At 47.1% G+C, this 114548-nt stretch overlaps 7 protein-coding genes and 1 long non-coding RNA gene across 10 annotated transcripts in view; 4 read left to right on the top strand and 4 right to left on the bottom strand.

Moving 5' to 3' along the window:
• Positions 1 to 15252: 15252 nt before the first annotated feature.
• Positions 15253 to 24654, bottom strand: mrpl28 (mitochondrial ribosomal protein L28). Of its 2 annotated transcripts, none has more exons than XM_033014320.1 (6): positions 24593 to 24654; positions 22414 to 22713; positions 20470 to 20622; positions 18945 to 19079; positions 17415 to 17501; positions 15253 to 15573 (listed from the first exon to the last, which is right to left on the bottom strand). In XM_033014320.1, exons 2-6 carry the CDS (start codon positions 22699 to 22701, stop codon positions 15475 to 15477), a joined length of 762 nt encoding a protein of 253 aa, XP_032870211.1. In that variant the 5' UTR covers positions 22702 to 22713; positions 24593 to 24654; the 3' UTR covers positions 15253 to 15474. The 2 variants fall into 2 exon arrangements, with proteins under 2 accessions (XP_032870211.1, XP_032870212.1); XM_033014321.1 differs by lacking the exon at positions 24593 to 24654 and adding an exon at positions 23498 to 23595.
• A 3163-nt stretch (positions 24655 to 27817) lies between these two features.
• On the top strand, positions 27818 to 31573 carry opa3 (outer mitochondrial membrane lipid metabolism regulator OPA3). The gene is made up of 2 exons (XM_033014305.1): positions 27818 to 28031; positions 30582 to 31573. Exons 1-2 carry the CDS (start codon positions 27890 to 27892, stop codon positions 30929 to 30931), a joined length of 492 nt encoding a protein of 163 aa, XP_032870196.1. The 5' UTR covers positions 27818 to 27889; the 3' UTR covers positions 30932 to 31573.
• A 3556-nt stretch (positions 31574 to 35129) lies between these two features.
• On the bottom strand, positions 35130 to 50737 carry ccdc61 (coiled-coil domain containing 61). Of its 2 annotated transcripts, none has more exons than XM_033014552.1 (14): positions 50453 to 50737; positions 48605 to 48838; positions 47749 to 47831; positions 45452 to 45612; positions 44077 to 44229; positions 42537 to 42753; positions 41087 to 41169; positions 39985 to 40274; positions 39325 to 39403; positions 38839 to 38975; positions 38324 to 38402; positions 37820 to 37883; positions 36585 to 36657; positions 35130 to 35434 (listed from the first exon to the last, which is right to left on the bottom strand). In XM_033014552.1, exons 2-14 carry the CDS (start codon positions 48747 to 48749, stop codon positions 35340 to 35342), a joined length of 1659 nt encoding a protein of 552 aa, XP_032870443.1. In that variant the 5' UTR covers positions 48750 to 48838; positions 50453 to 50737; the 3' UTR covers positions 35130 to 35339. The 2 variants fall into 2 exon arrangements, with proteins under 2 accessions (XP_032870443.1, XP_032870444.1); XM_033014553.1 differs by having other exon boundaries at positions 38324 to 38399.
• A 5892-nt stretch (positions 50738 to 56629) lies between these two features.
• Positions 56630 to 60729, bottom strand: LOC116967752 (gap junction delta-2 protein-like). Its single transcript, XM_033014360.1, has 2 exons — positions 60659 to 60729; positions 56630 to 57692 (listed from the first exon to the last, which is right to left on the bottom strand). Exons 1-2 carry the CDS (start codon positions 60727 to 60729, stop codon positions 56840 to 56842), a joined length of 924 nt encoding a protein of 307 aa, XP_032870251.1. The 3' UTR covers positions 56630 to 56839.
• An 8228-nt stretch (positions 60730 to 68957) lies between these two features.
• Positions 68958 to 82365, top strand: LOC116967901 (NF-kappa-B inhibitor alpha-like). Its single transcript, XM_033014554.1, has 6 exons — positions 68958 to 69267; positions 76232 to 76331; positions 77228 to 77444; positions 78316 to 78404; positions 79793 to 80053; positions 81480 to 82365. Exons 1-6 carry the CDS (start codon positions 69041 to 69043, stop codon positions 81528 to 81530), a joined length of 945 nt encoding a protein of 314 aa, XP_032870445.1. The 5' UTR covers positions 68958 to 69040; the 3' UTR covers positions 81531 to 82365.
• Positions 82366 to 88628: 6263 nt separating this feature from the next.
• nfkbib (NFKB inhibitor beta) lies at positions 88629 to 102001 on the top strand. Its single transcript, XM_033014290.1, has 6 exons — positions 88629 to 89180; positions 95597 to 95702; positions 95871 to 96111; positions 97397 to 97485; positions 98442 to 98687; positions 101866 to 102001. Exons 1-6 carry the CDS (start codon positions 88834 to 88836, stop codon positions 101899 to 101901), a joined length of 1065 nt encoding a protein of 354 aa, XP_032870181.1. The 5' UTR covers positions 88629 to 88833; the 3' UTR covers positions 101902 to 102001.
• Positions 91120 to 92381, top strand: LOC116967697. The gene is made up of 2 exons (XR_004410308.1): positions 91120 to 91666; positions 91780 to 92381. It is a non-coding gene; the product is annotated as an uncharacterized LOC116967697 (long non-coding RNA).
• Positions 102002 to 110333: 8332 nt separating the features above from the next.
• Positions 110334 to 114548, bottom strand: part of LOC116967696 (proteasome subunit alpha type-6-like) — a 12537-nt gene continuing 8322 nt past the window's right edge. The window contains exons 5-7 of the mRNA XM_033014292.1: positions 113386 to 113564; positions 111911 to 112005; positions 110334 to 110621 (exon numbers count right to left, since the gene is read on the bottom strand). Of these exons, the coding sequence (XP_032870183.1) occupies positions 110564 to 110621; positions 111911 to 112005; positions 113386 to 113564 (332 nt within the window). The 3' untranslated portion in view covers positions 110334 to 110563. The remainder of the gene's footprint in view (positions 110622 to 111910; positions 112006 to 113385; positions 113565 to 114548) is intronic.

Raw genomic sequence — 114548 nt, 5'->3', positions numbered from 1 at the left:
TGTCCATTGTGGATCTACCTCCATGGAAACTGCATTGTGCCTCAAGTCAGCGAGTCTGTGCAGTCTTTGCAGGATCACTCTGGCAAAGGCCTTTCCTGTAACACTCAGAAGTGAGATGTCCCTGTAGTTGGTGCACTCCCTTGTTCTTGTACAGTGTGACGATGTTGGTGTTACGTGTGTGTTACGCAGAAACTGCTCAGTCCATCACAGGTGATGATCTCTTCACCATCAAAGGGATCTACAGGAGATGCTACCTGCAGAAGGCAGCTAATATCAAAGACCCACAACGCCCTACCAGTGTGAAAAGCCAACAGAAGCAGGGAAACTGACCTCCATGTTCAAGAGCAACTTCTTCCCAGCAATTACAAGCCTCTCGAACACTGCACAACATGAACCACAACGATGAGATATTATGGACTGCGTCTTTTGCTGCCCGACAGATGTCCTTTACACTAGCATTCAATTATTAAATTCCTGTATTTCTATTTTATTAGTTATCTGTGTGTCGTTGCACTACGATTCCATTATTTTGTTCAGAAGCCCAAAAAACCTGACCTCCAGGTTCAGGGACAGCTTCTTCCCAGCAACCATCAACTCTTGACCACTGCCCGACACAAACCACATCTATGAACTGTGAAGAACTATGGACTGAGTCTTTGGTTGCATTACAGACATGTTTACAGTAGTATCGTGAGTATACATTTACTGAAATGTAAATTAATGCATTTTTGTGTTGTTGCAATTACAGGCTTGTTAATCTACAGCAAGAAATACATCCCCTCCCCACACACCCCCCGCTCCTTCCCCACACTGCTCCCCGCACACACCACCCTCCCCCACACCCCCCTCTCCCGCCCCGCACCACCCTCCCCCGCACCCCCTTTCCCTTTCCCCCCCCCACACCCCTTACCCCCCACCACCCCTCCCCCTCCCCGCACCACCTCCCCCACACACACCCCTCCCCACACCCACACCCACACCCCCCCTTGGGCTCCACAAGGCTCGCTGCCCCCTCCCACACACCCCTCCCCTACACACACTCTCCACGCCCACACATCACCCTCCCAGACACCCCTCCCCATGCCCACAACCCCCTCCCCATGCCCACAACCCCCCCCCCCACATGCCCATCCCCACACCACCCACCAACACACCCATCCCACACCCCCCACACACACCCCCCTCCCCACACACACACCCCCCACCCCCACCACATGCCCACACTCCCCCGCCCACACACCCCTCCCCATGCCCACACCCCCTTCTCCCCCTCCCACATCCACCCTCACCCCGCACCCCCCCCCCCCCGACTCAACAATGCTCGCTGCACTCCCTCCACTCCCCTCCCCCCCCACACACACCCCGCCATCATAACACAAGAACCCTGCACTTACAAACTGAGACTTGAGAAATGGCACCAAACCTGGCCTCTCTGTCTACTATCTCAATCTACTACTGTTATACACTTGTACTGTATCCGAGATGCTTATTTAAGATGTGTCACCGTGATTATGTATGGTGATACATGTATTAAACTGTATACAGAAATGAATTTCACTTTAGCTCGGTAAGTATGACTAATACAGAAACATTGGACATTTATAAACACAGTTCTCACCTTGGTCTTGGCTTTCAGCGTTGCTGGAATGAAGAGGTTCCTGTCGCTACTAGTGTGAAGATTCGCTCCTTCTGTGTCAGTCGTGAAGACAAAGGACAGAGGACAGATAGGAAGATGCAGCATGGGAGCTGGGACACAACCTTGCTTCAATAGGCAACAGGTGCAGGAGTAGGCCATTCGGCCCTTCGAGCCAGCACCACCATTCAATGTGATCATGGCTGATCATCCCAAATCAGTGCCCCGTTCCTGCCTTCGCCCCATATCCCCTTGACTCCACTATCTTTAAGAGCCCTATCTAGCTCTCTCTTGAAAGTATCTAGAGAACCGGCCTCCTCTGAGGCAGAGAATTCCACAGACTCACCACTCTCTGTGTGAAAAAGTGTTTCCTCGTCTCTGTTCTAAATGGCTTACCCCTTATTCTTTAACTGTGTGGCCCCTAGTTCTGGACTTCCCCAACATCGAGAAAATTTTTCCTGTCTCGAGTGTCCAAACCCTTAATAAGCTTATATGTTTTAATAAGATCCCCTTTCATCTTTCTAAATTCTAGAGTGTACGAGCCCAGCAGCTCCATTCTCCTGCCGTCTCGGGAATTAACCTTTTAAACTTACGTTGAACTCCCTCAATAGCAAGAATGTCCGTCCTCAAATTTGGAGACCAAAACTGCACACAATACTCCAGGTGTGGTCTCATGAGGGCCCTGTACAACTGCAGAAGGGCCTCTTTGCTCCGATACACAACTCCTCTTGTTACGAAGGCCAACATGCCATTGGCTTTCTTCACTGCCTGCTGTACCTGCATGCTTACTTTCATTGACTGATGTACAAGGACCCCCAGATCCCATTGTACTTCCCCCTTTCCCAACTTGACACCATTTAGATAATAATCTGCCTTCCTGTTTTTGCTGCCAAAGTGGACAACCTCACATTTATCCACATTAAACTGCATCAGCCATGCATCTGCCCACTCACCCAACCTGTCCAAGCAACCCTGCATCCCCAAAGCATCCCCCTCACAGTTCTCACTGCCACCCAGCTTTGGTCATCTGCAAATTTGCTGATGTTACTTGTAATCCCTTCACCTAGATCATTAATATATATTGTAAATAGCTGCGGTCCCAGCACCGAGCCTTGCGGTACCCCACTCATCACTGCCTGCCATTCTGAAAGGGACCCATTAATCCCTACTCTTTGTTTCCTGTCTGCCAACCACTTCTCTATCCATGTCAGCACACTATCCCCAATATCATGTGTCCTCATTTTGCCCACTAATCTCCTATGTGGGACCTTATCGAATACTTTCTGAAAGTCCAGGTACATTACATCCACTGGCTCTCCCTTGTCCATTTTCCTAATTACATCCTCAAAAATTTTCAGAAGATTAGTTAAGCATGATTTTCCCTTCGTGAATCCATGCTGACTCGGACCGATCTTGTTAAGGGTCAGTCCCACTTGGCAAACATTTTTGTCGACAGCCTGAAGAGGTTGTCGCGTCGTGACACGTGTAGTGACGCGTGGTGTCTCCCTCTCCCCCCTGGATTTTGGAATGTTCAAAATCCAGGGGCAACATCTGGGTGTCTCATCATGTCGTGTGCCCTGTCACACGCTGACCTATGCTGTCCTGCGGGTGATGCCCAGTTAGGGTTAATGACCACAGATGGACTGTAAAATATTCTTCCTTCAATGCATGGATATTAAACATTAGTATATTAAACTTAATACAATAAAATCAATTGTGCAAATGAAAAGATGTCTGATCATTCAGTTTTATTTACAGATGTATTGGTCCGTTTCCAGATCCAATCACCATCTTTAACTTTTCACAGGGATGGATTCAGTGAGTGTAGACAGAACTCCCCTCTCTCCTCCACCCCCCTCCCTCTCCACAACCCACCCTACCCTTCTCCCCTCCCCTCCCCCCCCCCATTTTCTTCCCTTCCCCCGCTTCATCCCTTCTCCCCGCTCCACTCTTCTCCCCCTTCTCCACTACCCCCCTCCCCTCACATCACCTTCTCCCTCCCTTCTCCCATTCTCCCACCACCCCCACCCCCACCCCACTTTCCCTGACGGCCCCCATTTGTGGGCCCAGCCTGTGACCAGTGAATACCCGAACACTATCCCACACACGCTAAGGACAATTTATACTTATAACAAGCCTATTAACCTGGAGTTAGTGTTAGGGTTAGAGTTAGGGTTAGAGTTAGGGTTAGAGTTAGAGCTAGAGTTATTGCTAGGGTTAGGGTTAGGTTCATGGTCAGGGTTAGTGCTAGAGTTAGGGTTAGCGTTAGGGTTATGTTTATGGCCAGTGTTAGTGCTAGAGTTATTGCTAGTGTTAGGGTTATGACTAGGTTTATGGCCAGTGTTAGTGTTAGGGTTAGCGTTACAGTTATGGCCAGCGTTAGGGCTAGGGTTTGTATAAATTGTCCCTAGCGTGTGTGGGACAATTTCTCCTAAAGCCATGTTTTCCCCAGAGAGGCTAGAGAGATAACAGAATGATCTCTTGAACGATATAATAATCGGCCATTACTATCTGGAAACGGACCAATACATCTGTAAATAAAACTGAATGATCAGACATCTTTTCATTTGCACAATTGATTTTATTGTATTAATTTTAATATATTAATGTTTAAAATCCATGTATTGAAGGAAGAATATTTTACAGCCCATCTGTGGTCCCTAACCCTAACCGGGCATCACCCGCAGAACAGCATACATAGAAATTAGGTGCAGGAGTAGAGGCCATTCGGCCCTGCACCGCCATTCAATATGATCATGGCTGATCATCCAACTCAGTATCCTGTACCTGCCTTCTCTCCATACCCCGATCCCTTTAGCCACATCTAACTCCCTCTTCAATATAGCCAATGAACTGGCCTCAACTACGTTCTGTGGCAGAGAGTTCCACAGATTCCCCACTCTCTGTGTGAAAATACGTCAGCGTGTATGTCGTACACCTTGACGGTTATACGGGCATCAGTCACTGACGCTCGCAGTCGCCAAAAAAATTGCAAAGTGGGACAGGCCCTGTACTGCTATCCAAATGTGCCGCTGTTTCATCTTTTATAATTGACTCCAGCATTTTCCCCACCACCGATGTCAGGCTAACTGGTCTATAATTCCGTTTTCTCTCTCCCGTCTTTCTTAAAAAGCGGGATAACATTAGCTACCCTCCAATCCACAGGAACTGATCCTGAATCTATACAACATTGGAAAATTATCACCAATGCATCCACAATTTCTAGAGCCACTCCCTTAAGTACCCAGGGATGCAGACCATCAGGCCCTGGGGATTTATCAACCTTCAGTCCCATCAGTCTACCCAACACCATTTCCTGCCTAATGTGGATTTCCTTCAGTTCCTCAGCCAGCCCAGATCCTCTGGCCACTAGTTCATCAGGAAGATTGTTTGTGTCTTCCTTAGTGAAGACGGATCCAAAGTACATGTTCAACTCATCTGCCATTTCCTTGTTCCCCATAATAAATTCACCCTTTAGCCTTCAAGGGTCCAACTTTGGTCTTTACTATTTTTTTTCCTCTTCACTTCACTTCAAGAAGCTTTTACTATCTTCCTTTATATTAATGGCTATCTTATCTTCAAACCTCATCTTTTCTCCCCGCATTGCCTTTTTAGTTATCTTCTGTTGCTCTTTAAATGTTACCCAATCCTCTGGCTTCCCACTCATCTTTGCTATGTTATACTTATCTTTTATTTTTATACTGGCCCTGACTTCCCTTGTCAGCCACGGTTGCCCCTTACTCCCTTTGGAATCTTTCTTCCTATTTGGAATGAACTGCTCCTGCACCTTCTGTATTATTCCCAGAAATACCTGCCAATGTTGTTCCACTGTCGTCCCTGCTGGGGTATCTTTCCAGTCATCTTTGGCCAGCTCCTCCCTCATGGCTCCATAGTCTCCTTTATTCAACTGTAACACTGACACCTCCGATTTACCCTTCTCCCTCTCAAATTGTAGATTAAAACTTATCATATTATGGTCACTACCTCCTAATGGCTCCTTTACCCTGAGTTCCCTTATCAAATCCGGTTCATTACACAACACTAAATCCAGAATTGCCTTCTCCCTGGTAGGCTCCAGTACAAGCTGCTCTAAGAATCCATCACAGAGGAACTCCACAAACTCCCTTTCTTGGGGTCCTGTACCAACCTGATTTTCCCAGTCTACCTGCATGTTGAAATCTCCCATAACAACCGTAGTATTACCTTTACGACATGCCAATTTTAACTCTTGATTCAATTTGCACCCTATATCCAGGCTACTATTTGGGGGCCTGAAGATGTCCTATTAGGGATTTTTACCCTTACAATTCCTCAGTTCTATCCATACTGACTCTACATCTCCTGAATCTATCTCACCACTCGCAAGGGACTGAATTTCATTCCTCACCAACAGAGCTACCCCATCCCCTCTGCCCACCTGCCTGACTTTTTGATCGGACGTATACCCTTGAATATTCCGTTCCCAGCCCTGGCCCTCTTGCAGCCATGTCTCTGTAATTCCCACAACATCATACTTGCCAATTTCTAACTGAGCCTCAAGCTCGTCCACTTTATATATTATATTTCGCGCATTAATATAGAACACTTTAACTGCGATATTCACCTCCTCTCTCCTGACCTTACCCTCTTATCCCTTCTCGAACTTTCCTTCCCATTAATTCGGGAGTCTTTTGTAACTTTTCCTGTACTTGCTTTCCCTTTAACTCTATCTTTATTATCCCAATTCACTCCACTACTCACGGGGAAACTGCCCGAAGTAGCACCATCACATTGCACTGTAGGTGCATGTTCTTGTGGAAGGACTGAGTGAGGTTTAGAAGATGTGGTGGACATCCAATCATCTCCAATACCTGGTAGAGCCACGTCTGTGGACAGAATCGAAGGACAGAACACAGCACTTACAAACTGAGACTTGAGAAATGGCACCAAACCTGGCCTCTCTGTCTACTATCTCAATCTACTACTGTTATACACTTGTGCCGTATCCGAGATGCTTATTTAAGATGTGTCATCGTGATTATGTATGGTGATACATGTATTAAACTGTATACAGAAATGAATTTCACTTTAGCTCGGTAAGTATGACTAATACAGAAACATTGGACATTTATAAACACAGTTCTTATCTTGGTCTTGGCTTTCAGCGTTGCTAGAATGAAGAGGTTCCTGTCGCTACTAGTGTGAAGATTCGCACCTTCTGTGTCAGTCGTGAAGACAAAGGACAGAGAGCAGATAAGAAGATGCCGAACAGCATGGGAGCTGGGACACAACCTTGCTTCAATAGACAATAGGTGCCGGAGTAGGCCATTCGGCCCTTCGAGCCAGCACCGCCATTCAATGTGATATTGGCTGATCATCCCCAATCAGTACCCCGTTCCTGCCTTCTCCCCATATCCCCTGACTCCACTATCTTTAAGAACCCTATCTAGATCTCTCTTGAAAGTATCCAGAGAACCGGCCTCCACCGCCCTCTGAGGCAGAGGATTCCACAGACTCACAACTCTTTGTGTGAAAAAGTGTTTCCCCATCTCTGTTCTAAATGGCTTACCCCTTATTCTTCAACTGTGTGGCCCCTGGTTCTGGGCTCCCCCAACATCGGGAACATGTTTCCCGTCTCGAGAGTGTCGAAACCCTTAATAATCTTATATGTTTCAATAAGATCCCCTCATCTTTCTAAATTCTAAAGTATACAAGCCCAGCTGTTTCATTCTCTCAGCATATGACAGTCCCGCCATCCCGGGAATTAACCTTGTGAACCTACGCTGCACTCCCTCAATAGCAAGAATGTCCTTCCTCAAATTTGGAGATCAAAACTGCACACAATACTCCAGTGTGGTCTCACTAGGGCCCTGTACAACTGCAGAAGGACCTCTTTGCTCCTATACACAACTCCTCTTGTTATAAAGGCCAACATGCCATTCGCTTTCTTCACTGCCTGCTGTACCTGCACGCTTACTTTCATTGACTGATGAACAAGGACCCCCAGATCCCGTTGTACTTCCCCTTTTCCCAACTTGACACCATTGAGATAATAATCTGCCTTCCTGTTTTTGCTACCAAAATGGATAACCTCACATTTATCCACATTAAACAGCATCTGCCATGCATCTGCCTACTCACCCAACCTGTCCAAGTCACCCTGCAATCTCATAGAATCCTCCTCACAGTTCACACTGCCACCAAGCTTTGTGTCATCTGCAAATTTTCTGTTACTTGTAATCCCTTCACCTAAATGATTAATATATATTGTAAATAGCTGCAGTCTCAGCACCGAGCCTTGCGGTACCCCACTCGTCACTGCCTGCCATTCTGAAAGGGACCCGATAATTCCTACTCTTTGTTTCCTATCTGATGCCCAGTTAGGGTTAGAGTCCACAGATGGGCTGTAAAATATTCTTCCTTCAATGCATGAATTTTAAACATTAATTTATTAAAATTAATGCAATAAAATCAATTGTGCAAATGAAAAGATGTCTAACCACCGTCTCTAACCTTTCGCAGGGATGGATTCAGTGTAGATGGTTTCATTCAGGGATCTTACAGCTGGATCCCATTAATAATACTGCACAAAGGCCACATCATCTGTTTTAGTAACATTGACTATGGGATAAATGCAGACTTTGGGAACAACAACCCCCACCTCCCCACCTTGCTACAAAATGGGTGGTGGGTATTTAGACCCAGTGGCCGGAGCAGGTGGGTGACACTGGTATATAGATAACACTGCCTGTGCCCAGTTGAAAAGCCCGCTGCCTCTGGGGGTTTGGAGAGACCATTGGAAGAGGGATCTGCCCTCTGGGACAACTCGTGTCCAACAGCTTAGTTCCCATGAGGAGCAGGCAGAAAATTGGGGGTTCGAGTCCAACCCCTGGATCACATTTAGCTCAGAGATACAGTGCCCTTCAGCCCACACCGACCAGCGATCCCTCGCATACTATCCCACACACGCTAGGCACAATTTATACTTATACCAAGCCTATTAACCTAGAGTTAGGGTTATTGTTAGTGTTATGGCTGGTGTTAAGAGTTAGGGTTAGGGCTTGTATAAACTGTCCCTTGCGTGTGCGGGATAGTGTGCGGGTATTCGCTGGTCGCAGGCTGGGTCCACAAAGGGGGGGCTTCGGGGAAAGTTGGGGGGGGGGAGGGTTGGAGAATGGGAGAAGGGAGGGAGAGGGGGAGAAGGGGATGTGAGGGGAGGGGGGCAGTGGAGAAGGGGGAGAAGAGTGGAGCGGGGGAAGGGAAGAAGGGGAGGAGAGGGGAGAAGGATAAGGGAGGTAGTGGGAAAGGAGGGATGAGGCGGGAGGGAGGGGGGGGAAGTTCAGTCTACACTCACTGAATCCACCCGTGAAATTTAGAGATGATGATTGGATCTGGAAACGGACCAATACTGAACGACTCCGACATCTTTTCATTTGCACAATTGAATTTATTGTATTAATTTTAATATATTAATGTTTAAAATCTATGCATTGAAGGAAGAATATTTTACAGCCCATCTGTGGTCCCTAACCCTAACCAGGCATCACCCCCAGGACAGCATACGTCAGCGTGTACGTCGTACAACTTAACGGTTATACGGGCATCAGTCACTGACGCTCGCAGTCGCCAAATAAATCGCAAAGTGGGACAGGCCCTGTACTGCTATCCAAATGTGCCGCTGTTTCATCTTTTATTATTGACTCCAGCAACTTCCCCACCACCGATGTCAGGCTAACTGGTCTATAATTCCGTTTTCTCTCTCCCGTCTTTCTTAAAAAGTGGGATAACATTAGCTACCCTCCAATCCACAGGAACTGATCCCGAATCTATACAACATTGGAAAATTATCACCAATGCGTCCACGATTTCTAGAGCCACCCCCTTAAGTACCCAGGGATGCAGACCATCAGGCCCTGAGGATTTATCAGCCTTCAGTCCCATCAGTTTACCCAACACCATTTCCTGCCTAATGTGAATTTCCTTCAATTCCTCAGTCACCCCAGATCCTCTGGCCACTAGTTCATCAGGAAGATTGTTTGTGTCTTCCTTAGTGAAGACGGATCCAAAGTACCTGTTCAACTCATCTGCCATTTCCTTGTTCCCCATAATAAATTCACCCTTTTCGGTCTTCAAAGGTCCAACTTTGGTCTTAACTACTTTTTTCCTCTTCACATACCTAAAGAAGCTTTTACTATCCTCCATTATATTCTTGGCTATCTTACCTCATCTTTTCTCCCTGTAATAACTTTTTAATTATCTTCTGTTGCTCTTTAAACGTTACCCAATCCTCTGGCTTCCCGCTCATCTTTGCTACGTTGTATTTCTTCTCTTTTATTTTTATACTGTCACCAACCTGGCCTCTCTGTCTACTATCTACTACTGTTATACACGTGTACCGTATCCAAGATGCTTATTTAAGATACGTCTTAGCGATTATGGAAACATAGAAAATAGGTGCAGGAGTAGGCCATTCAAGCCTGCACCGCCAATCAATATGATCATCCAACTCAGTATATCATCCCTGCCTTCTCTCCATACCCCCTCATCCCTTTAGCCACAAGGGCCACATCTAACTCCCTCTTAAATATAGCCAATGAACTGTGGCCTCAACTACCTTCTGTGGCAGAGAATTCCACAGATTCACCACTCTCTGTGTGAAAAATGATTTTCGCATCTCGGTCCTAAAAGACTTCCCTCTTATCCTTAAACTGTGACCCCTAGTTCTGGACTTCGGGGATTATCTTCCTGCATCTAACCTGTGCAACCCCTTAAGAATTTTGTACGTTTCTATAAGATTCCCCCTCAATCTTCTAAATTCTAGCGTGTACAAGCCGAGTCTATCCAGTCTTTCTTGATATGAAAGTCCTGCCATCCCAGGTATATGACTAATAAAGAACCATTGAACATTATGTATGGTGATACATGTATTAAACTGTATACAGAAATGGATTTCACTTTAGCTCGGTAAGTATGACTAATACAGAACCATTGGACATTTATAAACACAGTTCTTACCTTGGTCTTGGCTTTCACCGTTGCTAGAATGAAGAGGTTCCTGTCGGTTCTAGTGTGAGTATCGCACCTTCTGTGTCAGTCGTGAAGGCAAATGACAGAGGGCAGATAGGAAGATGCCGAACTGAATGGGAGCTGGGACACAACCTTGCTTCAGTAGACAGTGGGTGTAGGAGAAGGAGGAGATTGAACCTCACCCATCTCCGACAAGATCTCGGTGTGGTCTCCCACGCCATGGTCTTCAAGGCGGGTCGTAGAGCGGTCCAGAGGCGCTGGATCTACTCGGGACCAACCTGACCTGCAGATGTATGCGTGTAGCTGGACTTGCCGGGACTTTAGCACCGGTGAGTTTTGTGTAACCGCGAAAAACCATAAATGGAGCAGAATGACACAAGAAAGAGACTCCCCGCCCTCACCCCCCTTCATACTCACCCCTCGCTCCTCTGGACAGGGCGGGTGGGTGGGAAGGAAGGAGTGACCCCTGAGAGGATATTTTTATTAAATTGGGGGAGAGGGGGCGATGTCTTTGGCCTTGACCCTTGGTCGTGTCCGGAACGCAGAACCCGGTCCGGCCGGTCAAGCCTCGTTGACCAGTGGGATGACCAGAGCGATGGGTTGTGTCTTGAAGGATCCCTGGCGCCGCTGTCCACTCACGGTGGGGGCGTGCGTCGAGGTTGTTCTCCGGCCACTGGTGGACACTAAAGATACTGGAGCTGACCGACCGCTCTCTGGTGGACACTGCGGACACTGCCTGGTTAGCGCCGCCTTTTATACACACCGCCATGTCCCGCCCCCCCTCGCTGACCATTGGTCCGCGCTCCGGCCATGGTATTGACCCGTGGGGTGGACAGTCCATCCGATTGGCGGAAACCGCTGTCCGTCTGAGCGAAAACTTCAGCACCAAAATTCAGCGCGTGATGGACAGCTCGTGCGAGGCGATTGTCCGTTAGCTCCGGCCACGAGCCCCGCGTGACCCCCCCCACTGGCGCCAAACCCGACAGGACACTGAGGGAAATGAGGGACATTGAGGGAGATTTTGAGGGACCATTGGTCACTGAGGGAGTGAAGGACATTGAGGGTCAGTTGGTCTCTGAGGGACTGCCAGACTGAGGGTCATTGAGGAAGCACCGGACACTGACTGATGTTGAGGAACTGAGGGACATTGAGGGGATGAGGGACATTGAAGGCATGAGTCCTGGAGGAACTCAGCGGGTCAGGCATCAATTATAACTTGTCCCGAGTGTGTGCAGGATAGTGTTAGTGTGCGGGGATCGCTGGTCGGCATGGACTCAATGGGCTGAAGAGCCTGTTTCCACACTGTGTTTTTGAAACTAAAACAAAACCAGAACCAGGGGCTACAGTTTAAGAATAAGGAGTAAGCCATTTAGCATGGAGATGAGGAAACACTTTTTCACACAGAGTTGTGAGTCTGTGGAATTCTCTGCCTCAGGGGGCGGTGGAGGCCGGTTCTCTGGATGCTTTAAAGAGAGAGCTAGATAGGGCTCTTAAAGATAGCGGAGTCAGGGGATATGGGGAGAAGGCAGGAACGGGGTACTGATTGGGGATGATCACATTGAATGGTGGTGCTGGCTCAAAGGATCGAATGGCCTACTCCTGCACCTATTGTCCATTGAAAACTAAATTAATCTCTCCCAAACATCTGCAAAACCGTCAAACCTCAAGTTTTAAGTTTGTTGGTAAAGTTCAGGCCGGTTTTACCTGGAACTTGTCAAGTTGTGGTCGGCCTGGATCCTTCCTGTCCACACCTTATCAACGGCACACACATGGTGTAGCGCGAGAGTGAGTGATGGGGAAACTACACACAGTGGCCAAACGGGTAGAGACTCTGTCTCACAGCAACAAGGACCCGGCTTTGATCCCGACCTCGGGTGCTGAATGTGTTTGTGTGTGTGTGTGTGTGTAGTTTGCACGCTCTCCCAATGACCGCATGGGTTTTCTCCGGGTGCTCCGATCCCTCCCACTCTCCAAAGACGTACAGGTTTGTAGGTTAATTGGCTTGATAAAATGTTAAATTGTCCAAGTTAGCAATATGCAGATTGCTGCCCCTGCCGACTACAAACTGTTTACAGAGAGAGTACAGAGGAGATTTACTAGAATGTTGCCTGGGTTTCAACAACTAAGTTACAGAGATAGGTTGAATAAGTTAGGTCTTTATTCTCTGGAGCGCAGAAGGTTAAGGGGGGACTTGATAGAGGTCTTTAAAATGATGAGAGGGATAGACAGAGTTGATGTGATCAAGCTTTTCCCTTTGAGAATAGGGAAGATTCAAACAAGAGGACATGACTTCAGAATTAAGGGACAGAAGTTTAGGGGTAACATAAGGGGGAACTTCTTTACTCAGAGAGTGGTAGCGGTGTGGAATGAGCTTCCAGTGGAAGTGGTGGCGGCAGGTTCGTTGGTATCATTTAAGAATAAATTGGATAGGCATATGGATGAGAAGGGAATGGAGGGTTATGGTATGAGTGCAGGCAGGTGGGACTAAGGGAAAAAAATTGTTCGGCGCGGACTTGTAGGGCCGAGATGGCCTGTTTCCGTGCTGTAATTGTTATATGGTTATATGGTTAAAATTCAGAAGGTTCAGAAGGAGTCTGACCCTGGACCCTACCACATCTGAAGAAGACAGCCCATCTACACCAGCCTGCGTTTGGTCCATATCTTTCTATACCGTTCCAAATTTTAGTTCTAATTTCTAGTTCTTGTTCACCTTTTCAGCTTGTAGTTGTTTAACCAGCATTGAAATCTGCATCCGAAACTGAGCACAGATTGAAGTGCTGGGTGACTCTTTACTTCCCCCCCAGAAACCGAGCTACTGAAGTTACTTGGCCTGTGGTCTTCCTCCCCGCTCACAGCCCGAGAGTTCCTCTTTCAATGTTAGAAGCTGCGTCAGTGTGGGAGAGCTGACGGATTCAACTTGCCTCCGCTACAAATTCACAAAGGGCAGTTCCACCCGTGAATCACCATCATCCTTCACCCTTAACCGCACGACCCTGACATTAAGAGAAAGATCTTTTAACGAAACGATCGCGATAACAGAAACCGAAAATGAGGGAATCACTCGAAAGGTCAGGCAGCAAATGTGGAATTTTAATGTTTCAGGTTTAGTTTCATTTAGTTTAGAGATACAGCGTGGAAACAGGCCCTTCGGCCCACCGAGTCCGTGCCGACCAGCAATCACCTCGCACACTAACACTATCTGGGACGACAGATGGCACAATGGGCTAAGTGTTCGGATGGCGACCGGAAGGTGGCCGGTTCGAATCCCGCTTGGAGTGCGTACTGTCGTTGTGTCCTTGGGCAAGACACTTCACCCACCTTTGCCTGTGTGTGAATGTGTGTGAGTGATTGGTGGTGGTCGGAGGGGCCGTAGGCGCAGATTGGCAGCCACGCTTCCGTCAGTCTGCCCCAGGGCAGCTGTGGCTACAGAAGTAGCTTACCACCACCGAGTGTGACTGAGGAGTGAATGAATAATGTGATGTAAAGCGCCTTGAGTATTAGAAAGGCGCTATATAAATCCCATCCATTATTATTATTATCCTGCACACACTAGGGACAATTTACAATTTTACCGTAGCCAATTAACCTACTAACCCGCACGTCTTTGGAATATGGGAGGAAACCGGAGCACCCGAAGAAAACCCATGCAGGTCACGGGGAGAACGTACAAACTCCGTACCGACAGCACCCGTAGTCAGGATCGAACCCGGGTCTCTGGCGCTGTGAGGCAGCAACTCTACCGCTGCGCCACCTGATGCAGTCCTGTATTGGGACATTCCCACAAGTCTGCTGCTCAGGCTCTTTATTTTAGTTTAGTTTACTTTTGATTAGTTTAATTTATAAAGTTTAAATGTACAGCGTGGAAACAGGCCCACTGAGTCTACTGAACGGTCTCGACCCTAAACATCGCCTATTCCTTCGCTCCATAGAATTAAGTCATTTATATGGAATATAAATTGTCATTTATATGGAATAGAATTCGCTCCATAGAATTAAGTCATTTATTGCGGCAGGATTTTTAGAAAGTGACCCGATCAATCCATTAGGTTATTCAATGGAATAGCAACATATTCACACATTGTGGACACACAAGAGACTATATACGCTGGAACCTCGAACAAAAACAAAGTGCTGGCGGATCTCAGCAGGTCAGGCAGCATCTTGTGGAGGGGATGAGATATACAGCACGGGAACAGGACCTTCGGCCCACCGTATCCATGCTGACCATCCATCACCAGTTCACACTGGTTCTATGTTATCCCACTATCTCATCAAATTCACTACACTCGGGGGGCAATTTACAGAGGGGGGGCAATTAATCTACAAACCCGCACGTCTTTGGGACGTGGGAGGAAAACCAGAGAACCCACGCGGTCAAGGGGAGAACGTGCAAACTCCATACGGACAGCACTTGAGGTCAGGATCAAACCCAGGTCTCAGGTGACTATACCACCCAGAGAACAGGTGACATTTCTGGCCGGTACTCTTCCATAGACTAGGGAGACCTCAATCTGAAGAAGGGTCCAGACCTGAAACGTCATCTGTCCAATCCCTCCACAGATGCAGCCTGGCTCGCTGAGTTCCTCCAGCACTGTGTGCTTTGATTAAGCATCTTGTCTTGGTAATTAATTTATTTTTCAATCGCACCACACAATGTTGCAACAATGCAGGCCCAGCTACAGTGATTAGCTCTGACGAGGATCTTATAATGTTATTTTAACCCCAGTTTCATCTTGTTTTCCACGCCTCAGTCAGTCAGTAAGTTTTTGTCAAGAAGAGATGTTTCAGAGGCCAAGGAACCTACTGCTCTGAAGCTCGCAAGAGCCCCATCTTGGCTACGACACCTTTTCCACGACTGCTGGTTCTGACAGATGTTGTGCGTGAAGCTGCTGCACAAGTTCCTCAGCGTAAACTTTGAACAGCGGCACCGGGTCCTGAAAGAAAGTTATTTAAAAATACTTTAGAGATAGAGAGTGGAAACAGGCCCATCGGCCCACCGAGTCCCCACCGACCAGCGATCACTAGCACAACCCTACAAGTTAGGGACAATTTACAGAAGCCAATTACAATACTATTAACTTGTACGTCTTTGGAATGTGGGAGGAAACAGGAGCACCCGGAGAAAACCCATGTGGTCACAGGGAGAACATACAAACTCCGAAGTCAAAGTCAATTTTATTTGTCGCATGCACCCAAAGGTGCAGTGAAATGAATTTGCCAGCAGCGATACTTAAGAGCAGCACCCGTAGTCCAGATCTAACCCGGTTTGTAGACTAATTGGCTTGTACGGGTGGGGAACAGATTTGTGAAATCTGAGAAGCACTCTATTGAACAATTTGTATAGCCTCCGAAAATGTCGGATGAATTTTTCGCACGGTTCACGTATTGTATATATTTATTACCTGAATAAAGTCTATTTTGAAATTAAAAAAAAAAAAAATTTGTCAAGTGTCCTTGGTGTGTGTGGGATAGTTTTAGTGTGCGGGGATCGCTGGTTGGTGCGGACTTGTTGGACTGAAGGGCCTATTTTCGCACTGTATCGCTAAATTAACTAAAAAAACTAACCAATGCTAATGCCGCCACTGGATGGTGTACTGGCAAGGCAGACGTGGAAATAGTTCTCCGAAATGGTGTCTGTGAGAGTCGGCGTAAACATCTGACTTAACCCATGATCAAAACCGCTAATGTCAGCGAAACGAACGGTTGAAGTCACCTTACGCCCGGGGGAACTGATCCGCGAGTCTCTAGTTGTGAAGCTCTGCTCGTGACGTCCCCCGGGAGATGAAAGGAAGCGACCCTGGGTCACGGGGAGCCCAAACAGCGGCCGGTGCACGATGTGTAGGAAGGAACTGCAGATGCTCAGCGGGTGCAGCAGCATCTATGGAGCTAAGGAAATAGGCAACGTTTCGGGCCGAAACCCTTCCGGGTTTCAGCCCGAAACGTTGCCTATTTCCAGAAGATAGACACAATATGCTGGAGTAACTCAGCGGGACAAGCAGCATCTGCTGGAGAGAAGGAATGGGTGTCCGAAGGGTCTTGACATTGAAACGTCGCCCATTCCTTCTCTCCAGAGATGCTGCCTGTCCTGCTCAGTTACTCCAGCATTTTGTGTCTCTTTTCAGGTTGTCATGTGTCCCTGATAGGACAATGAAATTCTTGCTTTGCTTCAGCACAACAGAACAGACGGCATGACTGCAGAACAGATCAGTGTGTCCATATACCATTATATAAATATATACACACATGAATAAATAAAAAGAGTTTTGTCCGAGCCAAGTTTAATAGCCTGATGGCTGTGGGGAAGTAGCTATTCCTGAACCTGGTTGTTGCAGTCTTCAGGCTCCTGTACCTTCTACCTGAAGGTAGCAGAGAGATGAGTGTGTGGCCAGGATGGTGTGGGTCCTTGATGATGCTGCCAGCCTTTTTGAGGCAGCGACTGCGGGGCAGGCAGCATCTCTGGAGAGAAGGAATGGGTGACGTTTCGGGTCGAGACCCTTCTTTCAGGCCAATTGGTGTGGTATCATTGTAACCTGTCTCTAGTGTGTGTAGGATAGTGTTAATGTGCGGGGATCGCTGGTCGGTGCGGACTCAGTGGGCCAAAAGGCCTGTTTCCGCGCTGGATCTCCAGGTGATGTTTCGGGTCAAGATCCGCTGAGTTACTCCAGCATTTTGTGTCTATCTTCTGTAAACCGGCATCTGCAGTTCCTTCCTCCACATCCCATCCATCCCATCACCCTGCTGTCCAGCTCTGCGACTTTGAGAGAACCCTGGTTACCTTTTTCTCCACCAACCTCTGCTTCTCCACGGCTTCCTCAAGGCTCAGTCCGACCCAGTCTGCCTCCTCTTCAGGAATCGCAAACTCCTGGAGTAAAATGGAGGCTCGCATCAGTTTTAACAGCACAACACTGGGAGTGGAGGGGGGGGGGGAAGGAAAGAGGAGGGGGAGGTAATTGAATCCAAAGTGCTTGTGCAGCCATTACAACTCTTGAAGCAATTGCTGTATTTCTGTACTCAGTAAACTATAACACAGAAACATGCTCTTCGGCCCACGGAGTCTGCTCCAAACATTAAACACTCATCGGCACTAATCCATTATAATTCTCCCCACATTCCCATCAACTCACTTCAGACTGTCACTCTCACTGGAGTTTAGAAGGATGAGGGGATATCTTATAGAAACATATAAAATTATAAAAGGACTGGACAAGCTAGATGCAGGAAAAATGTTCCCAATGTTGGGCGAGTCCAGAACCAGGGGCCACACAGTCTTAGAATAAAGGGGAGGTCATCTAAGACTGAGGTGAGAAAAAAACTTTTTCATCCAGAGAGTGGTGAATTTGTTGAATTCCCTGCCACAGAGGGCAGTGGAGGCCAAATCACTGGATGGATTTAAGAGAGAGATAGAGCTCTAGGGGCTAGTGGAGTCAAGGGATATGGGGAGAAGGCAGGCACGGGTTATTGATAGGGGAGGATCAGCCATGATCACAATGAATGGCGGTGCTGGCTCGAAGGGCCGAATGGCCTCCTCCTGCACCTATTTTCTATGTTTCTATGACTCTAGCACTTACATCCTGACAACGTTAAGGAGAACAACGCAATAGACAATAGGTGCAGGAGTAGGCCATTCGGCCCAGCTATTCAATGTGATCATGGCTGATAATCCACAATCAGTACCCAGTTCCTGCCTTCTCCCCATATCCCCTGAATCCGCTATCTTTAAGAGCCCTATCAAGCTCTCTCTTGAAAGTATCCAGAGAACCTCCCTCCACCGCCCTCTGAGGCAGAGAATTCCACAGACTCACCACTCTCTGTGTGAAAAAGTGTTTCCTCGTCTCCGTTCTATATGGTTACCCCTTATTCGTAAACTGTGTGGCCCCTGGTTCTGGACTCCCCCAACATCGGGAACATTTCCTACCTCTAGCGTGTCCAAACCCTTAATAATCTAAGATGTTTCAATAAGATTCCCTCTCATCCTTCTAAACTCCAGAGTGTACAAGCCCAGCCGCTCCATTCTCTCAGCATATGACAGTTCCGCCACCCCGGGAATTAACCTTGTGAACCTACGCTGCACTCCCTCAATAGCAAGAATGTCCTTCCTCAAATTAGGGGACCAAAACTGCACACAATACTCCAGGTGTGGTCTCACTAGGGCCCTGTGCACCTGCAGAAGGACCTCGTTGCTCCTATACTCAATTCCTCTTGTCATGAAGGCAATTATACACCAGCCGCAGCTGCCGAGAAGAAATCTAACAATCTCACTTTCAGGCAGAGATTTTTTAAGAAAGTTTCAGGTTTCAGGCTGCACCTTGTACTTGTCGTAGATGCGTTCTCGTTTGTCTGGGTCGTCGGGGTAGAGATCGGTGTCCTTGCGCGCCAGTCTCAGCAGCATCGCTCGCTTCAGGTCCATTCCCAGCTTTGAATTCAAGTCCACTTTCGGTGTCTGAGGAACAATTTGCAAGAAGTTAAATGCTGGTTCGGCTGAAAAGTAACATTCCCCAAAATGTCCCCAAAGCGTATAATTGCAGAATAACTCACTCAGCCGTCACTGGGTGGGACTATACATTATATTGGATGTGGAGAGGATGTTTCCACTAGTGGGAGAGTCTAGGACTAGAGGTCACAGCTTCAGAATTAAAGGGCGTTCTTTTAGGAAGGGGATGAGGAGGAATTTCTTTAGTCAGAGGGTGATGAATCTGTGGAATTCTTTGCCACAGAAGGCTGTGGAGGCCAAGTCAATGGATATTTTTAAGGCAGAGATAGATTCTTGATTAGTACGGGTGTCAGAGGTTATGGGGAGAAGGCAGGAGAATGGGGTTAGTAGGGAGAGATAGATCAGCCATGATTGAATGGCGGAGTAGACTTGATGGGCCGAATGGCCTAATCTACTACTATTCCTTATGACATTATATATATTAGTGTCGAATGTACATCTGTGTCAGGCAGAAGTACATAATCTCGAGGCACTATTGTGAAAATGAGCAGAAATGTCAAGAGTATCATATGTCATAGTCATAGAGTGATACAGGCTGGAAACAGGCCCTTCGGCCCAACTTGCCCACACTGGTCAACATGTCCCAGCTACACTAGTCCCATCTACCTGCGTTTGCCCCATATCCCTCAAAACCTTTCCTATCCATGTACCTGTCTAACTGTTTCTTAAACGTTGGGATAGTCCCAGCCTCAACTACCTCCTCTGGCAGCTCGTTCCATACACCCCTCAATCCTTTCTGTGAAAAATTGTTCCAGGTGGAACTATGAAATCCTTATTTAATCCAGGATTAGGATTTTCCAAACGGCTCACATTTATGAACAATGAGGACAGAAAATGTTGGAAACGCTCAGATCGGGCAGGATTTGTGGACCAAAAGGGCGGCACAGTGTCGCAGCGGTAGAGTTGCTGCCTTACATTGCTTGCGGCACTGGAGACCCGGGTTCAATCAAACTACGGAGGGAGTTTGTACGTTCTCCCTGAGACCGCGTGGGTTTTTTTCCCGGAGATATTTTCAGTTTCCTCCCACACTCCAAAGACCAGCAGTTATGTGGGTAAATTGGCTTGGTAAAACTAAAAATTGTCCCTAATGTGTGTAGGATCGCGTTGATGTGCAGGGTTCACGGGTCAGCGTGGACCCGGTGGGCCGAATGGCCTGTTTCCGCGCTGTTTCTCTAAACTAGACACAAAATCTGGAGTAACTCAGCGGGACAGACAGCCTCTCTGGATAGAAGGAATGGGTGATGGGCCGAAGGGACTGTTTCCTTCCTGAATCTCTTTAAAAAATAGAAAAAGAGAATTAACACTTTTAACAGCTCAAAGGACTGTGAAGAAGCCCGACCTTGAGGATGTAAAAGTCGAAGCCAAAGCAAGTGTCCACCAGGTCCAGGGTCCGCATGGTGACTGGGATGGTGAAGGTGGTGTCCAGGATCTCACTGCAGAGTTGCCGCACAAAGATCTGTGGCTTCCACGTTTTCCTTATCCGGCTGGAGAGCTGCAGAGGGGACGAGCAGGCAGTGAGTGAGCAAAACCGCACGGCAAGGGCTTCACCCGGGAGACCGACCCGGCTTGTGCGCACATTTTCCGCTGACTGGAAGGATGAGGGGGGGGATCTTATAGAAACATATAAAATTATAAAAGGACTGGCCAAGCTAGATGCAGGAAAAATGTTCCCAATGTTGGGCGAGTCCAGAACTTAGAATTTGGGGAAGGTACACAAAATGTTCCCAATGTTGGGCCACAGACTTAGAATAAAGGGGAAGGTACACAAAAATGCTGGAGAAACTCAGCGGGTGCAGCAGCATCTATGGAGCGAAGGAAATAGGCGACGTTTCGGGCCGAAACCCTTCTTCAGACTGAGGGGAGGTCATTTAAGACTGAGGTGAGAAAAAACCTTTTCACCCAGAGAGTTGTGAATTTGTGGAATTCCCTGCCACAGAGGGCAGTGGAGGCCAAGTCACTGGATGGATTTAAGAGAAAGTTAGGTAGAGCTCTAGGGGCTAGTGGGAGTCCAGGGATATGGGGAGAAGGCAGGCACGGGTTATTGATAGGGGACGATCAGCCATGATCACAATGAATGGCGGTGCTGGCTCGAAGGGCCGAATGGCCTCCTCCTGCACCTATTTTCTATGTTTCTGTTTCTATGACTGGTTAGCACGCAGCAAATGCTTTTACACTGTACCCCAGTACACGTGGCAATAATAAACTGAGGTTTTTACCTCCCTAACTACCCACCGACCGGGTGTTTGTAGACACAAAAGGCTGGAGTAACTCAGCGTGTCGGGCAGCATCACTGGAAAATACGTTGGGTGACCTTTCAGGTCGGAAACACTCACTGGACCAGCCTTTCACTCTTTAACCAGAGGGTGGAGAATCTGTGTCAATGGATATTTTTAAGGTAGATATTAATAGATTCTTGATTCGTACGGGTGTCTGGGGAGAAGGCTGGAGAACGGGTTAGGAGGGAGAGATGGATCAGCCATGATTGAATGGCGGAGTAGACTTGACGGGCCAAATGGCCCAATTCTGCACCTTTCACTTATGACCATATGACCCAAAACATCACCTAATCTTTTTCTCCACAGATGCTTCCTGTCCCGCTGAGTTATTCCAGCATTTTGCGTCCATCTTCAAGAACCAGTCTCACCATGGTCGCTCCCTCTTCCCTCCTCTCCCATCAGGCAAGAGGTTAGAAAACACACACCTCCAAATTCAAGGGCAGTTTCTTCCCAGCTGTTACCAGGCAGCTGAACCATCCTCTCACCAACTAGAGAGTGGTCCTGACCTCCCATCTACCTCATGGAGGCCATCAAATTATCTTTAATCGGACTTTATCTTGCACTAAACGTTACTCCCTTTATCCTGTATCTGTGCACTGTGGACGGTGTGAGTCTAAACATATAGAGTATTTTTGCCGGCTGGATAGCATTCAATAAAAAAAGTTTTTCACTGTACCTCGGTACACGTGACAGTAATGAACCATGCAAAAAAATATTAGAATTCTTAAGGTAGAGAAAAATGCTGGAGAAACTCAGCGGGTGAGGCAGCATCTATGGAGAGAAGGAATTGGCGACGTTTCGGGTCGAGACCCGGAAGGGTCTCGACCCAAAACGTCCCATTTCGCATCTCGACCAGAAACGTCACCTATTCATTCGCTCCATAGATGCTACCTCACCCGCTGAGTTTCTCCAGCATTTTTGTCTGCCTTCGATTTTTCCAGCATCTGCAGTTCCTTCTTAAACACTTAGAATCTCTTAAAGCTTTTTGGTATAAATTGAATCCATACCTTGTCATTGTTGGCGTATCTGTACCCACTGACATAGCCCTCTCCACCCCACAACCCACGCTGCGATTCAGGGGGGAAGTAGAGGGGGATTGGGATGTCTTCGACACGCTCCGGCTGTCCCGTATGTGGGTTCCGCTTGTATTTAACCCCGTGTGGTTTAAAGTGAACTGGCGTGGCCTCCTGACTCTCGTTGAGGGAGCGGAGATAATGAGCCGGCAGCCGTGACTGGATGCCCTGCTTGAGCCGCAGAGCTGCCCAGATCTTGGGCGGATACTTGTGAAGAGGCATCTCTCAGCCGACCTGGAGCAGAAACAGAAAGGAGTCACTGTAGGGTACAGCAGGAACACAGTGCCAATTACCTGGTAGCAATCCTGTCTTGTGTCAAAACGCAGTGAGCACGAAGGCCCATGGGCACTTCATAACTATGTGTGAGAAGGAACTGCAGATGCTGGTTTACACCGTAGATAAAATCAAAATGCTGGAATAACTCAGCAGTTCCGGCAGCATCTCGGCAGAAAAGGAATAGGTGACGTTTCGAGTCCACTTCAGACTGAAGAAGGGTTTGACCCGAAACATCAGCTATTCCTTCTCTCCAGAGATGCTGCCCGACCATTGAGTTACTCCAGCATTTTGTGTCTGCCTTCGGCTCTTTATAACTAGTTACATTTACAACCATGCTTAATAAGACATTCCAAGTCAAAAAAAATGATTCCAAACAGCTTGTGCCAATCAGTAGCTGCATTGAACAAGTGCTGGAGTAACTAGGCAGGTCATGGCGTTTCGGGTCGAGTCCATCTTCTCCAGAGATGCTGCCTGACCTGCTGAGTTACTCCAGCACTTGGTGTCCTTCTGGGTATTAACCAGCATCTGCAGTTACCACAATCAAAGATTAAATAGATCAGCAATACTCTAAGGTACACAAAAGTGCTGGAGAAACTCAGCGGGTGCGGCAGCATCTATGGAGGGAAGGAAATAGGCAACGTTTCGGGCCGAAACCCAAGGGTTTCGGCCCGAAACGTTGCCTATTTCCTTCGCTCCATAGATGCTGCCGCACCCGCTGAGTTTCTCCAGCACTTTTGTCTACCTTCGATTTTCCAGCATCTGCAGTTCCTTCTTCAGCAATACTCTATTTGATCCCCACAAACTCATGGGTCCTCCTGTTCTTCCCTCGTTCCCTCCCTCTCCCCCTTCCTATCTATCCCTTCTTCTCTCTCTCCCTCCTTCCCTTTCTCCCCCTCCCCTTCCTCACTCTACTTATCCCTCTCCATAAATATTGCTCCCCTATATATCCACCCCTCCCTCTATTCCCCTCTCTCCCTCCCTCCAGCCTCCCCCCTCACTTTCTCTCCATCCCTCTGCCCTCCCTCCCCTATTCCTGTCTATCTATCCCTCCCCCTATCCCCCTCTCCCTCCCTCTCCATCTCCCCCTCCCTCCAGTCCCCTCACTTTCTCTCCATCCCTCTGCCCTCCCCTATTCCTTTCTCTATCTATCTCTCCTTCACCCCCTGTCTATCTATCCCTCCCCCTATCCCCCTCTCCCTCCAGTCCCCTCACTTTCTCTCCATCCCTCTGCCCTCCCCTATTCCTGTCTCTATCTATCTCTCCTTCACCCCCTGTCTATATATCCCTCCCCTATCCCCCTCTCTCCTTCCTTCCCTCTCTCCAGCTCTCCCCCCCCCCCATTCCTTTCTCTCTCCCTCCCTCTCTCCTTCCTTCCCTTCCCTCTCTCCAGCTATCTCTCTTTCTCTCCATCCCCCCCATTCCTTTCTCTCTCTCCCTCCCTCCCTCCTTCCTTCCTTGCCTCTCTCCAGCTCTTTCTCTCCATCCCTCCCCCCCATTCCTTTTTTTCTCTCCTTCCCTCTCTCCAGCTATCTCTCTCTTTATCTCCCCCACTATTCCTTTCTCTCCCTCCCTCTCTCCCTCCCTCCTTCCCTCCCTCTCTCCCTCCCCCCTCCTCCCTCTCAATGAAATCCCTCCAGTTCTCTACCTTTCTCACTTTTTCTTTCTCCTTCCCTCTCTCTATATCCAACCCTCCCTCTCTGTCTATCCCTTTCCCCCTCAATATCCCTCCTTTCCCCTCCATCTCTTCTCCCTCTCCAGCCCCAGGCCGCTCCCTCTCCTCCCCGGGCCGCACCTTACGCGAGCCCCAGGCCGCTCCCTCCCTCTCCCCGGGCCGCACCTTACGCCAGCCCCAGGCTTCTCCCCGCCCGCTAGGCCGCGCCTGTGGTCCCGCCTCTTTACCGTGGCCGAGGGAGCGTCTCACAATCACCCCCCTGCCCGGCATCAACTCAAGGGAACGTCGCCAAACCATCGGCTGCGCAAAACGCAGAAAAAAACCCCAAACCTATATCAACAATCAAGAGAGTCCAGAATCGTTTATTGTCAAGTGTCCCAGGGGGGTGGAAGATTGCAACCTTCACGTCCTCTGAGTGAGGGCTACATGTATATATGTATGTAGTCTGTTTTGTTGTGCTATTCTTATAACAAATGTAAAGCACTTTGGCCGAGTTTTTTAAGTCAAGTCAAGTCAAGTTTATTTGTCACAAACACATACGAGATGTGCAGTGAAAATGTGACTTGATTTGACTTCACGTGGTTCGCCCTGTTTCGACGAATGCAATCAATCTGGCGTGCACAATTAAATAAGATCAAATAGAACACGTTGACCTACAACTTTAGGCTGTGCACGCCATACGTAAAAAGAAGGGTTTCAGCCTGAAACGTTGCCTATTTCCTTCGCTCCATAGATGCTGCCTCACCCGCTGAGTTTCTCCAGCATTTTTGTCTACCTTCGATATTCCAGCGTCTGCAGTTCCTTCTTAAACATACGTAAGAAGATGTGTCCCAGATAGAACAATGAAATTCTTATTTGCTGCAGCAGCACAGAACATGTAAACATAGTACACGGTGAACACTAAACAATATGATAAGCGAGAGGAAAAAAAAGTTCAGTGTGTGTGTATATAGAAACAGAAATTAGGTGCAGGAGTAGGCCATTCGGCCGTTCGAGCCTGCACCAGCATTCAATATGATCATGGCTGATCATCCAACTCAGTATCCCGTACCTGCCTTCTCTCCATACCCTCTGATCCCCTTAGCCACAAGGGCCACATCTAACTCCCTCTTAAATATAGCCAATTAACTGGCCTCGACTACCCTCTGTGGCAGAGAGTTCCAGAGATTCACCACTCTCTGTGTGAAAAAAGTTCTTCTCATCTCGGTTTTAAAGGATTTCCCCCTTAGCCTTAAGCTGTGACCCCTTGTCCTGGACTTCCCCAACATCGGGAACAACCTTCCTGCATCTAGCCTGTCCAACCCCTTAAGAATTTTGTAAGTTCTTAAGAATTTTGTAAGTTTTGTAATATATACACATACTCACAAATACACACATATAAATATATATAGACACAAAATGCTGGACAGGCTGCATCTCTGGGGAGAAGGAATGGGTGATGGTTCGGGTCGAGTCCCTCAAGAAGGGTCTCGAGTCAAAACGTCACCCATTCCTTCTCTCCAGGGATGCTGCCTGTCCCGCTGAGTTGCTCCAGCATCTTGTGTCTAGCTTCGGTTTAAACCAGCATCTGTAGTTCTTCCCTAGACAATCACATGCATAAAAGTGCAATGTCGGCAATGTGGTAGGTTGGAAGATTGGAACTACACTCCCCAAGTTTATGGGAGATGATACAGTGAAGAAAAAGCTGTACTTAGGAACTGCAGATGCTGGCTTACACTGAACATAGACACAAAATGCTGGAGTAACTCAGCCCTTTGGCCCACCGAATCCACGCCGACCATTGATCACCTGAGCACAATTGTTCTACGCTATCCCACTTTCTCATACACACGAGGAACAATTGACCTACAAACCCACACGTCTTTGGAATGTGGGAGGAAACCGGAGTACCCGGAGAAAACCCACTCGATCACAGGGAGAGAGTACAAACTCTGTGTAGACAGTACCCATAGTCAGGATCAAATCCGTGTCTCTGACGCTGTGAGGCAGCTACTCTATCGCTGCACCACTGTGGTAAATACTTATTTCTCTTTTCGTATTCAAAAACATGAATTAGTTTGTGTCCCCTCGTTTTACTATCTCTGTAATAAGTTCACTAACTCCACTTTTGCCAATCCACTCCCATACACAAAACTCCTCAGCCAGGCTACCTCTGGTGAAATTCAGCCTCACTGCTGAGAATTGGTTGAAGGATGCAGTTCAAGTGGACTTAGTGAGCCATCTAGTGTCAGTACGTAATAATGCTAGTTAATGTCAAAAGCATAGGTAGACAAAAGTGCTGGAGAAACTCAGCGGGTGAGGCAGCATCTGTGGAGCGAAGGAAATAGGCAACGTTTCGGGCCGAGACCCTTCTTCAGACTGTGCATTCCTGGGTTGGCAGTAGTTGATTTTAGAAAATGTCACATTTTGTTAGAACATAAAATGCTGCAGCACAGGAACAGGCCATTCGGCCCATCACACCTGTGCCAGCCATGATGCCAATCCAACCCACATGTTTCCTTTCTTCCCTACCTGTACATGTGTCTCTCTAAATACCTTGGTATAGGTTAATGTGGCTATCAAACTGTACATCTCCTCCCTACTGTCGTGGGGTAGACTGACTCCCCTCCCTCCACTCCCTCCCCCTCCTCTTCCCAATCTTTGCACATCTCAATTTGACTTTCCACTCGTCACTTTAATTTCATGTGTCTTGTGTTTTTACGACTGTTGGCAGAACTATTCTCCTCCTGGGATAAATGAAGTTCTTTCGCATCGTTACTCTGTCGCTTTAAATGGCACGCTGATGTCATCGCGTAAGGCGGAGGCGGCGCCGGGCAGTCAGGGTGACGCCATCACGCCGGGCGGAGAGGGCGCCGAGCAGTTAGGGTGACGCCATCACGCCGGGCGGAGAGGGCGCCGGGCGGACAGGGTGACGCCATTACGCCGGGCGCAGAGGGCGCCGAGCAGTTAGGGTGACGCCATCACGCCGGGCGGAGACACCGTCACGCCAGGCGGAGAGGGCGCCGGGCGGACAAGGTAACGCCATCACGCCGGGCGGAGAGGGCGCCGGGCGGACAGGGTGACGCCATCACGCCGGGCGGACAGGGTGACGCCATCACGCCGGGCGGAGAGGGTGCCAGACAGTCAGGGTGACACCGTCACGCCGGGCGGAGAGGGCGCCGGGCAGACAGGGTGACGCCATCACGCCGGGCGGAGAGGGCGCCGGGCGGACAGGGTGACGCCATCACGCCGGGCGGACAGGGTGACGCCATCACGCCGGGCGGAGAGGGTGCCAGACAGTCAGGGTGACACCGTCACGCCGGGCGGAGAGGGCGCCGGGCAGACAGGGTGACGCCATCACGCCGGGCGGAGAGGGCGCCGGGCGGACAGGGTGACGCCATCACGCCGGGCGGAGAGGGCGCCGGGCAGACAGGGTGACGCCATCACGCCGGGCGGAGGCCGAAGCGGCGCCGGGCCGTCAACATGGTGGTCGGCGCTTTCCCCATCGCCAAGCTGCTGATGCTGGGAGTGAGGCAGGTCAGCCGCCCGCTCGCCAACACCCTCAAGGCCAACGCCAGGAGGAGCCCCTTCTTCAGGGCCTACATCTGCCAGCCGCCGGCGCAGAGTGAGTGAGTTCCCGCGGCCCCGGCCCCGGCCGGCAGGTGCAACCTAACCTGCTGCGCCGCCTGACCGACGGCCGCCGCGGCCAATGGCATCGGAGGGGCGGGAGCCTGGCGCCCAATGAGGAGCCGGCTGGGGGAGGGGGCGGGATCTTGAGGCGAAGTTTGGTTGAGGGGAAGAAAGTCACATTGAGGATGGAGAGGGGGGGAGGGGGAGGGGAGTGGGAGGGGGAGGGAGGGGGAGGGAGAGGATTGGTTGGGAGGAGAGGGATGGGGGGGGGATTGGTGGAGTGAGGAGGGGGAATGAGAGTGATTGGGAGGGGTGGGTGAGAGTAAGGGAGGGGGGAGAATGAGTGGGAAGATTCGGTGGGATAATGGGAGGGTGGAGAGACGTGAATGTGGGGTGGGGGAATGATAGTGGGGAGAAGTGAGAGAAATGGGGTGAGGAGAGGGGAATGGCAGGGAGGGGGGAATGGCAGGGAGATGGGGAAGCGAATGGTATGTTAGCTTTCATAGCAAAAGGATTTGAGTATAGGAGCAGGGAGGTTCTACTGCAGTTGTACAGGGTCTTGGTGAGACCACACCTGGAGTATTGCGTACAGTTTTGGTCTCCAAATCTGAGGAAGGATATTATTGCCATAGAGGGAGTGCAGAGAAGGTTCACCAGACTGATTCCTGGGATGTCAGGACTGTCTTATGAAGAAAGACTGGATAGACTTGGTTTATACTCTCTGGAATTTAGGAGATTGAGAGGGGATCTTATAGAAACTTACAAAATTCTTAAGGGGTTGGACAGGCTAGATGCAGGAAGATTGCTCCCGATGTTGGGGAAGTCCAGGACAAGGGGTCATAGCTTAAGGATAAGGGGGAAATCCTTTAAAACCGAGATGAGAAGAACTTTTTTCACACAGAGAGTGGTGAATCTCTGGAACTCCCTGCCACAGAGGGTAGTCGAGGCCAGTTCATTGGCTATATTTAAGAGGGAGTTAGATGTGGCCCTTGTGGCTAAGGGGATCAGAGGGTATGGAGAGAAGGCAGGTACGGGATACTGAGTTGGATGATCAGCCATGATCATATTGAATGGCGGTGCAGGCTCGAAGGGCCGAATGGCCTACTCCTGCACCTAATTTCTATGTTTCTATGTTTCTATAAGGGCATGGTGTGGGGGGTTTACCTAGCGTGGATATGAACAGCAGTTTGTTCTCCACTGAGGACCTCAGTAAACCAGACAGGTTTTAACCACCGCCCCAGCGATTGGTACTTGCTGCCACCGTGACTTCTGCAATTGCAGATTTATTTATACGAAGGAATTTTAATTACTCAGCTACCATAACAGGATTCAAACTGTGTCTCTGAAACATTGTTCCAGAATTCTCGCTGCTACTCCCACAATTTAACCTATTCCTAGCCTTTCATAATTCCAGGAACATTGATTAATTCTCCCCTCAGCCTTGTGTGTTGAAAGAAAATAAACTCAGTCTGTTCAAACATCCATCACACTAAACCAGCATCTGCAGTTCATTGTGTTCTTCCTCTTGTTCCATATACCCACCCACCCACCATTCTAAGTGGGAAAAGTTGCCCCTCAGGTTTTTATTACATTTTGCCCCTCTCACCTTAAATCTATGCCCTCTGGTTTTAGTTTTAGAGGTATAGCATGGAGACAGGCCCTTCGGCCCATGCGACTGGCGACCCCGCACAACTGACCCTTTCCTTCACACACTAGGGACAAAGTAGAATAATACCAAGCCAATTATCCTGCAAATCTGTATGTCTTTGAAATGTGGGAGGAAACTGGAGCACCCAGAGAAAACCCACACAGGTCACAGGGAGAGCGTACAAACTGTACAGACAAGCACCCAGTCAGGATTGAACCTGGGTCTCTGGCGTTGTAAGGCAGCAACTCTGCTGCTGCATCACCAGTTCTTGATTCCCATAGCCTGGGTAAAAAACTGTATTTACCCTATGTTTTTCCCTCATGATCTCTATAAGATCATCCCTCAGCTTCCTGCGCTCCAAGGAATAAAGTCCTAACCTGCTCCAACCTCTCCCTATACTCAGCCCCTGGCAACATCCTCGTAAATCTTCTCTGCGCTATTTTCAGCTGAATAAATATGACACATGTCACATGTGACAAGTCACAGTGTGTTTTGCATAGGAAGGAACTGCAGATGCTGGTTTACACCGAAGATGGACACAAAATGCTGGAATAACTCAGCGGGGCAGGCAGCATCTCTGGATGGAAGGAATGAAGGTGGGTCTCGACCCGGGACATCTTCCATTCCTTCTCTCCAGGGATCCTGCCTGTCCCGCTGAGTTACTCCAGCATTTTGTGTTTATCTTCTACGTTTTGCTTACCTAAGATCTGCACTCTGTCATCGAGGGACCGAAGGTATGTGAAGAGACGCCACATAAAGGGTGCCGAGCTACAAGTATCCTATTTTAATATAAAATCATTTTTAACACGTTCCATTTGTGGTCCCTCTTCATTGTCGTCGGTTCCCCGATGACAGAGTGCAGATCCCATGCCTCACGCTGTGGTTCTTCTGTTGTAGTCTACCACTGGTTCGAGATGAAGATGAAGATGAGGATGATGGGGTTCAAAGGTGCTGAGGTGCAGCCCTTGAACGAGGACGTGGCAGCAGACCTGGGCTCCGAACTGCTGGGGGAGGCCATCGTCTTTCTGGTGGGAGGCGCTTGCATCCTGGCCGAATACCTACGGCAGTCATCGAACACGGCCAAGAAGGAGGAGGAACTTCGCAGCACACTGGACAGCCTGCAGGAGCAGGTGGCTCACCTCTCATTGACTGTGGAGGAACTGGACGCGCGCCTTCGAGAAAACAACCGGCTCGTTCTGTCGCTGCCTGCTCAGGCCACAAAAGAAACTCAGGAGCCATCGAAGTGAATGGAAGTTGATGTGTTCAGACTGCTGCTTTGGGTTAAGAAGCCACAGATACAGATGGGTGTAACGTTAGGTGAGGAAGAGCTGCACAGAAGGTGTGATTCACCACGTTTAAATGGCCGCACACATTGACGGGGTAAATGTGTGCTCGCAGTGAGATATATCTTCCCTCTGTGGCAACAAGCAAGAGCCTCCCGCAGGCAGGAAGAGCAGCATGGTTGGTTGACCTTCGCCCCGTAAAGATTTGCTGATCATGTCCAGTCTAACTGTTACCATGTTTGTTTTAAGACCTTCCCCGCTCGGAGACTGAAACTGTGATCCAGCAGCCAGTGACGCACAGAATCCGTATTAAACCTGCAGCATTATCACCACCAAACCCAGGCGAACAGAACTCGCGGCTACCAGGAAATCCACGCGCCTTTTGGGGAATCTTTGTCCAGCACCACTTTCCATTGAAGGATGTTTCCACAGAACTTGTCTTTCCTCCAGCACTCGCTGATACACCGACACAAATGGACTAACAAAGTAATGTCGTAACAAGGAACTCCAGATGCTGGTTTATACCAAAGAAAGACATAAAATGGTGTAGTAACTCAGCAGGTCAGGCAGCATCTCTGGGGAACATGGATACATGACGTTTCAGGTCGGGACCTTTCTTCAGTTTTCTGACCCGAAATGCCACTATCCATGTTCTCCAGAGATGCTGCCTGATCCGCTGAGTTACTCCTCCATTTTATGTATATTTTTGTATAAACCAGCATCTGGAGTTCCTTGTTACTACTTTACTGTTTATCTGTGATGTTTACCCCAGTAAATGCACTTTGAGGTGTAATCCTGGAGTCTGGCAGAAGCTATTTTGGTGATGATGATGTAAGAGTATTATTTTATTGAACATCTAAATAAAATGGTGAGGGAATTATTTTCAGGTCATTGAATTTAGGTTGCCTTTCCAGTGTAACTACACAGATGGGGATCTGTAATTGCTGGTTTACACCAAATCACGCAAAGTGCTGGAGTAACTTAGCAAGCCAGGCAGCGTCGATGGAAAGTAGACAAAATTACTGGAGAAACTCAGCGGGTGCGGCAGCATCTATGGAGCGAAGGAAATAGGCAACGTTTCGGGCCAAAACCCTTCTTCAGACTTTGATTCTCCAGCATCTGCAGTTCCTTCTTGAACAGCGTTAATGGAAAACAATGAGAGGTGACGTTTCGGGGCCCCTATCCATGTTCTCCAGAGATGCAGCCTGACTCACTGAGTTATTCCAGCACTTTGTATCCTTCAGTGTAACTAGTTTCAGCTCAATAACGCAGCCTGGACTGTAAATGCTTTGAGTTTGTACATTAAGTTGTTTCTGTCCTGAAAGATTAATTTTATAAGAGTGTATTTCTCAGAGAGCCTAGCTCTCTACCTGTATTGTTGCCACACTCACACTTTATGGTACAACTTTAATATTGCAGAGCCCGAAAGTGGGATTCATCATGTGATAGAACAGAGAAACATGCATCTCACAAACTTCATGGGGTAAAGGGCTTGTCACTAACCTATTTGTAAAATCAAATGTAACAATAAGTGTGTTGTCTCTTAGCTGCGTGCTAAGTTGATTTTAAGCCAAATCATTTGCAACTGTACAGAATGTGGCACTGTCAGTATTTAACACAGCGTGTAATACAGCACTTTCAATGTAGAAAATCTCAGTTGCTGATAATTCCCCCACCACCTCTTCTGTGGATAACTGCTCGTTGTGGACAGGCATGTGGGGAAAGGAATGTGACTCGATTTTCAGGTGTGGGTCTGTACCAAGTGATATTAGATGTAGTTAAAGGTAACATAACTCTCACTCGGAACAGCCCTTAACGGGAATGGTTGACCAGGGAAGATGGCCATAAATTAAACACGTTAAAAGGAGGAATGACAAAAAATGCTGGAGAAACATCACCTATTCCTTCGCTCCATAGATATTGCCCCCCCCTGCTGAGTTTCTCCAGCATTTTTGTCTACCTTCAATTTTTCCAGCATCTGCAGTTCCTTCTTAAACAAAAGGAGGAATGACATCTATGCTGGTGTACAGAGTTCCAGGCGAACATCTTTCTTTCCCTCCCCTCTTATCCTTCCTTGTCTGTCCTGCTGATCCCTTTATCAGTGGTGCAATGCTAGTCTCTGCTATATTAAGTGTAATTAACACTTGCCTCGAGTAAAAAATGTCTAATTCCTTATTCAGTGTCTGTTGTCTTATCACCAGATACGATGCCAGTGAATTAACATTCTAGCTGCTGTCCTTGAAGGTCACAGGCTATATATAGGACAAGCAATGCTGCAGATGCTGGATTTCTGAAACAATTCCAAAACAATTCTGCAAACTATCCCCACAGCTGCTGCCCGACGCGAGTTTTCCTGGCACTTTGTTATTAGCAGAACAAATAAAAATTGTAAGACAAAATGCTGGAGTAACTCAGCGGGACAGGTAGAAAAGGAATGGGTGACGTTTCTGGTCGAGACTTCTTCTTCAGGAGATGGTAGTCTGACGAAGGGTCTCGATCCGAAACGTCACCCATTCCTTCTCTCCAGAGATGCTGCCTGTCCCGCTGAGTTACTCCAGCATTTTGTGTATATCTTGGGTTTAATCCAGCATCTACAGTTCCTTCTTACAAAATAAATATTGTTATTTGTGTATTGGTTGGCGGAATTGCATTGGTTTTAATAATAAATGTGCAGCTAAGTCGCGAGGCTCAGGAGCTTCTTGGCCCATGTAGCCTGCATTCACACCTCTGTGGAGTGTCGCTGTTATACAAGTACGAGAGTGAGTATGGAACCTGCATCTATTGTAGGTGCAATGTGTTGGGGTTCTTTTTGATTAAAATTATCAACACTGATTTTGTTGGAATTAAAAGATTTATTTACAAAAAGATTGTAGAAAAATCAGTACAAATAAAGTCTATTGAATATATTTGAGTACTTTCCTGGGACACAACGCAGCTCTGACATATTAACAATCGCAACAGTCCTGAAGGTGGGATCAGCTTAGGTGTAAGAACATAGCCTGGAAAATGGTGCAGAGTCGAATAGCAGGCCATCAAACAGCCCAAGGAGCCAGGACTGTAACCTCTCCCTGTAGATCAAGGGTTCCCAACCTGGGGTGAATTTACCCCCAGGGGATACATTTCGCTGACCCAGGGGGTAAATTTGTTGATTGTGGATTTGTACATATTTTTTCTCATTGACTGACTGTGTTTGGTTCTGGTATACCGGTATCTGTTCATCATTAGTTGTTCATAAATACGTGAAATGACATTGTTATGTGCTATTAAAGTTGCCAGGGGTAAACGGGACAATCAAGGTTGGGAACCCCTGCTGTAGATACTTAAATATCTTTGTATTAAACTCATAGAAACAAGGAACTGCAGATGCTGGTTAATACACAAAAGGACATAAAGTGCTGTAGCTGCTGGGTCCACAAGTCCAGGTCACTTTCCAACCTGAGGTATTTGTGTGCAACAGCACACCAAACATGCAACACTATAGGCGAGATTCCACAGAAGATAGACACAAAATGCTTGAGTAACTCAGCGGGACAGGCAGCATCTCTGGAAAGAAGGAACGGGCAACGTTTCAGGTCGTGACCCTTCTTCAGATCGACCCGAAACGTCACCTATCGTTTTCTGCAGAGATGCTGCCTGACCCGCTGAGCTACTCCAGCACTTTATTCCTTTTTCTTTTGTTAACCAGTATCTGCAGTTCCTTGTTTTGACACATTAGGACTGATCAGGACTTCATCCATTTCCAGAGATCACGGAGTCTAGCATCATTCTACTATCCTGCCGACCATGTTCCATGGTACAGTATTTCAGCAAAGCCAGAGTGCTCACCTCCTCCCCATTGAATGCTTATCTCAGAGGGTCTGGACGTCAATAAATCCCATCAGAATATCACGTGGGACACAGCAGGCAGGAGAGGGAGTGGTCACTCCTGCGGAAACACTACATTAGCATCTGTCAGATCATTTATGCCTGGCAGGTGTAACTCTGGCCAATAATAGCACATAACAGATTGTAGGACCAGTGAAAATGCAAACTTTCAATGTCCGAACCATGAGAAATGTCCTAACTATAGTTATAAAATAAATTAGTCTCATTCCTGTGTTACTCTTGCCTGTTCAAGTTGACAGTAGTCAAACATTCACCGTTGCACAGAACCAGTTTTTTTTCTTCCTATTTACAATAAGCTAACAGATACACAGTTCTGGAGAGTGAAGGCTTTGTTAAGTAGTGTTGGCTTTGTTGGTTCAGGCAGGTGGTGTGTGTGTGGGGGGGGGGGAGAGGCTGTGCCCACACTCAGACACAGTCTGACCCACCAGCCTTGCCCTCCCTGGCACATTCCTTGTCGACGGTCTAACGGAAGTGGTCAGCGCTCCACTCACTCCGTCCGTGCTCCCAGTTTCCTCATGTATTCTTGCAAAGCGTTTAACCGCGCATCGATTTCAGAAAGGTCGCAGGAATCCAGGTAGTTTTCTAGTGGAAAAAAAGTGCACAAGAGCAGAGCTTTAAAAAAATAAATAAATAATAAAAAAAGAATTTACATAGAAAATAGGTGCAGGAGTAGGCCATTCGGCCCTTCGAGCCTGCACCGCCATTCAATATGATCATGGCTGATCATCCAACTCAGTATCCTGTACCTGGCTTCTCTCCATACCCCCTGATCCCTTTAGCCACAAGGGCCACATCTAACTCCCTCTTAAATATAGCCAATGAGCTGTGGCCTCAACTACCTTCTGTGACAGAGAATTCCACAGATTCACCACTCTCTGTGTGAAAAATGTTTTTATCATCTCGGTCCTAAAGGATTTCCCCTTTATCCTTAAACTGTGATCCCTTGTCCTGGACTTCCCCAACATCGGGAACAATCTTCCTGCATCTAGCCTGTCAACCCCCTAAGAATTTTGTAAGTTTCTATAAGATCTCCCCTCAATCTTCTAAATTTAGATAATTAAACCTAAATATTTCAATGTCCGAACCATGAGAAATGTCCTAACTATAGTTATAAAATAAATTAGTCTCAGTCCTCTGTTACTCTTGCCTGTTCAAGTATTTACCCAGTTCCCTCTTCATAGTTCCTACTTAATCGGCCTCCACTGCAACCTATGTACCAGCACTTAAACCCAGCAGCTCAATACCCTAAGGGGTAAAAGCAAATGTTGCTCCTTTTGCATTTAGTCTGTACATTATCCCAACGTTTTAATAAACAGACAGGTACATGGATAGTGTTCAAAAAGTAACTGCAGATGCTGGAATATCGAAGGTACACAAAATTGCTGGGGAAACTCAGGGGGTGCAGCAGCATCTACGGAGCGAAGGAGATAGGCGACGTTTAGGGCCGAAACCCTTCTTCGGACTTGGATAGGACAGGTTTGGAGTTCAGTTTAGTTTATTGTCACGTGCACCTAGGTATGGTGAAAAGCTTTTCGTTGCATTCTAACCAGTCAGCAGAAACTATACGATACGATGACACTTTAAAGACAATACACGAGGGATATGGACCAAACGCAGGCAGGTGGGACTAGTGTAGGTGGAGCATGTTGGGCGAATTGGGCCTGTTTCCACGTTGCATCCCTCTATCACTTTGCGTTGGATGTGAGCAGATTCCAATTATACCACCTCTTACCTTTGTTAGACTTTAACTTGTTTAACATTGTTGGGGTGCTGGCCAGACGCTTCGGTTTTGGCTTCCTCGGAGGCTGAAGAAACAGAAGATAAAATGCTGTCATTTCTTGGGATTTTGCTGCAAAGGATTCCATTCAGGCCACCGTGCCAATGTCAGCTCTGTGAACAAGCCTTACACTTCATACAATACAATTTTATTGTCATTTGAGCCTCAGTGAGGCTCAAACGAAATTCCGTTTCCACAGCCATACAAAGACAATTCCCTACAGACATACACACAATTTAATTCACACAAACATCCATCACAGTGAACCCACTGTGATGGAAGGCAAAGTCTTTTCTCTCCCCTGTTCTCCATGTCTCTCCCGATGTCGAAGCCCCAGGCGGGCGATGATAAGTCCCACGGCCATTTTAGGCCGTGCCGGGCGATTTACGGCCCCGCTCCCGGTCTAAAAGTCACAATGTTGGAGCCCCCGGCGGGCGCTGTAATGTCCCACGGCCATGAAACCGCGCCGGGCGATGTACGTCCCCGCTCCGGGTCGTTCCAACCCCGCGACACGGGCTGGAGAAGTCGCGTTGCGGGAGCTCCGGGATGCGGTCTCCTCAACCGGACCCGCGAGCTCCTGATGTCCCAGTCCACCGGACCTGCGGCTGCGTTGCTGGAGCCTCCGAGCCCCAGGAGTCGAGTCGCAGCAGCGAGTCACCACCGCTCCCCACGCTCCGAGGCCGGCCAGCCCCACGATGGTGAGTAGTCCGCAGCTCCGCAGTCTCCCGAGCCCCCGGGTCGTTCAGGTTGGAGGCCGCTCCACGGTGCTAGGCCCCAACGACAACGGAGACCCGACAGGGAAAAGGTCGGGTCTCCACATTCCACACTCTGTTCGTTCACTAGATCCCTGCTGCTATTTCCCTCTTTCAGATAACTAACAATCGATTTCAAAAAGCTACAATTCAATCTGCTTCCACCACCCACAAAGAAGGCAATACCAAACGTTTTGTTTAAGATGTTGAAGGAAGGAGATGGAAATTAAAATTATGTTCTCCACAAGATTACACCAGGACTAAGCCTCAATCAATATCCCTAAAGCCGACCTTCGTGTTGCTGCTGTTGGGAGCTTGCCATTCATAAAGTCGCAGTGAAGCAAATGCAGCAACCAAAGTGAGTACAAAACTATTTTATTGGCTGCAAGTAACTTGGAAGAATGAGAGTGGCAGGGATTCCATAACGCAGGGACTCACCAAGTTGGGGCTGGTCCAGGAAGCTGAACCCAACGGTCGTCTTGGTTTTCTGACTCTTTGCAATCTGTTGGAGGGGAGAGAGAGAGGAATCAGCTGTTTAGTTTTAGTTTAGAGATACAGCGCAGAAACAGGCCCTTCGGCCCATTGAGTTTGCGCCGACCAGCGTATCCGGCAGATTAACACACCAGGGACAAATTTACATTTATACCCAGCCAATTAACCTACAAACCTGTAAGTCTTTGGAGTGTGGGAGGAGACCAAAGATATCAGAGAAAACCCACGCGGTTACGGGGAAAACGTACAAACTCCGTACGCACAGCACCCGTAGTTGGGATTGAACCCGGGTCTTTGGCACTGTGAGGCAGCAACTCTACCGCTGCGACACTGTGTTCTTTTAACACACAATGAATCTGACACTCACTATTGATACTTCCTACACTACACTGGCTCCAATTCACCACACACACCCAGTGGCAACTCTGTCCACTTCAATCACTTCATTACCTGGATTTGGCTGGTGCCCCGTTGTCCTCACAGTCGCTGGCCGAGCTCGCCGACGAGAATCTGATTCGGAGATTTTCTGCTGCAGAAGAGTTGCAAAGTTGTGAGCACGATTCCCATCCCAGAAGGGCAGGTCCCTGTTCAGTACTGACCATGGAGGCTGCAGGCCCCCAGACCCCAACATGACCATAGAGGCTGCATGGCCTCCAGACCCCAACAGGACCATAGAGTCTGCATGACCTCTAGACTACAACATGACCATGGAGGCTGCAGGACCCCAGACCCCAAAGATCCCAACATGACCATGGAGGCTGCATGGCCTCCAGACCCCATAGACCCCAACATGACAAGAATAGGTGACATTAAATGTCACCTGCAAAGTTACCAAAGTACCCCCGCGCCAGGTCCCCCTTTGTTCCCCCCCCCCTCCTCACGGCAATCCCCCCACGCCCGGTCCTCCTTTGCTCCTTCCCCCAAAACACCCATCCCTCCACACCGCGTCCCCCACAGGCCCCTACCCGACGAGCTCCGAGCGCGAGTCCGACCGGCCTCCTGCATCCTGCAGCTGCTGCCTTCCCGAGAGCAAGTCCGGGACTTGGGGCGCCCTCTCTCATCGCTGGTCAGGCCGTTCAGGTCCCTGTGGACCTTCCTCAAGCTGCACAAGAGATTTGGGGGGGGGGGGGGGGGTAAAAGTCAACATGAAGGTAAATCGCCGGGCCTGAGCGGCAGCGATGGAGAGGACAGTGCGGCGGTCAATGATGACACCGACCGACGGATGAGGACGGAACACGTGGGAGTGAGGCCGCCGCAGCCTGGGAGACAATGGAGGACTGGGCGTGGGGGGATCGTCGTGAAGGGGTGGGGGAGGAGAATAAACGGGGATACTTTAACTGTGTACGCGCCCTTTATGTGGCGACTATTCGCATACCTTGGGCCTGCAATCAAAGAATTTTACTGTGACTTGTCACGTGGCAATAACGTATTAATTAATTCAATCAACTTACTTCCGCTGGTCGGCCTCCTTCTGTTTGCTTTTCTTGTCGTGAACATACGCAGTGGGATTGAAGCGGTGCTGTGGAATGCCTGAGGGAAAGAAAACCCACGCGGGTAAGAGCGTTGACCACAAACCCGTCTGACGCCCTGTTCCGCACCAACATCGAACACCCAACACACATCGCAACCCAAGTGCGGAGCCTTTTACCGGACTCCGGATTTAGAGATGCCGTGTATAGACCAACCAGGGAACTGTAGTCTGCATCCAGTACTGAGGATTCTTTCATGCCCGCTGATGCCTCAAGCTGCTGGAAACGCAATAAGTGATTTAAATAGATTTATTTATTTATTCATATTCTATGTCGCTCTTCCAGGGAGATGCTAACTGCATTTCGTTGTCTCTGTATTATACACTGACGTTGAATCTGAATCTGAAGTCACAAAAATCAAGGGTTTAGACCCGAGGATACAGGTTTAAGGCAAGGGGGGGGAAGATTCAATTGGAACGTGAAGGGTAACTATTTTTTACACGACATCCGATAGGTGGGTGTGTGGTATGGGCTGCTGGAGGAGGTAGTTGAGGCAGGTACTATCGCAACGTTTAAGACACAGTTAGACAGGTACATGGATAGGACAGGTTTAGAGGGATGACGTTTTGGGGTGCTGTGTACCTGTTGGAGAGGGGGTCAGCTTGGGCACGAGGCATCGATCTCCTTGCTGGCTCTCCCGGGAGGATGATCGGTCACTCCGACGGAAAGATGTCTGGCGGCCACTTCTCTCTCTGGACGTGGACCTCCCCCGGTCTCGGGAATCTGCCCACTGCTGGCTCCGGACCCGCGTGGCCGACCGGCTGTCTTCGCCAAGCCTGGCGGCAGAGTCGCCCCTGCTCTGGGTGCGCCGGCCAGAACTGAGGCTGTAATTCGAGCGGCTTTGTGGGGAGGGACCGGCTGGAGTGATTCGACTGGAATGAAGGAAGAGAGGGGGCAGGGGAAGGTGGGGAAAAGAGAATGATTTAAAATCTGCAGATAATAGTAGAACTGTGAGTAGGATAGGCATGTCCTTGGCCTCATACACTGGCAGAGTGAGGCCCAGTGCACACTGGAGGAACAGCACCTCATATTTCGCTTGGGCAGCTTACACCCCAGCAGTATGAATTAGATGATTTCCCACTTCTATACCCTTGTAGTAGAGTGAAGAGGGTAACTAAAGTCTGAAGAAGGGTTTCGGCCCGAAACGTCGCCTATTTCCTTCGCTCCATAGATGCTGCTGCACCCGCTGAGTTTCCCCAGCAATTTTGTGTACCCAGGGTAACTGTACTGACAGGTTCAAGTTCAAGTGAGTTTATTGTCATGTGTCCCTGTATAGGACAATGAAATTCTTGCTTTGCACAGAACATAGTAGGCATTTACTACAAAACAGATAAGTGTGTCCATATACCATAATATAAATATATACACACATGAATAAATAAACTGATAAAGTGCAAATAACAGAAAATGGGTTCATAATAATCAGAGTTTTGTCCGAGCCAAGTTTAATAGCCTGATGGCTGTGGGGAAGTAGCTATTCCTGAACCTGGTCGTTGCAGTCTTCAGGCTCCTGTACCTTCTACCTGAAGGTAGCAGGGAGATGAGTGTGTGGCCAGGATGGTGTGGGTCTTTGATGATACTGCCAGCCTTTTTGATGCAGCGAGGTTTAATTAACTCAACACAGAATTGACAGCCAGAGTGAAGCAGGTTTTGGTGCACATGGAGTTCCAAGTCACAAACTCACCCCCTCTTGTACAGACCCAGCTCGATCGACAGGTTCTTCACCCGTAGCTTCAGTTTCCGCTCTGAAGCCTTCACCTCTTCAAGCTGTGGGAAGAATCCGAAAGACAAACAAACAATAATTTTGTGCTGAAACTGGAGAACTTAAGGGCCTGTCGCACTGTACGAGAGTTCTCCCGATTCGAACTCGGAGAATGTCGTAGCGGGTCCGTAGGAGTTCGTGAATGTCTCGTAGCGGCTCGTACGAGTAAAAAGTAACAATTTTTTTCCATCACGAGTATTTATTTACTCGTGGACATTTTTCACAGTGTTGAAAAAACGTCACGAGTTTACCGGATTTCCCGAGTACCTACCGTTACTCGTACGAGCCGCTACGAGCCATCCACGAACTCCTACGGACCCGCTACGGACATTCTCTGAGTTTGAATCAGGGGAAAACACGGGAGAACTCTTGAATTGCCTCGTACAGTGGGACAGGCCCTTTAGGCTTCAGGTTGAGAAGATAAAAGTAGATCTTAAAATCATGAATGATCAAAAATCACGAACCAGAGGACATAAGTTTAAGGTGAGAGGGGAAAGATTGTCGGGTACCATTTCCACACAGAGGGGGGTGGGTGTGTGGAACAAGCTGCCAGAGGAGGTAGTTGAGGCTGGGACTATCGCAACGTTTAAGAAACATTTAGACAGGTACGTAGATGGGACAGGTTTAGAGGAATATAGGCCAAATGTACGCAGGTGGGACAAGTGTAGATGGTACATGTTAGCTGGTGTGGGCTGAAGGGCCTGTTTCCACACTGGATGAGTCCATGACTATCAGTTTTGAATTGCGCCAATAAGATATCTGTTTCCAGTGGCAGAAATAAGATTTAAGATGGATAAAAGATTGCAACCTTCACGTGGTCCGCCATGTTTCGACGAATGCAATCAACCCGGCGTGCACCATCAAATAAGATCAAATAGAACAAGTTGTCCTACAACTTTAGGCTGTGCACGCCATACGCAAGAAAAAGAAGACTGCTCTCATTATTTCCCAATATAAGTTCATGGACACAAAATTCAATATCACAGTACACAAACACTATTCATTTTTCACTGAAGACAGACACAAAATGCTGGAGTAACTCAGCGGGACAGGAAGCATCTCTGGATGGAAGGAATGGGTGATCCTTCGGGTCGAGACCCTTCTTCAGACCGATCTATTCTGCATTTTCCTTGATCTGCACCCCTTTGATGTTTCGTTTTCACACCTTACCCTTCCTTATATCTGTGTCTCCCTCTCCCCTGACTCTCAGTCTGAAGAAGGGTCTCGACCCGAAACGTCACCCTTTCCTTCTATCTAGAGATGCTGCCTGTCCCGCTGAGTACCGAGAGCATTTTGTGTCTATCTTCGGTTTAAACCAGCATCTGCAGTTTCTTCTGACACATTGATCTTTCACTGCTCTCCCAAGCCTCACCTCATCCAGGACCTGGTGGTATTCCTGGTTCCGCTTGCTTGCCGCTCTCTGGCTTTTCGTTTTCTCCTTCATCAGCTCCTGCTCCAAGCCTTGGATGACCTTCTTCAGGATTTTGATGTCTTTGGCAACATTGGCTGTGTTGGAAAGCTTCACCTGCTCCTGGAGCTGCAGAATCATTACCTCCAGCTCCTGTTTCTCCTGCAGTAGCTTGTCAAACCTGAGGAGCAGAGAGAGTAATAATAATAATAATGGATGGGATTTATATAGCGCCTTTCTAATACTCAAGGCGCATTACATCGCATTATTCATTCACTCCTCAGTCACACTCGGTGGTGGTAAGCTACTTCTGTAGCCACAGCTGCTCTGGGGCAGACTGACGGAAGCGTGGCTGCCAATCTGCGCCTACGGCCCCTCCGACCACCACCAATCACTCACACACATTCACACACAGGCAAAGGTGGGTGAAGTGTCTTGCCCAAGGACACAACGACAGTATGCACTCCAGAGTAGGCACTGCAATCAACTCCACCCTCATTAGATCTTCAATATTGCCACCATCAAAGGCAGTGTGAGGGTGAAATACAATGATCCTTAGAAGTGCTGCTGGAAAGCCCCAGAGAGTGCAAAATAGTTAACTCCCCCATAAAAATATTAATAGAGGAGCATTAATTATCAGAGATAATTGAGGAGCAACACCTCATATTTCGCTTGGGTAGTTTACACCCCAGCAGTATGAACATTGACTTCTCCAATTTCAGGTAGTCCCTGCTTTCTCCCTCATTCCCAGATCTCCCTCAGCCGCTTCTTCCCTTCTTCTTCCCGCCCCCCCACCCTCACATCTGTCTGAAGGGTTCCGACCCGAAACGTCGCCTATTTCCTTCGCTCCATAGATGCTGCCTCACCCGCTGAGTTTCTCCAGCATTTTTGTCTACCCATAAAAATATTGTTTGGTACAGGTGTCGGGGGTTATGGGGAGAAGGCAGGATGAGATAGATCAGCCATGATTGAATGACAGAGTGGACTTGATGGGCCGAATGGCCTCATTCTGCTCCTATCACTTCTGACCTTATTCGGCCCTGCATCATCTGTGCTTGTACACGAGTAAACATGATTGACTTGTGAGTGAAAATGCTAACCAAGACTAGGATGAGGAAACAAATCTGACTGTAGCAACTACCTATGGCCAGGGTCATCCTCAAAGTCATTCGAGTTTGAGTTGAGTTTAGTGTCATGTTTACCGAGGTATCTCCTGCCTTCTCCCCATTAACCCCTTCCCCCGACACCCTCGCATATCAAGAATCTGTCAATCTCTGCCTTGAACACATCTATTGACCTGGCCTCCACAGCTGTCTGTGGCAAGGAATTACAGATTCATTACCCTCCGAATAAAGAAATTCCTTCTCATCTCCTTTCCCGAAAGGTGTCACATACACATTTACACTTGTTGTCAAAAATAATCTTCTCGGGAAGGCAGCGTAAAGAGAACACATCTGAAACAAAAAGGGTCAGAGGGGTTGGAGTAAAGGTGGTCAAGACTTACTCTGCCCTCAGCCTGCGGAGCTCTGTGTCGCGATAATCCATGCCCTGCTTCGACCTCATCGCCGCCAGCTCCTCTTTCAGCCCACGGACTACTTTCTGGAGAGCCACTGGATCAGGCTTCCCAGCGTAGGGGAGTGGCAGAGGGTAATGAATCCTGCAGACGTCACAGACAGACAATCAACTGCCATTTCAACGTTTTTCTCACCTTGTACCTTGTGGTCTTCACTTCCAAGAGTCCACCAGAGTCCATACTGGAAGTTGGACAATTTTATACTGGATAATTTTTACATTTTATCAAGCCAATTAACCTACAAACCTGTACGTCTTTGGAGTGTGGGAGGAAACCGAAGATCTAAGCGGAAACCGAGGTCTAAGCGGAAGCTCAGAGGGGATAGAGCCTTCTCTGTTGCTGCTCCGGCGTTATGGAACACTCTGCCATTGCACATCAGACAGGCCCCCTCACTGTCCATCTTCAAAACCAGTATTAAAACACATTTATATTCCTTGGCTTTTGACCCTGCTCGAGACTTTGCTCCTGTTTTAGTGCTTTTAATTTTATTGTTTTTACTCTCTCTTTTAATGTTTTTATTGTCGTGTAATAATTTTTTGTCCATGATTAGTCATGTACAGCACTTTGTTGCTACAGTGGTTGTTTTTAAAGTGCTCTATAAATAAAGTTATTATTATTATTATCTCGGAGAAAATCAAAGCAGGTCACGAGAAGAACGTACAAACTCCGTACAGACAGCACCAGTGGTCGGGATCGAACCTGGGTCTCCGGCGCTGCATTTTGCTGTAAGGCAGCAACTCTACCGCTGCGCCACGGTGACCGCTCCTCCTCCCCCCTCACCCCGACCTAGATACAGCAGGGAAACAGGCCCTTCATCACAGACCAGTTCAGCTCAGTTTATTGTCACGTGTACCGAGGTACAGTGAAAACTTTACAAATCACCCATTCACACCAGCTCTATGTCATCGAGCCGAATTGGACGGGCCACGTCGACCGATCTACCTTTTAATTTATAAATAACTATAAAGTACAAAAGTGTAAAATCAAATTAAAAGTTAAGGATGAAGCTATTCTATATTATTCCCTTAATTATTTACCAATAAGATCGTATTCATCTCAACATAAGCACCAACAGCATCTGCAGTTCCTTCCTACCCATAATAAACGGCAGGGCAAGAAGGGTCTTGGCCCAAAACGTCACCCAGAGACGCTGCCTGTCCCACTGAGTTACTCCATATTTCTGTGTCTATCTTCGGTTTGAACCAGCATCTGCAGTTCATTCCAACACAATTTATTGTAACTGATAGGTTTAAGTTGACTGAAGGTGTTAAATTGACTAAATGCCTCGGAGGGTCTTGCAACGTACCTGTCAAACTCCACCGAGTAGATGAGGATGAGGTAGCGTTTAGCGTTGAGAGCCCCAGACTTCGGTGGCGGCACTTGTCTCATTCCAACACCAGTTTTACGGTTTCTCAGCAGCTCCAGGTCAGAATAGGTCAGCAAGTCAAGGGTCACCGATTCACTGTTCTGTAAAAAATAAAAAATAAAGGACATAGTCAAAAAAATGATGCAGTCCGAATACTAATGCTGACCCACACTGGTAATGAGAGTTCAAGTTCCACCAGTTTCTTTAAGGGCAGCACAATGGCGTCACGAGTAGAGGCATTGCCGCAGAGTATCAGAGACTAGGGTTCAATCCTGACCTCTGCTGCCGTCTATGTGGAGTTTGCACGTTCTTCCGGTGACTGTGTGGGTTTTCCCCAGATTAAGTTTAGAGATACAGCACGGAAACAGGCCCTTCAGCCCACCGTGTCCGCGCCGGCCAGCGATCCCCGCACGCCAACACTATCTCCTACACATACGAGGGACAATTTTACATTTATACCAAGCCAATTAACCTACAAACATGTACGTCTTCGGAGTTTGGGAGGAATGCGGGAGTGTATGTGTTGATTTATTTTTAAACTTAATTAACTATCTTGGGTTTGTTTTTATGTTGCCTAACGAGTACCCATTATGCTGCTGCAATTAAGAATGTCATTGTTCATTCCGATATATGCGACAATTAAACATTTTAAATCTTACAATCATAATCCGATCAAGCAAATTCAGTACGGTTTCGTGGAGGGTAAATCACGCCTGACTGATTTATACAAGATATTTTTGTAGACATCCTGACCAAAGAGGAAAGAGGGGAATCAGCAATTAGGGATGTATGGTGTTTGATCTTCCAGAATGCTTTCAACATATTATTTCTCACAAGTTTAAGTCACAAGATAACACCCCAGGGTGTTAGAGGTAAAATTCTGGCTAACAACCAGGAATCAGCAATTAGGGATAAGGGTGTCATTTCCAGATTGGCAATCTGTGACCCAAGCGGCCTGGCAATAATCACTGCTGAAACCAAAGCTCTGCTCTAAGATCTTTGGCTGAAACCATAGCTGTTACAATATAAACCAATGACTTGGAGGAAGGAAGTGAAAGCATAGTAGCCAAATTTGCAAATGACACAAAAACAAATGGGAAGTAAAGTTGCGAGTAGAATATAGTTTACAGATTGTATAGTTAAGTTAGGCAAGTGGGCAAAAGGTTAGCACATGGAGTTTATTGTGGAAACGGGCAAAGTTCATTTCGGGAGGAAGGAACAAAGGAACAGAATAAAATTACAGAGGCTAGCAAATATGTTGTGATAAAAACTGATGTGATTAGTGAAGCAAACGCAATCATTCCACAGGCCGACTAGTCAGCTGTTCAAAGCTCTTCCATTCAAATTCTGTGTGTTTGGTATGTGGACAAATACTCTCTTGAACTTCTATAAGTTTAATTTAGTTTATAGATACAGTGCGAACACAGGCCCTTTGGCCAATCGAGTCCATACCGACCAGCAATCTCTGCACAAAAGCACTATCCTACACATTCTAGAGACATTTTTTTGCATTTATATCAAGCTAATTAACCTACAATCCTGTATGTATTTGGAGCGCAAGAGGAAACCGAATATCTCGGTGAAAACCCATGCGGTCAGGGGAAGAATGTACAAACTCCGTACAGACAGTGCCCGTAGTCGGGATCGAACCCGGGTTTTTGGAACCCGGTGTATTAAAGGAAGCATATCGACTGGTTGTATCGCAGCCTGGTATGGCAACTCGAACACCCAGGAACACAGAAGAGAGTCATAGAGTGATAGTGATACAGCGTGGAAACGGGCCTTTCGGCCCAACTTGCCCACTCCGGCCAATATGTCCCAAACAACATACATGGGACAAGCTGGTAATGGAAGTGATGAAGGAAGATACTATTATTTGAATGGACAGGTACATGGATAGGAATGGTTTAGAGGATTATGAGTCAGATGCAGGTTAAGTGTGGGACCAGCATATTTGGTAGGCATGGAGATGTTGGGCCAACAGGCCTGTTTCTGTGCCTTTGCCTTAATGACTCGCTTAATCAATGGATATTTTTAAGGCAGAGATAGACAGATTCTTGATTAGTAAGGGGTTATGGGGAGAAGGCAGGAGAATGGAGTTTGGAGGGAGAGATAGATCAGCTGTGATTGAATGGCGGAGTAGACATTATGGGCCGAATGGACTAATTCTGCTCCTATCACTTATGACTCACACTTCCTTCAGTGCTACTATCAGATGAAACTAATATTTAATGTACCTTTGTGATGGCTGATTCCAACATGTTGCAGAAAATGGAGAACTGTTTGAAGTTTCCAGTTTTGTGAGTGACATCCTCAATATCTGCAGCATAAAAATAAAATCCGTCAGGTAGCTGTAAACATCTCACACAAAAGGTTTAGCCTCCTACCTTTTTCCAAATAATAATTATTAATTATTACTGTTAAATGCTTCAGATTTGGAATGGGAAACAGATTTAATAGTTCCCCAAGATATTATAAGAGACAGAGTGCTGGAATAACTCAGCGGGTCAGGCAGCATCGCTGGAGAAAATGGATAGGTGATGTTTTGGATCAGAGTCCGAATCCGGAGTTGCTGCCTGATCCGCTGAGTTACTCTGGTACTTTGTGTCCTTTTGTGTAAACCAACATCTGCAGTTCCTTGTTTCCATACAGGCACCTTGCTTTTAAAGGGTGTTTGATTTTCTCATTTTCAGAATAACGTGCTTGTCTAATTAGACCCAAAGTTTAACTTACACACTATATTCAGAATAAGCTGCACAGATTTATGACTGGCAAACTTACACATTGGCATTCAAAGTCACCTTGTAAGGTCAGTTTTGGTTAACAGAAAGATAACTCAAATGAGTGCCTGCAGCAATTAGGTTACATGTTTAAATGTATCTACCTTTGATATATATTTTGGCAATTAGTTTAATTTAGTGTAGAGATACAGCGGGGAATCAGGTCCTGCGGCCCACCGGGTCCACGCCGACTAGCGATCCCCAGACACTAGCTCTATCCTACACGTTAAGAACAATTTACAATTTTTACCAAAGCCGGAGAAAGGAATGGACACATTCTAATTGCATGGGGAAAGTGTAGCATTGTACTCACAAGCAGCTTCAAATTCTCCTCTCCACTGCTCAGAAGTCAGTCGGTCCTCGACTTGCACTTCCAACACATTCCCAGTTACCATCATGGTGATAATATAGTCAATCCCTCGGAACACATAGTTAGCTTGTATTGGACCTCCTTCCATGGTGCAGGATATTAATGTGCAGGACTGTATTGCAGGACAAGTTGGCAAGACTCAGCGCGTCTTGAAGGTGGCAACATGCAATTATAATTCTAAGGAAAAGAAAAACAGTAAAAATGATTAGAAACAGCATTAAAATGTTCAATTTCACTAATATTCTGGAAAGGATTTCAAATTGAACAAGGATTTCGACTCGAAACGTGGGATGGGAGATTGCAACCTTCACGTGGTCCGCCCTGTTTCGGCGAATGCAATCAACCCGGTGTGCACAATCAAATAGAACAAGTTGTCCTACAACTTTAGGCTGTGCACACCATACGCAAGAAGAAGAAGACCCGAAACATTACCTATTCATTTTCCCCAGAGATGCTGTCTGGCCCACTGAATTACTCTAGCATTTTGTGTCTATCTTCAGTGTAAACCAGCATATGCAGTTCATTCCTACCCAACTAAATTAATTATGCCCTAACTCTTCCACAGTTGATATTGATTTACATAGACTAGAATGAAAAGCTTGTTTCAGGTCAGCACAGTGGTGCAGCGGGTAGAGCTGCTGCTTCATAGCACCAGAGACCCAGTTTTGATCCTGACCTCGGATGCTGTCTGTGGAGTTTGAACGTTCTTCCTGTGACCACACGTTGCATTTAGCTGCCCTGATTTCCTCCCTCATCCCAAAGACGTGCGGGTTTGTAGGTTAATTAGCCTCTGTAAATTGCTCCCTGGTGTGTAAGTAGTGGATTGGCCAAATGGCCTAATTCTACTCTCTACGTTAGACTTGAGATGTGCAGCGTGGAAACAGGCCCTTCGACCCAACAGGTCCGCATCTACCAGCGATCACCCATTCATTCGTTTATTCTACACGCCAGGGACAAGTTACAGAAACCAATTAACCTACAAACCAGCACATCTTTGGAATGTGGGAGGAAACCGGAGCAAACCTAAGTGGCCACAGGGAGAACGTACAAACTCCGTACAGACAACACCCGTAGTCAGGATTGAACCCGTGTCTCTGGCGCTGTAAAGCAGCAACTCTACGGCTGCACCACTGGTCTGCATGGTTGGACTTGATTGGACAGCATGCAAAACAAAGCTTTTTACTGTACCTCAGTAGAGGTGACAATAAGAAACTAAACGTAAACTAGAAGGATCCCGACCCCAAATGTCACCTATTACTTTTTCTCCAGAGATGCTGCCTGACACACTCACTTACTCCAGCATTTTGGTACAAACCAGCAAAGCAGTTCCTTCCCACACATCTCCAAAGGCAACTTAGGCTAAAGATAGACACAAAAGGCTGGAGTAACTCAGGGGGTCAGACAATATCTCTAGAGAAAAGGAATGATAACATAATAGAAACATAGAAAATAGGTGCAGGAGTAGGCCATTCGGCCCTACGAGCCTGCACCGCCATTCAATATGATCATGGCTGATCATCCAACTCAGTATCCTGTACCTGCCTTCTCTCCATACCCCCTGATACCTTTAACCACAAGGGCCACATCTAACTCCCTCTTAAATATAGCCAATGAACTGTGGCCTCAACTACCTTTTGTGGCAGAGAATTCCACAGATTCACCACTCTCTGTGTGAAAAATGTTATAAGAATAATAACAATAATAATAACGTAATAATAATAACAATAAAAATAAAATTATAATGGGACTTCTTATAATGCGCCCCCTTTAACTTGAACCTTAACCACTCACACTTCTTCATCTCCCTCTTCTTTCTCCTCCTGTTTCCTCTTCTGCCTTCACTTGTTCCTCTATTTTTCCTCCTTCTGCTTCTCCTCTGCTTCTTCCACCTCTTGTTCTCCTCCTTCTTCTTCTCCTCCTGTTTCCTCTTCTTCTGCCTTCTCCTCTCTCCTCCTTTTGCTTCTTATCCTTTGCTTCTGCTTGTCCTCCTCCTCCTTCTTCTCTGCCTTCCCCCTCTTGTTGTTCTTCTTCTATACCTCTGCTTCTTCCACTTCTTCTCCTCCCCCTCCTCTAGTTTTCCTTCTTCTTCTTCTCCTTCCTCCTCTTTCTTCTTCCACCTCTCCTCCTTCCTCTTCTCCTTCTCCTCTTGTTCTCCTTCTTCTATACTTCTGCTTCTTCCACTTCTTCTCCTCCTCCTCCTCTATTTTCCTTCTTCTTCTCGTCCTCCCCCTTCTTCTTTCTTCTTCTTCCTCTCCTCCTTTTCTTCTTTCTCCTCCTCTCTCTCTCTCTTTCTTTCTTTCCTTCTCTCCTTCTCCTTCTCTTGCTTCTTCTCCTCCACTTCTCCTTCTTCTTCTCCTCCTCCCTCTTCTTCCTCCTCCTTTTTTTCTTTCTCCTCCTCTCTTTCTTCTCTTTCTTTCTTCTCTCCTCCTTCTCTCCTTCTCTCCTTCTTCTCGCCTTCTCTCCTTCTTCTCTTCTTCTCTCCTTCTCTCCTTCTTCTCTCCTTCTCTTCTCTTCTCTCCTTCTCCCCCACAACTAGTGGCCGCCCAGCACCAGCTCTGCCGCCTCCGAGCCCGCGCTCGGTCTCTGGGCTCCCCGCGCTCGGTCTCTAGACTCCCCCCACACCGTCTCCAGGCGCCCCTCCCCCTCCCCCTCCCCCTCCCAGCCACGCGCACCCCAACTTAGCAACACCCTCGTCCCGCCCACCTCCTATCGCTATTGGTCCATATCCGCCGTGCCTCGCTATTATAGGCTAACCGCCACGCTAATCAAGCAGGGCGCCGCGTCAAGTTTGGTTGACGCGCAGCCAGCAGCGGAACATACCATTGCTGCACAAATAATAGGGAGGACAGATGTCATTAAAACAGAATATAATTCAAATCTTCCTATAGCTAAATTAATAATCAAATATACGATTGAGGTTCATAATAGAGGTTGATTGTGTATTAATTAAGCTAACGTTGCCCTGTTAGTTTTATTCATAACTAGTAAATATAAAATATTTCTCCCCCACTTCTGGATGCAGGTGTTGTGGAGGGAAGGTGGCCGTTGCGATGTCGTCATATTTCCGCGTCATCGGGCCTGGGCGTCGAGGCGCTTGGTTGCCCTTGGCAACGGGGAGATGCCCGCCAGGTGAAGGTGAGCAGTTCGACTGAAGACATGTTGGACTTGTACCCCCTCTGCTCAACAATGCTCCTCAATGAAATACCATTCAGCAGGGTGGAGCCCACAATGGTCCATTGTTTATTGTTTTAGGTTCAGAACAATTGAATGAAACATATGCAAAAAACTAACCATGATCAAAGAAAGGTGGAGCCCACAATGGTCCATTGTTGGCTATGTGGTAGGTGATAACAAGTAGAAGCTGAATGGTATTTCCTTGGGAAGCATTGTTGAGCAGAGGGAATCTAGGAGAACAAGTACATTGTTCCCTGAAAGTGGTTTTACATGCAGATCGAGTGGTGAGAATGGTTCTTGGTTCTTGGTTTCTTGGTCCTCCAAAATATTCCAAATGGAATTTAAACTGGAGAATGGGTTTTAAGAACATACAAACTCCAACACTTACCACAGTGAGAGCTAAAAACAATAATCTCATGAGAGGGATTATGGAATTTCCTCAAATTTGAATCTCCTCCAAAATTTATCATCATCACCTGAATGCCTCTCTGCCTAAAAACGTTCTAGTCTTACTTGGACTTTGTTCTTTTCCTGGCTAACTCAAATGGAAACAAAGGTAGACACAAAATGCTAGAGTAACTCAGTGGGACAGGCAGCATCTCTGGAGAGAATGAATACACGATGTTTCGGGTCGAGACCCTTCTTCAGACTGATGTCAGGGGAGTGGGCGGGACAAGGATGGAATGTAGTCGGAGACAGTAAGACTGGTGGGAGAACTGGGAAGGGGGAGGGGATGGAGAGAGAGGGAAAGCAAGGGCTCTTTGAAGTTAACAAAGTCAATGTTCACGCCGCTGGGGGTGTAAGCTGCCCAAGCAAAATATAAGCTGCTGTTCCTCCAATTTGCACTGGGCCTCACTCTGACCATGGAGGAAGCTCAGGACGGAAAGGTCAGATTGGGAATGGGAGAGGGAGTTAAAATGCAGAGCAACTGGGAGATCAGCGGTTAAGGCGGACTGAGCGGAGGTGTTCAGCGAAACGACCAAGTCTGTGCTTGGTCGAGTCAAATGGAAACAAGGTCCATATTCAGTTTTTAACTCTTGGGAAATTCTTTCTATAGAATCTTTGGAATTCTCTACCCAGTAGATTGCTGAGGCTTGGCCATCAACTACATCCAATACTGGGATTGATACGTTTGTAGATATTGAAGAAGTCAAGGGCTATGGGGATAGAGCAGGAAGATGGCTTCATGCTAGATTAGCCATGATCTTATTGAATATTGCCGGAGTCTAAAGGGTCTGAATGGCTGGCTCAAGGTGCTGAAGGGCCTGCTGCTGGTTCTATTATGTTATTGTCTAACAACTCTGATTGGCAGGTAGAAATTTAAAAAAATCCGAAACAAAACCAGAAAATCTCAGCATTTCGGTAGCATCAGGTCTGTCTAATGTTTTCTGTTTGTGACATAGAAATATAGAACATAGGTGCAGGAGTAGGCCATTCTGCTCTTCGAGCCAGCTCCGCCATTCAATACGGCTGACCATCCTAAATCAGTACCCCATTCCCACATTCTCCCCACATCCCTTCATTCCGTTAGCCCTAAGAGCTATATCTAACTCTCTTTAGAATACATCCAGTGAATTGGCCTCCACTGCCTTCTGTGGCAGAGAAATCCACAGATTCATAACTCTCTGGGTGAAAAGGATTTTCCTCATCTCAGTCCTAAATGACCTACCCCTTATTCTTAAACTGTGACCCCTAGTTCTGGACTCCCCTAACATCGGCAACATTTTTCCTGTATCTAGCCTGTCCAATCCCAAAAGAATTTTAGAATTGTATAAGAATTTTATATGTTTCTATATGATATAGACATATTCTATAGGATATAGTATATAGGACAAATGATCGCAGGCCCAAAAGACAGGCTGTTGTCTAACACACGCTGAGTTTTCCCAGTATTTTTTCTTCGCACTATTGCCCCCCCCCCCCCATAACATTTATATCGGAAGGTTTCATAAATATAGAGATTTCACATTAAGCCAATTCAAAGTGTTGCAGCCAGATGGCAGTTTCTAAAAGCTCCAAGTGCTTAACGATATTAAAGATGAGATTAAAGAGGAACACATAGCCATCATCAATCAGGGACAATGTGTGATGGGAGTGGTGGTTGTCTCAATCTCACTGCTTTGGAGAAATCCTTCCCCTGGGCACTAATACAAAGACTCTGCCTAAAGCTTCTCAACCTTAGTGTAAAGAAAAAAACAGCGCTCTTCACATCTCCAATGACCCAGGTTCAATCTGTGTGGAGTTTGCACGTTCTCTCCGTGACTGTCTGTGTACTAAAGATAGACACAAACTGCTGGGGTAACTCAGCGGGTCAGACAGCATCTCTGGAGAAAAAGGATGGGTGACATTTCGAGTTGAAATAAAGAAGGGTCTTGACCCGAAACGTCACCCATTTCTTCTCTCCAGAGATGCTACCTGACCCGCTGAGGTTTTTAATGTTCATACATTGTTATAATACAAAATAAATACCTTCTGGCATCTTATCCACTTTACACAGAACATACAGAGTGGATGGTAAAACTGTGGCTTCATTGACTTTCCATAAAACTCAACGCTTAAAAATATTAAAATGGGTATTAAGATAGAGCACACTGTTAGCAGCAATAAATCAAGGAGATTGAAGTGGAAGCTGGCATCAGACAGGCTCCAACTACAATCCTTTTCTCCAGGCACCAATCCAAACACTCAGCTTAAAGCTTGTTAATCTCCAAAACACTCAAGGGATCACTGGATCAGAAATCCTTTACATTTGCAGAGAAAAGTACTTTACACCAATACCTCTCTCCCTCTCTCCCTCTTTCTCTCTCTCTCACCCCCTCTCTCTCTCTCTCTTTTTCCTTTTGGATCAGTTTAGAGATACAGCGTGGAAACAGGCCCCTACAGCTCACCGAGTCCACACCGACCAGCAATCACCCCGTACACTAGTTCTATCCTGCACACCAGGGACAATTTACAGAGGCCAATTAACCTGAAGATCTGCACGTTTTTGAATGTGGGAAGAAGCCGGAGGACCTGGAGAAAACCCACGTGGTCACAGGGAAAACGTGCATATAGACTGTACCCATAGTCAGGATCGAACCCGGGACTCTCGCACTGGAAGGCAGCAACTCTACCGATGCGCCACTGTGCCAGCTCCGACCTCTCTACCTCTCTCTCTCTCTCTCTCTCTCTCGAGCGTTCTCTCTCTCCTTCCCTCAATTCCTCTATCTGTTCCTCCATCTCTACCTCTTGAAACAAGGAACTGCAGATGCTGGTTTACAAAAGAAAGACACAAAATGCTGGAGTAACTCGGCAAGTCCGGCAGCATCTCCGGAGAGCATGGATAGGTGACGTTACATAGAAACATAGAAACATAGAAAATAGGTGCAGGAGTAGGCCATTCGGCCCTTCGAGCCTGCACCGCCATTCAATATGATCATGGCTGATCATCCAACTCAGTATCCCGTACCTGCCTTCTCTCCATACCCTCTGATCCCCTTAGCCACAAGGGCCACATCTAACTCCCTCTTAAATATAGCCAATGAACTGGCCTCGACTACCCTCTGTGGCAGAGAGTTCCAGAGATTCACCACTCTCTGTGTGAAAAAAGTTCTTCTCATCTCGGTTTTAAAGGATTTCCCCCTTATCCTTAAGCTGTGACCCCTTGTCCTGGACTTCCCCAACATCGGGAACAATCTTCCTGCATCTAGCCTGTCCAACCCCTTAAGAATTTTATAAGTTTCTATAAGATCCCCTCTCAATCTCCTAAATTCTAGAGTATAAACCAAGTCTATCCAGTCTTTCTTCATAAGACAGTCCTGACATCCCAGGAATCAGTCTGGTGAACCTTCTCTGCACTCCCTCTATGGCAATAATGTCCTTCCTCAGATTTGGAGACCAAAACTGTACGCAATACTCCAGGTGTGGTCTCACCAAGACCCTGTACAACTGCAGTAGAACCTCCCTGCTCCTATACTTAAATCCTTTTGCTATGAAAGCTAACATACCATTCGCTTTCTTCACTGCCTGCTGCACCTGCATGCCTACTTTCAATGACTGGTGTACCATGACACCCAGGTCTCGCTGCATCTCCCCTTTTCCTAGTCGGCCACCATTTAGATAATAGTCTGCTTTCCTGTTTTTGCCACCAAAATGGATAACCTCACATTTATACAGGTCAGGACCCTTCTTCAGACAGAGCAAATGTGGATGTTGAGTTGAACGAGCTGTTCAAATCTCATCAGTTCAGATTCTAAATGTGGCCAAATAAGCGAGATTGAAAATCTAGTTAAATGCATGGGATGATTAAACCAACATTAGGTACAGTTTGATCCTTGCAAATCTATTACCTTACCAGCAAGACAATCTTTGCTAAGATATATGGAATTCAAGCATGCTGGAACTGAAACAAAAACAGAAAATGCTGGAGAAACACCGCAAGTCAGACAGACAAACAGATAACACTTTGTCCAAACTATCAAAGAAGGAGATGCAAGTTAGTCTATATTGAGAGAAGGTGGGTTAGAGATGTGTAGAGCAAAGGGAATGTCTATGATAAGTCTATGGGCGGTCACAGTGGTGCAGTGGTAGAGTTACTGCCTTACAGCAAAATGCAGCAGCAGAGACCCGGGTTCCATCCCGACTATGGGTGCTGTCTGTATGGAGTTTGTACGTTCTCCCCATGATCTGTGTGGGTTTTCTCCGAGATCTTCGGATTCCTCCCACACTCCAAAGACGTACAGGTTTGTAGGTTGATTGCTTGATTAATTGGCTTGATAAATGTAAAAATTGTCCAGTACAAAATTGGTCAACAGTGCTGAGTGATGCTCTACCTAGAGATTTTCAGCGTACTACATCCAGATCCAGATCCAGGTAAGGTCCGAATGACTTAATCGAGACAGTTACCAGCACATTAATAAGATACTTCCACTTTGCAAAACTGAGTGCACCAGTTACAGACTGAACATAGCACAGAGTATTTATTGTGTTTGGAGCTGAGAGCAAGATCAGTTGAGGACATATTACTCAGACGTATGCCGACTCATTGGATGGGGCCCTCCCGTGGACATTGAACAAAGGGGAGTCCTTCTTCCCGATCTCCACGGTTGATTTTCTCTTGGCTTGCACACCTTTGATGGCGGCCTTGATCTTCCTCCAGCCCAGATGGTTGAGCTCGGCCAGGTTCAGAACCACGCAAATGCCACTGACGGCAAACATGAAGACCAGGAACACCGTCTTCTCCGTTGGCCTTGACACGTAACACTCCACCTCCTTGACGCAAGGATACCTTTCACATTCAAAGATTGCAGGAACATTAAACCCGTAGAGAAAATATTGTCCCACCAAGAAGCCGATCTCCAACGCGTTCCGAAAAACCACTTGGATGATGTAGAATCTTGATATTCCTTCTTGCCTCCGAACTTTCATGCTTTTCCTACTGATATATCCCGATGCGTTAGACATCTTCTTGTTCTCCAGATGTTCCAATTCCATCGCCTTCCTCGCACCCTCCGTGTTGCGCCCTAGAATCCCATTGATGAAGCTGCTTTTTGACTTGTTCTCCCCTTTATGGTCTGCGGGGGCTTTGGTGAAATCCCAGTCCAGGAGAGGGCAGAATTTGGAGAACTGTTTGTCCTTTTGCTTGGATGACTGGTGGACCGAATATGTGATGAAGCAGAGGCTTGGCGTGCAGACCAGAATGATCTGAAAGACCCAGTAGCGAATGTGGGAGATGGGGAAGGCTTTATCGTAACAAGCCTGGTTGCAGCCTGGCTGAAGAGTGTTGCACATGAACATGGCCTGCTCATCCTCGTATACTGTTTCCCCGACTATCGCCACTATTAGAATTCGGAAAATCACCACCACTGTCAGCAGAATCCTGGAGGGAAAAGGGAAAAAAAATTCCGTGGATCAGTCTCACAAAAGAAGATTTTCAAGTTTCTCCAGCATTTTTGTCTACTAGTTTCTCCAGCATTTTTGTCTACTCCATAGATGCTGCTGCACCTGCTGAGTTTCTCCAGAAATTTTGTCTACCTCAGAAGATTTTTTTAGTTTAGTTTAAGAAAGAACTGCAGATGCTGAAAAAAATCGAAGGTAGACAAAAATGTAGACAACTCCCGCTGAGTACCTCCAGCATTTTTGTATACCTTTAGTCTAGTTTAGTTTAGAGATACAACACTGACACAGGCCCTACTCAAAGCTGCACATTCCCAGTATTCTGCTTGGTCTGCCAAGGTCTGCTAGATAATTTATTGGGCGGTGGTGGGGGGGGGGAGGTGGAGGGGCCAAACATGGATGGAGATAAATTATTTCCCACTGGTTAGGGACTCTGGAACTTAGGGGACAACTAAAAATTGGAAACAATAAACTGCAAGGGTCTGAAGAAGGGTCCCGACCCGAACGTCACCCAAATATGTTTTCCACACATGCTGCCTGGCCCAATGAGTGACTCCAGCACTTTGTGTCCTTTTATGTAAACTAAAAATTAGAAACAGGATTAAATGAATGAAGTTCGGAAAGTTCAATATGAATGAATGAATGAATGAATGAATGAATGAATGAATGAATGAATGAATGAATAAGTTTATTGGCCAAGTATTCACATACAAGGAATTTGCCTTGGTGCTCTGCCCACAAGTGACAACATTCAAGTTGTCACCCGCTGAGTTTCTCCAGCACTTTTGTCTACCTTTTGTCCTCCCCCCACCACCTCCAGTTTAAATTCCATTTGGAATATTTTGGAGGACCAAGAAACCAAGAACCAAGAACCAAGAACCTTCAGCCAAAATCTTAACGGGCGTTGAAGGCGGTCTTTCATGTCTTTGGATTCTACAAGTAGAGAAATCCCATCAGATTCTTTCCCTCATTCTTCCCCATAATCCAGAAAAATATTTTCCAAGTGTCCATCTGACTCCCATTTGAAAGCCCACAGGGCAAAAGAACTCACAAGTTTAATTTGTGGTTGCAACCTATGAGGCTGTCTCAGGAATAACAGTATTAAGATAGTACTACTGGGGCACTATAGGAAACCAGTGGCGGAACTAATAGAGGTTCAGCATTAAAAGGGTGCTAGTCGCTGGGTGATGTTCCATGCTGACTCCTCACTGGAATCTTTCTGCCAAGGGCTAAAAGAGTTAGGGCCGCACAGTGGCACAGTGGTAGAGTTGCTGCCGCACAGCGCCAGAGACCTGCGTTCGATCCTGACCTCGGGTGCTGTCTTTGTGGAGTTTGCACGTTCTCCCCGTGATCTGCGTGGGTTCCCACTGGACGCTCCGGTTTCCTCCCACATTCCAAAGACGTGCGGGTTTGTAAGTCAATCGGCCTCGATAAAATTGCCAGTTATGTGTAGGAAGCGGATGAGAACGTGGGATAACTAGCGTGAGGGGGCGATGGCTGCTCGGCGTGGACTCGCTGGGCCAAAGAGCCTGTTTCCTTGCCGTGTCTCTGAACTAAACAGGTCTCTGGAGTCAGAGAAATATGGGTCAAACTCCACTCCAGATACCTCGCGCCACAGGCCATGACTGGAGGAGCTCTGCATTGTTGGAAACGTTGTCTTGTCAATGAGTATTGAACATTGACCTCCATCTGTTCTGTTCAGACCTCACTGCACTATTTAACTTTAAGGAGCAAAATTCCTGGGCTGATATTAATCCTTCAACCAACAGCACCCTGAATAATAGATATTGTGGTCAGGATCGTCCTGCTGCTTGTGGGGGAGCTTGCTGCAGGTAAATTGGCCACCCAGTTTCCTACATTATAGCAGCAGCTACATACAGTAAGTAGTTCATCAGCTGTTATACACCATGCGACGTTCTGGAAGGGATGCAAAAGGCACTAGAGAAATGCACATCTTTATTTGGACAGAGGTATCCATCATGAATATTGATAATAAGTCATATATTGTCACTCACACACACACTGGCAATCACAGAGGCAAATACATAGACATGTACACACATACACACACACATACACACATGCACATGTACACACTCTCCAATCTCCCTACTTATCCATCTCATGAATATTGACAATAATTCCTATATTGTCACTCACACACACACTGGCAATCACAGAGGCAAATATATACACATGTACACACACACAAACACATGTACACACACATACACATGTACACACAACTCCAATCTCCTTACTTTTTCCCCCACCTCCCAAATTGGAAATCACACACACGCACGCACGCACGCACACACGCACGCACACACACACACCCACTGAGCATTACTTGTGCCCACACACACACACACACACACAGAAACAGAGGTAAACACACACACACACACACACACACACCCACTGAACATTACTTGTGCCCACACACACACACACACACACACAGAAACAGAGGTAAACACACACACACAATCTCAGAAGTCCATACACACACACAAAAACAGAGATACCTATCCCTAACATACTGTAGGTAAGCGGACACAGACACACAGACACACAGACACACGCACACACGCACACACGCACACACACACACACACGCACACACACACACGCACACACGCACACACGCACACACACGCACACACACACACACACACACACACACACACACACAGAGGGAAGCACAGAAACACATTCTACCTAACATAGATACACACACAGTATATATAATATATATGCATCAAATGCACATAATCTAACAAAAAAAAAGAAATTCAGTGTTAGATATGGATGCAAACTATGTGAGCATGCCCGTGTTTGAACTGGCATGGATGTTGTCGGTAGGCATTGCAAACACAGAAGGGGTCAAGCACTTTGTTTGCAGCAGGCTCTACAAAAGCGGCTGACCGCTTGTCGTCCCTCTCTTACCTGCCGATCATGGTAGAGTGTTGCTGCACAGCTGCCTCAAGCATCCTCTCCAGTATGGTCCACTCGCCCATGGTGAAAGCGGTCAAGAAACAACCCTGTCCGCCTTTCCTCTAGTCCCTTCTCCAGAGGGGGTGGCAGACCTCTCCGTGGTACTGAAGGAACTACTGTCGTCAGTTCACATTCTCGCACCCAGCCTGCGCTGTCTGTGGCGATGCACACATTGGAGAGATTACCATCAAAGTTCCCTTCATTTAATCAGGTTCAGAGACCAATGTGAGAGGGCATTGCCTTTTTAATCTTCCTTTAACTGGATTTCAATTCATCCAACGCCAGTCGAGGTTCGACAGCTAGCGGCTCAGATCTGCTTCTTAAACGAATCTCTCACCAGCTAGCTCAATGAATAAAACTGCACTGTGCCAAAGGTTGGGCTTCCATCCATTAGTAATTGTTCTGAAAAAAGCCCAAAGGCTTGACTTCCTAATCTAAATTAACATTGATGGCTCCTCTCCCCTGGTTTGTGAAATCACATGGCTCTCTCCAGTAAGTAGCTGACTATTCTAATAACTAGAAATAGAAGTGTCGATGGGAGGTGTAGAGAGTCAGAACCCCTTCAAATGTCAAAGACTTCAGGGCTCAGCCTTAAGATAAGAGGGGCAACGTTGAAAGAAGATAGCAGAGTCAGGGGATATGGGGAGAAGGCAGAGGGGATGATCAGCCATGAACACATTGAATGGTAGTTCTGGCTCGAAGGGCCGAATGACCCATTCCTGCATCTATTGTCTATTGTCTAAAGCCCCTGTCCCACTTAAGAAACCTGAACGGAAACCTCTGTTGACCTTGCGCCCCACCCAAGGTTTCCGTGAGGTTCCCGGAGGTTTTGGTCACTCTCCCTAATGGTCGAAAGTGGTTTCCGCGTAGTCGAGGCTTCTTCTATGCTCCTGCGATTATTTCAACAAATTCAAAACCGGCCTCAACTAAAAATAGGTTGCCGTTTGGTCGAAGCCAGTGGAGTGGGGTTGCTATTTACTGACAGGCAGTCCAAGGCAAACTCCTTCGCTGACCGCCCATTTTAACCTGCATGTCTTTGGAGTGTGGGGGGAATCCTGGAGAAAACCCACACAGTCACAGGGCGAACGTGCCAACTCAGTACAGGGAACACCCGTAGTCAGGATCGAACTCGGGTCACTGCCTCTGTAAGCGCTGTAAGGCAGCAGCTCTACCCGCTGCGCCACCGTGCTGCCCTAGTTACTCCAGCTTTTTGTGTCTATCTTTTGAATGCAACAGCAAAGCTGATCCACCATGCAAACCAAGGCTGGCAGTGCCCCCTAGGGAAGCTAGTGGACTCTGAGATTATTCCGAGCCACTTTACGGTGAGATGCCGCGTGAGACTGAATGAGCATTACACTCAGAGACATTTACCGGTCGTGAATTGCAATCCCGAGAGCATTGAGTGTGCCTGATAAAATAACAAAGGATAGCTCGGCAGAGTGGAACCAGCTGATCTCACCTGTGGGAAGGAAATGCAGATGCTGGTTTAGACCGAAGATAGACACAAAATGTTGGAGTAACTCAGTGGGACAAGCAGCATCGCTGGAGAGAAGGAACGGGTGATGCTTCGGGTCGTGCCAATGAAGCATCTCGACCCGAAACATCACCCATTCCTTTTCTCCAGAGATGCTGCCTGTCCCGCTGAATTACTCCAGTTAATCTCATTCTGTTAAAGTGCTGCCTTTCTCTTCAGCACAGACACCAGGTGTCAGTGATTCAGCCTGATGGCCTGGGGTAAACTCAGTCTCTGTAAGAGCAGGTCGGCCACTCCAATTAACCCATTGACAGCTGGAGAGCTGGAGAGCAGATAAGGGTTGTTTTTCCGACTGGTGTGAGCACTCCTCCCCCATAGGCATGAAGACGGGAGTCGTCGGGAGTAACCTTCTCACCAGATCTTATCTGTTCGAAAAGGCTGCTTTGATTAAGGACCCCTCTGTACGTGTTACCGTGAATGGGTCGACATTTACTGCCAAGGTCGACACGGGAGCTTTCACAAATGTTATGTCAAGAAGCCTTTTCGAACAGATAAGATCTGGTGAGAAGGTTACTCCCGACGACTCCCGTCTTCATGCCTATGGGGGAGGAGTGCTCACACCAGTCGGAAAAACAACCCTTATCTGCACAGTCCTGGAGACCTCTCGGCCCCTCACTTTCCTCCTGCTAGACTCTGAGAATGTTACTCTGTTGGGCGCTCGAGCGTGCCAGGACCTCAGTTTGGTTTCCTTCCACCGCGGTATCCACCCGGTGCAGGACCCCATGATCGAGTACCCCGATCGTTTTGATGATGTATTGGGGAAGTTACCCTGCAACTACAAGATCGCTGTGGACCCGGAGGTCGATCCGGTGGTCCGCCCGGCTCACCGCGTATCCTTTGCCATGAAGGACAGGGTGGAGTCGACTCTGCGCCACATGGTGGCCACGGGCATACTCAAGGAAGTGAGTGACCCCACTTCTGACACCATGTAATGATTCCCAAACACGCGTGGTCTTCACTACATGTTTTATTATAGACACTGGTATAAAACACACACCGTGCCCTAGCTGTCCGTGGTCTGTCACTGGAGCTAGAGAGCGAGAGGGACGTGGGGAGGCTACAGTTATACTGAAGATAATAGGGAGTGGTTAGTAGTGGTGAGGTCACTATGTTAAAGGAGCATGCACTGATCTACCCAAACCAAGACCTACCCTTATACTGAAGATAGATACAAAAAACTGGAGTAACTCAGCGGGACAGGCAGCATCTCTGGTGAGAAGGAATGGGTGATGTTTCGGGTCGAGACCCTTCTTCAGACTGGTTAAGGATAAAGGAAATGAGAGATGTAGAGAGATAAAGATCAATGAATGAAAGATATGCAAAAAGTAACTATGATAAAGGAATCAGGCCTTTGTTAGCTGTGAGTTACTCCAGCCTTTTGCGTCTATCTTCGGTTTGAACCAGCATCTGCAGTTCTGCAGACCTGTTCTGACCGTCTGAAGAAGGGTCTTGACCCGAAACGTCACTCATTCCTTCTCTCCAGAGATGCTGCCTTACTCTGAGTAACTCACAGACCTTATGCTAGTGTAGCAGATTGTAAAACAAGAGGGCAGAGGCTTCAGGTGAGGGGGATCACATGAATAATGTTGTCACTCAGAGGGCAGTCCGTATCAGAAAAGAGCAGACAGGGGAAGCTATAAAAGTGGATACAATTATGATTTTTAAAAGACATTTGGACAGAAATATCAATAGATAGGATATACAAGAACTGCAGATGCTAGAATCTTGCATAGAACCAAAAGTGCTGGAGTAACTCAGCGGGTCAGGCAATATCTCTGATGGACGTGGATATGTTTCGGGTAGGGAGTGTTTAAGAAGGAACTGTAGATGCTTGAAAATCGAAGGTACACAAAAATGCTGGAGAAACTCAGCGGGTGCAGCAGCATCTATGGAGCGAAGGAAATAGGCAATATTACAAGAACTGCAGATGCTAGAATCTTGCGTAGAACCAAAAGTGCTGGAGTAACTCAGCGGGTCAGGCAATATCTCTGATGGACGTGGATATGTTTCGGGTAGGGAGTGTTTAAGAAGGAACTGTAGATGCTTAAAAATCGAAGGTACACAAAAATGCTGGAGAAACTCAGCGGGTGCAGCAGCATCTATGGAGCGAAGGAAATAGGCAACATTTCGGCCCGAAACCCTTCAGGAAGGAAATAGGTAACGTTTCGGGTCGAAACCCGGAAGGGTTTCGGCCCGAAACGTTGCCTATTTCCTTCGCTCCATAGATGCTGCTGCACCCGCTGAGTTTCTCCAGCATTTTTGTATACTTTCGGGTAGGGACCCTTCTTCAGACTGGAGAGAGAAGTTATTTAAAGTAGGCATAGCTGGAGAGATTTTACAGCGGACATGTGAGATGGAGAAACAAGGAACTGCAGATGCTGGAATCTTGGGTGGAAGACAAAGTGGTGGAGTGGCTCAGCGGGCTAGGAAAGGTTTAGAGGGATATGCGCCAGCTACAGGCAAATGGGACTAGCCCACATTGCCAACTCGGTTGATATGGACAAGTTGGGGCAAAGTTCCTATCTACATGCTGTTTGTCCCTATAACTCCATTCAAAATATGCAAGCCTTAAACGCCACTATAGTATCTGCCTTCACCACCTCCCCTGGCAAAGCGTTTCATGCCCCCACCAACCTCTGTGTAAAAAAACCTGGCACGCACGTCCCCTTTAAACTTTGCCCCATCATCTTAAAGCTATGTCCTCGAGACCTTGACATTTTCACCCTAGAAGGTTTTGACTGTCCATTCATATGTACCACCATGTGGTGGTGCTGCTGCCTAGGGAATGTGACACATATTTTCTCTCATACACCACACAGAGATTGGAAGAAAGGTCTCGACCCGAAACGTCACCTATTCCTTCGCTCCATAGATGCTGCCTGTCCCGCTGAGTTCTCCAGAATTTTTGTCTACATTCGATTTTTCCAGCATCTGCAGTTCTTTCTTAAACACAAGATTCTGTAAATATCTCTGTCTCTCTCTCTCTCTCTCTCTCCCTCTCTCCCTCTCCCTCTCCCTCTCCCTCTCCCTCTCCCTCTCCCTCTCCCTCTCCCTCTCCCTCTCCCTATCTCAATGTCAAATAGCTTTAAGGTGAGATGGGCAATGTTTAAGGGAGACATGTGGGGCACATCTTTTACAGGGAAAGTGGGATAACAGAACTAGTGTAAACGGGTGATCAATGGTTGGCATGGACTCGATGGGCCGAAGAGCCTGTTTCAGTGCTGTATCTCTAAACTAAACGGGTGGTGGGTGCCTGGAATGTGCTGCCAAGGGTGGTGATAGAGACCTATAATGTCTGCCCCAGGTTAAACTAATATCCTCAGCCTGTGTGTGATCCATATCCCTCCATTCCCTGCATATCCATGTGGCTATCCAGAAGCCCCTCTGATATCTCCATGGTATCTGCCTCCACCACCACCCGTGGCAGCAACGTTTCGGATATCCACCACCTACTATGTAAAAAACTTGCCCACACATTTCCTTTAAACTTTGCCTCTGTCACCTTAAACCTACTGTATGCCCTCCAGTCTTTGACACTTCCGTTTATGTCTGCCATAAACACAGAAAATAAGTGCAGGAGTAGGCCATTCGGCCCTTCGAGCCTGCACCGCCATTCAATATGATCATGGCTGATCATCCACAATCAGTACCTCGTTCCTGCCTTCTCCCCATATCCCTTGATTCCGTTAGACCTAAGAGCTATATTTAACTTTCTCTTGAAAACATCCAGTGAATTTGCCTCCACTGCCTTCTGTGGCAGAGAATGGTCTCGACCCGAAACGTCACCTACACGTATTAACTGTTTATCTCTCCACATATGCAAGGTAACCTGCTGAGTGTTTCCAGCAGTTTTTGATTTTGCTTCAGCTTTGCAGCATCTGCAGTTTTTTGATTTTTTAGACTTTCTCTTTTATTTATGTAGGAAGGAACTGCAGATGCTGGTTTAATCGGTGGTTGGCATGTACTCGGTGGGCTGAAAGGCCTGTTTCCATGTTCCTTAAGGGATCCAACCTGAATAGTCGACTGTCAAGTTTCTCCACAGATGCTGCCTGACCCACTGAGTTTGTCGTGCTGTTAACCACTTAAACTGAAGATCGACACAAAATGCTGGAGTAACTCAACAGGACAGGCAGCATCTCTGGATAGAAGGAATGAGTTATGTTTCGGGTTGGGAGGTCTGAACATGGGTCTTGGCCCGAAACGTCACCCATTCTTACTCTCCAGAGATGCTGCCTGTCCCGCTGAGTTGCTCCAGCATTTTGTGTCTATTTTTGGTGTAAACCATCATCTGCAGTTCCTTTCTAACCACTTAAACCAGTTGTGCAGCTTACAGCTGCTTATCGAGGAATATAATTACACCCGCATGTAAATAAAGGCATGGAAACACTTTGAATGCATTCCAGACCTCAATACCATCTGATCCGGGACGTCCCAAGTGACTCAGAGCTGGAGGTGAGCAGAAAGTTAAACAAAACCTTTTGTGGGAATGCCCTGGGTGTGATTCCAATGGCATTCCAATGGCACTCATGGCTTGTAAAGAGCCTTGTGAAACCACTCTTGCTTTGCATTTATTACACACTTTGTGGGCATACGCAGGCATGAGCCAGAGCACCGGGCATGAGTAGGCATGAAAGTAGACAAAAGTGCTGGAGAAACTCAGCGGGTGCAGCAGCATCTATGGAGCGAAGGAAATAGGCAACGTTTCGGGCCGAAACCCTTCTTCAGAATAACCCGCTGAGTTTCTCCAGCACTTTAGTCTACCTTCGATTTTCCAGCATCTGCAGTTCCTTCTTAAACAGTAGACATGAAAGGGCGGATGAGCTCTTAGTGAGCCAACGGCCATCCACACATCAGTAGAGGTTGCGATCACTGTCACAATAGCATTGTAAGGCACCATGCCCGTTGATGTTTTCAATGATGATGATGAAGATGATGATGAAGAAGGGTCTCGACCCGAAACGTCACTTATTCCTTCGCTCCATAGATGCTGCTGCACCCGCTGAGTTTCTCCAGCATTTTTGTCTACCTTCGATTTTTCAAGCATCTGCAGTTCCTTCTTAAACATGATGATGATGGTGATGATGATGATGACGACTAGGAAAGCTTGGAGATCAGCAAGCTGTCTCTGCTCCATGCTGAGAGATCCAGAGGTCCTCCTCATCCATCTAAACTCCAGCGAGTACAGTCCCAGTGCCGTCAAATGCTCATCATAGGTTAACACACTCATTCCTGAGATCATTATCGTAAACCTCTTGACCCTCTCCAGAGACAGCACATCCTTCCTCAGGTATGGGGTCCAAAACTGCTCACAATATTCCAAATGCGGCCTGACCAATGCCTTACAGAGCCACAGCATTACAACCCTGTTTTTATATTCTAGTCCACTCGAAATAAATGCTAGCATTGCGTTTACGTTCTTTACTACTGACTCGAATTGCAAATGAACATTTTGGGAATCCTGCACCAGCACTCCCAAATCCTTTTGCTCCTCCGAATTCTGAATTCTCTCCCCATTTAGAAAATAGTCCATGACTTTATTCCTACTACCAAAAAGCATGACTCCACACTTTGCTATGCTGAATTCCATCTGCCACTTCTCTGTCCACTCTCCCAACCTGTCCAAGTCTTTCTGCAGAGTCCCCACTTTCTCTACACTATCTACCCCTCCACCTATCTCCATATATCATCTGCAAAATTGGCCACAAAGCCTTCGATCCCATCGTCCAAAGCATTGATATACAACGTGAAGAGTAGCGGCCCCAGCACCGACCCCTGCGGAACTCTGCTAGTTACTGGCAGCCAACCAGAAAATGCCCCCTTTATTGCCACTCTTTGTCTCCTACCATCCAGCCAACCTGCTATCCATGCTAGTATATGCCCTCTAATACCATGGGCTCTCATCTTCCTTAGCAGCCTCGCATGTGGAACCTTATCAAAGTCTTTCTGAAAAACAACATCCACTGACTCTCTCTCCTCTGTCTGTCCTGCAATTTACTTCCTCCTGCACTTTGTATTTTAATTAAGATTCCAGAGTCTGCATTGTTTTGTATCTCCCTTGGGAAGATCCCATCTCGACCTGAAACATCACCCATTCCTTCCGCCCAGAGATGCTGCCTGCCCCCGCTGAGTTACTCCAGCATTTTTTGTGTCTATCTTCGGTTTAAACCAGCATCTGCATTTCCTTCCTACCCATTGAAATACAATTTTTTTTAAACTGCAGCAAAATATAAACTTGTGGTGAGGAGACTTTTATAGTGAATTTATTTAATATTTTGGAGAAAATGTCAATGGGATTGCAGGGTGTTCCCTTCACTAGCTCTGCCAACGAAGTTGTGAATTAAAGGCTGGATTTTTTTTTTAAATAGGGGAAATTGGAAAGAAGGAAAGAAGGTTTTTTAGGTTACAAAGTACAGTAATATAATTAGTCAGTCGCATTAAAAAAAGCACCCGGTCACATGCTGGGTTTTCCCCGAGTTAAATTCGGCTGGAGGCGGAGTTTGTGGAGATAAAGTCCCTGGGTGTGGGTTGGGCTTTTAATAATTATCCCCGCCTCGGCGAAGCCTCAAACCTTCTCTGTTGCATCGATTGAGCAGGAGTGAGATTTGTCTCTCTGTCTGCTTGCTTGCTAGGGGAGCGACGCCTCAAACCTTCTCTGTTGCATCGATTGAGTAGGAGTGAGATTTGTCTCTCTGTCTGCTTGCTTGCTAGGGGAGCGACGCCTCAAACCTTCTCTGTTGCATCGATTGAGCAGGAGTGAGATTTGTCTGTCTGTCTGCTTGCTTGCTTGCTAGCTAGCTACCATGGCCGACCTCTCGCACACTTTCAGGAGGCCCCACGAACTGGACAGAAGCAGGTTGAACAAGGCCGGGCTAGAGGCCGAGAGGCTGGACAGTGGCATCGACTCCATGCCGGAGGGTAGCGTCAACAGCGTGACCGAGCAAATGGATCATCTCAAAGTCAGATCTGACAACGTGGAAGATAATACGGCCCAGAACTGGGCTCAGTTCAGGAGTGAAGACGGTGACACGTAAGTGTTTCACTTTTATTAGACAATAAGCGCAGGAGCAGAAGATTGAGAGGGGGGGATCTTATAGAAACGTACACAATTCTTAAGGGGTTGGACAGGCTAGATGCAGGAAGATTGTTCCCGATGTTTTCAAAAAGGAACTGCAGATGCTGGAATATCGAAGGTACACAAAATTGCTGGGGAAACTCAGCGGGTGCAGCAGCATCTATGGAGCGAAGGAAATAGGCAACGTTTCGGGCCGAAACCCTTCTTCAGACATTCCCGATGTTGGGGAAGTCCAGAACAAGGGGTCACACAGTTTAAGGATAAGGGGGAAATCTTTTGGGACCGAGATGAGGAAAACATTTTTCACACAAAGTGTGGTGAATCTGTGGAATTCTCTGCCACAGAAGGTAGTTGAGGCCACAGTGCATTGGCTATATTTAAGAGGGAGTTAGATGTGGCCCTTGTGGCTAAAGGGATCAGGGGGTATGGAGAGAAGGCAGGTAGGTACAGGATACTGAGTTGGATGATCAGTCATGGTCATATTGAATGGCGGTGCAGGCTCGAATGGCCTACACCTGCACCTATTTTCTATGTTTCTATGAGTAGGCCATTCGGCCCTTCGAGCCAGCACCGCCATTCAATGTGATCATCCCCAATCAGTACCCCGTTCCTGCCTTCTCCCCATATCCTCTGACTCCGCTATCTTTAAGAGCCCTATCTAGCTCTCTTGAAAGCATCCAGAGAACCTGCCTCCACCGCCCTCTGAGGCAGAGAATTCCCCAGACTCACCACTCTCTGTGAGAAAAAGTGTTTCCTCGTCTCTGTTCTAAATGGCTCACTACTAATGCAACATATCCTGTTTGCTACAGTGTGTTTTTGATATATAATATATCTTTAGATATATATTTAAGAAAGAACTGCAGATGCTGGTTTAAATCGAAGGTAGACACAAAATGCTGGAGAAACTCAGCGGGCGAGGCAGCGTCTATGGAGCGAAGGAAATAGGTGACGTTTCGGGTCGAGACTCTTCTTCAGACTGAAGAAAGGGTCTCGACCCGAAACGTCGCCGATTCCTTCTCTCCATAGACGCTGCCTCGCCCGTTGAGTTACTCCAGCATTTGTTTTGTCTACCTTCGAGTTTCCCAGCATCTGCAGTTCTTTCTTAAACAAACAGTCTGTAGATAGAGCAGTTTGTTAACATGAGCCTCAAGCTAAAGTGTCAGTGAGCGTTATGGGGGAGTGAAAAATGAAAAGGCAAATGAAGAGGACTTGTGAGAATGAGGAACCTGCCTTCACAGGATGTGGCTGGGTCATCTTGCAGATAGATGCATTGAAGGGGAAGCTGGTCTAATGGGGCGAGACGAGAGAGAGAGAGAAAAGGGATTTTTGACTAGGGGGGAGGTGGGAATCACGAGATGCTGTGGGAGGGGTGAGTAGTGGAGCAGGATTTTCACACCTGGTTAATGAAACGCCAAAAAAATAACGTTGGAAATTACACAGAGAAGGCCATTCAGCACAGCCAGATGGGCCGAATGGCCTTCTCTGCCTAATTCCCAGCGTTATTTTTGTTGGGTCTTTCATTAATCAGGTGTGAAAATCCTTTTTCTTACCTGGAACATAGATCAGTAGGGCAGATGAACAGGCCTTGTAGCCCACAATGTCTGTGTCGAACATGATGCCAAGCTGAACTAATCTCTGCCTGCCTGTAACCCATATTCCTCCGTTCCCTGCATGTCCATGTGCCTCTTGAATATCACCATCATATCTGCCTCCACCACCACCACCCCCTGGCAGTGTGCTCCAAGCCCCCACCAACCCTCTGTGCAAATCTTTCTTAAACTTTACAATCGAGCCATCTACAGCGTATGATAAAGGGAAATAATGGGAATAAGATTTAGTGCATGATAAAGTCCAGTAAAGTCTGATCAAAGATAGTCCGAGGGTCTCCAATAAGGTAGATAGTAGCTCAGGAAGGCCCTCTAATTGTTTAGTTCAGAGATACAGCACAGAAACAGGCCCTTCAGCCTACTGAGTCTGCACTGACCAGCGATCCCCACACATAGAAACATAGAAAATAGGTGCAGGAGGAGGTCATTCAGCCCTTCAACGCAGCACCGCCATTCATTGTGATCGTGGCTGATCGTCCCCTATCAATAACCCGTGCCTGCCTTCTCCCCATATCCCTTGACTCCACTAGCCCCTAGAGCTCTATCTAACTCTCTCTTAAATCCATCCAGTGATTTGGCCACCAGTGCCCTCTGTGGCAGGGAATTCCATAAATTCACAACTCTCTGGGTGAAAATGTTTTTTCTCACCTCAGTCTTAAATGGCCTCCCCTTTATTCTAAGACTGTGGCCCCTGGTTCTGGACTCTCCCAACATTGGGAACATTTTTCCTGCATCTAGCTTGTCCAGTCCTTTTATAATTTTATATGTTTCTATAAGAACCCCCCCTCATCCTTCTAAACTCCAGTGAATACAAGCCTAGTCTTTTCACTCTTTCCTCATATGACATTCCCGCCATCTCAGGGATCAATCTCGTGAACCTACGATGCACTGCCTCAATCACAAGGATGTCCTTCCTCAAATTAGGAGACCAAAACTGTGCACAATACTCCAGATGTGGTCTCACCAGAGCCCTGTACAACTGCAGAAGAATATAATAATAATAATAATATATCTTTTATTGTCATTGCACGTCAGTGCAACGAGATTTAGTGTGCAGCTCCACTGATGTCCAAGAAAGGTAAATAAATACAATACATAAATAAGCAAGCTGAATTGATTGACGTGACCATCTGAGAGAGACTGTCCAAAGGGGGTGGGTGGGGGGCACTCATTAGGGCCGGTTCAGAGCCGCTATAGCTCTTGGGATGAAACTGTTCCTGAGTCTGGAGGTTCGGGCGTAGAAGGCCTTGTAACGTCTGCCGGAGGGAAGAAGTTGAAACAGACCGTGGCAGGGGTGTGATGAGTCCTTATGGATGCTGAGGGCCTTCCTGAGGCACCGCGTGTGGTAGATGCCCTCCAAGGCTGGTAGCTCTGTCCCGATGATCCTCGGCATGACATAAACACTATCCAACACTAGGGACAATTTTTACATCATTTATACCTATCCAATTAACCTACAATTAACCTGTACATCTTTGGAGTGTGGGAGGAAACCAAAGATCTCGGAGAAAGCCCACGCAGGTCACGGGGAGAATGTACAAACTCCACACAGATAGGACCACATAGTCGGGATGGAACCCGGGTCTCTAGCCCTGTAATTTTATGCCCCTGTCCCACTTAGGAAACCTGAACGGAAACCTCTGGAGACTTTGCACCCCACCCAAGGTTTCCGTGTGGTTCCTTGAGGTTGCAGGTGGGTGCCGGAGGTTGCAGGTCGGGAGACTGACAAAAACCTCCGGGAACCGCACGGAAACCTTGGGTGGGGCGCAAAGTCTCCAGAGGTTTCCGTTCAGGTTCCCTAAGTGGGACAGGGGCATTAAAAGGCAGCAACTCTACCGCTGCGCCTCCATGCCGCTGTGGGTATGATGTTCCTGCCTGAAATAATATCCTCCAATCCAGGCAGTATTTTGGTAAACCTTCATAAAGTTCTTGGAAATTTCCCATGGACAAATACTTGGGAAAATCCCAAAAACCTCACGAACCACAAACTGGCTCGGTTGTTATTGGAAAAGATGGTGTGATCGTGTGGAAAATCTCCGCTCTGTAATGCAGGAACATGAGTCACAGTCTCTACCTGGCCACTGCCAACCTCAACTAATAAAAAAATATTGGATGGAAAACCAAACCACCGGAGGCGCCCCACAGATCTGTGAGAGTGAAACGGATTGACGAGGTTTCAAGGGTTGACAAGGTTTGGGAGTTAGATGTGGCCAAAGGGATCAGGGGGCATGGAGAGAAGGCAGATACAGGATACTGAGTTGGATGATCAGCCATAATCATATTGAATGGCGGTGCAGGCTCGAAGGGCCGAATGTCCTACTCCTGCACCTATTTTCTATGTTTCTATGTTTCAAGTCAGGACCCTTCTTCAGTTTGATTACCCTCCCTGGAAGCTGCCTGACTCACTCAGTTCCTCCAGCAGTTTTATTTCTTTTTCCCTCAGGATTCCAGCATCTGCGGTTTCTTGCACCTTCAGTAAACATGTGACTGAAACATTGACTGTAAGAACCAGTTCAGTTTAGTTATAGTTTATTAAGCGGAAGCTCAGAGGGGATAGAGCCTTTTCTGTTGCTGCTCCGGCACTCTGGAACACCTTGCCGTTGCACATCAGATAGGCCCCCTCACTGTCCATCTTCAAATCCTCCCTAAAAACACATTTTTATTCTTTGGCTTTCGACACTGGCTGAGGCATTGCTCCTGTTTTTAGTGCTTTTAATGTCTTTTAATTTTTAGTGTGTTTTTTATAGTCCTTCGTTTTACGGTTTTTAATGGTTTTTAATTGTTTGTAATAGCTTTTTGTCCATGAGTTCTCATGTACAGCACTTTGTGGCAACTGCAGTTGTTTAAAGTGCTTTATAAATAAAGTTATTATTATTATTATTATTATTATTATTGTCACGTGTCCCTCGGTACAGCGAAGAGTTTTTTTGCTGCGAGCTATGCAGCCAGCAGAAAGACAATACATGATTACAAGGTAGGCAAAAAATGCTGGAGAAACTCAGCGGGTGAGGCCGTTTTGGGTGTTGAGAGTGCCATGTGTTCTAGTGCGGGGAAGTAATCTCCAGACCCACCCCTGAGCCTGTGTGAGGCACATTCCTGGCATCATCTGGATTGGTTTCAAAGCAGGCCGTGATATTATTTTTATTTTCAAAGCTGACCATTGGGGAAACCCCAGCGGATGTGTCTACAATCCAATGTATATAGTGTTTGGGGTGAGGGGGGTGGGGAGAGGTTGGCACAAGGTGCTGGCGTAACTCAGCGGGGCAGGGCAGCATCTCTGGTGAAAAAGGATGGGTGACGTTTCGGGTCGGGACCCTTCTTCAGACAGAAAGTCGGAGGTGGGGGTGTGAAGAGCTGGAGGCGGGGAGAGACCAGGGGAGAAAAACCGAGGCAGAGAATGGTGGAAGTTGATTGTTGGAGGCGTATTATTGGCGAGATTTGGAGGTGCTGTTTCATGTAGAGATGTTGGATCTAAGCTGATACAGGCACAAACCCTCCTCACCTGCACAAAGCACCTTACTGAGCCTAGACAACAAGTGTCATCTTTAGTAAAAACCACCATCTGCAGTTCGTTTCAACATCCAGCGATGCTGCCTGACCCGCTGAGTTACTCCAGCTCTGTGTGTGTATCTTCGATACAAACCAGCATCTGCATTTCCTTTCTACACCATACAGAGTACATGCTTCCACCTCTGGGGCTTACTGACCTGTCAAAGTGTGAGGTGGCGCAGCAGGTAGAGCCACTGCCTCACAGCGCCAGTGACCCGGGTTCGATCCTGACCTCGGGCGCTGTCTGTGTGGAGTTTGCAGGTTCTCCCGGTTTCTTCCAGGTGCTCTGGTTCCCTCTCACGTCCCAAAGACTTGTGGGTTTGTAGGTTAATTGGTCTCTGTAAATTGTCCACATAAGACATAGGAGCAGAATTAGGCCATTCAGCCCATCGAGTCTACTCTGCCATTCAAACATGGCTGATCTATTTTTCCCTTTCAACTCCATTCTCCTGCCTTCTCCACATAACCTTTGATGCCCTTACTAATCGAACATCCCAAAGACGTGCGGGTTTGTGGGTTAATTTACAATCGCCTCTAGTGTGTAGGGAGTGGATGAGAAAGTGTTTAAGAAAGAACTGCAGATGCCAATGGGCCGAAGGGCCTGTTTCCATGCTGTCTCTGTAACTGATTATACTAATCTTGAGTAACCGTATCATGTATTATCTTTCCACTGACTCTGGTTAGCACGCAACAAAAGTTTTTCACTGTACCTCGGTACACGTGACAGTAAACTAAACTTGTCCTCATTCTGTAACATTTGTTATCCTCATTTTAACCAGCATGATCTTGATGGGCCGAACGGCCTCTTGTCTTGCTGTCTCTGCTGTACCGGATAATGGTGCCTAAAATGAAAGTGCCTTGCGATGTATCGCTTTGGTTAAAGGTGTCGAACAGGAAGAGGCTTAGCTATAAGGAAGTTCTTCAAGATTTAACAGATTCTCTTTGAACTTCCTTACTGCTGTTTTGAAACCACCGGGGAATTTCCCCGTTGCTGGTGACGAGGAAAGAGAACATTCCCCTCTGCCTTCCGATCCTCAGCTGCTAGCTGAGCTGGAAACAGTCACTATCTCCAGGCAGTGGGAACAGCCAGCCAGTAGCAGAACTCATGTAGGAAGTAACTGCAGATGTCGGTTTACACCAAAGATAGACACAAAAAGCTGGAGTCACTCAGCGGGTCAGGCGGCATCTCTCGACAGAAGGAAGAAATTACATTTTGGGTTGGGAGCATATTCTCCAGAGATGTTGCCTGACCCGCTGAGTTACTCCAGCTTTCTGTGTCTATCTTTAGTCCAAATGCAAGTCGTCCTTGGAGATGTGTCAGAAGGAACTGCAAATGCTGGTTCACACAGCAGATAGACACAAAAAGCTGGAGTAACTCAGCGGGTCAGGCAGCATCTATGGAGAAAAGGTATAGGTGACGTTTCAGGTCGTGACTGAAGAAGGGTCTTGACCCGAAATGTCACCCATTCCTTTGCTCTGAAGATGGGTCTCGATCAGAAACGGCACAGTTTCCTTTTGTCCAGAGATGCTGCCTGACCCCGCTGAGTTACTCCAGCTTTTTGTGTCTTATCTTGAGTCTGGATGCAAGTTGGGTTTGGTGGGGTATAGGAAGGAACTGCAGATGCTGGTTGACACAGAAGATAGACACAAAATACTGGAGTAACCTTTTCTCCAGAGATGCTGCCTGGCCCACATAAGCAGCAGAAGCCTCCCTGGGCTGTGGTTCCTCTGTATCCTCATGTTTCTCTCCTGTTTTCATGCAGGTTTCTTCACCTGGCCATTCTGCACGGCTGCTCAGACATCGCCCTCGTCCTCCTGCAGTCCGATCGGAGCATCATCAACCTGTGCAACTCATCGCAACAGGTGATTGCGTACCCGCCCCCCACCCTCGCGCAGCCACCCACCCCTTCCCCACCCCCGCTCAATAACGCTGGTCGCCCCCGGGCCATCGACGCCTCAGTCCCCTCTGGTGAACTAAATGCTGCAAGAGTGTTTAAGAAGGAACTGCAGATGCTGGAAAATCGAAGGTACACAAAAATGCTGGAGAAACTCAGCGGGTGCAGCAGCATCTATGGAGCGAAGGAGATAGGCAACGTTTCGGCCCGAAACCCTTCAGGAAGGAAATAGGTAATGTTTCGGGTCGAAACCCGGAAGGGTTTCGGCCCGAAACGTTGCCTATTTCCTTCACTCCATAGATGCTGCTGCACCCGCTGAGTTTCTCCAGCATTTTTGTGTACCTTAAATGCTGCAAGAACAGCCTTCTCCCCTGACTCCCGCACTAATCATGAATCTATCTTGGGGAAGTCCAGGACAAGGGGTCACAGCTTAAGGATAAGGGGGGAAATCCTTTAAAACCGAGATGAGAAGAACCTTTTTCACACAGAGAGTGGTGAATCTCTGGAACTCCCTGCCACAGAGGGTAGTCGAGGCCAGTTCATTGGCTATATTTAAGAGGGAGTTAGATGTGGCCCTTGTGGCTAAGGGGATCAGAGGGTATGGAGAGAAGGCAGGTACAGGATACTGAGTTGGATGATCAGCCATGATCATATTGAATGGCGGTGCAGGCTCGAAGGGCCGAATGGCCTACTCCTGCACCTAATTTCTATGTTTCTATCTATCACTGCCCTTAAAAATATCCACCGACTTGGCCTCTACAAGTGTGGCAAAGAATTCCACAGATTCGCCCCCCCTCTGACGAAAGACCAAATATCTGTTCTTTTATTTAATGTTATTCCCTCTTTGTTTGTTCCCTTCTCTAGACCGCGCTGCACCTATCGGTTATCCTGAACATGCCGGAGGTGACCAGGGAGCTGGTGCATGCGGGGGCCGAGCTGGACAGCACGGACAGCCATGGCAACACCGCGCTGCACCTGGCCTGCGAGCAGGGGAACCCCGAGTGCATCGGCCCGCTCCTCGACCCCATCCTGACTGGGACCAGAGGCCAGCGGCAGGACCTGGATCAGCGCAATTACAACGGTACTTACCCAAGTGACTTACAGATGCTGGTTTACACCGAAGACAGACACAAAATGCTGGAGTAACTCAGCGGGACAGGCAGCATCTCTGGAGAGAAGGAGTGGGTGACGTTTTTCGGACAAGACCCTTCTTTAGACTTCTCGACCCAAAACGTCACCCATTCCTTCCACCCAGAGGTGCGGCCTGTCCTGCTGAGTTACTCCAGCATTGGTACTTACTGAAGATTTACCAGGAAATTGCCAGGACTCGATGGCCTGAGCTATTGAGAGGGGTCGGGCAGTCTAGGGCTTTATTCCATGGAGCGCAGGAAGATGGGGGGGGGGGTCTCTTATAGACTGTATAAGATCACGAGAGGAATAGATCGGGTAAATACACAGTCTTTTGCCCAAAGTAGAGGAAGCGTGAACCAGAGGATGTTGGTTTAAGGTGAGGGCAAAAGATATAATATGGACATGAGGGGTAACTTTTGTCATACAAAGAGCAGTGGGTGTATGGAACGAGCTGGCGGAGGAAGCAGTTGAGGCGGCTACTATCGTAATGTTTAAGAGATATTTGAACAGGTACATGGATAGGGCAGGTTTAGAGGGTTGTGGGCCAAGAGCAGGCAGGTGGGATGAGTGTAGATGGGGTATGTTGATAGGCAGGGGCAAGTTGGGCTGAAGGGCCTGTTTCCATGCTATATCTCTAAACTAAATCAAATGTCTCTGCTGGGCATGATGCCAAGTTCAACTCCTCTCCTCTGCCTGAATGTAAATCATATCCCTCCATCCCCTTTGGTAATGCCTTTGGTGTCTGCAGTGTAGTGTGGAAGGGTGGTGTGTGTGTGCGCTTCAGTGAATCAAACATTAACGCATTCTTCCTTTGGTTACAGGCTACACGTGTCTACATATCGCGGTGATGCGGGGACATTACGAGGCAGTTCAGAAGCTGCTGGATGCAGGAGCCAACATTAACACTCAGGTGAGTCTTTCTACTCGCCACCTAAGTTGCAGTATTAGAAAGGCGCTATATAAATCCCATTTATTATTATTATTATTTTGTCCCAACAACACACACACATTTTTCACACTGCAGCACAATTTTTTCCCCCCTGCATGGAGCATCTACAGCTCATCCCCAGCTGAGCTGGATCACAAAATTCTCTTCACAGATACATTTACATGAATCGTTTAGAGGGATGTGGACCAAACTTGGGCAAATGGGACTTGCTTGGATGGGGGCACCTTGGTCTGCTTGGACAAGATGGGCCGAAGGGCCTGTTTCCAGTGCTGTGTAACTCTATGACTCCAGTGTACGTTGCAAACCCAACAACTAATTGGTGCGGTGTGGTGGTGCAGCGGGTAGAGCCGCTGCCTCACGGCGCTAGAGACACGGGTTCGATCCTGACTCTGGGCACTGTTTGTATATTTTCCCCGTGACCTGCGTAGGTTTTCTCCGAGATCTTCAATTTCCTCCCACACTCCAAAGACGTACAGGTTTGTAGGTTAATTGGCTTAGTATCATTATAAATTGTCCCTAGTGTGTGTGTGTGTGTGGGATAGTGTGTGGAGATCGCTGGTCGACACTGATTCGGTGGGCCGAAGGGCCTGTATCTCTAAAACAAAAAACTAATTTTGCAGAATCGAGCTGTTACAACCCGGTTTCCCAATCAGCGGGGAAGTGGAGTGTGGAGTGGAGGGGGAACCTTGACCTGGCTGTATCTCTACCCAACAGATGCATTTGGTTGGCTGATCGGACTTTGCTGGCTTTATCTTGCACTAAACGTTACTCCCTTATCATGTTCAAGAAGGAACTGCAGATGCTGGAGAATCGAAGGTGGACAAAATTGCTGGAGAAACTCAGCGGGTGCGGCAGCATCTATGGAGCGAAGGAAATAGGCAACGTTTCGGGACGAAACCCTGTAGGAAATAGGCAACGTTTCGGGCCGAAACCCTGTAGGAAATAGGCAACGTTTCGGGCCGAAACCCTGTAGGAAATAGGCAACGTTTCGGGCCGAAACCCTGTAGGAAATAGGCAACGTTTCGGGCAGAAACCCTGTAGGAAATAGGCAACGTTTCGGGCAGAAACCCTGTAGGAAATAGGCAACGTTTCGGGCCGAAACCCTTCTGGGTTTCGGCCCGAAACGTTGCCTATTTCCTTCGCTCCATAGACGCTGCTGCACCCGCTGAGTTTCTCCAGCAATATTGCCTACATTCTCTTTTCATGTATCTGTACACTGGATTGTAATCGTGTGTTGTCTTTCCGCTGACTGGTTAGCACGCGACAAAAGCTTCTCACTGTACCTCGGTACACGTGGCGATAAACGACACTGAGCTTAACCCCGTGTGCGTGTGTGTGTGTGTTGGCAGGAACCGAGCAGTGGGCGGACATCTCTACACCTCGCAGTGGAGTTCCAACGCCGGGATATGGTGCAGCTTCTGGTGGAGCGCAGAGCGGACGTGAACCGGCAGATGTTCAACAGCTGCACAGCCTTCCACCTCACCGCAGGCCGGCCCGACATGGAGATCCAGAACCGGCTCTTGCAGCTGACCAGCTCCTCGCTAATACCTCTCCCGGAGTGGTCGGACACCGACTCCGAGACGGACTGGGACGGCCAGTCGGACTGTGAAGTGAGTGTCGACCAAACCGTGCACCTAGACAGCCCTATTACTGCAGTCAATGGGGCCCCAAGCTGTTTTAGACAATAGACAATAGGTGCAGGAGTAGGCCATTCGGCCCTTCGAGCCAGCACCGCCATTCAAGTGATCATGGCTGATCATCCCCAATCAGTACCCCGTTCCTGCCTTCTCCTCACATCCCCTGACTCCGCTATTTTTAAGAGCCCTATCTAGCTCTCACTTGAAAGCATCCAGAGAACCTGCCTCCACCGCCCTCTGAGGCAGAGAATGCCACAGATTTGCAGTGATCTCATCAGAGCACTAAATCAGGGTGTCTTGGGGGGGGTCAGGCTAAGCTTCGAGATATAGTTTAGAGACTCGCTTGAGTGTTAATGTTGGCTCCTGTATCCAGCAGCTTCTGAACTCTCGCAATGTCCCCTCATCATGGCGATATGTGGGCACGTGTAGCCTGTAACCAAAGGAGGAATGTTTTAATGTTTGGTTCACTGAAGCAAACACACACACCAACCTTCCACACTACACTCCAGACACCAAAGGAGTTACCAAAGGGGATGGAGGGATATGGATCGCGTTCAGGCAGAGAGGAGTTGAGCTTGGCATCATTTAATTCAGTTTAGTTTAGAGATACAGTGCGGAAACAGGCCCTTCGGCCCACCGAGTCCGTGCCGACCAGCAATCAACACGCATCAACACTATCCTACACACACTCGGGACAATTTACAATTTTTACCAGTTCGACTGTGAAGTGTCTCCTTGTTCATGACCCTCCCATCTCAGCATCTACCCTGTCAAGCCACCATAAGGTCTTGCACATAGACACAAGGATCTTTGCAAGGAACTAGAGACGCTAGTGCTGGTGTAAGTCAGTGGGGTCAGGCAGCATCTCTGGAGAACATGGATAGGCGACATTTCGGATTGGGACCATATTCTCCAGAGATGTTGCCTGACCCCACCAAGTTACTCCAGCACTTTGTACCGTTGTAGGGCCTTGTATGTTTGACTAAGCTCAGCCCTCTAAGTCTATTCTCCCACTCAGTGAAGTCACGGTGGGCCTCACATCCCAACTCCATCTATGATGTTTAAGAAAGAACTGCAGATGCTGGAAAATCAAAGGTAGACAAGAATGCTGGAGAAACTCAGCGGGTGAGGCAGCATCACAGCTCCATAGATGCTGCCTCACCCGCTGAGTTTCTCCAGCATTTTTGTCCATCTATGATATTTGGTTCTGGAACCTCTGGTCTAGTTCAATAGGATTCCAAAACGCCCTGAGATTGTGGGTGCAGCAGCATCTATGGAGCGAAGGAAATGGGCAAAGCTTCGGGCCAAAAACATTCTTCAGATCCGAGATTGTACTATTTGAGATGGGGAAGGGTGTGAAGAAAAAGATGCTAACCTTTCTCTGATTTGTATCTTGCAGATGCCTCTAGATTACGATGATCTTCAGATAGGAGGCCACTCACTCCACTGAATCGCTGGCACAACCCAGTGGACCTTCTCAATCCAACTCTGACAACAACCAGGTCATCAGAGTAGAACTGGACCAGCGGACAAGTTAACCTCCACGCTGGTTCACCGTCTCTCCTGCTCCTCCCTTGAGAGTGCCACGACAGCCTTGAGTCCAAGCACGATACATCATCGTTTGCCACCGACCCACAGGATCCACGATGCTCGGTGTGTCGATGGAGGGTGAAAGAGACTGGCTGGAGCAGTAGATGGACACACACACACACATAAGGACATGAGGTGGACAGGCAGAGAAAAAACAGAAGGTTCTTCAAACTCGTTGCTAAAGACTTCTGCCATGGCCCAACCCTTCTGTGATAAGATTGTTCTATGCTTTGCTGGACTGAATATGGTGGCTGTATTAACTAACAAACAAGACTGTGGGGGGGTTGGATGTGTGCCTGGTTTCACTGCCCTGTCCCCCACCTCCCCTCCCTCCTCCCCCACCCTGAACTCTTGAGCATCAAGCGCGTGGAGTTGTGAAGTGAAGGCCATGGTGTTCGATGGTGATTGTTGCTCTAGTGGCCTGTGGTCTAACCCAGGTCAGCCACTCCCTCCTATTGACTAGCCACAAATCTGCAGGGAATTCAGAGTCACCTCATCCCAGTTCTGACTTGAAACGGGCAGTCCCTTCACATTCGGGATTATCACACAGAAAGTCACTGGAGATAGAATGAGGGGCAATTCTGCCAAGTCTGACCACAGGACTAGCAGCCTCTCCCCTGTGCTAGCGTTCCTCCAATCCCACTGTAGCTGAGCTCCAGAACTCAGTAACTGCACAGCAATAGTGTATTCTTTAACAAAAAGACACATTAAAATGCTGGAGTAACAAGTCAGGCAGCATCTCTGGAGAACATGGATAGATGTTTCGGGTCGGGACCCTTTCAGCCTCATCTTTTTGAGGGGGAAGAAAGGAGGGGCAGGACTAAGCATGGCAGGTAATAGATGGATACAGGTGAGGCTTGGAGGTGGTTGATAGGCAGATGGTTGACTACATTCTTCTTGAGGGACGTCATTGCTGAGAAAGCAGTATCACCTCCCAGGGTAACATCCCAGAGATCACCCTTGTTCTTACTCGCCAACCACACCAGTAACGCCCCCTGTGACTCCCATAACGACTGCTTTGGGTTTATTCCACGTCTGGTGAAATGATGAGACCAGTGTACATGTTCCAGCCACTGCCAAACCCTGACAGGCAGGCAGCTGCTGTGGGTGTGACGGCTAAATAGTTTCTGCAACGTACGATACGATAGAACTTTATTTATCCCAGGAGGGACATCGGCCACAGACACATCGAACACTAATCATTTCAGTCAGGTCTGTTTTCTGTTTTACTAGAGTGAGGTAGAAACTCTATGTTCATTTATTTAAGGACAATAGGGAATCTGAACTGAAAACTGAATATTGTAGATTATATAATTATTGTTGATCTTTTAATATGCTTGCTCCGACAGCAGTCACTAGTGCAAGTGTTCATTGTCTGGAGATAGGTCTCGACCCGAAACGATGCCTATTCCCTTCGCTCCATAGATGCTGCCTCACCCGCTGAGTTTCTCCAGCATTTTTGTCTACCTTTGTTCAATGGGCAGTGCAGTAATACTCTGATAATCCATTATCCAACTATGGGGTAGTCCCAATGGTTTGGCACCTAGCTCCCTGAATTGCTAATTTCCATAGACACAAAAAGCTGGAGTAACTCAGCGGGAGAGGCAGCATCTCTGGAGAGAAGGAATATTAAAAAAATATCTAAAATCGAAGGTGGACACAAAATGATGGAGAAACTCAGCGGGTGAGGCAGCATCTATGGAGAGAAGGAATTGGCGACATTTCGGGTTGATTCCTTCTCTCCATAAATGCTGCCTCACCCGCTGAGTTTCTCCAGCATTTGGTGTCTACCAGGGAGAAGCTTCTCTCTGGTCACCAACCCTGCCCCAACATCTGCCATCGCAGCCAACCATGATCACACTGACCAAGTGTTCTCTGTTAATCCATCTTTGTTTTGTACAACACCATCTCAACAATTTACCCCTTCCCAATGACGGAACGATTCTGATCTGGAAGTAGAGGACTGAGTCTCGATTAAGTTCAGGGTGAACTAAGGGCGAGGGCTTGAATAGTTGTAATTCACCAATTATTGTATTTTGTAGAGGCCTTGCATTGTAAATGAAGGGAGTGCCACAGACCCTTCCTGCAATGAATATTCTTCCAACTGTTGAAGACTCTTTGTGTAGCCGTGGAAATATTACCATTGTATACGTACTGAAACCAGAGGATTTACAAAAACAAACTTGCATGTGTATATAATGACCAACAAATTTTATTTTTATATATTAAACAACAAAAAGTAATTAATGCGTGCTGTGTTTTACAATGAGGATTTGGTGAGATTGTGAAGCTTTGGGTCGGGGCAGAGTGTTTGTGGAAGGACAGAGGTGATATTTCAACTTATTTAATCTTGTTATCACTGCGTCCCAGCTGTCTGTCTTGGACCCAGCTTCACCCGATACTGACGGTGTTGGGTTCAAAGCATTGCTGAAGAGGATTACATCAATGTGGCAGCAGCGATAGACAAGTGTCTATCCCCGACCTGAACATCAAGGGCATCAAACGTTACGGGCGGGAGAATGCGGTTGAGAAGGAAAATACATCAGCCATGATCGAATGGTGCGACAGGTTCTGGGCCAAATGGGGCGGCAATTTGGCGTAGGGGTAGAGTTGCTGCCTTACAGCGCCAGAGACCCGGTTTCGATCTTGACTATGGGCGCTGTCTGTGTGGAGTTTGTACGTTCTCCCTGTGTCCTGTATGGGGTTTCCTCCGAGATCTTCGGTTTCCTCCCACACTCCAAAGACATACAGGTTTGTAGGTTGTCCAAAAGGGAACTGCAGATGCTGGAATATGTACAGTCTGAAGAAGGGTTTCGGCCCGAAACGTCGCCTATTTCCTTCGCTCCATAGATGCTGCTGCACCCGCTGAGTTTCCCCAGCAATTTTGTGTACCTTCAGGTTTGTAGGTTAATTGGCTTGGTATAAATGTAAAAGACTGTTCCTAGTGTGTGTGTGTGTAGGATAGTGTTAGTGTGCGGAGATCACTGGCCGGCGCGGGCCGAAGGGCCTGTTTCCGCGCTGTATCTCTAAACTAAACTAAACAAAATGGCCTAATTCTGCTCCTTCGTCTTGGTGATCTTATTTGGAAGAGAGGCAGAGAACAAATAGTTACAAACCTTGCCCAGTTTAGTAGGGCGGAGTTCAGCAACATATATCATGGGGCAGTTAAAGAATAGAAATCTGAATGCCAGCAGTTTATTTGCATACTAAGGTTTAAGTGCTTCAGTTTGAGACTTCCACTTGGTTACACAACACATGAAGTTAAATATAGGTCATGCCTTCTTGTTACATGGTTTAGTTGCATAATTTTGTACAATCCATTCCTACATCACAAGTTCATGAATCATCTCAGGGTCCTCAACATATCGAAGATACTGGTGGAAAGCCGATTAGTTAAATTAGCAGGATAAAGGTTACAGATAAATTAACTTACATTGTCGAAAGCCACATTTCATTTTGTAAAGGGTGGGAGTACTCAGCAGGTCAGGCAGCATTCATGCAGACAAAGCTTTTTATTGTACCTGGTTAGAACACAACAAAAGCTTTCAGACAACAGACAATAGGTGCAGGAGTAGTCCATTCGGCCCTTCGAACCAGCACCGCCGTTCAATGTGATCATGGCTGATCATCCACAATCAGTACCCCGTTCCTGCCTTCTCTCCATATCCCCTGACTCCGCTATCTTTAAGAGCCCTATCTAGCTCTCTCTTGAAAGTATCCAGAGAACCTGCCTCCACTGCCCTCTGAGATAGAGAATGCCACAGACTCGCCACTCTCTGTGAGGAAAAAGTGTTTCCTCGTCTCAGTTCTAAATGCTTACCCCTCATTCTTAAACTGTGGCCCCTGGTTCGGGATTCCCCCAACATCAGGAACATGTTTCCTGCCTCTAGCGTGTCCAAACCCTTAATAATCTTATATGTTTCAATAAGATTCCCTCTCATCCTTCTAAATTCCAGAGTGTACAAGCCCAGTATAAAAGTATACTGCACCTGGTCCACGTGACAATATACTAAACTAAAATACCTTGCTGCACATGACAATAATAAACCTAGCCTAGCCTAAGGGTCTCGACTCGAAACGTCGTCAATTCTTTCTCTCCATAGATGCTGCCTCACCCGCTGAGTTACTCCAGCAATTTGAGTCTAGCCTAACCCTGTGACAATAAAGATAGCGGAGTCAGGGGATATGGGGAGAAGGCAGGAACGGGGTACTGATTGGTGATGATTAGCCATGATCACATTGAATGGCTGTGCTGGCTTGAAGGGCCGAATGGCCTACTCCTGCACCTATTAGCAATTGACATCTCCTTCAGACTCTGACACCTGTATCAATCATTCCCCTTAGTCATGTTCTTCAATATTGTAAGTGTCTTTCATTTGTAAAATCCCACTGTCATGTTGTAGATTGGGACAGCACTAACAGAGGCCATTTGGCCCATCAGGACTGAGGCTATTCCCCACTCCTTCCCGCTCTGTTGAGCTCTTTCCCCGCAGCCCTGCGCACTTCTTCTCCTCCAGTTCCCGTTTGAAACTTGTTTAAGAAGGAACTGCGGATGCTGGAAAATTGAAGGTAGAAAAAAGTGCTGGAGAAACTCAGCGGGTGCGGCAGCATCTATGGAGTGAAGGAAATAGGCAACGTTTCGGGCCGAATAGGAACTGTTTTAGGAAATAGGCAACGTTTTGGGCCGAATAGGAACTGTTTTAGGAAATAGGCAACTTTTCGGGCCAAAACCCTTTCGGGTTTCGGCCCGAAACGTTGCCTATTTCCTTCGCTCCATAGATGCTGCCGCACCCGTTGAGTTTCTACGGCACTTTTGTCTACCCCCATTTGAAACTTAATGCTTTCGCTGCCCTTTCAGGCAGCTTCCCACTGATCACCGTTTGAAGAAATGTCTCGCTCGCCCAGTCAGTGTCGTTTCTGCACCAAACCACTGAGCAATATAGAGCATCCTGCTTCAAGAAACAAAAAGACCATCGATCTTTTTATATCTTGACTACGTGGGTGCAGCATCCTTGCCGATCGACCTTGCTTCACACCCACTCAGTGGAAAGCTACAGAGTTTGCAAAGGCCACCGAGTCATCCAGCGTATGAGCATCCCCACTGGTGTGGGTGAGATGGCAACGGCTAGTCAAGAGTCACAAGTAGACACGAGGAACTGCAGGTGTTTCTTAAAATTAAAAAAATACTCAAAGTGGCGTTTAATTGTCATATATACCCAGGATGCTGTTTTTTTTGTGCCCATCTTTGGGGTAAACCAGCATCTGCAGTTCCTTCCTACACATCTCCAAAGACAACTTGCATTTAAACTAAAGATAGACACAAAAACTCAGCTTCTTCGGCTTCTTGCGTGCGCAGCCTAAAGTTGTAGGTCAACTTGTTCTATTTGATCTTACTTGATTGTGCACGCCAGGTTGATTGCATTCGTCGAAACAGGGCGGACCACGTGAAGGTTGCAATCTCCCACCCTGAGTAACTCAGCCGGACAAGCAGTATCTCTGGAGAAAATTAATAGGTGACATTTTGGATTGGCATGTTCTCCAGAGATGCTGCCTGACCCGCTGAGTTACTCCAGCTTTTTTGCATCTATCTTTAGTCTAAACACAAGTTGTCTTTAGAGGTATGTAGGAAGGAACTTCAGATGCTGCTTTACACCAAAGATAGATGCAAAGTGCTGGTGTACCTCAGCGGGTCAGGCAGCATCTCCGGAGAGAAGGAATGGGTGAAGTTTTTCGGGTTGGGACCCTTCTTCAGACGCGAAACATCACCCATTCCTTCTCTCCAGAGATGCTGCCGGTCCTGCTGAGTCAGGGGAGAAGGAGACCAGAGATATGGAAGGGTAAGGTGTGAAAACAACAGATTCAAAACAGATGGCGATCAAGAACATTTAGAATGGGTCAATGTTAGCTGGAGAGACGGGGACAACGATGCATACTAACAGGCATACATAACAAAAAAAAAACAGGAACCTGCTGAATATTTCCAACCTCTGGTTTTATTTCAGCTGTCCAGCATCTGCAGTTTTACTTACAAAAAAAGAGTGCTGTTGCTCCAGCACTTTGTGGCTTTTTATTTGCAAACTGGCACCAGAAATTCCTTGGTTTTGCATTTAGACCTCTAAAGTCCCGCTTTCACGACCTTTTTTACTTGTAGACATTTTTCATCGTGCTAGAAAAACACCCCTGACCTACTTGTTGCCACGAGCACCTACGACTAGCATCACGACCTACCTACGACATTGTGACGAACATGCTGCGAGTATGAGACAAGGGCAAACTCGGCAGAGGTTGTGAATTAGGTCTTCTTCTTCTGACATATGTCTTTTAGACCTGCAGCTCCATTTAGGCACGCCAGGCCAACGTGTCATCGTCCAGGTCTGAAGAAGGGTTTCAACCCGAAACGTTGCCTATTTCCTTCGCTCCATAGATGCTGCTGCACCCGCTGAGTTTCTCCAGCACTTTTGTCTACCTTCCTCGAGATGAGAAGACCTTTTTTCACACAGAGAGTGGTGAATCTCTGGAACTCCCTGCCACAGAGGGTAGTCGAGGCCAGTTCATTGGCTATATTTAAGAGGGAGTTAGATGTGGCCCTTGTGGCTAAGGGGATCAGAGGGTATGGAGAGAAGGCAGGTACGGGATACTGAGTTGGATGATCAGCCATGATCATATTGAATGGCGGTGCAGGCTCGAAGGGCCGAATGGCCTACTCCTGCACCTAATTTCTATGTTTCTATGTTTATGTTTCCTTCTTAAACAAGTTGGCTTTGGAGATGGAGACTACAATATCCATCAGGCTTTGCGCTGGCGCATGTGCAGTTCCTTCTTAAACAAGTCGACTTTGGACATAGAGACTACAATATCCATCAGGCTTTGCGCGGGCGCATGTGCAGTTACTGCCCTCCCGCAATGGGCGGCCACCCAGCAAGAAGCTGCGCGCTGATTGGCCTGGCCCTAGGACCGGGCTGGGGGGGGGGGGGATTCCCGTCGCCCGGAGAGTAAACAAGGCGGCCGCCATCTTTGTCCGAGGGGCCGCTCCGGGGGTCTGTAAATTCCCCACTTTCCCGACAAAACGAGGGAAGTAATGGCCACTTTACCTCACCGATCCGGCTGAAGAAGCGAGATGCGTCGTTAGAATCCGAAAAGAGAGGGGGGTTTTTCTCGCCAACATGGAGGTTCTCATCAGCGAGGAGCGTTCGAAGATGGGCGCGGGGAAAGGGGCGGCTCCGTGGGGCGGGGAGGCCGAGGTGGAGGATCACTATGACAGCGGCATCGGCTCTCTCAGCGACCTGCAGAGCCGGCACTTCGGGCCGCTGGACGGGGCCGCCGTGTCCGTGTCCGTGTCCGGCCCGGGATGCGAGCCCGACGTGTGGCCGTCCAGCCAGCAGCGGCTCGAGTGCGGCATCGGCCAGATCACCCGCGGCCTGGAGCGGGTGGAGCTCCGTGGCCGGGAACGGGAGCCGGCGTCCGCCGACCTGGCGCAACTGCTCAGCTACCGCACCGAGGAGCTCGACTCGTGAGTGTGTTGCACACTCGCTTGCACGCGCGTCCGGGCGCGCTCACGCCTGTTCACACTTGGGGAAGGGGGGGGGGGCGCTCCCATAGGCTTGCACGACTCCCCCATCCCCTTGCACGACTCCCCATCCCCTTGCACGACTCCCCATCCCCTTGCACGACTCCCCCCATCCATTTGCACGACCTACCCATCCATTTGCACAACTACCATTAATTTGCACGACTCCCCCATTCATGTGTAAGCCCCCCAACATCCCCTTGCATGACCCCCCCATCCCCTTGCACGACCCCCCCATCCCCTTGCACGACCCCATCCATTTGCACAACTACCATTAATTTGCACCACTCCCCCATTCATGTGTACGCCCCCCCCATCCCCTTGCACGACCCCCCCATTCCCTTGCACGACCCCCCCCATTCCCTTGCACGACCCCATCCATTTGCACGACACCCCCATTGACTTGCATCTCTCCATTCGCTTGCACATTACTCCCCCCCCCCCCCATTTCCTTGCACGCTTTTTCGCCCCTCCCCCGCCATTCACATGCACACCCCCTTACTACATTCACCTTTATGTGTCCGCCCCCCCCCCAATTCACTTGCCATTGTAACTACCCTTCCTCTGGGGTCACTGTGCTCCTATTATTATTGGCACCTCTCCACCATTGCTATTCCTTCAGCTTCCTGGCCCCAAGCTTTGTACCTCTTCACCGTTGACATACTGTCATCTGCCTGGGCCCAAAGCTCTGGAATTGCCTACCTGAATCTGTAACTCTTTCCAGTAAGATTGCTCAACCATATAACAGTACAGAAAGCGCTGGAATAACTTAGGGGGTCAGACAGCATCTCCGGAGGCAATGGATAGGCGATGTTTTGGGCTGGGATCCTTTTCTTTCGACTGAAGTTGGGACCAGACCTGAAATGTTGCCTATCTGTGTCCTCCAAAGATGATGCCTGACCACCAGCACTTTGTATTCTACCCAAACCAAGAATCTGCAACAGCACAGCACAGAAACAGGCACTTTGAAACATAGAAACATAGAAATTAGGTGCAGGAGTAGGCCATTCGGCCCTTCGAGCCTGCACCGCCATTCAATATGATCATGGCTGATCATCCAACTCAGTATCCCGTACCTGCCTTCTCTCCATACCCTCTGATCCCCTTAGCCACAAGGGCCACATCTAACTCCCTCTTAAATATAGCCAATGAACTGGCCTCGACTACCCTCTGTGGCAGGGAGTTCCAGAGATTCACCACTCTCTGTGTGAAAAAAGTTCTTCTCATCTCGGTTTTAAAGGATTTCCCCCTTATCCTTAAGCTGTGACCCCTTGTCCTGGACTTCCCCAACATCGGGAGCAATCTTCCTGCATCTAGCCTGTCCAACCCCTTAAGAATTTTGTAAGTTTCTATAAGATCCCCTCTCAATCTCCTAAATTCTAGAGAGTATAAACCAAGTCTATCCAGTCTTTCTTCATAAGACAGTCCTGACATCCCAGGAATCAGTCTAGTGAACCTTCTCTGCACTCCCTCTATGGCAATAATGTCCTTCCTCAGATTTGGAGACCAAAACTGTACGCAATACTCCAGGTGTGGTCTCACCAAGACCCTGTACAACTGCAGTAGAACCTCCCTGCTCCTATACTCAAATCCTTTTGCTATGAAAGCTAACATACCATTCGCTTTCTTCACTGCCTGCTGCACCTGCATGCCCACTTTCAATGACTGGTGTACCATGACACCCAGGTCTCGCTGCATCTCCCCTTTTCCTAGTCGGCCACCATTTAGATAATAGTCTGCTTTCCTGTTTTTGCCACCAAAATGGATAACCTCACATTTATTGAACCACGATATGTTGTCAAATTACACTAATCTCCTGTGCCCACACATGATCCATTCCATGCATGTCCGTGTGCCTATCCTTTTTTTAAAACTCCTTCCTCTCGTGTTTCTGAAAAAAAAGGTTCAGTCTACCCTAACTTTACTTCTCTTAAGTTTATATAATTCTGTCGGGTGTCCTCAACGTCTGGCAATCGAGAGAAACCAATCCAAATTTGTCCGATCTCTCCTTGTGGCTCATACACTCTCCTCCAGGCAGCATAAATTTTAACGATAACCCTTTTGCCAGATGCCATTATATTTTCTTTTGTGATGTGGCACCTTTGTTGTTTGGGAATGAAGTCATGTTGACGGTGTAGTTGGAATTGTAGATCCAATGCGCTGAGTTTAAGAATGTGGATAAAAAGGTAATAGACCGAAGGTGTTAATTCTTTCTCTCTCTCAGTAGATGCTGCCTGTCTATTTTTTGCATATTTCTGAGAAAGCAAATTAGGCCATAGTGTAATGCGCCTTGTGTAAAATTGGTACTTGCAAAAAGAGCAGCCTTTGCTCAATATTGCACTGGTGTGTCAACTTAGATCAGAACTGGAAGCTTCAGAGTGGGGTTTTAAAGGCTTTGAAGAGGCATGATATCTACTGCATACATGTAGGTATTGGTTTTAGAAGAAGGAGAAGGGTTTCGGCCCGAAACGTCGCCTATTTCCTTCGCTCCATAGATGCTGCTGCACCCGCTGAGTTTCCCCAGCAATTTTGTGTACCTTAGGTATTGGTTTTGTTGACTGCACTGGGAGGTATTTCAATCTGCTATATTTGTTATCAGAGGAAGCCGAGGTTTTGCTATTTCAAGAGGTCAAAGGGTAATTTTAGTTGAGGCTTTAGAAATAGAATTCTTGGTAGCTAGAATCGGAAGGATCTATCTCCTTTAGCAGAGAAGTGAGCTAGAGGATATGGTTACTAATGCCAAGAAGAATTAAAAGTGAATTCTGAAATGTATTTTCACTTGCTTTGTGTAGGTTCAGGAATTCACTGTCTAACATGGTGATGTATTTATTATATTTGAAGTAAGCTATTCGACCCACCTGGACAATGCCACAGAGCTATTGAATCAGTTCCATTCCATACCAGTTTAACAACATCCTGTTCAACACAAACAATGTGGGTTGAAGGGTCTATTCCCGTGCTGTAGAAATCTGCATAAATACAATTTTCAAGTTTTGTACGTTTCTTAGAAGGAAAATGCTTGCATTTTATTACGTGGATTCCCTGAAAGATCAGACCCATCAAAGTACTTTTAAAAGTCCAATATTGTAGGAATGGTCAGGTTCAGATTACATCCAGAAAGGTCCTATAATCATAAATAAGATTTTTTAAAATTCATTCAGTGCTGTTCAGTAAGGGATAAGTATACAGTTGGCTGAATTGCTCAGATCAACGGTCTTTGCTCATCTTTTCGAGATGCTTTTAAAAATGGGTTTATTCCACAGCTGACTCATAACATACCTGGAGCATAATGGGAGGGAATATTTTCACCTCTCGGGTCAAGTGTTCAGATGTGGGTGAGTTGGAGGTGCAGAGATATATTTAAACCCCTGACAGTTCAGCCACTGAAGTCTAGACATCTTTATCTTCTTTGTGCTGTGTCTCTAATTGGTTAGTCCCAGCATTGACACCTCATTGTTGCGGTCTGAGGTTGTATTCGTCAATGTTTCCCAGTAGTGTTTGCCACATTAATGGTATTTTAAACTTTATCTCTGACCTGGCAGTACAAGACGAGGCATTTGGCCTATGAAGACAATTCTTATTCTTTGAAAGAAGGAAGATCCCAGCCACTTCCTCAACTGTTGTCCCCCCCTTAAATACCCATGGGGCAGCACCGTGGAGCAGCGGGTAGAACCACTGCCTCACAGCCCCAGAGACCTGGGTTTGATCCTGACCTGCTGCCAAGTTTGTAGTTTGCACATTCTGTCCGTGCCTAACTGAATTTTTCCAGGCACTCCGGTTTCCTCCCACATCCCAAAGACGTGGATCATTAGTATGATTGGTTGTTGTGTATTGTCCAGAGTGTGTAAGAGAGTTGATGGAAATGGAGTGGGAACAAAATGGGATAAGTGTAAATGGGTGCCTGATGATTGGCAAGAATTCATGGGCCTGTTTACAGTGTAGGATCAGTGGTGCAGCTGGGAGAGCTGCTGCCCTCGGTGCCAGAGACCCACAGTTGATCCTGATCTCAGGTGCTGTCTGTGTGGAGTTTGCTCATTCCCTCTGTGCCCACATAGGTTTCCTCCCGGTGATCCGGTTTTCCCCTATATGGCAAGTTTGTTGTAGGTTAATTGGTTTCTGCAAATTGTCCTTAGTGTGTGGGGAGTGGATGTGAAAGTGGGATAATGTAGAAGTAGTGGGAACAGGTGATCAATGGTTGGTGGGGACTCGATGGGCCGTAGAGCCTTTTTCCACCCCAAATCTAAACACTGAAACTTGATTCCATCACCTTCTGATAGAACATTCCAGATCTTGCAAAAGTGTGTTCAAATGAAACACATTTTTACTCTTTGTTTCCTGTCTGCCAACCAATTATCTATCCATGTCAATACTCCTTCATCCGTTTTACTTGTCAACATCCTCAAAGAATTCCAGAGGATTAGCCATGCAGGATTTCCCCTTCATAAATCCATGCTGACTTGGACCAATCCTTTGACTGTTATCATTCCATTGATGCTTGATCAGTGACTAAGAACGGTTTAGCAGGATTTCTTTGCATTTATACATGATGGACAAAGGTATGCTTGTGACCTACAAAGTTCCTCACTCACCTGTGAAGTTCATGAAAAATTCTTGCCTGGGGAATAGTGAGAAGCATAAAAGGCACCACGGTGGCATAATGATGGATTTGCTGCCTTACAGCGTTGGAGATTAAGGGTGCTTGTCTATACAGATATTGTACGATCACCCCATGACCTGCGTGGGTTTTCTCCGGTATCTCCCATTTCCTCCCACACTCCAAAGACGTAGGTGAATTGGCTTGGTACAATTGTAAATTGTCCCTAGCGAGTACAGGATAGTGTTAGAGTGCGGGGATCACTGGTCAGTGGGCCGAAGGCCCTGTTTCCGCACTGTATCAATAAACTAAACTAAACATGTGAAGGAAAGGACTGGTAGAGTGTTATAATTCTTCCCTGTGAATCCATATGTTGCCATCACACCACTTGTGTGTACTTTAGAGCTTAATGCTACTTTCCTTACAGAGGGACATAAGTGAAAGAAAAGGGACAGGGACATCTGGTGATGAAGATAAATGTTATCGCGTATTCTCCCAGCTGCAGCTTTGAGGAAATAAACCCATAACGTTCTCTGAGCCTGTCGGTATATTTTTAGAAAACCAGAAAGTCCCTTATTCTAATTACCTGTGGTGCGAGTCGCATCGTACCAGTTTGCCACAGTTGGTGAGCCACAATCAGCCTGTACCCGGTTGTCGTCAGCCTAGACAGTTCCCTACATTTGCACATGTATTTCTTGCATGCTGATTTGGCCTTGGTGGCCGAGATGCATGGCAGCTTGGTTTGGGAACATCTCCATCCAAGGCTGCAAGAAATTGTAGAGAATTGTGGACGCAGCCCAGACCATCACACGAACCAACCCCCCTTCCATTGACTCCATTTATACCTTGCGCTGCCTCGGCAAGGCCAGCAGCATAATCAAGGACCAGTCGCACCCATAGAGTGCAGTCATGCAGTGAGGTGGTGGCACTGACGCAGAAGAAGGGCTTTTGCTTGAAGTTGAGGTTTCCAGGGACATCAACTTAAACTTTACACAGAAGGGATTAAATGCCACCTTCGTTGTGAAATAGTGGCTGCCCTACTTTATTTAGCTACAGTATTTTCCACATTAGTCATGTTGCTCACCACATGTCGAAGGAGAGGGAGTTAAGAAACTCGAATGTGTATCAGTACTTTCTTTTTCCTCATATTGATGTGCTGTGCTGGTTTTACAGAGATATGCAGACATTGTCCTTGCTCTAGTTTATGTCACATCTTTTGGTGCAGAAGTTCCAACAATATACCATTTCCTAAAGAGTTACGAATTAAGTCCAATATATTATGTGCCAATGCAGTTTTCAGCTGTTTTGATGTTAAAGTCTAAATTATTGTCTAATTTGTGTAATTTTCCATTATCAAACTTTTAGGAACAGTTTTCTTTCTCTCTCCCTCCCTCTAGCACATCTCTCTCTCTCTCTCCTTTCTGCTGGTTCACTTTGTTTTCAGTGTTTAAATTGTCTGTAATTAGGGAGCAGATTACCTGCACTGATCCGACCCTAAACACAGTCTTTAATTGGCCTCTAGGATACAAATGATTGTAAACTAGTGGCTGCCTCCATTCTGGTTGTCTCTCTCTCTCGCTCTCTGTCTCTCTTTCTCTGGCTGTGTGTGTATCTTTCCCCCACTGTGGCTATTTCTTCTTCATTCACGTGTTCATTTTCTTGCTGTCTCTCACACTGTCCCATTAGCCCAGGGAGCTAAGCTGTATTGAACAGTTGTTAAACATCAAGGTGATCGACTAGTGTCTGGATTGTTTTGTTTTAATAGGATGCTGCACCTCGCCATCATTCATGAGGAAGATTGCCTCCTGGAGCACCTTCTGCATTGTATGAAAGGTACAGATTTTCTCGATCTACAGAACGACATGAAGCAGGTGATTAGCGTGCAAACGGAAATAACCGTGTTATTCAGCATGTTTCCTTGTTATATCAAATTATTCTGTGTTCTTGTTCTTTAACAAAAGTGCAGACTCTCCTTCCACGCCCCGCGCTTGGGTTGCCAAAAACTATTTGCTTTCATCCCCTGCGTAAATCTCTTGCAGACTGCACTGCATTTGGCCGTGATCCTTGGGCGAGCGGAGTTGGTGACGAAGTTGGTAGCAGCTGGAGCGAACCTCTTGCTTCAAGAGAAGGATGGGAACACTGCTTTACACCTGGCTTGCAAGGAGATGGCACTTGCCTGTGTCCAGGCACTCCTGTTTCAACATTCCACCGAACTAAAGTATTCCAGTCTGTTGGACCCTGCACAGTTCCGGCAGCAGCTACATTTCTATAACTACCGAGGTAAAGTAGTCTCTGAGTTAATATTCACTTTGAACAAATGGAGAATTGCAGATGCTGGTTTACAAAAATAAACAAAGTGCAGGAGTAACTCAGCAGGTCAGGCAGCATATGGAGGACACGGACAGGATTGAGTCTGATCCGAAACATTGCCTATCCATGTCTTCCAGAGATGCTGCCTGACCTCCTGAGTTACCCCAGCACTTTATTTACTTTTATAACTTTCAACAGGTTCTGAATGAAATTCAGTATTCTGGTTAACAGATATGAGAACTTCAATTTTTTGGGCAGGTTCCAATTTTATTCCATTCCAACCTTGCACCCAGCGTTCCCTCTCCCTGGTCCATCATTTTCACAATGGTAAAGGCTCTTGTCTGGGATAAGTGGTCACTCTCTGAAAGCACCATGAACAGGTTGGGTTCGCTCCTGACCTCGTGTGCTGTCTGTGTTGGATTTGCACCTTCTCCCTGTGACTGCATGCATTTCCTCCAGGTGCTCCGGTCGGTCTCCACCCTGATCCCAAAGACGTGCAGGTTAATTTGCTTCTGTAAGTTGCCCATAGTCTAGAGAGTGGATGAGAAAGCTGGGTAACATAGAACTAGTGTGAACGGGTGTTCGATGGTCTGCGTGGACTCGGTGGGCCGATGAGGCCAGTTTCTGTGCTGTATCTTTCAATCGTTGGAGCCCTGGGCATGTCACATGATGCCTGTTGCTCCAATTTGTTCATCTGGTAGAGAGAAAATCAAACGTATCAATTGGAGCAATGTTTGTAACCTCTGACACAAGAAGATTTTTAAATAACTTCAGTGATTTTTATTGAACTTCTTCCTGTCATGTTCTGGTTTTGGATAGTACAATGCAATTTTCCAATCCTTCAAGCTACAGAGACATTGCTGCTTTGTATATCTTATTACACTGAAATTCCCAACCTCCTTGCTCTCATTCCCAATCTGCTCTCATCCTTAGACTAGAAAGATACTGGGAAGGTAGGATGGCCCATTTGTCAAAAGTGGAAATGATATCAAAAGTATAATGTGGAAATAGGTCCTTTGGCCCTGCTTGCCCACACCTATGTCCTCTGGTTCTCAATTCGCCTACTCGGGCAAGAAAGCTGAGAAAAGAATTGAAGGGAAGATTGATATGCCCCAAAGCCTGAATTAAATGTAACTAGGGTATTAAAGTGGCACATGGGTGAGAGGTCAGCCTACCAGTGATTGGGACCAAATGGCTAACTCTGTTTTGTTTTTTTAAATTCTTTCATTCTAATACATTTATCTCCCACCCTCAGGCTTCACGCCCCTCCATGTGGCTGTACTGCTTAATGATGTTCAGGTGGTGGAGTATCTTTTGCATTTTGAAGTGGATGTGAATGCAAAGGCAAGTCCTCTGATATCTTTATGTGTAGGAAGGAACTGCAGGTGCTGGTTTAAATCGAAGAGAGACAGAAAATGCAGGAGTAACTCAGCGAGACAGGCAGCATCACTGGAGAGAAGGAATGGGTGACGTTTCGGGTCGAGACCCTTCTTCAGACTTGACCTGGAGAAGGGTCTCGACCCGACACGTCACCCATTCCTTCTCTCCAGAGATGCTGCCTGACCCGCTGAGTTACTCCAGCATTTTGGGTCTATCTTAACTAGTTATTCGTGTTCTTCCCACTAGGATATTCTGGCATCTAAAATGTCTGCTTTCATATATTTCAAATTAATGAATGGTTACATCAGAGGCCAGCCCCCGACTTAGTAAATTTGAATATTACACACCAGCCATTAACTTTAACACATTAAGTTTGGAATTCTTTTTCGCAGAATGCTGTAGAGGCCAAGTCAGTGGATATTTTTAAGGGAGAGATAGATAGATGTTTGATTAGTACAGGTGTCGGAGGTTATGGGGAGAAGGCAGGAGAATGGGGTTAGGAGGGAGAGATAGATCAGCCATGATTGAATGGCGCAGTAGGCTTGATGGGCCGAATGGCCTAATTCTATTCCTATCACTTATGACCTTATAACTCTTAGGTTAATTAACTCTTGGGAGTGCCCAAAACAGCAACAATATAGGGTGTTCTCTCAAACCTATCTCCTAAAGATCAGTTTGGGATGCCCAAACGCCATGGTTTGTGCTGCTGTACAAAACAGCACACATCAGAATTGCTTGCTATGTCCCTTTATCACTTGAAGTGCTTTAAAACAACAGTTTCTGTGGAGTGAAACTACTATCTTGCTAAATCTTCTGCATGTGAAATTGTTGGAATTAATGAGAAGATGATTGATATCCTGTGAAGAGATTTGTATATTTCTGTCCGATCTTTAAAGCTTGGCATCAATTTCTGTTTGCAGGAGAAATGTGCAGGTCGGACTGCGTTACACCTGGGAGTAGAACAGCAGAACCGGCACATCATCAAACTCTTGTTGAACAGGGGGGCAGATGTCCATGCCCAGATGTACAATGGCTGCACACCCATTTGCCTGGCAGTGTACATGCCTGACTCTGGAATAACTCAGATGCTCAGAGACTATGGCTCTTCAGAACCCCTGTCAGACGATGAGTCAGACGAAGATGAAGGAATTGATGAAGATGGTGTGGTATGTAAGCTGTTTAATGGCGTGTGTGTGTGTGTGTATGAGACGTATAAATACTAGTGGGACCATCCAGCTCAACTGACATTAGAGGGGTGTTTCTGCACTTTAGTTTAAAGAGGGAGGATGTTTCCACATTCGACTGATAATAATGCAGCTAAATTTAGTGAATGTATTTATTTCCTCTCGCTGTCTCAAATGGGGGCACAGTTGCCTCATCTCAAGTGTTTGCTAATGTTGCCAGATTGTAAATCCCAGTGTTCTTCCTTGAGTTTCACACCAGTCTGCAACCCCTGGGACTGGGACAACCATGGTTTTAGGCAGGATTGCTCGTGCCAATTAAGAGACACAATTCTGGCTTAAACGGACACAAGGTGCTGGAGTAACTCAGCAGGCCAGGCATTGTTGATCGATGGTCAGTGTGGACTCGGTGGGCCATAGGGCCTGTTTCCAGACTGTATCTCTAACCTAAACTAAAAATAACGCTGCTTCAGGCTTGTGGGAATAAGATGCACCAGAAGTACCAGGCAGGACATTTGGACAGTCAAATGAGCATTCAGGCATCACAGCAGGAATAAACATTGGGAGATTTTCCCGGGCAAGGAGGTTCGTCTTTGTGCACCAATATTTTTCCCCAGTTTGGATTCCTTTGCCTCAGATGTTATAAGAAGAGCTAGTTCTGAGTTTGGACACTGGAGGAGATGAAGGATCTTGGCCTCAGCTGCTGCACGCCTTCACTTGCAAGCATTACCTCTCTCTGGGGAGACTATACTGTGTTATAGTGATTAACATTGATCTAGGCATGATTAGGAATGGCAGCAGCTGCAGACCTGGACTGTCGGCGATTAAACCTCCAGCGGGCATTGCTCTCGGCTGAAATGACTAGCCCACTTGTCACGAGAGGCTAAAGATGGACACAAGCTTCCTGAATGTCCTCACGCAGCCACAGGGATAACGTACAAAATCTATACGGACAGCACCCGTTAGTCAGGATCGCACCCGGGTCTCCGGCGCTGTAAGGCAGCAACTCTACCTCCCCAGATTGTTGCTAGATTGTTTCTGGAGAGTGCTCACGAACAAGTTCCTGACGTGAATCTGCACTGCTTATTTTCCCCTTGTATCCGTAAAAAATTCCCTGCCTGACTAATTGGCATCAAGGTCTTTTCAGTTCAGTTTAGTTTATTGTCACAGGTACCGTGAAAAGCTTTTGTTGCTTGCCAACCAGTCAGCAGAAAGATAATATACGATTCCAAGCGAGCCATTTACAGTGTTTAGTTTAGAGATACAGCACGGAAACAGGCCCTTCGGCCCACCGGGTCCGGGCCGACCAGCGATCCTCGCACATTAACACCCATTAGGGACAATTTTTACATTCTCCAAGCCAATTAACATGTACGTCTTTGAAATATGGGAGGAAACCGAAGATCTCGGAGAAACCCCGCGCAGGTCACAGGGAGAACGTACAAACTCCATACAGACAGCACCCGTAATCGGGATTAACCCCGGGTCTCTGGCGCTGCATTCGCTGTAAGACAGCAGCTCTACCGTATGGATACAGGATAAGGGATCTTGTTGATAAAGGACTTTTGTTGAGTGCCATACTTGGCAGACTTGTTGGGACCGTCTAACGTGAGGGTGAACACAGACACATCTTTGTTTTGGGTGCCTCTGTACTGCCCTGTCTCGATGCATTTTCTCATTGAGGTTAGCTCCTTCTCAAAATATACACAAACCTTTGGGGGGGGGAGGGGAAGAACTGTGAAAATTAGTTGCCTTAGAAAGCCCCTTCTACCCGACAGTACCCACGAGTGACTGTAAATATGTGTCCCACACGCACAAGCCAGAAAACTGACCTCACTGTTTTACGCATCCCATGCAGTTGCTAGGCATTAATCTTGTCAGATGTTGTTAGTTCCTCTTTCTGCTTAACAGCGAATTTTGTTGTAAGCGGATCACTTAAATTAGTCGGTAAAATGATGGAGTAACTCAGACCTGAAACATCGCCAATTCCTTCTCTCCATAGATGCTGCCTCACCCGCTGAGTTACTCCAGCATTTTGTGTCTCGACTCGAAACGTTGCCAATTCCTTCTCTCCATAGATGCTGCCTCACCCGCTGAGTTACTCCAGCACTTTGTGTCTACTTTCAATTTTACCAGCATCTGCTGTTCTTTGTTAAACTTAAATTAGCCGATTGTTCAGGCAGCGGGGAGTGCTTTCGGTTTCTTGTAAATGTTCAACTGGTTATTGTTCTGGCAATAGTGGGAGATCAAAGCTGAAGGGTTGTAAATATTTGCATTGGTTTCTTGAGCTGGTAACAACAAGAGCACCAGTTCAAACCGCAACGTGTAAAGAGCAGATCAGAAAGTGATTCCTGTGAACAGGAGGTGGTCAGGATGTGGCTATTTCTGTGCTACGTGTCATGCAAGGAGGGGTCCATAAGTGATTTTGAAAGAAAATAACTTGGGGCTAAAATAGGGATTTTTAAAGTTAGAAGCAGGAAACTGCAGATGCTGGCTTACAAACAAAAAGGACACAAACTTCTGTAATAACTGCGTGGGTCAGGCAGCATCTGGATGGGTGACGTTTCAGGTTAGGACCCTTCTCCTGACTGGAGGATGGTCCCGACTTGAAACGTCATCTATCCATGCTCTAGAGATGCTGCTTGACCTGTTCTGTTCAGTTTAGTTTATTGCCACGTGTACCGAGGTACAGTGAAAAGCTTTTGTTGCTTGCTATCCAGCCAGAAGAAAGACAATCCATGATTACAATCACGCCTGCTGAGTTAGTCCAGCACTTTGTGACCTTTTTAATATTAAAAGCTACAAGGTCAGAGATGAGAAAAAACATTTTTCATGCAGAGAGTGGCGAATCTGTGGAATTCTCTGCCACAGAAGATAGTTGAGGCCAGTTCATTGGCTATATTTAAGAGGGGGTTAGATGTGGCCCTTGGTATGGAGAGAAGGCAGGTACAGGATACTGAGTTGGATGATCATATTGAATGGCGGTGCGGTGCAGGCTCGAAGGGCCGAATGGCCTACTCCTGCATTACTCGGTGATTAAACCAGGTAATGCATATATGGGCAAAGAAAGATAGTGGCTTTGGTTCAAATCGCTTTTTTTTTTGTGAAATATATTCTGCTGACATTGAATTATATTGACTGTTTCCTCTTTTTCTCTTTTTAGGGAGAGTATGATGACTTTGTGGTGCATGGATGTTAATGGAAGATCTGAAAAACCTGCAGTGTCATATTTAAAGATTCAAAACTGTAGCATTAAAGTGGTTCAGCTCGACTGCTGTGAAAGGCCCTTTAGTCCCTTATAACTGTTGTGTATTGAACCAATATCTAGCATTGGAGTAGTCTTTATAACCTTGTGTCTGAAAGTATGGGTTTGTGCCTTGAATGTAACTGGCTGTCATCCTTTCAACGGGGAACTCGGTAGAAAGATTCCAAGCAGGTGAGATGGAGGGTAGGCCCTGCGGTTTGTTGGCATGGGGAGGGCCGGATGTGAGCAGTTGGTAAACGCAAAAAAAAGCTGGGTTATCTCAGCGGGTCAGACAGCATCTCTGGAGAAAAGGAGATGCTGCCTGACCCGCTGAGTTACTCCAGCTTTTTGTGTCTTTTCGATTTAAGCAAGCATCTGCAGTTCCTTCCTGCATGTGTGAGCGGTTGGCATGTGTATAAAGTGCGAGGCAAACTTGGGGGAAAACAGGCTGTGTAAGAAAGAACTGCAGATGCTGGTTTAAATCGGAGTAACTCGGCGGGTTAGGCAGCATCTCAGGAGAGAAAGAATGAGCGATGTTTCGGGTCGAGACTCAGCGGGTGAGGCAGCATCTCAGGAGAGAAGGAATGGGTGACGAAAGGGTCTCGACACGAAACGTCGCCCATTACTTCTCTCCTGAGATGCTGCCTCACCCGCTGAGTTACTCCAGCATTTTGTGCCTACCTGGGAAAACAGGCTGTTGTCGCGGTTACTGAAGCTGGAGGAAGGACTAAGAAGATGGGGTTTGAGTTGTATTGCAGTGATAGAGAAGGGAACAGGCATGTGGGAGGGGAAGAGGGAACATTGCTATTTAAAAAAAAATTGGCTGCTTCCACAAAGCCAAAGTCTTTCGCTAGACAACAATGCCGTCTTCAGCCGAGGTTCCATCTGTCGTTAGCAGGAAGCTCGCAAGTCAATCTGCCGCAGGTATTAAAGAAGTAATCCTACATTTCTGCCTTGCAGCAGCTTCGGCAACCTCGGTACGGGCAATGAACAGTTTGTGTGTTGCACCAACTCGCCGCGCCTCCGTCCGGTTTGCCACTGCATGAATGCAGAGCGGCTTTCTGAGCAGCTGCTGCAGAAGTTTGTCTCGTGGACTAAAATGACTTGGTGGAAATTAAGGAGAATCAGCGCTTAAAGATTTGGGTTGCAAGGGTGTATTTCAAGGCAGTTTCGGTAACTCAGTTCCAATTAGCAAGATTCTTCCTGGTCGCGTAAGGAGAGTATGAATGTCGCTGCACCCTTAGAGTCTGCTCACCGTGTCAGGTGTATGTTCACTTCAACAATGACTAGTAAAGGAATTTGCAGCTCAACAATTTAAATGATTTGGTTTTCCTTTTAACTTCCCTTGGCTGGATGTGAAGGCATATGTGCAGTGGCTTAGGACAAGGAACAGAATCCACTAATAAAGGTATAAAGCAAAATGAGTTTCCTGATTTCATAAAAGTAATTCATTGAAAATGCATATATATATATATATATTAGACCATGTATTGTGTAGGTGCATTTCATACATAGGTTTTGATATTCAAAGAAGTCTTGTAGCCTATCGATAGCCTGGTCTTCTCAGTTGTATTGGTATGTTTAATGAGACTCCTTTATGAAAGCCCTGAGGGGTGAGGATTCACTCGCTGTTCCCTCTCATTCCTCCTGATGTTCCCATTAGGAGCATCCCTACCCCTTGCTAATTGTCCATCAAGAAGCTGAACAGCTCAGGTAGACAAAAATGCTGGAGAAACTCAGCGGGTGCAGCAGCATCTGTGGAGTGAGGGAAATAGGGAAGAAGGGTTTCGGCCCGAAACGTTGCCTATTTCCTTCGCTCCATAGACGCTGCTGCACCCGCTGAGTTTCTCCAGCATTTTTGTCTACCTTCAATTTTCCAGCATCTGTAGTTCCTTCTTAAACAGCTGAACAGCTCAGATCGTGTCTCTGGAGAGAGAAACAGTTCATGTTTGAGACCAGTGACCTTTCCGCACTGTGCACTTACTGCTTGATCTGTTTTGTGTTTTATCAGAGTGTTCTCAATCCTCAGCATTTTGCTACCCTGACCAGCAGAAGTCGTTCTCTCTCTGTCCCATCTTCTCAATTCCCCAGAATATATTGAAAACCTCAAACAGATCACCCCATAATTAAATCCCAACACCAATAATTCCAGTCTCTGAACCATCCAGGTTTCATTCTGGTAAACCTACTGCACTCTCCCTCCCCCTGGCCCAATATATTTTACTGAAGATGTGATCCAACCTAGGTTTTGATCAGCTGTGGCACCAAACTCTCTGCCTTGCAATCATTGCATCATACTAGCTAAGAGGAAGGACGCAAAGTGCTGGAATAACTCAGCGGGTCAGGCAGTGTCTCTGGTGAAAAGGAATAGGTGACATTTTGGGTCGCAGCCCTTCTTTAATACAGATGGATTTTGCTGTCTTAACCGGCCTTGAATTTAGTTCAGCATTTTACCCCCAAAAGAAGCGGTGGTGACAAAGATGAGCAGCTGACCAATATGCCCAATACTTTAAGCTTCAGACTGGAAATGGCTATTTAAAAAAATATATTTTAAACTCTTCCAATAGAGCGAGTGAAATAAGATCTAACCCACCCGGAATTTTGTGAAAGTTCTGGTCATGGAATTACCTTGAATCTGAGCGGAGAGATGGCATGATGTCTAGAAGAGGTACACATTTAAACGCACACTTTTACATGCACCGACCTTCCAGCTTTCCACTGCAATGATTTTTCATTCTATATCTATTTCAGCATTTGATGCTGCCTGTAAAATAAAAGTGTGTGGGATGGAAAGTGAGCATGCAGACTTGTCCCCGGGTCAGGTTGCGTGTTGCTGGTTTCTGAAATCTTGTCAACGTTTCATGGATACGAGCAATTAATCAATAAGTTGTCTCCGAGGAGACCACCGATTCACACAGTTGATGTCTCCATTGCTATTATATATAATGGTTTTATTTTGTTTTGCCCTGTTTGCATGTGTACAGAATGCCCGGTTCACCGTAGATGCCCCAGAGCTGTGAAGTGCGTCTTGTAGAGGTAGTGTTGTAGAGGTAGTCCTGGGGTTAAGTAGTCTGTGTGTACAGCTGTGATTATGTGTTAGTGGTTGACTGACTTGTATTTTAATGGTAACCTTTATTTCCTTGCTTCAATGTAGCCATGCACCAGGATTGCAAACCAGTGTGTTGCTTGCCTTACACACACACACACACAGTTGTAATCACTTAGAATAAAAAGCACTTTTTCAAAAAAAGAAAACTGACAAATAAACGTTGCAAATATTGTGGTTTAAAAAAAATACAGACTTGTTTGGTGCTGTTGAGTAAAGTCTTTGGTTTCTCTCTCTCTCTCTGCTTCGGTTTACCCCTGGGTTCAAAACCCACATAGGAACAGAATGCTGGAGTGACTCAGCAGGACAGGCAGCATCTCTGGAGAGAAGGAAATAGTCTGAAGAAGGGTCTCGACCCGAAACGTCACCCATTCCTTCTCTCCAGAGATGCTGCTTGTCCCGCTGAGTCACTCCAGCATTTTGTGTCTACCTTGGAATTAAACCAGCAATTTTTTTCCCACACATGGTTCAATCCCCACTGCGCCCTCATCATCCATTCTCCTGTGTTGATGCAGTAATGAGGAATTATAACTGCTGGGAAACTATTCTGAAAGTATTAGAACATGAAACAGCATGCCACAGGAACAGGCTCTTCAGCCCATAATGTTTGGACCAACTCTCCCTTAACATCTAACAACCTGAAATCATTCTGTGCTTCAACAGAGCACAAAACGGAACAGCACAGAAGCAGGCCCTTCGGCCCACAATGTGTGGACTGACTTCCCTTAATATTAAACCATCTGAGCTCCTGGTGTGGCTAAATAGAGCACAATACATTACTGCACAGAAACAGGCCATTCAGCCCACAATGTCTATGATGGACAAGATGTCCAGATAAACTAATTTCATAGTTCATGTGGTTTATTCTTAACACTCAATTCTCATAGTTTGTGAGTTGAGGGATGTGGATTAACTAATCTATATCTCACAATTATCTGTGTATCTATCTGACTATCTAAAAGTCTCTTAAATACAATGCCCATGCTGGACATGATTCCGAGATAAACTAATCTTATAGTTTATGGCGTTTATCCATAATTGTCATAGTTGGTGAGTTGAGGGATTTGGATTAACTAGTCTATGTCAAAGGTAGACACAAAATACTGGAGAAGTGTCTCGACCCGAAACGTCACCCATTCCTTCTCTCCAGAGATGCTGCCTGTCCCGTTGAGTTACCCCAGCATCGTGAACGTACAAACCTGCATGTCTTTGGAATGAGGGGGGAAACCCACGCAGTCGCACAGAGAATCCACAAATTCCGTAGAGATGGCACCCGTAGTCGGCATCGAACCCAGGACCCTGGTGCTGCAAGCCAGCACCTTTACCGTTGCGCCACTGTGCCGCCCTTTATTAAAGGGGCCCGATGACAGGTGAGTTCAGATGAAGTCTTAGACCTGCATCAAATCCTTATCGTGCCTCTGTGCAACCTGACTACATAGATTCTGCAGCCTTTAATTTTCTTTGCTCACCCGCTAGTTGAGAGATACAGCGCGGAAACAGGCCCTTCGGCCCACTGAGTCCGTGCTGACCAGCGATCCCCGCACACTAATACTGGTTTACACACACTAGGGCCAATTTACACTTGTATCAAGCCGATTAACGAACAAACCTGCACGTCTTTGGAGTGGGAGGAAACCGAAGATCTCAGAGAAAACCCACGGGGGACAACGTACAAACTATACAGACCGGATCAAACCCGGGTCTCTGGTGCTGTGAGGCAGCAACTGTACCCTTGCACCACACATAGAATATTGTGTGGAGTTTTGGTCTCCAAATTTGAGGAAGGACATTCTTGCTATTGAGGGAGTGCAGCGTAGGTTCACGAGGTTAATTCCTGGGATGGCAGGACTGCCATATGTTGATAGAATAGAGCGGCTGGGCTTGTATACATTGGAATTTAGAAGGATGAGAGGGGATCTTATTGGAACATTAAGATTATTAAGGGTTTGGACACGCTAGAGGCAGGAAACATGTTCCCAATGTTGGGGTCCAGAACCAGGAGCCACAGTTTAAGAAAAATGCCTGACTCGCAGTTACTCCAGCATTTTGTGTCTATCTTCGGTTGAAACTAGCACCTGCAGTTCCTTCCTCACAGGTTGGATATCATGGCCCAAACAAACTAAAGCATTATTTCCTGTTTTTTTAACATTATCGCTGTTTGTGACAGCTCACTCTTCATAAATTTATATCTAATTTAGCAATTAAGGCAGCGTTAGAGTTGCTGCCTTACAGCGAATGTAGCGCCGGAGACCCGGGCTCAATCCTGACTACGGGATCCTGCTGTCTGTACGGAGTTTGCACGTTCTCCCCGTGACCTGCGTAGGTTTGCTCCGAGATCTTCGGTTTCCTCCCACACTCCAAAGACGTACAGGTTTGTAGGTTAGAAACATAGAAACATAGAAATTAGGTGCAGGAGTAGGCCATTCGGCCCTTCGAGCCTGCACCGCCATTCAATATGATCATGGCTGATCATCCAACTCAGTATCCCGTACCTGCCTTCTCTCCATACCCTCTGATCCCCTTAGCCATAAGGGCCACATCTAACTCCCTCTTAAATATAGCCAATGAACTGGCCTCGACTACCCTCTGTGGCAGGGAGTTCCAGAGATTCACCACTCTGTGTGAAAAAAGTTCTTCTCATCTCGGTTTTAAAGGATTTCCCCCTTATCCTTAAGCTGTGACCCCTTGTCCTGGACTTCCCCAACATCGGGAGCAATCTTCCTGCATCTAGCCTGTCCAACCCCTTAAGAATTTTGTAAGTTTCTATAAGATCCCCTCTCAATCTCCTAAATTCTAGAGAGTATAAACCAAGTCTATCCAGTCTTTCTTCATAAGACAGTCCTGACATCCCATGAATCAGTCTGGTGAACCTTCTCTGCACTCCCTCTATGGCAATAATGTCCTTCCTCAGATTTGGAGACCAAAACTGTACGCAATACTCCAGGTGTGGTCTCACCAAGACCCTGTACAACTGCAGTAGAACCTCCCTGCTCCTATACTCAAATCCTTTTGCTATGAAAGCTAACATACCATTCGCTTTCTTCACTGCCTGCTGCACCTGCATGCCCACTTTCAATGACTGGTGTACCATGACACCCAGGTCTCGCTGCATCTCCCCTTTTCCTAGTCGGCCACGGTTAATTGGCTTGGTAAATGTAACAAAAAATAGTCCCTTGTGTGTGTAGGATAGTGTTAATGTGCGGGGATCGCTGGTCGGCGCAGACCCGGTGGGCCGAAGGGCCTGTTTCCACGCTGTATCTCCAAACCAAACTAAATGGAACTTGGCTGAACTTATTGATTACTGAAAACACATAGAGAATTCCAAGTCATTAATAACTCTACTTGTTTGTCATTTATGGTCCCTGTCCCAGATTATATCGCCTCACTTACAGTAACAGGACAAATCTGTGCCCACACCTTTGCTTGAAGGCTTGTTGTTGTTAAACTAAGTTTAATTATATGAAGCTTCTTGAAGTAGCTGAGTGTTTTCCTCCTCATTCAAAACACAACTATGAAAGGAATGTGCATTGAAAAATGCCTAAAATAGTTTACAGACTAAATGTGCAGGTAGGTTCCGACACAAAACGTCACCAATTTTTTATTTCCAGAGAAGCTGCCTGGCCTGCTGAGTTACCCCAGCATTTAATGTCTATTTATAGACTGATGGTGCAGTTGCAAATAAGAATCTCATGGTTTTGTTTTGATACAGATGACAATAAAACACTCTTGACTCTTGGAGGGCCGTTTGCTGGAAGGGATAATCAACTAGACATCACTAAATGAAGTTTATCTCATTATTGTAGAAACAAGGGACTAGTTGCTTGTTCTAGTTGCAGATGCTAGTTGATACACAAAAGGGCACAGAGTGCAGAAGTAACACAACAGGTCAGACAGCATCTGGATGACATGGATAGGTGACATTTCAGATTGCGATCCTTCTTCAGATTGATTGTCAGGAATAATTCTTCTGAAGGAAAGACTAGTCTTTGATTACATTGGCTGCTTTTCCGAGGCTGTGTGAAGTGTGGTGGGGGTGGGTGGGGGGTCTGGTCTGCGAAATGGACTGGGCTTTCATCTACAACTCTCTAATGGGAATTTCATTTTTCTATCTGGGACATATGACAATAAAATACACTTTGTTTAAGAAGGAACTGCAGATGCTGGAAAATCGAAGGTAGACAAAAATGGTGGAGGAACTCATCGGATGAGGCAGCATCTATGGAGCGATGGAAATAGGTGACGTTTCAGGTCGAGACCCTTCTAAAATACACTTGACTTTATCTTATGCTATATTATCACTTACTTCAATTGTACGATGCACTTCAATGGGGAGAAGGCAGGCACGGGTTATTGATAGGGGACGATCAGCCATGATCACAATGAATGGCGGTGCTGGCTCGAAGGGCCGAAAGGCCTCCTGCACCTATTTTCTATGTAAACCTCTAGATCTCAGAAGTTTAAAAGACACAATCATTTACAGCACTAAGCAAAGGTTTGTCTACATTATCCAGAGATTCCTGGCCTGCTGAGTTACTCCAGCACTTTGTGCCCTTTCTCATCTCATTACCATTCAATTGCCCTGTTTCATACAAACGCAGACGCATTGGGCTGTAAACTTTGTGAACTAATTGGGGGGAAATTCCCTCCATCATTCTTTCTTATATTTTAATTCACAGCGATGTATTTTGAATCACCCCGTTGCTATTTAACGCAGAAACTCTGATTCATAAAAGACATCTTGTGGGTTACTCCAGGCCTGTGGGCATCTCTGGTCTGTTGCCTGAGCAATTTATTCCAAATAGTTTACGAACTAAACCAAGAAGGAAAAAATCGTGATATTTGCTTTAAATATAGTTCAATGCGATGGCCTAAAGAGACTGGGTGGAAGGTGGGAGGTGCGGAATTTTTTTAAGGAGTGGTTCTGATTTGAGTCAGTTGGGGCTTTCAAAACTGAATTGGACAGGCACTTGGAAACTAATTTGCTGTCTGTCTTATGTGGAGACAGGGGAGTGACACATTATCTTGTGTAACAAAGAACTGCAGATGCGGGTTTACACCGAAGATAGACACAAAAGGCTGGAGTAACTCAGCGGGTCAGGCTGCATCTCTGGAGAAAAGGAATAGGTGACGTTTCGGGTGGAGACCCTTCATCAGTGGTGAATGGTCTCCACCCGAAACGTCGCCTATTCCTTCTCTCCATCGATGCTGCCTGATCCGCTGAGTTTCACCAGCAATTTTTGTCTACCTTTGAACTCATCTTGTAATCAGAGAACATTGCATCTTATGTTCATCTTCACGCCATTTTTAATTCTGAGTTGCTCAGAGTATTTTACACACACAGAACAATCAACGTTCTCTAATTAAAACTACTGCATTTGTGAATCTCTGCTTGAAAGTGGTGTGAAGACATTTGAGGGAGTGCAGGAAGGAGGAATGTTTTATGTCTTCGTTGCTTTCTCCTGTTTGCAGAGCAGCCTTTAAACTGAGCTTCACTTGGTCTTCGTGAGGGAGTCAGTCTCTCTCTGCAATGTCCACCAAATGTTTCTCGATCTTTGATTCACTGAGGATGCTGTAAGGTTGAAGTGCAGAAGATTTTACTGGTCAAGCTGTCAGGTCATAAGTCATTGGAGTAGAATTAGGCCATTCGGCCCATCAAGTCTACCCTGCCATTCAACCTTGGCTGATCTATCTCTCCCTCCCAACCCCATTCTCCTGCCTTCTCCCCATAACCCCTAACACCCGTACTAATCTATCTCTGCCTTAAAAATATCCACTGACTTGGCATCCGCAGCCTTCTGTGGCAAATAATTCCACAGATTCACCACCCTCCGACTAAATAAATGTTTCCTCCTCTCCTCTCTAAAAGATCGTCCTTTAATTCTGAGGCTGGGATAGTAGCAATGTGGTTCTAAATTACAGAACCACCCCCCCCCCCCCCCCCGTACAAAGCCACCCCCACCCCCCACCATGCTTCTCGGCACTCTCCACCCTATCCCAAATATCTTACAGGGAGTTTTTGGACTATCCCACATGGGGAACTCACTCCCACAGCATGAGGTTGAGGGAAGGTTCCTCATTGGAGACCCTCGGACTGCCTCTATCCTTGACCGGACTTTACTGACTATCTTGCACTAAACGTTAGTTATGATATCCCCTTTATCCTGTATCTGTAAATTGTGGACAGCTCGATTGTAATCATGTATTGTCTTTCCGCGGACTGGTTAGCACGCAACAACAGCTTGGTCTCGACCAGAAACGTCGCCCATTCCTTCTCTCCAGAGATGCTGCCTGCATTTTGTGTTCTTTTGGGGATTAGATTAGTGTAAATGGGTCATCGTGGAACAAGCTGCCAGATGAGGTAGTTGAGGCAGGTATTATAACAACATTGAAGAGAGATTTGAACAGGTACGTGGATAGGAACGGTTTAGAGGGATATGGGCCAAGTGTGGGCAGGTGGGACTAACCTTTTTCTTGCATATGGCGTGCACAGCCTAAAGTTGTAGACATCAAAATACTACATCTATTTGTTTGTGCACGTCGGGTTGATTGCATTAGTCGTGACAGAGTGAAAGTTGCAATCTCCCACCCCGGTGAGACTAATGTAGATGCCGTACGTGCAAGTCTATTTCCATGATGTATCTTTCAATTCAATTCATATTTCAAACAATCAGTACATGGGTAGGAAAGGATTGAGAGTGTTATGGGTCAAAGGCAGGCAAATAGGACTAGCTTAGATGGGGCATCTTGGACATGTTGGGCAATAGGGCCTGTATCTGAGCTGTTGAATGGATTGAGGGCCACAGTCTCCTGTTTCTATTTGATCTTTAATGCATCAACTCAGTAAAGGATTCCACCGACCTGAACGTGGGATTCTCCGCGGTGACAATGGCAACTTCTATCTCTGTGGCCTTGAAGTCCTGTGCAAGGACGGTGGTCAAACAGGAAATTGCAAGCTGTGGGAAAGAGAAGAGGAGAAACTTAGCATCTCTGGTGGAATGTTGTTGCAGTGTGAAAACTCGGAATGATTCAGTGTCTGAACCGCATCACAACCACAACTTGCATTTACAGTATATGCTGCAGTAAAGATAGACACAGAAAGCTGGAGTAACTCAGTGGGACAGACAGGTAGTATCTCTGGAGAGAAGGAATGGGTGACGTTTCGGGTCAAGACCCTTCTTCAGACCTTAGACCTGACGACGGGTCTTGATCCGAAACACCACCCATTCCTTCTCTCCGCCTGTCTGTCCCGCTGAGTTACTCCAGCACGTTTGTGTCCAACTTTGGTGTAAACCAGCATCTGCAGTTCCTTCCTGTGCATTTATATGCATTTCAGGACGACAGATGGCACAATGGGCTAAGTGTTCGGCTGGCAACCGGAAGGTGGCCGGTTCGAATCCCGCTTGGAGTGCATACTGTCGTTGTGTCCTTGGGCAAGACACTTCACCCACCTTTGCCTGTGTGTGAATGTGTGTGAGTGATTGGTGGTGGTTGGAGGGGCCGTAGGCGCAGATTGGCAGCCACGCTTCCGTCAGTCTGCCCCAGGGCAGCTGTGGCTACAGAAGTAGCTTACCACCACCGAGTGTGGCTGAGGAGTGAATGAATAATGCGATGTAAAGTGCCTTGAGTATTAGAAAGGCGCTATATAAATCCCATCCATTATTATTATTATTATATAGTGCCAGTATCAGTGTAAAACACTCCTAATCTGCACCTTCCCCCTCTCCCTCTCCCCTTGATGCACACCCATGTCTCTCACAGGCCCACTCCCCCTTCCCAATTCCACGTATATATTCCTTCCTCTGGCTTCACATTTTACTTATCTCACAGCCTTTCCTCCTTTCATCTCTGGCCCTTGTTCAACCATCTGCCAGTCAAAACCCACACCTGTATCCACCTATCACTCGCCAGGCTTTGTCCCACCCTCACCTTTGTTTTTCAGTTTACCGCCCCTCCCCACCCCACCCATGCCACAGACTTGATGGGCCGAACTGCCCATGGGTAATGCAGTGAGTGACCCATCAGAGTCTGCTTGCTGCTTCAGGTAAGAACATGTTTTACTTTACTTCAGAGATACAGATTTGAAATAGGCCCTACAGTCGACCGAGTCCACGGCGCTCCAGCGATCCCCACGATTCCTAACCCTCCCTATACCCAGCCTGTCGAGCCAAGAATGTCTTGGCACATTTTAACGGGATAATCCTATGACCTAACTCCAAATATAATTCCTTGTCTGTGCGCGTGTGTTCCCTGTAAAACTCCCCAAATTTCCAGGAACTAATGGGGAAACGAGGGATTAGTAGTTGAGATGAACCAGACAATGAAGGTCAGGATACCTCCACCGTGGCTTTGTACGTCAGGTTTGGCCTCTTCTTCAACTTCTTTTCCAAGTAGCTGTTGGCTTCGATCTGTTTAACCCCTACGCTGCTGGCCTTGAAGCCGCAGTAATACCCGGCAGGGTCACACTTGTACAGCTGGGGTCCGCGTTCCTTATCGATGGCAAAGAGCAACATGCCTGCAAAATAAATCGCCTTCGTTTTTTCCTCGGAGCAGAATTAAGCCATTCGGCCCATCAAGTCTACTCTGCCATTCAATCATGGCTGATCTTTCTTTCCTTCCATCTCAAGTTCAAGTTCAAGTTCAAGTGAGTTTATTGTCATGTGTCCCTGTATAGGACAATGAAATTCTTGCTTTGCTTCAGCACAACAGAATATAGTAGGCATTGACTACAAAACAGATAAGTGTGTCCATAATATATATATACACATATTTAGAAGGATATTAACAGTTTATTGATTGGTACGGGTGTCAGTGGGTTATGGGGAGAAGGCAGGAGAACCCCGTTCTGACACTGACACCCGTACCATTCAATAAATTGTTAATATCCGTCCTAAAATTTTCATGGAAGAGGAGGGTGGTTTCAACTTAGAGTCTCCCACCTCGAACTGTTCTTCCCCCCACACATTCCCACCTTGTAAGGCAGCGACTCTACCGCTGCACGACTGCATTGCCCCATTGAGTTACTCCAGCTTTTTGTGTCTATATTTGGTGAGCCATCATCTGCACTTCCTTGTTTCACTCAAGCTCGTTGTCAAGGCCTGTTCTCACCAAGCAAAGGTGGACACAAAAATGCTGGAGTAACTCAGCGGGTGAGGCAGCATCTATGGGGAGAAGGAATGGGTGACGTTTTCGGGTCGAGACCCGAAAGGGTCTCGACCCGAAACGTCACCCATTCCTTCTCCCCATAGATGCTGCCTCACCCACTGAGTCTCGACCCGAAACGTCACCCATTCCTTCTCCCCATAGATGCTGCCTCACCCACTGAGTCTCGACCCGAAACGTCACCCATTCCTTCTCCCCACAGATGCTGCCTCACCCACTGAGTCTCGACCCGAAACGTCACCCATTCCTTCTCCCCACAGATGCTGCCTCACCCGCTGAGTTACTCCAGCATTTTGTCCAGCATCTGCAGTTCTTGCTCACCCATGTGATCAAACAA

This window comes from Amblyraja radiata, chromosome 41, assembly GCF_010909765.2.
Source record: "Amblyraja radiata isolate CabotCenter1 chromosome 41, sAmbRad1.1.pri, whole genome shotgun sequence".
Lineage (NCBI taxonomy): Eukaryota > Metazoa > Chordata > Chondrichthyes > Rajiformes > Rajidae > Amblyraja > Amblyraja radiata.
This window is presented reverse-complemented; position numbering and strand designations above follow the sequence as displayed.

What these genes read in the sequence shown, in the direction of transcription:
- mrpl28 (XM_033014320.1), bottom strand. Translation starts at nt 22,701, where the DNA reads ATGCCTCTTCACAAGTATCCGCCCAAGATCTGGGCAGCTCTGCGGCTC. An exon ending in TCGACTTTTACATCCTCAAG is followed by an intron (nt 19,080 to 20,469) that starts GTCGGGCTTCTT and finishes ATTGTTCCTCAG; the next exon opens with ACACCGAAAGTGGACTTGAA. An exon ending in GCATCTACGACAAGTACAAG is followed by an intron (nt 17,502 to 18,944) that starts GTGCAGCCTGAA and finishes ATTTTACTCCAG; the next exon opens with GAGTTTGCGATTCCTGAAGA.
- nfkbib (XM_033014290.1), top strand. Translation starts at nt 88,834, where the DNA reads ATGGAGGTTCTCATCAGCGAGGAGCGTTCGAAGATGGGCGCGGGGAAA. An exon ending in TACAGAACGACATGAAGCAG is followed by an intron (nt 95,703 to 95,870) that starts GTGATTAGCGTG and finishes AATCTCTTGCAG; the next exon opens with ACTGCACTGCATTTGGCCGT. An exon ending in GAATTGATGAAGATGGTGTG is followed by an intron (nt 98,688 to 101,865) that starts GTATGTAAGCTG and finishes TTCTCTTTTTAG; the next exon opens with GGAGAGTATGATGACTTTGT.
- ccdc61 (XM_033014552.1), bottom strand. Translation starts at nt 48,749, where the DNA reads ATGGAAGGAGGTCCAATACAAGCTAACTATGTGTTCCGAGGGATTGAC. An exon ending in CTCCGCAGGCTGAGGGCAGA is followed by an intron (nt 42,754 to 44,076) that starts GTAAGTCTTGAC and finishes TCTGCTCCTCAG; the next exon opens with GTTTGACAAGCTACTGCAGG. An exon ending in AAGGAGGCCGACCAGCGGAA is followed by an intron (nt 38,976 to 39,324) that starts GTAAGTTGATTG and finishes TCTCTTGTGCAG; the next exon opens with CTTGAGGAAGGTCCACAGGG.
- LOC116967752 (XM_033014360.1), bottom strand. Translation starts at nt 60,729, where the DNA reads ATGGGCGAGTGGACCATACTGGAGAGGATGCTTGAGGCAGCTGTGCAG. An exon ending in CACTCTACCATGATCGGCAG is followed by an intron (nt 57,693 to 60,658) that starts GTAAGAGAGGGA and finishes TTTTCCCTCCAG; the next exon opens with GATTCTGCTGACAGTGGTGG.
- opa3 (XM_033014305.1), top strand. Translation starts at nt 27,890, where the DNA reads ATGGTGGTCGGCGCTTTCCCCATCGCCAAGCTGCTGATGCTGGGAGTG. An exon ending in CTGCCAGCCGCCGGCGCAGA is followed by an intron (nt 28,032 to 30,581) that starts GTGAGTGAGTTC and finishes CTTCTGTTGTAG; the next exon opens with TCTACCACTGGTTCGAGATG.
- LOC116967901 (XM_033014554.1), top strand. Translation starts at nt 69,041, where the DNA reads ATGGCCGACCTCTCGCACACTTTCAGGAGGCCCCACGAACTGGACAGA. An exon ending in TGTGCAACTCATCGCAACAG is followed by an intron (nt 76,332 to 77,227) that starts GTGATTGCGTAC and finishes TCCCTTCTCTAG; the next exon opens with ACCGCGCTGCACCTATCGGT. An exon ending in ACGGCCAGTCGGACTGTGAA is followed by an intron (nt 80,054 to 81,479) that starts GTGAGTGTCGAC and finishes TGTATCTTGCAG; the next exon opens with ATGCCTCTAGATTACGATGA.